At 42.4% G+C, this 144,179-nt stretch overlaps 1 protein-coding gene across 2 annotated transcripts; it reads right to left on the minus strand.

Moving 5' to 3' along the window:
• Positions 1 to 31,202: 31,202 nt before the first annotated feature.
• Positions 31,203 to 109,476, minus strand: FAM81A (family with sequence similarity 81 member A). 2 transcript variants are annotated; one of them, XM_055320042.1, is made up of 9 exons: positions 109,376 to 109,476; positions 90,810 to 90,877; positions 88,818 to 89,091; positions 65,500 to 65,618; positions 50,053 to 50,182; positions 48,032 to 48,138; positions 41,442 to 41,577; positions 39,610 to 39,805; positions 31,203 to 36,587 (listed from the first exon to the last, which is right to left on the minus strand). In XM_055320042.1, the coding sequence occupies exons 2-9, from the start codon at positions 90,854 to 90,856 to the stop codon at positions 36,463 to 36,465; spliced, it is 1,134 nt and encodes a 377-aa protein (XP_055176017.1). In that variant the 5' UTR covers positions 90,857 to 90,877; positions 109,376 to 109,476; the 3' UTR covers positions 31,203 to 36,462. The 2 variants fall into 2 exon arrangements, with proteins under 2 accessions (XP_055176017.1, XP_055176018.1); XM_055320043.1 differs by having other exon boundaries at positions 90,781 to 90,877; positions 109,376 to 109,425.
• Between the last annotated feature and the right edge of the window lie 34,703 nt (positions 109,477 to 144,179).

Below are 144,179 nucleotides of genomic sequence, written 5' to 3' on the forward strand. Positions count from 1 at the left end.
TGGAATTCCTCTGTGCTCCCAGGGCTTCCCTCCTGCCAGCACTCCTTTAACCAGCTCACTGTAACTTCTTTTGCATCATGGAATTTCTTCAAGCTTTCCTCAAGTTAGGGAATCTGAGTTAGCCAGCTCCCTGCCCAAAGAACCCCCTGGCACTCACTTTCGATTGGAAAGAATTCTTAAATTACAGCTCCCCACTGTGCTGGGCAAGAATTCTTCAGTTAACCAGGAACAAGGAACTGTTGGTGAGGAAGAAGCCTATCCAGGAAAGAATCTAAGACCCAACTGTTCTCAACACTTCAGTCCTCTTTTCTCCCTCCCCCTGCCTCTCTGCGTGGCCATAGGCAAAGGCTGGAGTCTATCCCAGTTAAGCTGCTAGCAGGCTAGAAGGAGGCCATGCTAAGTAGCATTTATCAGCACCAGTTTGGGTCTCAGATGCAATTGTGTTCCAGTTCTATCTCTGCCTCCCCCAACTCTTGAGCAAATTTTGTCATTTCTATCAGCTTAGAGGTACAGTACCTGCACCTCTAAGATACTGGTCATAAAATCCTATATGAAATAAATAGTATTAAGTACAGTTCCAGAATCTCTGGCATATGGTAGATGTTAGCATTACTAATACTAGTCATGTTAATGTCAACACCGTTAATAGTATATTTATCATACATGTCCCTATATATATATCACACAGGTCCTCGGAGAATGTCTGTTGAACAAGTGAATGCTCATTCTCTTCTCCAGGGTTGCATAAATCTATTCATGGACATTAAAGATACAGAGAAATTTTTCATATGTAAGAAGAAGAAAACCAAAAATAGTTTCTCTATAGATATATTTCTCCATTGGATGGAAGAGTCAGAAAGGTCACCCCTGTTTGTCCTTACAACTAAGATCTATAAGGTCTACCATAGTTACCTGCATTTCCTCATCTTTGGATCAACCACCGCTTAGCAGTTAGTTCACTGTCCATGCTGCTTAGGCACCAGAGCTCCTTTCTGAAAGGGCACTAGCCCCAATAGCACTCTCTAGTACAACATCAAGTAAAACCAGTAAGAGCACATACTCTTGACTTATTCCTAACCTTGGGAGGAAAGCATTCGATCTTCCACCATGAATACAATGTTAGCTATAGGTTTGGTTGGTTTTTTGTTTGTTTTTCTAAGATGTCATTTGTCAGAGGGCACCAGGGTGGCTCAGTCAGTTAGTTTATCATTCAACTCTTGATTTCAGCTCAGGTCATGATTTCAGGGTCCTGGGATAGAGCCCTACATCAGGCTCTGTGCTGGGCATGGAGCCTGCTTGAGATTCTCTCTCCTTTTCTTTCTGCCCCTCCCTACCCCCCACTGGTGCTTGCTTATACTCTATCACTCTCTTAAAAAAAAATCATTTGTCAGATTGAGGATTCCTAGTATGGGGAGAGTTGTTTTTTAAAGATTTATCTATTGGGGTGTCTGGGTGGCTCAGTTGGTTAAGTGTCTACCTTCAGTTCAGATCATGATCCCAGGGTCCTGGGATCAAGCCCCACATCAGGCTCCCTGATTAGCCTGCTTCTTTCTCTCCCTCTGCTACTCTTCCGGCTTGAGCTCTTTGGCCTTCTTTCTCCATTAAATAAAATCTTTTGAACATTTTAAATAAAGATTTATCTATCAGAGAGAGAAAGAGAGAGTGCACACACACAGGAGCACAAGGAGGAGAGGGAGAGAGAATCCCGAGCAGATTCCATTTTGAGCACCAAACCCAATACAAGGCCCTGACAACCATGAGATCATGACCTGAGGCGAAACCGAGTGTCAGCTGTTTTACAGACTGCACCACCCAGGCACCCTGCAGAGTTTTTTTTTTAAAGTAGGAATGGACCTTGGACCTTATCAAATGCATTATCTGTATCTAACTGAGATAATCATGTGTTTTCCCTGATCTTTTAATAGGGTGAAATGCATTGATATTTTAACATTAACCTTGAATTCCTAGACAAGTCTCATGTAGTTTTGATGTAGTAGCCTTGTTATATACTCTTGGATTTGATTTGCTAACCTTTTAAGAATTTTTGCCTCTATGTTCATGTGAGAGATTTGTGGTATAGTTTTTCTTGCAAGGTCCTTGCCTTGCTTTGGCTGCTCAGAAACTCTAGCCTTATAGAAATGGCAAGTATTGCCTCCTTTTCAATTTCTGAAAGTTTGTGTAGGGTTGATATTCCTTAAACGTCTAGTAGAATTCACCAGTGAAATCACCTGGGCTTTGAGACTGCTTTTGTGTGTGTTTTAAACTACTAATTTGTCTTAATAGATTTAGGGATATACAGGTTATCAGTCTTCTCATGTGAGCTTTAATTTGTTTCTCTTGAGACGTCGTATTCATTTAGTCTAAGTTGTCAAACTCCCTGACCTCAGGTTGTTCATGATAGTCCTTTAGTGTATTTTTACTAGCTGTAGAATCTGTACTGATGCTGCCTTTTCCATTTCCAGTACTGGTAATTTAGGTCTTTTTCTCTGGATCAGTCTATAGGCTTGTCAATTTTACCTTCTCAAAGAACCAGGTTTTGGCTTTTGATTTTGTTTCTTTTTTTAAATAATAATTTTTATTGGTGTTCAATTTGCCAACATACAGAATAACACCCAGTGCTCATCCCATCAAGTGCCCCCCTCAGTGCCCGCCACCCAGTCACCCCCATCCCCCGCCCTCCTCCCCTTCCACCACCCCTAGTTTGTTTCCCAGAGTTAGGAGTCTTTCATGCTCTGTCTCCCTTTCTGATATTTCCCACTTATTTTTTCTCCTTTCCCCTTTATTCCCTTTCACTATTTTTTATACTCCCCAAATGAACGTTTCTCTTTTCTATAATTGACTTTTGTTCTGATATTACTTCCATCTTTAGGCATACTTCGAGTTTCATTCCCTGCTCCTCATCTAGCCTAATGTGGAAGCTGAATTGACTTGAGACCTTTCTTTTTGCTAATAGAGGTTTGGTGCTACAAATTTTCTCCAAGTATGGCTTAAATTATGTTCCAGATACGTCAATTTACTGTGATTTCATTTATTTCAAAAGTTGCTCATTTTACTTTTGACTTCCTCTTTGGTATAAGGGTTATTTAGAAGTGTTAAAGTATTTGCAGATGTTTGTTAACTTTCCATTATTTTTTAATGTTTATTTAAGTAAGCTCTACACCCTTCGTGGGGCTAGAACACACAACCCCAAGATCAAGAGCTACATGCTCCACCACATGAGCCAGCCAGGCACCGCACTGTTATGGATTTCTAATTTCAGTGTGATAAGATGTGCCTTAACATTTGAATTCCTTTAAATTAAGAATCCTTTTATGGTCCAGAATTTGGCCTACCTTGGTATTTTAAGTACACTTTGTGTTTATTGGGGCACCTGGGTGGCTCAGTGGGTTGAGCATCCAACTCTTGGTTTCGGCTCAGGTAGTGATCTAATGGGTCAGGGGATGGAGCCCTCGCATTGGACTCTGTGCTCTGCAGGGAGTCTGCTTGGAGAGTCTCTCCCTAGGCCTTCTGTGCTACTCATGTGCACACTCATCACATGCTGCCAAATAGATCTTAAAAAGAAAAAAGATGTATATTTTCCTGTTACTAAGGGTATTCTATGATCAGATAAATTTGGTTGATATTTCTGTGGCAGAGAAGGGAGAGCTGTAGGATCCCTCAACAGTTCTTAAGTACTTAAGTCACTAAGATTTCATTGGCCAGAATGGGTCACACAGCCTATCTAGCCTTGTAGGTTTCTTAGAATAGAGGCAGAAGTGACTTCTCTGAACACTCCCCTAGTAGAGGAGATCTGAAATCTTAAAAAAAAAAAAAAGTTTCAAGAGCTCACTTAAGATTTTATTTATCTGGTCATGAGAGACACACAGAGAGAGGAGAGGCAGAGACATAGACAGAGGGTGAAACAGGCTCCTCCCAGGGAGTCCGATGTGGGACTCAATCCCCAGACTGGGATCATGCCCTAAGCCAAAGGCAGATGCTCAACTGCTGAGCCACCCAGGTGTCCCTAAACTTTTTTTTTTTTTTTTAAGAATTGAGGGAGAGACTATTTGCAGGGGTGGGGGTGGGGGAGAGGACTCCCCACTGAGCAGAGAGCCTAACATGGAACTCAATCCCAGAACCCTGGAATCAGGACCTGAGCTGAAGGAGACCCTTAAGGGACTTAGGAGCTCGGGGCATCTGGGTAGCTCAAATATTTTACAACTTTTTATCTGCGACTGAATAGAAAGTTCTTTCGGATTTAGTTCTCACTCTAGTCATTTCTAGTGAGGGGGTATTTAGTCTAGATTAAGTAAAAAAAATATAATATTTTAGTAGGTTGTTTTTTGGAGTGTGTGCATGCTTTATAGTCCATCTGTCCCTGGGAATTAGAGGTATTATCAAATAGATTGACTTGGAATTTTTTTTTTTTTATAAATTAATTTTTATTGGTGTTCAATTTACCAACATACAGAATAACACCCAGTGCTCATCCCGTCAAGTGTCCCCCTCCGTGCCCGTCACCCATTCACCCCCACCCCCCGCCCTCCTCCCCTTCCACCACCCCTAGTTCATTTCCCAGAGTTAGAAGTCTTTATGTTCTGATTGACTTGGAATTAATTGGAAGCAGCAAGAATACAACAAGAGTAAAGGTCATGGTCATTTATTAGCTTTACTTTTGAGATGAATAGAAATTATTATATAGAGTCCTTTATAATCTCTTCTGGTAAGTCAACATTGCATATGTGCAGGCTGGGACAATATTCAGTGACTTTCATGCCTAATATGGATTTAGCTCCTGCCCTCTATCACAAGGTCAGTTTTCAAAAATCCACATCTGCAATAACTGCCAGAAACCTGCTGAGCAGCCTCGCTCCTGTGACCCTTTCCCTTCAGGCCTCCCACAGCACATCCTAGGCTTTAGTAGAGAGCCAAGGATGAGGTCACCCACAGAACCTCAGGTCTAGTACTGAATCCCTGGAAACCCACCTGATATGGAAAAAAAATAGATACTTACTGGCATTTCCCACTCTTTGTTTCATAACACACACACATACAGCTACCCCCAGTATTCTGTGACCGCGTGATAAACACATGTCTTCAAGTCCAGCCTCTCTCCTCTGGAGTTTAGATCTGTACATTCCTTGCTCCTTAGATGTCTCGTGCACTCGGACTTACAATGTCACAGTTGAGGCACCTGGGTGGCTCAGTGGTTGAGCATCTGCCTTCGGCTCAGGTTGTGATCCGAGGGTCCTGTAGTTGAGTCCCACATCAGACTCCCTGCAGGGAGCCTGCTTCTCTCTCTGTCTGTGTCTCTGCCTCTCTGGGTCTCTCATGAATAAACAAAATCTTGTCTAAAAAATGTCTATATTTAGGCTTTTGATATACCCTCCATTCACCAGCACCTCCTCCTTCAACCAAATCCATTTCTCTTCCAGTGTCTCTCCAGTAAATGGCACTGATGGCTTTTATGAGAAACCTAGGAGTGCTTTTTGACACAAACTTTTTCCTCCTGTCATTGTATCATCAGGTTCTATCACTATCAATGCCCTATTTCCTTAATTCTAAAACACTTAGATATTCCACAAAGCAGAATTTTTTTTAAGCAGAAGTGTTTTGAACAGAGAAATGGTTAATGTAAAGTGGGTGTTCAACCTTTAGGATTATCTTTTTACAAGCCACATTAAGCGGCCGTTAGGCAGAAAGGTGGATTGTGGCACAGATGGCTGGGCTGTCACTGTTGTGCATGTGCAAACTTAGCTGGACAGCACAGGTATTCCTATATCTGCCACCCAATTGTAGGACACCTCAGAGGCATTTTTGTTCAATTTGCGTTTGTCATGCTTTCCTAAAAATAGCTTCAAAGAGATTGCAAGATAATGCAGTTTTCCTTTTAACTTTTACCTAATTCAACTTACAGAAAAGTTGCAAAAAAAATTTTTTACAAGTATTTCTGCTATACCTTTCAGAGATTCCCCAAATATTGCTTGCTTTGGAGGCACCTGGGTGGCTCAGTGGTTGAGCATCTGCCTTCCGCTCAGGTTGTGATCCCGGGGTCCTGGAATCAAGTCCCACATCAGGCTCCCCAAAGGGAACCTGCCTCTCCTTCCGCCTGTGTCTGTACCGCTCTCTGTCTTTCACGAATAAATATTTTTAAAATATATTGTTTGCTTTCTGAACCATTAAATGTCAGTTACAGACATGGTAACTTATATACCTAAAAAACTTTGGTTTATATATTTTTTATTTATTAAAGATTTTATTTATTGATTCATGAGACACCCAGAGAGAGAAAGAGGCAAAGACACAGGCAGAGGGAGAAGCAGGCCCCATGCAGGGAGCCCGATACAGGACTCGATCCCAGGTCTCCAGGATCCGGCCCTGGGCTGAAGGTGGTGCCATACCACTGAGCCACCCAGGCTGCCCTGGTTTATATTTTCTAAAAATAAGAACATTCTCTTAAGTTACCATAGTATAATTACACAATTACTAAAATCTAAAGACTAAATTATACAATGCTAATTTTTAATTTTTATTTATTTATGATAGTCACACACACACACACACACACAGAGAGAGAGAGAGAGAGAGAGAGAGAGGCAGAGACATAGGCAGAGGGAGAAGCAGGCTCCATGCACCGGGAGCCCGACGTGGGATTCGATCCCGGGTCTCCAGGATCGCGCCCTGGGCCAAAGGCAGGCGCCAAACTCCTGTGCCACCCAGGGATCCCGCTAATTTTTTTTTTTAATGCAAAACTTTGCACCGCCCCCTACCCCCCCACTCCACCCTGGGGAAGAGAGGCAGAGGTTTATGGCTGGCCTCCCTTCCTGTAGTTCCTTCATCATGTTTTGACAGTAGTTACAATGCTGTTAGTTTGAGGCTAAGCAGAATGTTATGCTATTGACAGCCACTGTGGAGAGGAGACTACTTGACATGGGTGTGAGGACACAAAGTTTGGGATTAGACATATTATCACATGTCTAACGCTGGCTGTGGCCTGGTCCAGCTCCTCCCAGCACAGGGTCTGAAGTGGCTGAGGCCTGACATGAAGACAGGGTCAGTGAGGAGGGAGGGGCTGGGTCTGACTATGCCTAGGGAAAAAGTCTCCCCCACTGCTCCCAGCCAATCTGAAAATAGCATTGCCAATTCTCAGCTGAAAAAGTATGGCAATGCTTAGATTTTTTTTTTATTATCTTAGATTTTTATATTATTATTATTATTATTATTATTATTATTCAGACCTTTATTTATTTGCTAATTGTATTAAGTCCTTAGCAAAAAAAAATTCCGGATCATGCATGGCATTTAGTTGTCACAGCTCTTGCCTTTCATCTTAAATGCAAAACCTGGGGAAATGTTTAATGACCTATGTTGGAATAGGGCAGGCCAGTTACTTTGTAGAAGGTCCCTCACCTTGAATTTGTCTGAGGCTTCCTCCTGATTGCATTCACTGTAGGCACTCTTGGTAATGATCGTTTTAAAATGCAAGTTTATTGGATACATATAAGCTCATCTAGTAATGCAAATAGAAGTTACCTGTTCTTTTCAGACTGGAGAGGTTAGAAAGATCTTGAAGGACTGTCACTCAAGGCTGAATGTCTAAAGGATCCAGGTAACTTTCAAGAGAAGCCATTTAATTTGTAACACAGAGGGATACCTGGGTGGCTCAGCAGCTGAGCATCTGCCTTTGGCTCAGGTTGTGATCCCAGGATCTTGGGATCGAGTTCAGCAATGGGATCCCCGCAGGGAGCCTGCTTCTCCCTCTGCCTTTGTCTCTGCCTCTCTGTGTCTCTCATGAATAAGTAAATAGAATCTTTAAAAATAATAATAATAATTTTTAACACAGAATTCAATTAAGGATAAAAACCAGATCTAGGAGTTATGTCAAATAGGAAATGGGGATCCACTTTCTCTTCCTTAAAATTATACTTTTCATAAAAGTGGTAAAGACATCGAGATTGCAAGCACAGGTATTTAGGAGTAGAGGGTTTTTGGGGGGGACACCTTGAGCTGTTAATGGCTGAAAGGGATTCATAGGTAGCTTTAGGCTCAAAGCTTAAAGATCACAAACTCAGACTCTGTAATATTTAATAGTTATAATTATATGAATAGATGTATGCTACTGCCAGTTAATGTAGAACTGGTACATTTAGGAGAAAAAAATTGATACATTTAATGTCAAGCCCCTGTGCAAGTAAGTATCTGTATTTTAAGATTTTATTTATTTATTCATGAGAGACACAGAGAGGCAGAGACATAGGCAGAGGGATCCCAGGACCCTGGGATCACTACCTGAGCTGAAGGCAGATGCTCAGCCACTGAGCCACTCAGGTATCCCAAGTGTCTGTATTCTTATGCACAATGCACATTCATGCATATACCTAATCAGGAGAAACAAAATATTACTGTAGAATGGCAGGTACATGAGTAATCTTTAACAAATAGTAATATTAGATGAAGTTGGCGCTCTTGCCAATTAAGTGTCATACAAGTAGAGTCCTTAGAAAACAAAGAAAAAAGAGGCAGAGAAAACATCCATGGCTGTCTTCATGGAACCAGGAAGGTTAACTCCCTAAGATACTCATTTAAAACGTTTCCAATGTAGGGGGAAAATCTAAAAAAAAAAACGTGGTTTATTTTTCAACTTCCAGGAAATCGCCAAACTCAAGTTCTTTTGGCGTCAGTGATATCAGTAGCATGGTAATACTTAAGATTTCTATTATCAGCTCAGAATATTGACTTTTAAGCTGGCATGTTATTTATCTACAACAAAAGGAAACATTTCTCTCTTCTCACCACTGCCATTGCCAGACCATGTTCTCTAGTCTTTTAAGATACAAATGAGAAGGTGAAATAGGAAAACTTCTATGAATTAAAAATAAAAATCAGGCCTGTTATTAGATCAGAACTTATTCAACCCAGTCTCCTACACCATTTTAGCTACAGCTTGTACAATTATAGGTGATATTAGTCATCAAGATTGTGATGTATAATCAAGCTCAAGTAAGGAAGTTATATGCTATGTAATTTTAATGTAATGCCATTCGGTAGTCATGGATTCATTCTTTAAATTAAATTGCCCATATGTAGTAAACATAGAAGATCTCCACTGGTTAGAATTTTCAGTAAACCAGGCCATATCTGGTTTCCTAACCTTTTTGGGTAAACAGGCCAATGTATTGAAAGTGCTATGCTAGTAAATAGAAATTAACAGAATCCTTACATTTATAGTGTTTGCCAGTTTCTATGGTATAAAAACTTGAGATGAGACATGATAAGTGTCACTACTAGTCTACCAACCAGCTCACAAAATTTCCTAAATACGAAATTTAACAATAAGCTCTGGAAAGCTGATACAAGCAGACTCCAGACCACCACCAGTTCTGAAGAAAACCTTCAAATAGAAGCACAGAGTCAAAAGATGAAAAACAGACAAGAGTTAAGAGAAAAGATACAGTGAAATGGTCTTATGTTTGGTTTTAGACCCAGAAGAAAAGGAAAGAAAAAGGGATAGGAGCCACCTTTGACAAGATATTACCAGAGAATTTCCCAGAACTGGTAAGAGACATCTATGTATACTGGAAGCCTTACAAACCCCAAGCAAAATTAAGCATAACCCTTTTCTAAACACAGGATAGGAAAACTGCAGGGAAACCTGGGTGGCTCAGTGGTTGAGCATCTTGCTTTCAGCTCAGGGTGTGATCCTGGGGTCCTAGGATCCAGTCTTGCATCAGGTTCCCTGGATGGAGCCTGCTTCTCCCTCTGCCTATGTCTCTGCCTCTCTGTCTCTCACAGATAAATAAACAATATCTTTAAAAAATAAATAAACCCAGGATAGGAAAACTGTAGACAACCAGATCCAAAGAGAAAAATCCTAAAATCTGGAAGCAACCAGATAGCAAAAAGGCTTACTGCTTCCAAACAATTAGACTAAGAACTAACATTGGACTCTACATGACAGAATACAAAAGATATCAAACTTCAGACAGAATAACTGCCAAAGTAAAATTCTATAACTAATGAAGTTACCCTTGAAGAATAAAAATTAAAGGGGGGAGGAATTAAGATGGCAGAGAAGTAGGGGAACTCTGGGCTTTCCTTGATCCTCAAATACAAGGTTAGATCTCTTGAAACACTCAAGAAATTGATCTGAAGACTGGGAGAAGGATCTCCATAGATGGAGAGCCACAGTGGCAGGTGTGAGGTACATGGAAGTGAATTGGAGAGAGAAAACTGTGGTGCCATGAAGGAGAGGAAGAGAGGAGTAGAGAGAGTGTGGGGATTGGGTTCAACAAGGGACTTGCTCAAAAATCGATATAAGCAATGTATCTGAACAAGAATTTAGAAAAAGAGAGGGGATCCCTGGGTGGCGCAGTGGTTTGGCACCTGCTTTTGGCCCAGGGCGCGATCCTGGAGACCCAGGATCGAATCCCACGTCGGGCTCCCGGTGCATGGAGCCTGCTTCTCCCTCTGCCTGTGTCTCTGCCTCTCTCTCTCTGTGTGTGACTATCATAAATAAAATAAAAAATAAATAAAAGAATTTAGAAAAAGAGTCATAAGAATACTAGCTGGACTTGAAAAAAAGCTTCCTAGAAGACACCAGAGAAACCCTTCCTTGCTGCAGAGATAAAGACCTAAAATTAGTCAGGCTGAAATAAAAAATGCTAAATTGAGATGCAAAATCAACTGGATATAATCACTATGAGGATTGAAGAAGCAAAAGAGAATAGGTGATATAAAAGATAAAATTATGGAAAATAATGAAGCTGAAAAAGAGAACTATCACGAAGGTAGTCTTAGGGGCCTCGGTGATACATAATGAAATAGTATCTTATCATAAGATCATAGGAAGCCCAAAAGACAACAGTGGGGGTGGGAGGGTGGAATATTTGAACAAATTATAGCTGAGAACTTCCCTAATCTGGGAAGGGAAACAGGCATTCAAGTCCAAGAAGCACATATAATGCTCTTCAAAAAAAAAAAAAATCAACAAAAACAGGTCAATACCATGACATATCATAGTGAAACTTGCAAAATACAAAGATGAAGAAAGAATTCTGAAAGCAGCTAGAGACAAAAAGGTCCCCAACCTGCAAGGGTAGACACATAAATAGTAAATCTGTCCACTAAAACTTGGCAGGCCAGAAGAAAGTGGCAGGAAATATTTAAACTGCTACATGGGAAAATTATGCAGCAATGAATACTTTACCCAGTGAAGCAGTCATTCATAATAGGAGAGAGAAAGAGTTTCCAAGATTAAAAAAACAAAAACAAAAACAAAAACAAAATTAAACTAAAGGGGTTTGTGACCACTAAATCAGCTCTGCAAGAATAACAGTAAAGAAAATTTTTAGACAAACAGGAAGAATGCTACAAGCCAGCTACACTAAAGGAGCCATTGAAGAAAAATTTCAGGCTAGAAAATTTTTATTTTTTATTTTTATTTTTTTTAATTTTTTATTTATTTAAGATAGTCAGAGAGAGAGAGAGAGAGAGAGAGAGAGAGAGGCAGAGACACAGGCAGAGGGAGAAGCAGGCTCCATGCACCGGGAGCCCGACGTGGGACTCGATCCCGGGTCTCCAGGATCGCACCCTGGGCCAAAGGCAGGCGCCAAACCACTGCGCCACCCAGGGATCCCCTCAGGCTAGAAAATTTGATCAGATGGAAGCATAAAAGTGAAGGAACAAAGCATAATAAAAACAAATGAATCTAAATATAAAAATAGCAATGACTTAGGCAGTTCAAAATAATACATATAGAACAAAAATATTTGCCAATAAGCATGTAAGTCAGGTGAGGTATAAATGGACTCAAAGTATGTTAAGGTCCTAATATTGTCAGCAAAAAGGTAAAGCATCAATTAACATTAGCTTTCCAAATAATAATTGGATTCAATGCAGTCCATCCCAATCTAAGTCTCAGCTGCCTTTTTTTGTGGAAATCAATCAAGCTGAGTCTAAAATTCATGCAAAAGACCCAGATTAGGGACTCCTGGGTGGGTCAATGGTTGAGCATCTGCCTTTGGCAAGGCATGATCCTGGGATCAAATCCTACATCAAGCTCCCAGCAGTGAGCCTGCTTCTCCCTCTGCCTAGGTCTCTGCCTCTCTGTGTCCCTTAAGAATAAATATATGAAATCTTTTAAAAAATGACTCAGATTAGCCAAAACTTTGAGAAAAGAACAAATTTAAGGGCTAATCTATCTGATTGAGACTATCATGAAGGGACAGCGATCAACACAAAACATTGACATAGAGATAGAAAATAGCAATGGAAAAAAAAGATCAATGGAATAGAGTCCAGAAAAGCTCACATACATATGAACAGAATTTTTAAAACACACTGTACCAAATTAATGCATTGGAGAAAATATGATCTTTTCAATAAATAGTCCTGAAACCGCTGGATATCCATATGAACAAAATACTTACATACATACTTAAAAAAATCATAAAACCAAATGTTAAATCTAAAACTATCACGTCTAGGGGAAATCCTAAAAAGAAAATATAAGGTTAGGTTAGGCAAAAAGGTCTTAAATAGGACATGAAAAGAACATAAGAAAAAAAATCAATATATTTAATTTCAAAATTAACTACTCCTGCTCTTAAGAAATGAAGACAGGCAGCCTGGGTGGCTCAGCAGTTTAGCGCCACCTTCAGCCCAGGGCCTGATCTTGGAGACCTGAGATCGAGTCCCACATCAGTCTCCCTGCATGGAGTCGGCTTCTCCCTCTGCCTGTGTCTCTGTCTCTGTCTCTCTCTCTCATGAATAAAATATAAAATCTTTAAAAAAGAAAAATGAAAAAGAAAAATGAAAATACAAGCCACAGACTGAAGGGAGAGCTTTACAAAGACTGTATCTGAAAAGAACCTGTAGTCAGAAAATGTGAAGAACCCTCAGAACAAAGCAATAAGAAAACCTAATTTTTAAGATGTACTAAGGGTTCAGATAGATAATTCAGGAATGAAGATCTACAAGTGGCAAAAAAAAAAAATGGATGAAAGACCTAAATGTGAGACAGGAATCCATCAAAATCCTAGAGGAGAACCAGGCAGCAACCTTTGTGACCTCAGCTGCAGCAACTTCTTGCTAGACGGGTCTCCAAAGGCAAGGGAAAGAAAAGTAAAAATGAACTATTGAGACTTCAACAAGACAAAACCTTTTGCACAGCAAAGGAAACCATCAACAAAACCAAAAGGCAACCTACAGAATGGGATGAGATATTTGCAAATGTCTTATCAGATAAAGGGCTAGTATCCAAGATCCAAGAACTTATCAAACACCCAAAAAAAGAAAAAGTCAAGAAGTGGCCAAAAGACATGAACAGATATTTTTCCAAAAAAGACATACAAATGGCCAACAGACACAAAAAATGCTCAACGTCATTCAGCATCAGGGAAATATAAATCAAAATCACAATGAGATACCACCTCCTAACAATCAGAATAGCTTAAATTACCACTCAGGAAACAACAGATGTTGATGAGGATGCAGAGAAAGGGGAACCCTCTCCCTGTTGGTGGGACTGCAAACTGATACAGCCATTCTGGAAAACAGTATGGAGTTTCCTCAAGAAGTTAAAAATAGAGCTACCCTATGACGCAGCAATTGCACTCCTGGGTGTCTATCCAGAGGATACAAGCACAGTGATTCAAAGGGGCACCTGCACTCCAGCATTTATAGCAGCAATGTCCACAATAACCAAACTACAGAAAGACCCTAAATATCCATGGACAGATGAATGGATAGCAAAAATGTGATATACAAGCACAGACACACACACACACACACACACACACACACACACACACACAGGAATATTACTCAGCCATCAAAAAGAATGAAATCTTGCCATTTGCAACAATGAGAAAAGCCCTGATAGCAACAGAAAGCCTAGAAGACCACACCCCCCACACTGCCTTCCCTGCCCAGGATCATGGGCTGGATACACACCAGTCCCCACCCATGCTCCCTGACTGCTCTCTTGCAGGTACCCCCCTCAACCCCTCTATAAAATTCTAGGTGTCCATCCTGTGGGCACACTGGTCGGTTGTTAAGACTTGAAGCCTGCCACCTCCCCCTGGCTGCTGCCACCTGAAATTTCTCCCTTTCACTTTTCCCAACCCATTGAGTTATTGGCTTCTCTTATGAAGCATTTATCTGAGTTTGCCGGGCAACACTGTTGGCAAACCCAGCCAGGAGCCATGCTCTCAATTTGTCCAGTCACCTCAGGACTTCTCCATGGGAACTGGTGGCCATGGCAGCACCGAACTCACCTGTTCGTTTCCTGCATGAGCAGATCATTCAGCAACACCAACACTATCTTCCCAGAGTCAGTGTCCGATTCCACAGGTCAAAGGCCCAGTCTGACAAGATTGCCCCCTGCTTCAGATGCCAACTGCAAGCCCAGGCTACAGATGGGAGGTTCCCACAACCTCATCTTTGGGTGTGATTAATTGGCTAGAGTGGCTCACAGAATTCTGGAAACTCACCTACTCACTGGATTACTGGTTCATTACACAGGGTACTAAAAGGATGCAAATCAACAGGCACCTGAACAGGCACATGCAGTGAGGCCCCAAACAAAGTAGCTTCTGTCCTTATAGAGTTTGGGGCCCAATGTGGTGGCATATGAAGTATTCCATTTCCCCAACCCAGGAATTTGCTGAACCCACACTTTCTTTTTTTAAAAGATTTTATTTATTTATTCATGAGAGACAAAGAGAGAAGCAGAGACAAAGGCAGAGGGAGAAGCAGGCTCCCTGCAGGGAACCCAATGCAGGACTAGATCCTGGAACCCCAGGATCATGCCCTGAGCCAAAGGCAGATGCTCAACCCCTGAGCCACCAGGTATGTCTCCTTCTGCCCCCATCCTTTTTTTTATTTAAACAAAGTCTTCATTACATAAGCCTGACTGGCAAATCATTGTTCATCAAGGATTAATTCAACTTTACTTCCCTCCCTGGCAATTAAGGGAGTAGGAATGAAAGTTCCAACCCTCGATTCACGACTGGTTCTCCTGTCAACAGCTCCCATCCTTCAGTGCATTGCGAAAGCCACCTTGTTAACAAACCCTACTGTGATAGAAAGGGGCTCATTTCACCCAAATGAGGGAGTCTAAAGGGATTTCAAGAATGGAGCACAACAAAAAACAAATATAGTAACAAAAGATACTATCACTCAGAAAATACCAAGTATTTTAGGAGTTATGTGCCAGAATGTGAGACAAAGACCAAATATTTAGATGAATTAGATGTTTTGGCATCTGAACAACCAAATACTAGTTCTCATAAATCACATTATCACAGGCCCAAATGGAAAACTGCTCAAGTGTTCACCAACAGTAGAATGGATATGTAAATTATGGCATCTTTACAAAAGGGAATCACACACTCAACAATAAAAGTTAATCACAGGGCAGCCCCGGTGGCTCAGCGGTTTAGCACCGCCTTCAGCCCAGGGCCTGATCCTGGAGACCCAGGATTGAGTCCCTTGTCAGCCTCCCTGCACAGAACCTGCTTCTCCCTCTGCTTCTGTCTCTGCCTCTCTCTCTCTCTCTCTCTCTCTCTCTCTCTCTCTCATGAATAAATAAAATCTTGGGAAAAAAAAGTTAATCACAGCTCTACACAAATGTATGAATCTAAGCAAAGAACTGCAATACAAGAGTGTTTGTAAACTGTGAATCCAGGAATGCAACAAACACCAGCATCTAGAGATGCACATCTAGGTGATCAAACTCTACAGCAAGACGGGGATCATCCTAATAATCAGGCTAGTGGGCACCTTTCCAGGAGAAGTTGTGATGAACAGAGAGCTTATGGGTGGTGGAGCATTCTAGGTCTTGACCTGGAGGATGGGTTCCGTGTACACTTTAGGATTTACTTACGCAGAGCGTTATGTGGTCTGTTCTTTTCTATATGTGCCATGTTTCAACATAGAAATATTTAGGATATACAGTGAGAAATCCTGCTACCACCCATCCTTTTCCTCTGCCACCCCTTTCCCACAACCTCAGATGCAAAACCACTTTTATTAGTTTTCTATGTATCCTTCCATAAGTTTTTTAATTCATATAGGAGGACAGAGATATATACATCCTGCCTATCTCTCTTTTACACAAGATGTAAGTATATAGCTGTTTTCCACCTTGATATTTGTGGAATTTTGTTTGCTTGGTCTTTTAGTTACAAATTCATCTTTCCACATTAATCTATGACTGCATAGCTTTCCACTGTATCTATGCACATGGCTAATCCTCTACTGAGGGACATTTGGGTCGTTTCTAATTCTATGAAAAGAATACTACAACTAATAAATTCTCATATACATAATTTCATACAAGTACACATACAATGTAGGATTAAGCCCCAGAAACTGAATTGCTGTAACAAAGAATGTGTGCATTTGTAACTTTGACATTTTCAATAGGGAACCAATTTGCACTTACACCAGCCATGTATGAAAATGCCTATTTCCCCACCGTCCTGCCAGCAAGTGCTCAACCTGGCATTTTTTGCCAATCTGACAACTCTGCAAAGGGGAGTCTGCTTCTTCCTCTGCCCCTCTCCCCCTGCTCATGCTTGTTCTCTTAAAATCTTTATTTCTAAAAAAGATTTTATTTACTTATTTGACAGAGCACAAGCACAGGGAGCAGTAGGAAGAGAGGAATGGAGAAGTAGGCTTCCTGCTGGGCAGGGAGCCCAATGTGGGACTTGTTCCCAGGACCCTGGGATCATGACCCAAGCCAAGGCAGACACTTAACCAGCTGAGCCACCCAGGAGTCCCTCAAATAAAATCTTAAAAAAAAAAAAAGGCAACCTGAAGAAAAGAGCTATAAGATCTATCACAGAATAAGGGTAAAAGGCTAATGTCCCAATATGTAAAGAACTAGAAACTGAGAAGTAAAACAAACTCAAAAGAAAGATGTGAAGAACATGAAGAGTTCATAGAAAGGAAACAAAAATGGCTCTTAAACATATGGGAAGTTGGGACTCAACTTTACACATAATAAAAGTAAATTTGGGGCATGTGGGTGGCTCAGTGGTTGAAGGTCCGCCTTTGGCTCAGGTCGTGATCCCGGGGTCCTGGGATCAAGAACCACATCAGGCTCCCCACAGGGAGCCTGATTCTCCCTCTATATCTCTGCCTCTCTCTGTAGGTCTCGCATGAATAAAATCTCTTAAAAAAAATACAGGCATTAACCAAGATTGTGATGACATGAATACATATGCCCATTGAATTTAGTGGACAAAATCAGAGCAACAAAGACCTGTGGATAGGATCAGATGTACAGTTTGGAAAGGAATGAAAGAACAACGTGAATTGTAGAGGTGCCAGAGAACCAGGTGTTTTATTTTCTCCTAAAAAGGTATTTTCTACTCGATTTATCTTTCTCTCATTTGATCCACAATGTTGAGTACCTCCTGGGGGCAAACCCATGTGAACCCCTACTGAGCTGTGGGTGAATATCATTTGGAGGAAATCTGAACAAACATAACTAAAGAGAAATTATTTCTTTCAGTGGTGTGGTTTAGTGGAAAGGACACAGAAGAATATGAAACTTGGGTTTTGCACTTTATTCATTGAATAACCTAGGACAAATGCCTTAATCCTTGTCCAAACCCTAATTTCTTCATCTGTAATATCAAGGAACAGTTGTTCTTCCAACTACACCCATGATTGGGTTAAGAATTCAATGAGCTAGGGATCCCTGGGTGGCGCAGCGGTTTGGTGCCTGCCTTTGGCCCGGGGCGCGATCCTGGAGACCCGGGATCGAATCCCACGTCGGGCTCTCTGCATGGAGCCCGCTTCTCCCTCTGTCTGTGTCTCTGCCTCTCTGTCTCTCTCTCTCTGTGACTATCATGAATAAATAAATAAATAATCTTTAAAAAAAAAAAGAATTCAATGAGCCAGTTGATGCAAAAAGGCTTTTTTAAGACAGAGAAGTAGGATTCAGACTCTTGGGGTCGGGGGAGGAGCCACAGGCTCTAATCCAGCATCTTCGTTTTACTATATGGAAACTGCCAACATGGGAGGGTCTGAAAGCCTTAGCAAAGGGCAGAGTTGGAATTGGAACACTAACTTCCTGATGCCAAACTTAGTGCTTTTTCCAAGCTGCATCGGCAAACTTGGCATGACATTATAAGTCATCAGCAAGTTGACAGGACAGTGAGGCTAGAGCATCACTCCATCACATGGTCCGGTGTGTGTCACCAACTGTGTACTTTGGATCAAGGCCCTTCTTCCCTCCAGGTTTATCAAACCAAAGTAGTTGGGCTGAACTGATTCTATGTGGCCTTCCAGCAATTATATTCCAGAGTGTTCAGTCAATGCAAATATTCTCATTATCCCCACACACCCCTTTTACTTATTGCATAAACCACAAGCCACAGAATGGGCACATTGGTTATAGGAATTCCCAACCCCACCCTCATCTTCCAGGGCTTCTCCTTGCCTTTGGATCAAGTCTAAATTCCTTTTCTGGACACATTCAAGATCCTACCAAACTGCCTTTCTGATTTCATCACTAACTCACTGGAACTTCTTAGCCCACTGTGTTTCTCACCATCCCCAAATACTCCCGCCACCTTCCCACTTCCATGCATTAATGCTATTCCTGAATTGCCATCCTTAATGAAGAAATAAGAATGGAGTCAAAGGACCTGGACCTAGTATTTACCGCTGTACTCTCTCTGAACTGGAGTTCTCATTTATAAATCTCCCTATCTTCTAAGATTCAGATCTTATTTAAAATAGGATACAACCAGGGGCACCTGGCTGGCTCTTGATCTAGGGGGTGTGAGTTCAAGCCCCATGTTGGGTGTAGAGATTAAAGATAATTTTTTTTTAAATAAGTAGGACAATCCATACCTTGGAATTCATGTTGACAATAAAAAGACTGGGGATAGATCCCATGTAGGAGTATGGAAAGGGCACCAAGAATCCGTCAGTTAGTGAAAGAAAATAGTCACAGAACAAAATATGCTGTGTTGATCCTGCTTGGGTAGAGGATAGGAATTCTATGCTCTTATGTGCTAGGGGCCTTACACATGGACTCAGAGACAAGGCAGAGAAGAGCAAGAGTCTTGTCTTGCCTTTTCATATCATGTGGTTCAGCCTGATTTGTAGCTTGTGTGTTACTTTACTTAAAATGTAACTTAAAATGGATAATGGTATCTAACTCATGAGTTAGTTGAAAATTAAGCAGTAAAAAAAAAAAAAGTCCGTATAAGACACTTCTGCAGAATAGAACAGTTCACTGACAGTCCTTTTATCATTATAAACAGCACCATTTATTGAACTTTTTATTGAACTCTATTCTAAAATTAAATGAGAACAGCCCAATTTAGAACTTTCATCTTTCATATTTTTGATTGAAACAGCAGACTAGCCGCAGTCCAAGAATGCCATGCAGGCCACAGAGAGCTTGGCTGACTCCTCTGTAGGACCACCCTAAGACCACACCACCATCTAATGGGGCTCCTTCTTCTGATCGTGACCCTGGCTGTTCTCTCTACAGCAGTTACAGGGAACAGGCAAAAATGTAAACCAGATACGTCCCTCATGACTTTCTAACAGCTGCCAACTCAGCCAAAGCCAAATTCCTTACAAGGCCCAATAAGGCCTTACGTAACCTGCCTCTGCCAACAGCCCTCAGCACACTTCTTTGCCCTCCTTGGGAGCCACACGTGGGACACTAACACCTGGCTTCCCCAGGGCCTCTGTACATGCTCATTCCATGACCTGAACCTCATCCTCACTTACCTGAGTGGCTCACTGCTTCAGGGCATTATTGAAAAGTCACCTTCTCAAGGGAAACTTTGCTGGTCACCCACTTTCTTTTTTTTTTTTTTAAAGATTTTATTTATTTATTCATGAGAGACATGGGGGGGTGGGTTGGGCAGAGATACAGGCAGAGGGAGAAGCAGGCTCCATGCAGGGAGCCCAATGTGGGACTTGATCCCGGGACTCCAGGATCACACCGTGGGTGGAAGGCAGGCACTAAACCACTGAGCCACCTAGGGATTCCCCCCCCCTTTCATATTACACACACACACACACACACACACACACACACACACACAGACACTCTATTCCCCTTTCTTGGTTTATTTACCTCCATAGTCCTCTTCACTATAGATCTTGTTTATTCCTCCATGGGGACAGAGAAACTTCATTTTGTTCACTGCTGTATCCTCAGGCCCTACAACAGTATGTGGCACCTAGAAGGTGCTAAATATTTATAGAATTCTGGCCCCCGGGAGATGGGATACTGAGTTAAACTAGTTCACTTAGATACCTGCCCAAAGAAAAGGTAGGGAGGTGTGATGGTAGAAAAAGAAACAAAGACTAGACTTTGTTGTGGGTTGTAGTCTTCAAGGATTCCTGTAGGATTCTTGAGGTATCCAGATTCTAACACTTACAGCTCCCACAGGACGCCCTTTCATGTTCACCACCATGCTTTGCTCTGGTTAGTTACTTCCCTCTGACAACTGTAAACACCCTCACCCAAGATATAAGTGAGCCATCATCTTTCAAACATATGTTGATTATCTTTACAGCAGCTAGCCCCTCAAGGTCCTGGAAGCCTTGCTTCCAAATTCCTTAAAGATTTACACTATCCCTAACTCCCACTCATAAAAAGTATATACAGTTGTAGTCACTGCTCACAATCCTAGTGCAGCTCTTTCTGCTCACAGGTCCTATCCCCATGTTATATAAGAGAAGCACCTTTCTGCACTGAAAAGGTCTCAAGATTTCATTCTTGACCATTTGTTCTCAGCCCCACAGCAGGTGGGCCACCCACTTTTGGAAGATACTTTTTAATATTGGAGGAGTGTGCATGTAATGAAAGCAGGAAGAGAACCAGCCATAAGAGACAATCACTTAAACAAGAGTTTAGGCATGAGTCATGCCTTCACTAATTGTCATAAAGAGCTTCCAACAGTCATACAAGGTCTTACAAGGTTTAGCATTATAGCCCTCCCAGAGGGAGACTAGGGAACATTCTTGCAACAAGTGAACACAGAATGGATACAAGTGGTAAGATAGATAGTAGGATAAAGCAAGTGAAGTTCAACATTACTCTGGGTATGGTCATTTTTCCCGGGTGGGAAACAGGATGCATTCCCTGAGTAGATGGAATCAGATTAGACATAGATTTCACCTCTCCTCTGAGGATGCCACTGGGGTTCCAGCTCTAGTGCCAGGGTTGCTGGGAGCTTCACAGATCGCTCACCCAGCTCGTGGCTCAGAACTCTGCTTATATGTCCAGACGACAAAGAGGAAGCCCCTGAGAAGGGGACAGTGGGAGGACCAATAAGTCAATAAGTGACTGTCTTGCTGGTGTAGTAGAGTTGGTCACTGCGGGGCAGGACCCCCACCCTTGTGTGAGTCATGAGCACACAGTGAGCAGGAGAAAGGACCCTTAGACACCTCTGACACCCAAGTAGGAGAAGCTGCACTTCCTTTAACATACCTGTACACAGTGCTTGTGTTTGGCCAGGTCAGTCCGGGATGCTCTTTGTATTGCTTGAGGCCTGATCTTCTAGAGCTGGATGAAATCACTCCTGAAGAATTAAATTCCAAATCTTACTATTCTAGAATATCAGACCTCCTCTGTAACCTCTAATTTCCCCTCCCCTGTTAGATCTCAAATGTAGTCCTCTCCCAGTCTCCAGATGGAAGGTGTTCGTTGGGGTGGGGGTGCAGGGGGAAACTCTTCTATTTCTTCTGGAGGTGTTAAATTTCAGGAAGCCTAAGTTAGTGTTCATTTATTTACCTCCACCCATGCTTTTCCTAAAAAGAATTAGTATATAAAATATACTAAAGTAACAAAAACTAGGGATGAGTAAGAAAGCATCAGCAAAGGAACAGGAAGGACAAGACAAACGATGGAATCCAGAATGCATACCAGGAAGTCTTAGGCCTTTAATAAAAAGGTTACAAATCCAATTCTAAATCTTCTAACTGGGGATCCCTGGGTGGCTCAGCGGTTTAGCGCCTGCCTTTGGCCCAGGGCGTGGTCCTGGAGTCCCGGGATCGAGTCCCACATCGGGCTCCCTGCATGGAGCCTGCTTCTGCCTCTGCCTGTGTCTCTGCCTCGTGTGTGTGTGTGTGTGTGTGTGTGTGTGTCATGAATAAACAAAATCTTAAAAAAAAAATCTTCTAACTGGAAGAAAAAAAAAAAAAAAGAAACCCCCACAGAGTAACATGAATCCCAGGGTCTGATTCAAAAAATAAAATGCCTTGGGAAACATACCCGACAGGAGAAAATTTTCTACAGGTATGTAATGAATGAATGAAGTCTCAACAAGCTTTTGTTTTGTTCTTAAGATTTTACCTATTGGAGGTAGGGGGACCCGAGGGGTCTTGGGGGGGCGGTTTGGGGGGGGAAGCTGAGGGGGAGAGGGAGGGTCGAGCAGGCTCCTCACTGAGCATGGAGCCTGACGTGGGGCTCCATCTCAAGACCCTGAGCCCATGACCTGAGCTCAAACCTAGAGTCACTAACTCAACCAGCTAAGCCCCCGAGGCACCCCTCAGCAAGGTCTTTAGAATGGACAAAATGACAGTTTCACAGAAATACCCAGAAGATACCTCAAGGAAAACCATGGCCAGCTCTCCAGAGTCCCCTGTTAACCACAATTCTAGCAAGTCTGGGCTCCAGAGCACCTGCTAGTCTGGCCACCAAGCCTTAAGCCCAGAAAGGGGTTCGGTTGGGGTGGGGGTGGGGGTGCAGGGAGGACTATTTTGATTGTCATCACTGTGGTTTTAAAGTTAAAGCCTTTAGGAGGGGCCTGGGGCTTCAATTCCCCACCCTCTATTGACTTTTCCTCCAGTGGCTTCATATATTTATTTTGCCTAACTGGCCCCAAAGGCATGGCCTTAGAGACTCGGTCATTCATCTACTCATCCAGTAGATATTTTCGAGCACTTTTAGTTTGGCACTCTTCTCTACAAGTAAGCAAATAACCTGCCTCAGGAAGCTTAAATCCTCGTGGAAATCAATAGGCAACAGATAACAAGTGATCCATCAGAAGGGTCAGGGATATGGAAAATAAAAAAGGGAGGAAGGGCCAGAGAGAGGAAAAATGTATGGAATTGCCAGGAAAGTGCCTAAGGAAGATCACATTTGAATAAGCACCAGAAAAAGAGAAAGCTGTGGCTCTCTAGGGGAAAGCAAATACAAAGGCCCTGAGGTAGGGAGGGGCTTGCCTCAGAGGACCGGCACACAACCAAACGTGAGCAGAGGAAAAGGCACAGGTGAGCTCTAAAGCGAGAAGAAACAGTAAAAGGGCAGGGCACAAAACACAGGATCTGCTAGATCATTGCAGGTATTTCAGAGGAAGCCACTGGAGGGATTTGAGGGGTAACAGGACATCACGTAAGGATGTTGCCTGCTCGGACCCACTGGAGATCAGCTAACAGACCTTTACAATCACCCCCTGATTTAGAAAAACAGTAGTTGTAGCTTCTTCAAGAAGTTTCCTATAAATATGGTGGCTTCCAGACTTTGTGGTGGTATCACTGGCCTATTAGTAGTAGGTGCGCTCAGGGCGAGCCAGTGGGATTTAGTGGTCAGCAGAGCTGAGAGCGTGAACCGAAGAACCAGGCCAAAAAATGATCCCGGTGGAGACAGGGACTCCTCCCCTTCAGAGGTGAAGGGGGAAAGCCCTCACCCCTACAACCACAAACTGTTGGCTGGAAAATGTTCAAGTGGCAGGCACAAGGGAACTTTCATCTCTTAAAAAAAAAAAAAAAATGGAGGGGTGCATCTTTGGAATACTTGGAGCAAAATTACTTCCTGGTGAGCCCTCCAAGACAAAGGAGCCACAAAACAAACTGGAAGGTAACTTAAAGCAAAGACCAGCTTCCTAGGATTAAAAGAACCAGTTAAAAAAAAAAAATTGGAGTAAAAGCCAGAGAGCCTGAGTCGGTCATGGGCCTGAGAGAACAATAGCCCCTTTGTCTTACCTGAAAGGGAACAGTTCCCTGTGTAACTGCCACCTGAGCCACCTGAACACGAGTAACCCACCCCCCCTCCTCGCCGCAGAGGGCCCGAGGAGCTGTGAGGGCACCCAGGTGAGGTGGAAGAGGGCTCCCAGGACCCCACCTCCCCCTCTCCCTGGGTGCCTAACCTAGGGCCACTCACATCTCTGGGAGTCAGTTTCTCTCCTCTAAAAATTTCACATTTTAGGAGGATTAAGTGAAATTATAACTGTGAGGGACATAGCACGTTTCACAACAGGGAGTCCATTTATGTTGGTTGCCTTGGCACCCCCCACCCCAGCTCCTCCCAAGCAGGAAACCACGGCCAGTCCCCAGGCACACGCCCCTCCATTGCTCCTGCACGTATGACTGCTTCTCCGCCTGACTTGCCTTGGGTGCTGGCTAAGGGGGTCTGAAGCAGCCCTGTCCCAGGTAAGGCCCAAGAAACCTGCCCCCCACAGCGCTCCATGCACTGCCCTTCCCCCGAAGCACAGGAGGCAAGAAGGCCCCTGAGGCCCGGCCCAGCTCACTGCTCGCGAATTTCGGCTCCTGGAAACCCCACACAACGGTCTCTCTGAATGTCTCACTCTACCAAATAAGAAAGAATACTACTAAATAATAAAGAAATAAAATAAAATAAAAATAATAAAGAACTCTACTAAATAATAAAGAAAATACAAGGTTGCCTGAGAGGACTGTGTGCTTCGAGAAAGATCAAGGAAAAAAAAAAAAGTTTTCCCAGGTGTTTGATATGGCAGCCAAGTCCGTTCGGGTTGAAAGGACATGACCTGCCCAAGGTCTCCATCTGGTCTAGGGGAGCTAGGAATGAGGCCACGGTCCCTGGACTCTGAGGGTCGGGACATGCCGCAGCATGGTGGAAGCCAGAGAGTCTGGGGAGCCAACTGGCACAAAAGACAGACATACAGACACAGAGGGGAACAGAGCTGTGCAAAAGGAAGCCCAAGCAGGAAGCTCTAACAAGTCATGCTCCACCTGCAGAGCATCCGGGCCCAGACCTCCTCAGGCCAGCACGCGCCCTGGGTGGGGTCCCTCAGCTCCTCCGAAATCCATAGGCATGCGTCCTCACAGTGAGCCCACGTGCTTGAAAGAATTGGACCCTAGTCTTCCACACAAGATAGTCAAGAGGCTATTGTTGCCCCTGCCCTTTCCAGAATTGCTTCTGTCTAAAGGGCCAGCACCAGGCAACCCGGAGCTGAGCCCCTCTTCTCTGGCTGGCACAGGCTAAACCCCCTCCTGCAACCCTCCCCCCGGTTCTCAGCCTCAGCACTGGTTTTTCGGCTCCTCATTGCCCACCTGTCTCCTGCCCACACCTGACTACCTCATATCCAATCACGGCAGGACATATGAGGGAGCTTTGGGGCCTGAGAACTTCGGGGTTGCCGCTGCTGGATTTGGGGGCTTCCAAAAATCTCCCATGCACACTTGCACAAGATGCAAGTCTCCCTTTTGTGGGCATCTCCCCACATTAGGTTAGTTTTTGTCAGCTTTGATCCAAGACCATATACTTGTACCTCAAAACATGTCTCAGCTCCACAGGTGCTGACTAGGCCCCCCCGATGACCCGATGGTCCTGCCACTTCAACTGGAGAACTCCGAATTTCAGGGTCACAAGGGAACTTATGAGTCATCGACTCTACAACACTTGAATCCTTCTGCATAATTCAGGGAAGCGCATCCTCCTTGACAAGACTAGAAGCATCGCCCAGAGGGACCAGCCATCACGATGGACAGACAGGAGTCCTCCTGAGCCACTAGCCTATCTCTGGGACACAGAAAGCTAGTCCCCACCCCCACCCCTTCCTTGGGGTTGCCCTCCCAAGGTCTAAGGCACTTACCTGCCTCTTTCTTTTTCTTATCCCAGCTAAACACCTCCAATCCCTCCATGCTGCTCAGATGCTTCAGCTTTGAATCCCCTTACCGGCCTACCTGCACTCCTTTAACTCTGCACTGGGCTCACAGTGCTTTTCGCACCATAATGTGCATAAACATCACCTGGGCTCTCATCCTTCCCGCTCAGGTCTGGGCAGGGCTCAGGAGTCCAAGTTTCTAACAAGCTCCAGATGATGCTGGCCACCACGTTGACTAGTAAGACTTCCACTTGGGAAGGACTCTTTACTCGGAATCACCTCCAGCTTATTAGAAACATGACTCCTGGGCCCCATCCAGATAGCCCGGATCAGAATCTTCATTTTAACAGGATCCACGGGTTTAGAATATGCCTCTTTATTTTATTTTTTTTTAAGATTGTATTTATTTCAGAGAGAGAGTGTGCATGAGCAGAGTGGAGGGGCAGAGGGAGCTGCAGACTCCCCGCTGCGCAGGGAGTTTGCAGAGCTCAATCCCAGCACTCCATGGTCGTGAGCCAAAGGCAGATGCTTAACTGACTGAACCACCGAGGCACCCCAGTATCCCCCCACTAAAGTTAGAAAAACAAGCTGGCAACCATGGCTGCGTATTAGAAACACCTGGGAGATTAGAAAACCCATGACCCAGCAGCACCCCAGACCAAAATTATATCAGAGGATGGGATCCAGACATCAACAGTGTTTGGTTTTATTTTTGTTTTTCCTAAAGATATATTTATTTATGAGAGAGAGAGAGGAGCAGGAATAGGGAGAGGGGCAGAGGGAAAGAATCTGAAGCAGACTCCCCGCTGAGCACAGAGCCCTGGGCAGGGCTCAGTCTCCTGAACCTGAGATTTTGACCTGAGCTGAAACCAAGAGCTGGAGGCTTAAAGGACTGAGCCACCCAGGTGCCCCCAGGCATCAGTAGTTTTAAAGCTCCTCAGGTGATGGCATTATGCAGGCAGGGTCAAGAGCTCTGCCACAGAGCATTTAAAGTGTAGGCTTAGGGACGCCTGGGTGGCTCAGTGGTTGAGCATGTGATCCTGGTGACCCAGGATCCAGTCCCATACTGGGCTCCCTGCACGGAGCCTGCTTCTCCCTCTGCCTATGTCTCTCATGAATAAACAAATATAATCTTAAATAAATAAATAAATAAATAAATAAATAAATAAATAAATAAATAAATAAAGTGTAAGCTTACCCTTGAGATCGCTGCCAGAGAAAGGCAAGGATGTGTCATCATCTTCACCTCCTCGGGTCATGGCTGGAGCTCCCCTTTGCTCTGGGCAACCACCCACAATGCTGGCTCCTTTGGAGGCACTACAGAGCAGTGGTTAGCAGCTCTATTTTGGAGTCAGGTGAACCCGGATTCAAATCCTGATTCTCATGCTTATTAGCTGGGGGCCTCAGAAAATTTACCTAATTTCTCTTCCTTATTCCCTCTTCTGTAGAATGGAGCCGAGATAGTATCTACCTCCTAAAGTCATGGTGAGGGTTGAGTTAAATGAGAGAAAGCAGATCTAGTTCTCAGCACGGCACCAGCCCCACGGAAGCGCTCAGCACCAGTTAGTTGCTGTTACTAACATTGATGCTAAAAGTTCTGGATATTTGGAAGGAGCCACTGCTAAGCCACATTGACCCTTTGTGAGTGACTCCTGTTTAACCCATTCTGGCTTAACCCAGGCAGAAGAGAAGCCTGTAGAAGGCTGTGCCCAAAACTAAGCCGGGAATGGGGCCAGTTCCAGGGATGTCGGCTGGAAATTCTCAAGTGACACAGTCCTTAGAGCTTCGTGCACTGTTAGATTTGGGGTTAGGATTTCCAGGCCACAATCTGAGCTGGGGTTGTTTGCCCCTTCGTGGGAGGAGGGGCCTTGTAACTACCACTCCCAACATGACCACTGGGAAGAGGCTAGTTCTCCAGAGAAACCGGAGGTTGTCACCTAAAAGAAAGAGGAGGTTGGTCGGATGTCTACCCCAGCCCACTTGTATTTTGAACCCAATGGCCAGACTACACATGCATTATTACATTTTTAAATGGGAGCTTTTTATTTCTTTGAGTGTCTTTTTTCTATTTATTTATTCATGAGAGACAGGGAGAGAGAGAGGTAGAGACACAGGCAGAGGGAGAAGCAGGCTCCATGAAGGGAACCTGATTTGGGACTCGATCCCAGGACCCCAGGATTACAACCTGAACCAAAGATGTTCAACCACTGAGCCACCCAGATGTCCCTCTTTGAGTGTTTTTTTTTTTTTAATAACAACTTTATTGAGATGGGAGTTCCTGGTCAGATTCTAGAAGGCCCGACTGAGGGCCTGGGAGGTGCTGATGGACCAGCGGGGGCCTGAGGCAAGGACAAAGGGGCTGCCCCATCTGAGACTTCTTGGTGACTGTGGGGATCGGTGCCTAGCACAATGTGGGGCATATTCAAAAAACATCAGTAGGGGTGGTGTTGGTTTACGGGAGAGCCCAAGCCAGGAAGTTCCAAAGAGCCCCACAGCACCAGAGGAAGAGCATGAGGTGTGGATGAAGCATGACAATCACAGGCGCAGTCCAATCTCCTGAAGCATTACGCTAGTCAGGGTCCTTTCAGGGAAGCAGAAACCTCACTGGGTGTTTCAAACAGGGAATTGAATCCAGGGAATTGGTCACCCAGGGTGTGGGAATGAGGAGCCAAGTGACGTTCATTTGAGACGTTCAGAGTTTCTCATGGCAGGAGGCAGGAGGCCCTTACTAACTGTGCAGCTGGAAGGACAAAGCATTGGCAGCTAGATGGACCCCGAACACCTAAATTAGCTTTATTTTCTAGAAATGACAAGATGTAGGTAAATTCTTCTGCAAGTATCTGCCTGGCCCTCCCTTATCTCTACCAGGTCTCTGCTTCTCAGCAAGCAAGGCCTTTTCTGGCCATCCTGTTTGGGTCTGCACCTCCCCTCTTGGCGCTCCCCACCCTTGCCTTTGCTGTGTCTTCCTCCAAAGCCGTCATCGGACACAGTTGGTATCTGACCTTCTTACCGTCATCTGACATACTTGGTATTTTCTTCCTTGCCCACCTTCTCTCCCCATCCCCACCTCAAGCTTGATTTAAAATCCCATAAAGGCAGAAATCTTGGCCTGTTTTCCTCCCGCCAAAGGCCAGCCAGTGCAGAGTTGGTATTAAATCACTGTTACGGTTACAGCCTGTCATACTACCATACTCACTCCCCTGCCCACCCCACTTCTAACTTCTCTGGCACTCTGTTTTCTGTTCCAGAAAATAAGATAATTGAGGTCCGTGACCTGCAAGGGCCTTTCCACTGAGGCGCTCCTTGGCGGTGGGTTCTTCCTACACAAACGGATTCCCCGGGAGTTTCTATTCCGTCCACGCGGGGGCGGCAGAGGCCAGCACATCCCTGAGAGCTGCACTCCCTGGAGGCCCTTCCTGGGTCTCAGAGAGGAGTCAGGTCTTGGCTTTATTTGGGTCCCAACCTAGTTCCAGGGAGAATGAAGTCATGAGTCGGAAAATTAAACGAAGCGTGGCAATTAGGGATAAAAAGTGAGGAGAGACCATCCGAGGCAATCAGAGATGCTGGAGATAAGCTAACTACAGTAACTGAGCCCTGACTTTAGCTCCAACTTTCTAGACATCTGGGCAGAACAACAATCAGGATGAGATGAGTGGGGCACGCTCTTCAAATGCTAAATGTAAGGAGGGAAGCAGCCAAAATCCGGTCATCGAGACATATGTTAATGAAATATTGCTAAAAATCTATATTAAAGACAACAAAAATCCACAATGAACAAAATGTCAAACATTTAAAATTACATGCAACATGTACTTAGAAGCAGTTTTCTTTCTGTGTGGCCTCGGTTCCAAAAATGGCCCTGCACAATAAAGTTGAATCTGGTCCTTAAGGTTTGAAATTTTTTTGCATTGATTTTGATCTTAAAAATATTGTGTTAAAAAATATATTGTTAACACTTCTTAATTACAGCGTTCTTGGTGTCCCTTTTAATTTTCCAACATGAATGTCACTTTGCCTCCCCCTAATTCCAGCCTGAAGAGTCTCACTGGAGAGGCTGAGGATCACCCAAGAGTTCCCCTGGCCGACAACTCTTTGCTCCCGGTGTGAACCTGACAGACATGCAACACACAGCCTTGCCTCTTGGCTGGCACACTGTGGCCCTTCCCCTGCAGTCTGGCACCAGCCTCCCCATCCTTCTCAATACAGTGCTCCCAGGAGCAGTATCTACTCATCAGAACCAGCAGGTATGACAAAACCTTATAAATGAAGACCTGCGAAATTCTAATAGGGACAACTGACACAAGATGGTAGAGATAAGACAGAAGGAAAGTTCCAGGTCCAAATCTCATTCTAGGCTGACAGATAAAGGTACAGAGTTTGATCAGAGCTGTCAGTTGAAAGAGCAAGGGCTGTCAGATAGAACTTTCTGCAAAGGAAATGTTCTACATTTGAATGGCACGATATCATAACCGCTAATCGCATGTGGCTCTTAAGCCACGTGATATGTGGCTAATGCAACCAAGGAATCTATTTAATTGTGATTATATTTAAATTTAAATGGGTGAAGGGCTACTGTATTACAGTCACTTCTATATCAGCAAGTCTCAAATTTAACTTGCACTAGAATCAACAGCAGGAGTTGTCAAAGTCCTGAGGCTGAGCCCATCTGAGTTGGGGATTCAGGAAGTCTGGCATGGGGCTGATAGCTGACATTTCTAACAAGTCCCCAGGTAACGGTGAGGCTTCTGCTCTGGGGACACTTTGAGAACCACTAAGCTAAACAGTATTCTGACTCCGAACAATTGTTAGATATTGAAATCACCTTATGTGTAGGTGTTGGCTTTCTTGAAGCAAAATGGCAGCCTAGACTTTGAAGACAGATAGATATGGACTCAAATCCCTGCTCCTCCCTTAATTAGCTGTATGATCTTTGTTTCACGTTCAACTTCTATATACAGCTGGCCCTTGAACAATGCAGGGGATTAGGGGCACCAACAAATATCCCCCACACCCCTACAGAGTCGGAAGTCTGGGTATAACTTTTGACCTCCCCAAAACTTAACTACTAGTAGCCTACTGTTGACCAGAAGCCTTCCTGATAACATAGTCAATTAACACGTATTTTGTAAATTATATGCATTATATATTTTTACAACAAAGCGGGATCCCTGGTGGCTCAGCGGTTTGGTGCCTGCCTTTGGCCAGGGGCATGGTCCTGGAATCCCGGGATTGAGTTCCGCATTCCAGCTCCCTGCATGGAACCTGCTTCTCCCTCTGCCTGTGTCTCTGCCTCTCTCTCTCTGTGTGTGTGTGTGTGTGTGTCTCTCATGAATAAATAAATAAAACCTTTAAAAAAAAAAAACAAAGTAAGCTAGAAAAAAATTTTATTAAGAAAACCATAAGAGAAAATACATTTACAGTACTGTATTTATAAAAAAAAAATCCACATGTAAGTGGGCCTTAGCAGTTCAAATCTGTGTTGGTCAAGAGTCAACTGTAATATTAGTCAACATTCAACTGTTCCCTCTCTGCTCCATCCACAAAATGGAAATAATAGTACACACCAAATAGGGTAATTACAAAGATTAAATGAGATAAGGTATATATGCCATTCAGTATAAGTTGTTAAGATCATGTCCTGCTCAGAAAATGTATTAACTGAGATTATATATGTGAACATGTCATTTGTAGCACAAGAAATATGTATTTCCACAAAACAGTTGTGTCAAAATTACCCAGTGCCAGTGCATCAGTTTTCTATTGCTACATATAACAGATTACCCCAAAATGTAGCAATTTCAAACAACAAATACTTATCATCTCACAGTTTCTTTGGGTCAGACGTGTGGGCATGGCTTAGCTGGGCACCTCTAGTTCAACATCTCTCAGGAGGGTGCAGTAAAGCTGCCAGGGCTGCAGTCTCATCTGAAGGGTCAACTGGAAGGCTAAGAAATCCATTTCTTTTGTTTTGTTGTTTGTAAGACATATGTACATTTTGGGGTGCCTGGGTGGCTCAGTCCATTGAGCATCTGACTCTTGATTTTGGCTCAGGTCGTGATCTCAGGGCCGTGGGATCGAGCCCTGTGTCAGGCTCTGCGCTCAGCAGGGAGTCTGCCTCTCTCTCTCTCTCCCCCTCTCCTTTTGCCCCTCCCCCCACTCACACATGTGCTCTCTCTCTCTAAAATGGTCTTTAAAAATTTTTTAAATAAAAATGGTTAACTAGCAAAATGTACATATATCTTTTTTTTAAAGATTTATTTGGAGGGGAGGGGCAGAGGGAGAGGGAAGGGAGAGAGAGTCTTAAGCAGACTCCCTGCTGAGTACAGAGCCTGTCTCAAGGGGCTCAATCCCTGGACCCTGAGATCACGACCTGAGCCGAAACCAAGAGTCAGATGTTTAACCGACTGAGCTACCCAGGCACCCCTAGTTTAACCATTTTTTTAAAGATTTATTTATTTTAGAGAGAGAGAGAGCACACAGAGGGGAAGGGCAGAGGGAGAGGGAGAGAGAGTCTTAATCAGACTCCCTACTGAGCACAGAGCCCAATATGGGGCTAGGTCTCACAACCCTGAGATTACAACCTGGGCTGAACCCAAGAGTTGGACACTTAACCAACTGCACTGCCCAGGCATCCTTAATCCTTTTTAAACGTATGGTTCTGTGTCATTAAGTACATTAAGGTACATTGTGTCATTAAGCACATTAAGTGCATTAAGTTCATTCACATTGTTTGCAACCATCACCACCATCCATCTTCAGAAATTTTTCCTTTTCTCCAGCTGAAACTCTGTACCCATTTGATACTAGCTCCCCATTCCCCACCTCACCCCCAAGCTTCTGGCAACTATCATACTACTCTGTTTCTATGAATTTGACTCTTCTATGTTCTTCATATAAGTGGTATCATACAACATTTGTCCTTCGGTGACTTGCTTATTTCACTAAACAAAATGCCCTCGAGAGTCCTCCATGCTATAACATGTGTCAGGATTTCCTTGCTATAGTATTCCATTGTATGTATATACCACGTTTGCTTATTCATTGCTTCTACCTTCTGGGTCTGATCCCACCCACTGCAGCCCTGTCAACACTGGCCCCTCAGTGGACGCACCTCATCCTAGGCTCAGTCCTGGGGAAGCCACGCCTGCTCGAGATAAGCCTGACTAGCCTGAGGATCTGGCCAGAGCTCCCCCACTTTCAAGGACTATCCTGATTCTGGTCCTGGCTACTTATCTCTTCATCCAGGCTCTACTGCTCTTCTGTGTTTCAGGCTGGGATACGTTCTTGGAGGTTAGAGTCACTTCCCATAAATGATCCCAGCAGGTAATAGGATGCTTTGAACCAAAACATGGACCCCTCCCATTTACTTGCTATGTTATACCACCAGGATCTTCCCTTCCATACCCTATATTTGACCATTTAATACCCAATATTACATTAACTACTTCAGCATTTCAAAAATTATAACCTAGCTGCCTCTTTTAAACAATTATAATTTCCATTCTGCAGATGAGAAAACGGATTCAGAAAGGTTAAGGGAACTGCCCAAGATCACACAGCTAGAAGAGGGCAGTGACAGAAGAACTCCGTATAGTTACCACTGAGTTTCCAGGATGTCATAGGTGGTTTCTGGGTTTTTTTCAGACTGAGAGCCAAGTGGGATAACCAGAGTTTAGAAGGAATCATTCGTCTGTTCTGCTCTGTAGTCACCCAACATGACTCACCTCCCAATACACAGAACCACAGTCCACTGCCTAGGACAGCCTAAGCACAGGGCATGAAATGCCTGGGACCCTACAGTCCTGTGTCACCAACTGGCCCCACCTCTCTTGCCTCCGGATAAACCAGAGGAAGACATCTGACCCAAGTGAAGCTACTAAGGTGCCTCTTTTAGGTGTTTGGAACTGGGACATTAAAAAGCAAAAGGACTCAGATGGTAGAGCTGTAAGATCATGTAGAGAGGGGGCTGCAGTTGGTGGCCTGATGAGTCCGTTACATGGGAAGCAAGGATGCCTCTTTAGAGGTAGGATAGTGGCATACTGGTTGCCCAAACTGGGGAAGTAGGCTGCCTGGTGTGAATCATGGATCCCACTTATTAGCTGCAGGATTTGAGGGTAAGTTGCCCAACCTTTAGGCGACCCATTTTTCTCATCTGTAAAATGGAGAAGCGAATAGTACTTGTTGCTACAATGAAACAAGGGAACACACACCAGGTTAGCAGCAGCACAGGTGCACAGTGCACACACTGGCAACTGCCCACTGGCATTATTCCAGAAGTGAGAAGGCACCGCAGCCTGGGAAACCCACAGAAGGAGCAGCTCCTCATGACTTTCCAGTTCCCAGGCGGTTGCCTCACACTAAAATACTTTTAAGTTTAAAAATTATGTGCCACATTTATTTGGAAATTCTATTCTTTTTATTGCAAATTTCTGGTAAAGGAAAGAACGTGGAAGCTGATCCTCTTTTAAACTTTGGTCATAAGAGTACTCTGTAGCTCAGTGGCTTACAACCTCAGCAGCCTCTGACATCCCCCTGGGGCCTCTGGTACCTACTGATGCCTGTCCTGTGTCCCACCTCCCAGAGTTTCTGGCTTCGTTGGTCAAGGGGACAGCCTGGGCACTGGTAGCTTTCTGAACTCCCCAGGTGACTCCAACATGTTGCCAGAGTGGAGAACCCCTGCTGGAGCTCATGACAGCAGGTTGGCAGCATCAGAAGCACCTGAGCAATTTCAGTGGACAGCCAACCGCCACCTGTTCCTGTCACCCCCTGACCCGAGTCCAGCTGTCCTGCTCTCCCCAGGAGTCCCATATGCTGGTTCTTCCTCCTCACTAGACCACAGAGAAGGACATTGGAGGGGGCATAACTCTCTGTGCTGTGGCTTGTGCTTCAACAGGGAAAACTGGGTTAAATGCGGTTTACTCCACCATAAAAAAAAATTCACTTTCTGATTGGAAAAGAGCATGAACCTTTGTTTTTTCATTGTTAAGTGGAAATAGTTTTCCTATATAGAGATGCAAAGATTTATGACAAAATAAGGAAATATATGTTGGATGACACATTCCTTATATGATTTCTCAGGTCCAAATTAAAAAAAAATGTGTCCAGCCATTGAAGGTAAAATATTATATACTTTAGCAGCATATTTTAAATGGGTAAACAGTAATAGCCAGTTATATATCTCATTTATGATTTATCCTAAAAATAGAAAATGCTTTAATTTTCCTGAGTCCTTGGCAAACAAAAAACAATTTTTTTTAAATTTTTAAAGAATTGTTTTCCTTTTCTTGGGCACCCTCACAGTTTAGAACAGTGTGTCTCACCATTGGTTTGTACATACACAGGTGAACAATTTCACTGGTGCCAATTTTCAATGATTAATCAAATATGGCGATTGAAAAGAAAACACCCATCATCTACAAAGCTGCTCAAAATGAAAGTTTCTTGACAATGTTATAAATGCAATATCAATTTGATTCTCTGTCCATACAAAAGTATGAATTTCTATTTCATTAATAATACTGAATGATCAATGTCTTAACAGTGATAAAATTTTTAGAACATTTAAAAATTACATAGGATCCCATTTTTACATCATAATTCTGATGTATTATCATGCCTTCTATTTTGTCTGTAAAACTTTTATAGGATACAGTGCATTGACGTGGTAAAACCAAGGCACAAGAATACAGTTACAATAAGTGTATATAAACCTTAGTTAGCACTTTGTGCCAATTTTGGAAACATTTAGAGAAGAGATCATAAAGCCTGAAAAATTCTCACATCCTATTATGATTAACAAACAATTAATTGTGCAATAAACAAACTATTAACCACCATTCCATTATTAAATATATGGCTATCACTATACAGGCTGTGGATAATTGAAAAAAGTTTTCAATATTAAAACCTGGTATAACTAGGTGGTTGATGTAGACATTGTGCCTTGCATTATCTAGATAATTGTCTTAAGTTTCCATTTTAATTTGCAATGTCTATGGCAGTTTTATCAATTTTGAAGCTATTTTCATTACATAAATGGTATGTGTGTGTGTGGGGGGGTGGTTTTCCAAAAGTTAAATCCCTTCTCCCTACAAAAGACAGAAGATTTACAAGAAGATAACCATATAAGAAATGCACAGATTAACAGTAATAAAATCCAAATATGGACTAAAAGGTTGAATTCTAATCTACCAGGACATTCTCTTAATTTAGGGTGAGGAGCAACACATTCCTGTGACAATTCATTTGTTTCTTAATTAAAAAAAAATCACCATGACATTTTTCAAAATAGTAAAGTCTTGGCTAGAGCGTCAAGCATTGAAGGAAAGTTGTTAAGTCTTTTCATTCATAAAATGAAGGGAATAGAAGCCTTTCCCAATCTAGGGGCAGGGAGGATATTCCATTGAATTTGGAGAAATGGAATAGAGTGGTAAAAATTGTACTTCATACTTTTAAAGAAAGTGTTTTCGAGACTCAAGGTAAACATTTAGACCCATGAAAAAACATTGCTTGGCACATGCACGCCATGAGTAGAACAATCCTGAATGCGGTGACAGCCTGGCTACAGAGGTATCCAGCTCTAGCCCCACTGGCAAAACCCCTTCTGAGGTCCTGGTCCTGGCTCCCTTCACAGGGGAGCTTCTGGCTTCTGCATCTGCTGGATTTGCTTCAGTAGCTGGTCCTTGTCCAACTTCATCTTGGCTTCAAGAACTTGCCTGAGGGATCCTATGCTTTCATAGATGGCTGTAAACCCTTTAGGAAGAGGTAAATTTCACCAGAGTTAATATGAAAAAACAAATCAAAACAAAACAAAACAAAAAAAAACAATGCTGTGTCAAATTCTACTGCACAGAATAATAGTTGACTTGGGCGAAGGTTACCACTAGATGCTGAAACTTCACTGGAGTAAAAGTTTGAGAGGGAACAGGATAGTTAACACAGTTTTGGATTATCTCCCTGCAGATTACTATTTGATTACAAAGGGGGAAGGGAACTCTTACAGTGGGGAAATCTGGCAGCTACCACTTTAACCAAGGGGTCAAAGCCAATGGCACCAATACCTGGAAACCAACATCACATACCCCTGAGAAAGGATCCCCGATAAGTGAGGGACATGCCGCTTCTGTGGCATTTCTGTCCAAAATGCACAACCTGAATCTAGTAAGAGGAAGCAGACAGACACAAACTGACACAACATCCCACAGAACTCTGGCCTATGTTCTTTAATGATGGAACAGCACCAAGGAACTGATCCATATTAAAAGACACTAAATAGGGACGCCTGGGTGACTTAGCAGTTGAGCATGTACCTTCTGCTCAGGGCGTGATCCCCCGGGGCTCTGGAATCAAGTCCTACATCAGGCTCTCCACAGGGAGACACACACAGAGAGGCAGAGACACAGGAAGAGGGAGAAGCAGGCTCCCTGTGGAGAGCCCGATACAGGACTCGATCCCGGACCTGGGATCACACCCTGAGCTGAAGGCAGACCTCAACCACTGAGCCACCCAGGCATCCCTAATAAAAATCTTAAAAAAAAAAAAAAGATACTAAATAAAGAAACATGATAACTAACTATGCTGTATGGTTTGGGGATAGAACCTAGACCAGGAAAGGTCTGCATTAAGGAAACAGTAGTGAAAGTTGAAAATTGAGTACTAAAAAAATATTCCTCAATATTGCACTGGACTATAGTTATTTAAGAGAATCTCACTGTCCCTAGGGTATATAGATTGAAATAATAAGGGAGTAAAAAAGCATCATGACTTCAACTTTCTGTCAAATGATTTAGGAAAATAAATTATATTTACACACACATACACTCCTATCACACAATGAGATTAAGCAAATTTCCAAAATGTTAACAATTGGTTAATCTCTATGAAAGATGTATAGAGTTTCTGGACTGTTATACTTTTTCTAAATTTAAAATATTTTCAAGATAAAAAGCAAAACAAAAGGAAAAAATTCCTGGGACGCCTGGGTGGCTCAGTGGTTGAGCGTCTGCCTTTGGCCCAGGACATGATCCTGAGTCATGGGATCGAGTCCCACATCAGGTTCCCTGCATGGAGCCTGCTTCTCCCTCTGCCTCTGTCTCTGCCTCTCTCTCTCTCTCTCTCTCTCTCTCTCCCTCTCTCTGTCTCTCACTAATAAATAAATAAAATCTTTAAAAAAAAAAAAGGAAAAAATTCTCCATCAAAAGAGCATTTCATATTATTCTGTATTTCTATGGGTTTTATTTTTTTTAAGATTTTATTTATTTATTCATGAGAGACACACACATAGAGAGAGGCAGAGACACAGACAGAGGGAGAAGCAGGCTCCACGCAAGGAGTCTGATGTGGGACTCGATCCTGGGATTCCGAGATCACGCCCTGAGCCAAAGGCAAACGCTCAACCGCTGAGCCACCCGGGCAACCCCTCTATGGGTTTTTAAGTTTAAACGGTCTTGTCTGCACTAGCAAGTTTAGAATTCTCTCTCAGGGGTGCCTGGGTAGCTCAGTTGGTTCAATGTCCAACTCTGCATTTCGGCTCAGGACATGATCTCAAGGTCATGGGATCAAGCTGAGTCGGGCTCCGTGCTCAGGACAGAGTCTGCTCCAGATTTCCTCCCTCTGCCCCTCCCACTCACTCTCTTTCTCTCTCTAAAAGTAAACAAATCTTTAGAGGAAAAAAAGAATTTTCTCTCAGAAAAGTTTCCTGACAATTCATGTCATCTAAGTAATAAATATTATTTATGAAAAATAATGTTCTTATTGAATAGAAAGATACAACATATAAAAGAATAGATGACAAGTCATCACATATGGCATGAGCTTTCACTTGAAAAAGCACATATAAATCATATATGTATAAAATGATATATATAAAGATGACCTCTGGGTGAGAGGAGTTATGAGTATTTTAAAAAATATTTTGTGCTTTCTTATTTTCCATTAATAAATATATTGGTTTTAGAAAGAGAAAAAGTAAATATTTTTATTTTTAAGAGGCTCATACGCCCTTCTTTTGAGGGACTTAATATTAACCACCTCAATGGCACGTTGAATAGGATGGGAACAAACCCACCCAGGGAATTAAATGATACAGAGTTAAACACTGATGAAATATTCACATACCATATTCTAACAGCCCCAAGAAAAAAAGAAAGAAAATTCATTTTTATCTTCCGAAGTTCTTCAATGCGTAAATTTAATCGTGACTTCATAGTGTCTATGTAAATAAAATAAAAAACTTTTTGGTGGTAACAACAGAACTTTTCTTGGGATAACTGACTACTCTTATTTCCACGTGGCCAAAGTAGAATGATTTTGCAGAAGAAAATGATGGAATTCTAGAACTGGAGGGAGCTAGGAGATAAGGTGGTCCCCCTCATCACACTTGAAGACTGTCTTGTCTTTCCCGACCATAACCAACCAGCCTCCACTTGAAATAAGCCTTCAGGAGCCCCTCAAAGATAGAGGTTCATTTCTGAGACCTGCCAATCATGGCTATGAACAGAAACGAACCCACAGGTGGCACCAGAGAAAGTGCACATCCCGTGCAAGCTGAGCAGTTTTCATCTGTGTGCCTGTCCCTTGGGTGGCTTTCTGTGTACTTGGAATTGAAATGACACTTCAGTTCACTACAGCACAGCTACTTAGAAAATCACCTAAGGACATTTCTCCGTGATTCTCATCAGCCAGGCTCACAGGGAGTGGCAGGGGGTGGGCTCATCAACTGGTTTTCGGATCACACTGAAAATGACCCACGAGGGTGGTTCGCTTTGTGGCCTACCAGCATCAACTTCTGCCTTCATCTCCTTCATATCCTCATTCATCTGTAACTCCAGCTTGCTGATGCGCCCATGCACCCTCTCCTCTTCTTGTTTTGTTCTCTGCACTTCCATGTTCTTCTTCTGACTCTCTTCTATTTTGTCCAGCCTGGCTGACATCTGGCTGAGCTTCTTCTCCATGTCCCTTTCACTGGCTCCCTGAGATTGGTGAGAAGAATTGTACCTGGTTACTCCAAAAGGAAAGTCTGTCCTGCACCCGCATCAGTCATCTTATCATTTAACAACCATCTGCAGGGGACAGAACCGCGAAGGTGGCTTGTTGCTCGCTCTTAACATCCACTCTCCCGTTTCTTTAACAGACCTCCGATTTCCAGGAGGGGGTAAGCTCACCCAGAGTTAAGACTACATTTTCGGCTGTCTCCTAAGTTTAGTGTGGCCATAAAGATGAAGTTCTGGCCAATGAGATGTAAGTAGAAGGGTATGTGGCTTCTCTGCTAGGAGAAGCTAAAAAGGTATCTGAGGCATATCCTCACCCCTTGTGTCTTCCTTCTGTTCCTGGAATTCAGACGTAATGACTGGAGCGCTAGTGGTCATCCTGAACTATGAGAACAAGGATCACTCTAGAATTGGCAGGGAATTAAGCCAGAAGAATCTTGGGTTGCTGAGGACTGAGAAGTTACCACATCAGCCCTGCATTCCCTACCCCCCCCCCGAAAGCTTTTATGTGAAAGAGAAATAAGATGCTATCTAATGAAAGCTACTATTATCTTGGGGTTTCCTATCACTTATTCACCAATCCACAGAGAAAATAAACAGTGATCCAAAGACACAGAAGCCTACAAATGGAGTAGTATGAATCTAAGTAAATCAATCAGATCTGATAATATATGAAAGAACACTTAAATATTTGAAACATTAAATATTGTCTTTCCTTTCCTTTTCTTTCCAACATGCCTGGTTTTTATGGGAATCTGCATCTACAGGTGAGCTTTGGAGGACAAGACTATGAACACTGAGCTGTAAGTGGGCTATTGCATGATCTAGCTCTCTCAATGTTGTACAGTGCAGTCTGCATTGAGAGCTGCTCCGCACTGCGACACAGCAGAATCAGAGATGCAAACTGCACCAGATACTTCTGCTCCATCAAAGCCCAATAGGAGGAAGCAGTGAAAAGAGAAGAGAGAGGAAGATGGTCAGGCTAAATTACCAAACCAAAAAAAAAAATATGTATACATATTTGCTTGCCAAATACCAATTTGAGAATCTACTGGTTCAGAATACTCTACATGCAAGGCTTTCTTGATGGCTTTTGAACAGTGCTGCAAACCGTAGTCCCCTGGGAGAGGGGGGTAAAAAGAGAAGGAAAACAGAGAAAAAAAAAACGGTAGATGTTGACGTGCTGCCCCGTGACTCCACATCCTGTGGTTCTAGCGTAGCAGAGGGGCCCAGCGGGAAGAACCTAGTCCACACTGTGTATTCCAGATGATGAAATTCAACCAAACTGGGATGACATTTGTAGTTAGTTTTATTTAGAAATGCAAGCGGACAATTTGGTTCATGAAGGCCTTGCTTTAAATGCTTCTTAGCTGAAAGTGCTGAAATTTTCTGCTTAGCCTTTTGTTAACTAAAAGAAGTCCAAGTGCTCTCCTTATAAACGAATACAGAGAAAGGAGGGATTCTAAGGCAAGAAACAGCTGAACAGCTTAAGGTGGTGCTAAATGAATCAATGCTGAGTTACTAGGATTATTCATAAACATCGCAGCCGCACTCCCTACCCCCCACCCCCGCCTCCCCCGAACACCTTCACTGGAACACACTATACATCGATACCTACACTGTTTTCCTTCACAACCAAGGAAAGCTGATCAATTTTCTGTAAGAGTTCTTTCTCTATCCGTTCTTGTTCCTGTTGCAACCAATTCCGTGCAGATAAAATCTCATTACTGAGTTCCTCAATCGTCCCTTTAAATCTAAAATCAGAAAATTAGCAAGTTAGATGTAAAACAACTATAAAGTTATATCACACAACGTCAGTCTCCAGCTATCAAATTTCTCATAAACGTGTCATCATGAACCTTGGCTTCCTTAGAATTACAAGCTTATCTTCCCTTAGAATTGCCCTTAGCACTAAACTGGGGGTGGGGCTAGGGGGCAGGGAAGGAGTATACAATGGACAGGCACCTGATGACACTTCCTACCAGTGAAGAGCCGATGGGGTGGGTGTTGAGGTGTTAACGGTGACACATGGCCACCCAGGTGCTCATCTTTGCCTTCACAGGGTCCCCAGTGCTCCTACCTCAGAGAACACCCTTCTAGCCTCCTCCCTTTCCCCAGGCTCTTCCTCATTTTCCCTGTTATCTCCCAGGCCCGGAGCCTGGCTACCTTTCTCTTGAATGTTATCAAAATTGCTCTTGCCCCATGCAGATATTTCCTAAATTAAACCAAAAAGAAAATTGAAAGAAAACCACCCTCCATTCCGCCGGTCCTCACCCTTTCCAAATACCTTGAAATAACACTCCACACTGCTACTTCCCCTTCATTACTTTCATATTAATTTTATTATGAAATGGAATAAAAGTAGGAAAGAACATATGACTTAAACAATAATAGTAATAATAAAATGGACACTGTGGTATAAGATCCTAATTATCTGCTATATCTGTTTTTCTCTTCTTTCCTATTAAGAAATCCTCAGATGTGAGCTGTGTCCATGGCTGGCTGACCAGAGACTACATCCCCAGCCTCTCTTGCAGGTAGGTGTGGCCATATGACTAACTCAGGCAATGGGACACATGCAAGAGTAGCAGGTACAACTTCCTGGGTCATGCTACTATAAAAGAAGCTTCTGGGCCTTACCTGGGCTGGAAGCCACGCAAGCCTGCAGCTCCACCCAACTGTGGAGCTCAGCCTGCAGCTCCTGCCTGACCAGGAAGACTGTCCACAGAGCACCACAACTCTAATGCATTCACTTATTCTGACAGTATTTTGATATAGTCTTTAGAGTTTCTCTCTATAAGATCATAACATCTGTAAACGGATAATTTTCCTTCTCTTTTTCAGATTTGGATGCCTTTTATTCCTTTTTTTTTTTTTTTTTGCCTAAGTGCCCTGGCTAGGACCTCCAGTACTATGTTCAATAGAAGTGGGGAGAATGAGCACCCTCCACCTTGTTCCTGATTTTAGAGAAGCTTTCAGCTTTTCACTGATGAGTAGATATTATCTGTGGGCTTGTCATATATGGCCTGTATTATGTCAAAATACATTCTTCCTATACCCAACTTGTTGGGAGTCTTAATCCCAAAAAGGATATCAATTTTGTCAAATGCTTTTTCCACATTGTTGAGATAATCATATGATTTTTTAAATCATTCATTTTGTTAATGTGGTGTCTCACATTTATTGATTTGCATATATTGAACCATCCTTGCATCCCAAGGATAAATCCCATTTGATCATGGTGTATGATCCTTTTAATTTGCTGTTGAATTTGGTTTGCTAGCATTTTGTGGAGAATGTTTACATCTATGTTCATCTTTGGCCTGTCTTTGGTATCAGGGTAATGCTGGATTTGTAAAATGAATTTGGAAGTGTTTCCTCCTCTTTAATTTTTTAGAAGAGTTTGAGAATGATTGGCATTAATTCTCCTTTAAATTTTGGTGGTATTCATCCATGAAGCCATTTAGTCCTGGGCTTTTCTTTGTTGGGAGGTTTTTGATTAGTGATTCAATCTCCTCACTTGTTATTGGTCTATTCACATTTTCTGTTTCTTCCTGATTCTGTCTTGATAGATTCTATATTTCCAGGAATTTATCCATTCCTTCTAGTTATTCAATTTGTTGGCATATGACTCTTCATAGTAGTCTCTTACGCTCCTTTGAATTTCTCTGGTATCAGTTATAATGCCGCTTCTTTCATTTATAATTTTATTTATTTGAGTCTTCTTTTTTTTCTGGATTAGTCTGCCTAAAATTTTGTCAATGTGGTTTATCTTTCAAAAAGAGAAAAAAAACAAACCCCAACAATTAGTTTAATTAATTTTTCCCACTGTTTTTATATTGTTTACTATGTTCTATTTCATTTAGTTTTAGCCTAATCTTAATTATTTCCTTCCTTCTTCTACCTTTGTGCTTAGTTTATCCTTTGTTTTCTAATTCCTTGAGGTATAAATTTGGTTGCTTATTCAAGGTCTTTCCTTTTTCTTAATGTAGACATTTATTACTGCAAACTTTCCTCATAAAAGTGCTTTGGCTGCATCCCCTAAGTTTTGGTATATCTGTTTCTATTTGCATTTATTTCAAGATTTTCTAAATTTATCCCTTTTGATTTTCTTCGACCCATCTGTTATTCGTGTCTTAATTTCCACATATTTGTGTATTTTCCAATTTTCCTCCTTTATTGATTGCCAGTTTCATGCCACTGTGATCAGAAAAGGTACTTGATATGATTTTGATCTTCTTTAATTTTTAAGCCTTGTTTTGTGACCTAACATGTGAGCTATCCTAGAGAATATCCTCTGTGTACTTAAGAGTATTGGATTCTGTTACAGTTGGATGGGAAGTTCTATACATGCTTGTTAGGTTTCTGGTTGGACAGGGCTTCTTCTTATGCTCTGAAATCAAGGAGTGGGAGGAAACTCTAGTTGGTCTCCCAGTCAGATGGGCCTACTTGCTGGGCTCTGCATTCAAGCAGGGCTGCTGGCTGGGGTCCCTGGCCAGGTGGGGGTGCTGGGCTAGGCTACATGATCAAACAGAGCCACTAACTGCACTGGGCAATTACCTCTAGTTGGCTGAGGTCTCAAACTGTGTTCCCTGGCTTAGGCAGTGCTGCTATTTGGCCTCCATGATTAAGGGCTGCCAGCTGACCTCCACAATTGCACCCAATTGAGTGGGATCCCAAGCTGTGCTTCCCAGACAGATGTTGCTACTGGCCAACTTCCAAGCTCAGCTGGTTTCACAATCAGGCCTCAGGCTATGCTCTATGGTTGGGCGGGCTCGGAGTAGTGCTGCACTACTGAGGGAGGTACTGGCTAGGCTCCCTGGTCAGGTGGGGCCAGCAGCTGGACTTCACAGCTGGGTGGGGCTGGGAGCTGTGTTCTGTGATTAGGGAGCATCATGGCATGGACTTCACGGTTAGATAGGGCCTTAGGCTATGTTCTGTTTTTGGGAGGGATTATTGGCTGAGTTCCCTGCTTGAGTGAGGTTGCAGGCAGTGCTCAACAAATAGGTGGGAGCAGTCTGGGCTCCGCTTGCCAGACGGAGCTGTCAGCTGGGCTCTGCAGCTGTGAAGTACTGTGGGGTGTGCCCCAAGGCTGCCTGGGGTCACTATTCCGGCTCCCTAGTCACCTAGTCAGGTGTGGCCAGAGGCTACAGTTTTTATCTTCAATTATTATATTTTCTAGAAGTTCTCTTTGGTTGTTTTCAACTCCAGCTAATCATTTTTTATAATCTCTCATTCCTTAGTCATACTTTCAAAATGTGTGTGTGTATGTGTGTGTGTGTGTGTGTGTACCCACAATACATATACATCCCATACAAACATATGTACACACACATATACTTATTTTATACAATAATTCCCATATATGCAGTAGTTAGACGTCTGATTCCACTTTTTCCTGTTTCTTTTGACTCTATCGCTTATGTAGCTTTTTTTCCTTGTTTTGTTTTACAATTTCTGATTCTATGCTGGTGTTCCTTGGAACTTCATCTGCCTGTGGGAAGCCTTGAAGACTATTTGCATTTGTTTATATCATGCATCTCAGGCCACCACCAAACAGGATCATTCTAAGATTTAATTATCCACTGTGGTTTTCAAGTTGCTTGAGTAATGTGAATTCTACCTCTGAAGCGATATAAAGGCTATTTTGTGGGGGCAGCTGCCTGGCTCAGTAGGTAGAGCATATGACTCTTGATCTCGGGGTTATGAATTCAAGCCCTGTTGGGTGTAGAGCTTATTTTTTTTTAAATGAATGAATGAATGAATGAATGAATGATGAATAAATAAATAAATAAATAAATAAATAAATAAATTGCTGGATTGTTGTCCTGGATTTTCAAGGAATATCTTTTACGTCTTTACTTAGAGCCAAGATTTAGACAGGTGAGTTTTCCTAGGCTCTCTTTGTGGAATGGGCTTTTTCCCTAGCTCACCAACCAGGGTTTTACCTACTGGGTCTCCAATCGACCTTCTGCTCCAGGCTTTGCTGCCTCTTCCCTGTGAACTGCCTTTGTGTCTAGACTTCTAGACTTTAAATTTTGTAGGAAGAAAAATAAAGATGTTCATGTCTGCTGACTAGTAATATCTCCTAAGGAAGTAATTTACAGAGGAAAAAATACCAAGATGTTTATTTTTTTTCCTCTGTGATAGAAAGAAGAGTATTGAAGAGATTTTTCAGTACTTGGCAAGCTTGTAGGATCTATGAGAAGTGGTGACATAACGATTACATAAATACAGATAATTAGAGGAAAAGAAACATGCTTTCCATAAGAGAATTCCTGTTAACTCAGCAACCACCCTAAAACAGCATTAAATTATGGTACGATGAGATGTAAGAACCATGAGAATGATTAATTTAAAATTTCCACAAATCCCTAACACAGATCTGCACTGAAATCATCTTTAAAAAATATATTAAGTCAAATATATACATATATACACAAATGTATATGCATATGTATATATACACACTCATCCATACACATGTACACACACATACACATATATAGTGACTACTGGCTCTGCTTTGGCAGGAAAATGCAAAGCTCATAAAGATTCATGATAGGAAAAGATGCATGGTTTTGTGACTGAGCAGAAGGGCAGATGATGTGTTTTACTGTGGGCAAGTACAGTTTAAAGCATCACTATAACAAAATGGGAAAATATAACAATCATAGGGTGCCCACTGGATAGCTCACACTAGTGCATACCTCTCCCACCTACACTGCTGCAGCAATGCCCCCAACTGATGTTCCCACCTCTGCTTCAGCCCCTTGTGATCCATTTTCCAATTGTATCAAGTCCATTTAAAAATAATATACAAATCTTATTCTATCACCCCATATGCCTCAAACCCTCCAGTGGCTCCTCACTGAGCTAAGGCCAGAGACAGAAGCCCCGCACATGGTCTACAAGGCCCTGCTGCAAGTCCGCCTCCTCTCCGGCCCTCGTTTCCCCTCCATTTCTGTTCTAGCCACCTTGGCCATCTTGCAGCTTCTGGGATGCCACACTCCTCCATCCCAGATGTTCTTACCCAACTCTTTACCTAGGAAATTCCATTCATTCTTCAGCTCTTATGTCAAGCATTGCCTCCTGAGGAAGGAGGCCCTACATCCAGGCCTCACTCTCAGATTGCCACTATATTAGCTTCCTGTGGCTGTGGGGACAATTTACCCCCAAATTTGATGGCTTAAAACAACACATTTATTCTTGTTCTGGAGGTCAGACTTCTAAAATCAGTTTGATTGGACTAAAATAGAAGTGCGAGAAGAGGTGGTTCCTTCTGGAAGCTCTCTGGGACGAATCATTGCCTTGCTGTTTTCCATAGCTCATGGCCACCTGTGTTTCATGGCTTGTGTCCTCTTCCCTGCCTCATCTTCAAAGACATCACTCTTTTTTCTTCCTCCATCATCATATGCTCTTCTCTCATGACTCTGCCTGTCCTGCCTCCCTCTTGGAGACAATCCAGGGATTACATCGGATCTCCCTGGTAACCCAGAGTAATCTACCTATCTTAAAATTCCTAATCATGGGGCACCTGGGTGGCTCAGTGGATGAGCGTCTGCCTTCAGCTCAAGTCGTGATCCTGGGATCCAGTCCCACATTGGGCTCTCTGCATGGAGCCTGCTTCTCCCTCTGCCTATGTCTCTGCCTCTCTCTCTCTCTCTCTCCTCTCTCTCTCTGTCTCTCATGAATAAATAAATAAAATCTTTTAAAAAATCCTTAATCACATCTGCAAAGTGCCTTTTTGCCATCTAAGGTAATATATTCACAGAGACTAGGATGTGGTGATATTTGGGGGACTATTATTCAGCCTACCACAACCATGTACCTTTCCTTCAAAGCAATAATCACCATTAGCAGTAATATAGCTGACACTCGAGTCCGTATTTGATTAATGCTCATCAACTCCCTAGACTATAAACTTCACAAGGATAGGAAAAGAGCCTGTTTTTCTTAATTTCCGGATCCTCAGCACTCAACATATATTTACTGAATGAATAGATAATTATCTAACAACTAAAAACAATAATAAGGAGAATGTAAAGTGGCAATAGGCAACAAGGAAATTTTTTCCTCTTAACTTCCATTATTGTTTTCACTTTGTTTTGTTCAATAAATAAAAATGAAGAGGCAGAAAGCTGTACTACTGAATAGGCTTCTCCAGAACTTTAACCAAAAAAAGAAGTTTGTAAGTTGACTACTTACTTCGTATCCAAAAGCTGAAGCTGGTGGTTACTGTCTCTGTGGGACATCTTCAGTTTGGTGCTTTGCTCTGATATTGACAAGTCCACTCTGTTCAAAAGCTGAGAAATCTGTGAAAGAAGCTTTGCTTGTAATATCACATCTCATTTTCTCAGAGGTAATCTCAGATAACATTTAGTAAGCTATATTCTAGTTCATGACATTAAGGTTCGATATAATTTAATCAATTCATTTAGGAGCTTACTTTGTCTTTCCACTTCCATTTCCTATCATACACTCTCATCAAAAATCAGGACCAGGAGCACTGCTAAAATATTCATTACACTCTGAGTACTTAACTTTATAGTTCTCTGCTGAGCAAGCCTACTTCCTGCCCGGGACCACTATGTCCACCTACTGGCACAAGATACAGTTTGTTTGGTATTTTTTACCTTGGAATTTCTACCACAAATGTGCCGGCTAGTCACAGAGAATGGAACCCTCATCATTTACAAATACCATTAAGGTCCCAGATATACCTCCCTATCAAGTTGAGTCACCAGAAAATAGAATTTGTAAATTATATCCCTCCTACTCCTTTTTTTCACTATCTACCCCCTTGCCTTATCTTTCTACTAAAATTTAATATATAACTAGTCCTATATGAAATGTGTTTACTTGTGGCAAAAGTTATGATGTTCAATGTTCCTTATATAGAAACTCATGGGGACGCCTGGGTAGCTCAGTGGTTGGGTGCCTGCCTGGATCGTGATCCCAGGATCCGGGATTGAGTCCCACATGAGGCTCCCTGCGAGGAGTTTACTTCTCCCTCTGCCTATGTCCCTGCCTCTCTCTCTCAGTCTGTGTCTCTCATGAATAAATAAATAAATCTTAAAAAAATACAAAACAAAGAAATTCATGGAACAAGTATCTATTAGATCCAGAACAAAGAAAAAGTATGTCTTTTTTTATAGATTTCTATATGTATTTTACTTGGTGTGGCTACTGGGAAGCTTAATATTTCCTAAGCATTTATTTTCTGATGTGATCATTCTATCCTCATTCTTTGAAAAAAAATTACTAGACTTGTTGTTTTGTTGTTTTCTTTTTCATGGCTTTATAGTATCTGTGTTTTTCACGTAAGTAGATTTAGATTTTTATTGAATCTATTTTGGACACAAGTACTTTTAATCCAATAGATTGACCAGATGCCCCATTTTACTGGAATGGTCTCTCTTTACATGAATAATGGCAAGTAGGGCAGATACTGTGGGGCAAATCTTAGAAGTCAGGCCCCTTTATGGCAAAGGGAAACTTTAAAGTGACCAAAAGCAAACTGTGAAATGCCAAAAGTTTTGCTTTATGAAATTGATCTGTGAATTTCAAGGTGGAATACTCTGAAATTCACCAGCCAGCCTACCTTCTAGCTTTGTCTGAGTTCTTTCCCACAACAGACTGTGATGAAGTAGCACGAGGTCCAGTACAGTGACTATTTTCTGAACCAAAAATTGGGACAAGGAGCATATAAAAGAAAAGTCTGATCATTTACCCTATGCCAGGAGTAGTTTTGGAGCTATAATTTAGAATTTCTGAAATATATTAATTGTTTTAGGAATGAGGGAAAAGAATCTTTAAAATTAGGACTGTGGGCAGCCCAGATAGCTCAGTGGTTTAGCTGCCTTTAGCCCAGGGCGTGATCCTGGAGACCCGGGATCAAGTCCCACATCGGGCTCCCTGCATGGAGCCCGCTTCTCCCTCTGCCTGTATCTCTGCCTCTCTCTTTCTCTCTCTCTCTCTCTCTCTCTCTGTCTCTCATTAATAAGCAAGTAAAAAAAATCTAAAAAAAATAAAATTAGGATTGTACCAAAAATCTTGGTGCTTTGCTTGCCATACTCTTGTAGGGCCACTGCAGGGAAACAGAGGAAAGGAAGAAGCAAGGAAAAGAATGGCACATACTGGGTGCCCACGCTGGTTTCTCCAAACCACGTTATTCTTAGCTAACACAAATTACCTACTTTAAAAAGGCTACCTGAAATAGGCCATACCTGTCCCTCTGCGTCTTTGATTTTCGTCTCCAAGATAAGTTTGGCCGCCTGCTGTTCTTTGTTCAAGTGCTGGAGCCCTTCGTAAGTTGTTTTGTGCTCTGCAGAGAGTCTGGCTATGCTGGCATCACATCTGAAAATAACAAAGCTAACTCTTATTAAAGTTTAAAAACAAGCACTGAGGCCTCTTGACATACTGTAAAATGCATGACCCCACTCAACAAAACTGTACTATGACGACTGATTATTTTACACGAAGTTCAAATGAATACAGAGAGCTACCCTCATTATGGTTTTTAAGTTAAACCACAGGGGTGTTGCTTAATAAGAGTAGGAATGTGACCATCAAAGTAGGAAAGGCTCTGCGAAGCCTTTCATAAGTACAAAACTGAACGTGCAGTGAGAGCCCAATGACGAGAGGCTTACATGATGTGCTGGATGTGGCCTGTCACTCTTTGGTACCACCTCCATCCTTTCAAGTGCTTTGGGTCTTCTTTGGATCTCAGAGGCAACTTCTACCACATTTCAAAGAACTGCTCCAAACCTTTTACTGCATTGCCTATGAGGTTGTATGCTTTGAGTGGGGTCCAGAACAGGAGAAGGCTGTGCAGGTTGTCTAAGCTGCAGTGAGGCTGCTCTGCTCCTTGGGCCTTAAAACTTGGCAGTTCCAATGGTGCTCTAAGTATCTGTGGCTGTGTGGGAGATTTCTGTCAAACCCTAATAGGTGAGTCACAGAATAGTCCCCTAGGAATATGGAGCAACGTCATGTCCCATTTCAACCCAAACATTCTGCTCTGAGAAGTAGCTATTGGCTTGCTACTGGGTTCTGGTAGAAACTACAGCCTAAGCATGGGACATTCGGTAACCATACAATCTGGCGAATATATCATGAGCACCAAGCTATTAAGGCGGCATATGAGCAGCATGCCATCTTCAAGAGGGAGGGATACATAGATGGCAGGCTTAAATAGGTCCCAAAGGCATAAGTAAATTGCATGAGCCCAGACTCCCATGGTACATACTCTTGCTACTGTCAACCTTCCTTCAACTCATACATATGGGCTCCTGAGGAGTTCCTGATGACCAGGTGGACTGAAGGAGGAAGAATCAGGCCTGGTTTACAGAAGGTACTGATATCCTGACCCCTTCCAGAAGAAGACTTAAAAGCCCACTCAAGAGTGGCCCTCAAGGGTATCAAGGAAGGGAAACCCTCAGTTGGCAGAAGTTCAAACAATGCATCTGAGGATTTGTTTTGCCTAGAATAAAAAATGGCTGGGTACTCGTGGCCGTTGGCTAATGCAAGAGACATAGAAGAAAGATATTGGAGGATTGACGAAAAGGGGAAAGGTTTATAAAATGGCTCGCTCATAATTGTCAGCAGAGCATTTTTGTTTCTTGCGAATGCTCTCGGTATCAAAGGGGTAGAAGCCTGAAAACTACTTCCCAGACAACCTTGTCAGCTGGGTTCGGATTTATATCCCACCAATGAGAGGCACTTATCTAGAGAGGTGGAGAATCCCTTATGTTCCCCTGGCAGGGACGAGCAGACAAGTGGTAAACTTGCACAAGTGAGGTTTATAGCCACCTCCAGATACGCTCCTGGAAATCACTTACTTCCATGTTACACGCAGCTAATATCGTCAATGGCTCCTTTCTGTGACTCTTCTACGTCCAACTGTCCTGGGAGCCACTAAAAGTTTCCTTCCCTTTGCTTCCTTAAATCTGCCAATGGTTTTGTAAACTCTAATTTCCTAGACTAAACCCCTTCCTGTTAAAATACTTAGAGTGGTTTCTGTTTTCTCGACTGAATCTTGATGCATATATAGTTATTAAAATTTTACAAGGAAGCGAATAAAATATTAACCAACTATCTCTAGATAATGTGTGATTTTTTAAATTCTTCATTCTTTTATAAATTGTACAACTTTTCTGCAATATGTATATATAATGTTCTGATCAGAAAAACAATCATACGAAGAAAATATTTCAATCAACAGCCGTGTATAAAGAATGCATGACAACTTCATTGAATATGCACCATCATACCATCTTTCCCTGGGCTCCTCATGAAGCAGAAATGAGGCTGGAGCAGAAGAAACCCAGAGCTGGAGAAATGTGGGTAGAGTCACTGTCATGAAAGTGAGGCCAGGGTCAAGGTAATATACAGCAGAAGTAGAGAGGCTGGAGTTGGAACCCCACATCATAATTCAGGCATTCAGTCAATCAGTATTTGTAGAATGACTACTATGTGTCACACACTAGTTACACAAAATGAGGGCATAGTGGGAACATTTTTTTTTTCTTCAAGACACATACCACATAATCTAGAAATTAAAAAAAAAAATTCTCATGCCACTACTGTAATACTGTTATTCAGATTACATGTGTATTTTTTCTATTGTTGATGGAGATGTAACATTTTGTTTTTGTTCATTATCCCCCCCCCAACTCAGACAAAGAAGCTCAGAAGACTGGGAACTTGCTGAACAAGTCATTATAAATGCACTTGAAGAACAAGATTGAAGAAATACAGGTTGAAGAACAAGCCTGTGACCGCTCATGGTTTCAGTAAGTCAGCAATCTATGATCTTTCTAAAAGCACTGGGAATGTGTTCTTTAAGATGTATATCTGCACTGGGGCCTCAAAAAGGTTCTCTAAATGACTAAGCATACTGAAAAGGATCTTACTCACTAAAACATATCAAGTATTTGCAACCAACTATCAAAAACAGCATATTAATTGATAAAGGTTAAAGTATAAATCCTCTAGAAGTTTGAAAAAATGAAATATTGATCGATAGTTTATAAGCCATGAATAAAAATGAGAGGGCATGCCAGTGCTTGGTAGGTTTTCTAATAAGGTAGAAGACTTAACCAATTTACTAATTATTTTGTACTAAAATGCTGTGAATTAAAACTACTACCTGCTTGGGGATTCCTGGGTGGCTCAGCAGTTTGGTGCCTGCCTTTGGCCCAGGGCATGATCCTGGAGTCCCAGGATCGAGTCCCACATCAGGCTTCCCGCAGGGAGCCTGCTTCTCCCTCTGCCTGTGTCTCTGCCTCTCTCTGTGTGTCTCTCACGAATAAATAAAATCTTAAAAAAAAAAAAAACCTACTACCTGCTCATGTCAGTTGAACATGGTGGACTCAACACATGCCCTCATTTTGGCTCCCTTCTGAAAACCTTCAAGATGACTCCAGATGAATAAAAAAGGTATAAATCCAAAAGGACAAAAAAGAATGAGGGGAAAAAAAAGTTTGGGAGAAAGTAGAAAACAGACAGATGGTGCAGAAGATGGAGCAAAGCATATGTTTTGCTACAGCTGGTGCTATAAGCTTGAAGGACTCTATATCTGAAAACCAACAGAAGTAAGAAGAAGTTTTAGTTTCCACGGGGCAAGATGGGTGAAAACCTGCTCCACTTGTGACAGAACACAGGAACCAGGGTAACAAAACCAGAGACCTGAATGGGGCTACACCATCTATAGAGAGCTCAAAGAAAACCAAAACCAAAACCAAAACCAAAACCAAAACCAAAACCAAATGAAAAACCTGGATCTACAGAGTTTAAAAGAAATATGTTTAAGATGCCAAAAAAATCAAAGACAGATTAATATATATCAAGAGTTATTAAACAAAAATAGGCAGAGAGGAAAGAACAGGTGGACAAAAGAAAAATGAGAAATCCTAGAAGTAAACCACAGCATCTTCACAAACTTGGCTAACTCTAGACCGGACATGACTGAAGACAGAGTCAGTGAGTTAGAAGACAGCAGCAAAGAGCTCACTTGAAAGGCAGCAAAGACAGAGATTCAAAACATGGAAAAATAGCTAGGAGACAAGAGGATGCTAACATAAGTGAAAGAGGAGTTGAGAAGACCCCAAAGACGGAAACGGAGAGAATGGCCTCTCTTAGGCATGAGTGCTGCCAGTTTTCTAAAATTGAAGAAAAACATGAGTTTTTGAGTGTTCGGCAACTACAAAGTGGAATAAGTAAAAAGTAAAGAGAAAATAGGGTATGGTGATAACAAATGATATAGATAACATTTTAAAAAGTACCAGAGACCAAAGACAGGTAACCTACCTACTGTAAGACTGACAGCCCACAGTAGGTGTCAGAAGATATCATAATGGTGGAAGTGGAAAAACACCTTCTTAGGATGGAGGAAAAATAACATCTCATCTAAGAATAAATGCAAAATAAAGACAGAGATAGTTTTAGACATGCAAACATTAAGAAATGTATCACCTACAAACCCCATACTAAAAGAGTCACTAGATCATGTACTTCAGTAAAAAGAAAACAGTACCCAGGGACACCCTGCTGGCTCAACTGGTAGAGCATGCAACTCTGGATCTTCAGCCTGTAAATTCGAGCCCCACATTGGCTGTAGAGATTACTCAAAAATAAAATCTTAAAAAAAAAAAAAGAGCCCCCAGCGAAAGGAGTAGGATGCAAGAAACAATGGTGAACAAACTGAGATCATTGGTAAGTTTAATGTTTTGGAGACTGAATATAGTAAGTTACCAGCTCAATTATTCCAACCTTAAAAATCTTTTTAGTCCTGACATTTACCTTAAACTGAACAACCTAACTCAGTCATTTTGTTAAAATGCTATAATCCTTATTGGAAGTAACAGGAAAAAAAATTAATGGGACAGATATTTTGGTAAATATTGACTTAAATGCCTAAAATTTTTAAAAAAGATTTTAAACAACCTGACAAAACTGCATATATGCATTTAAATTTTTTTCAGTATTCATAGACTCAATGTATACAATTAAGCAATAGTTATGCTATTCTTCTGTATTGGAATTCTTTTTTTTTTTAAGATTTGTTAATATATCTGAGAAAAAGAGAGAGAAAATCTCAAGCAGACCACCTACTGAGCACAGAGCCTGATGTGGGGCTCAGTCCCACACCCCTGGATCACAACCTGAGCCAAAATCAAGAGTTGAACAGTTAACTGACTGAGCCACCCAGGCACCCCAGAAATCTTTTTTTAATATGAATGCCCAGTGTTGGAGAAAGTTTGTAGATTCAAGCTACATCGCACACTACTGTTGGAAAAATAAATTTTACAATCTTTCTAGAGGGTAACTTGGCAGGATATACCCCAAATCTTGAAACATAAATATATTTCTATGTGCCTTTCAATCTAGGTATTAACCCAAAGAAACAAAGCTGTGAGAAAAAAAAGGCAAACTAAATACAATTTGGTACATGTATAAATTTCTGCTATTTAATTTGCTGTTATCTATCTATCTATCTACTTATTTATTTTTAACAGAGAGAGAGAGAGAGAGATAACACAGGCAGAGGGAGTGCAGGCAGAGGGAGAGGGAGAAGCAGATTCCCTGCTGAGTAGACAGCCTAATGTGAGGCTCCATCCCAGGACCCTGAGATCGTGACCTGAACTGAAGGTAGATGCCTAACCAACTGAGCCACCCAGGTGCTCCAACTTGTTGCTGTTTTAGAATATAGACCAAAATCTATTAAAATCCCCAAAAAGGGTTGCTCCTTACCCTCTAACTTCCAGCATCATCTCACACATTTCTGTCCCCTTCCCTCTTCAACCACACTGGTTATATGCCAGAGCTGTGAACTTACCTCACTCTTTCCCATTTTGTTCTTTGTCTGGAATGTTCTTCTCTGACCCACTCCTTGGTTAGTTACTATTCATCCCTCAGAGCTAAGCAAACAAGTCTATTCCTTAAGGAAGCCTTTCCAGAGCCCCTAGAGATTAGGCACACCAAGTATACACTCTAAGAATGTCCCTCATATCTCTTTTGCTGAATTTCTTATAATTAAAACTTTTTGTTATTGTTATTATATTGGATCTCTTACTCATTTTTTCATAATATACTCTCTTCATTGGCTTGTGCATGGCTCACTTTATTTAGTTAATTATTTTTAATAACTGCTCCCATGAAAGTAAGCATTTTGAATCTTGTGTCATCATTCCCTTGTTTTCCCATTAAGAAAACTAACTGTAAGCCAAGAAACAGACTCTTAACCACAGAGAACCATCTGAGGGTTACCAGAAGGGAGGTGTTAGGGTGGAAGAGTGAAAGAAGTGATGGGGATTAAGGAATGCACTTGTGGTGATACAATACTCCCACTAGCAATATATAGGATCTCCTAAGAAGCTACATCCTCTTTAACGCTTGCCATCTTCAGATATTTCAGATGCCAATAAACTGGGTGAAAAAAACCACAGTATTTTGCTGTGTTTTTGAATTTTCATTTCCACATCAACTACAGATGTTAAATCTCTTCACACATTTATTGACCATATGTTTCTATCTTTGGTAAAAGGTCATTGACTTCTCTTACCCATTGTAATATTGGATTGTTTGCATTATTCTTATTAATTTGCAGGAAGTCTTTATATGTTCTTAAACTAACCCTTTACCAGCCAAGATCTTCCTCAGTTTGTAACATCTCATTTTCATTTTCAAAGGGTCTTTTGAAGACTCATGTTTTAAATTTTAAGGTAAGCAAACCCATCAATGCTTTTCATCCCAAGAAGAAATCCTCCCCTACCTAAAGGTCTAAAAGATATTCATCTATATTTTCCTGTTAAAAGTCTTTAAGTCTTATTTTTAGCATTTGGGCCCTTTACCTATCCAGGGTTGATTTTGTATCTGGTATGAGGTACGAAAATTTTTTCTCTTTTTTGACAAGGATAATATATTTTTCAGCTCCATTTATTAAGCAACCCCTCCTTTCTCCACTGATCTGCTATGCCATCTATAACATATATCAGAATCCTACACACCTGTGGTTCAATTTGTGCACTCTCTATTCTATTCCATCGTTCACTTTCTCTATCTGTAAGCCAAGAGCATATAGTTTTGTAACAAGTCTTGCTATCAAGTAGGGGCAATTCTCCTTTCCTCAGTCATCTTCGGAAGTGTCCTGGATATTTTTGACTCTTAACCCCTACGTATAAACATTAGGGTCATCTTATCAAGCTCAGTGTAACACTCTGTTGGGATATTAACTAGAATTTCACTGATTCTGAAAATCAATTTGAAAGAATTGATATCTTTAAAAATTTTAAGACTTCCTACCCTAGCATATAATATCTATCTCCATTTACTTATGTTTTCTTATTATTTCTTAATCGAATTTAAAAATATTTTCCCCAGGGATCCCTGGGTGGCGCAATGGTTTAGCGCCTGCCTTTGGCCCAGGGTGCGATCCTGGAGACCCGGGATTGAATCCCACGTCGGGTTCCCAGTACATGGAGCCTGCTACTCCCTCTCCCTGTGTCTCTGCCTCTCTCTCTCTCTCTCTGTGTGTGTGTGTGACTATCATAAATAAAAATTTAAAAAAATTAAAAAAAATATTTTCCCCACAGAGGTCTTGAAGAATTTTTGTTAGATTTCTGCCTAGTTATTATATATTCTCTGATTTTAAACATGCTTTCTAGTTATTTGCTATTGTTTTATAGTAAGAAAACTGACTTTTGTATATTAATATATCTACCCACCTTAATAAGTACACATTAACAAATCAAAAGAGAAGAATACCTGACCTGAATGGATACAAAACACACTTGGGAAACACCAATACAAATTTATGAATTCTTATTGAATTAGGAATGTAAGAAAGCTTATTTAATCTGATAAACCTATGTTTAAAAAAAAAATTAGACCAGGAGTGCCCTCATGGCTCAGTAAGTTGAGTGAGCAACTCTTGGTTTCAGGTTGAATCATGAAACTCAGGGTCCGGATCGAGCTTCATGTCAGGCTTCATGCTCAGTGTGGAGTCTGCTTTGGGATTCTCTCTCTCCCTCTGCCCCTAACCTTGCTTGTGCACTTTCTCTCTTTAAAATAAATAAACCTTAAAAAAAGAAACACTGGAGCAATTCAAAATGGAAAACCACTGGAAGAATTTCATTAAAGTAAAAAGAAAGATAAAGATGCCCACAATCACATCTATCTTGGAGGGTTTAGCCATTGCAAAATGACAAGAAAAAGAGACTAAGGATTCAAGGATCAGAAAAGAAGAAATAAAATTGTCATTATTTATAGATGATATATTTTCTATAGAAAACTCCAAATATCTACAAATAAATTATTCAAATCATAAATGAAATAAAATAATTGTTTTGCCGTAAGTTGTTTGATGTCTGTCTTCCCTACTAGAAACAATACAAATTGCAAGCAAGAGGGATGATATCTGCCCTTTTCATCACAAAAACCCTAATGCCCAGTTCATGGCTATGCATGTAGCAGAGGCTCAATAAATATTTGTGAATGAATAAATATAAAGAATATTTACTATGTATCACACACTGTGCAAGATCCTTGATACATATTACTTCATCTTCACAAATCATCCCCATTTCACAAACGATGGTTAAAAACACCACCAAATACAGACCCTTCTTTTTTGAGTTCATAATTTTTTACAAAATATTATTTAAATCATATGTGGGGGATCCTTGGGTGGCGCAGCGGTTTGGCGCCTGCCTTTGGCCCGGGGCGCGATCCTGGAGACCCGGGATCGAATCCCACGTCGGGCTCCCGGTGCATGGAGCCTGCTTCTCCCTCTGCCTATGTCTCTGCCTCTCTCTCTCTCTGTAACTATCATAAACAAATAAACAATTAAAAAAAATAAATCATATGTGGGGACATCTAGGTTTGAACATATTATGAAATAAAAAAAAATTATAGGAAGGCTTTATTTTCCAATCCAAACACAGCTTACTGGGTAGAAACTGCCAGGTATCACTACATCAGACCAGTTCTGTTATCTCTGCAAAGCTGTTTGAGGGACAGACTAAGTTTGAAAAAGTTATTCGGAAAGGTCTCCAAATTATCATGTCGTTAATGGCTTACTGATTTTCACTAGCTATAGTCTGGCTTCAATATTATTTCTCAGTTGGAAACAAAAATACTACAACGTAAATTTCCATTAATACCAAGGAGTAGTTACATACATTAAATTATGGCACCCACATGTAGCAGAACACTCCATATCCAAGCAAGTAGTATGCTAGATCTATGTGTATACCTGAAAAAAACCCACAATATATTGTTATGTGGGAGCACTTAAGTTGCAGAATAACATATATAATACTTTGCAAAATTAAAATCACATTGTTAAGTAATTGTTTTGATGCAAATCATATTATTATCATAATAAATTATTACCTTATGACTATGTATGAGAAAATTCTAAAAGGATAGCCAGCAAGCTGCTAACATTAATTATCTGTAAGGGATAAAATAAAGCAAGGGCTTGGTGAGTTTTCTTTTCTTTTTTTTTTCTTTTTTTACATTATATATTTCATAGTGTTTCTGAACTGTTTATTAGCACATTTCACTTCTGTACCTTTATAAATAAAAGAACAACCAGCAGGGGCAGGGGGAGTGCAGGGTAGGATACCAAAGCCTGCCATCAGAAAACATAAACAAGTGAATCAATTCTGGTTTTCTTATGTTAAAAACAAAGTTATCCTTACTCCCAAATATTTCAGAAAAAAACTTACATACGAAAGGGAAATAGAGTAAATGGAACAAAATGTTAACACTTGTGAATCTTGCAAATTTTCTGTAGGTTTCAAATTCTTTCAGAATCAATAAATAAGAAAAAAGAGGGAAGGCTACCTAGCTATCTCAGCTAATATTGAATTAAAGACATCATTCCTGTCTTTTCAAAAACACACTCATAAAAGACAGCCTCAGGCTTCTAAATATAGCTGTGTGCATGGCTCAAGAGCTTTAATTAGACAAGAATTCACAATGAATCTGACCAGTTGCTCTGTTTTATCTCAATGTTATATTATAGATGAACTGATAATGTAGTCATTCTAAAATTTCCCTTTTCAGATCTTTGGATAGTTATCTCCTAGGTGTAGTTCTTGGTTGTGGTCATTGTGTGTCAGAGTAACTTTTCACCTGGTTCAGATCAATGGTGGGGAGGTGGTCAGAAGTTCATCAACAGAGTTCCAAAGGTCTAGCCACAGACCTGAGCAAGCAACATGCTTAAGCAGAATATCTCTTACAGCTTGTGACATGGTAGCTTAGCACACCAAAGGCAGTGACATTTAAAACATTAAGTTGTTCATATTCCATAATATAATTACCTACATATATAATAATTCATATATAATACTTTGCAAAATTAAATCACATTGTTAGTAATTGTTTTGATGCAAATCATATTACTATCATAATAAATTATTACCTTATGACTATGTATGAGAAAATTCTAAAAGGATAGCAAGCAAGCTGCTAACATTAATTATCTGTAAGGGGTGAAATATATATATATATATACACATACACACACACACACACACACACACACACACACAATTAAGCCCTTAGAGGCTGGCAATAATTTAACTGAATCATAGAATCAGATTGTGGTGCAATTTATGTTACAAGGCATTGTCCAAAACAGTAGAGGGGCACCTGGGTCGTGTAGTCAGTTAAGCATTCAACTCTTGGCTCAGCTTAGGTCATGATCTCATTGCTGTGACTTCATAGTCATGAAGTCGAGCCCTGTGTCAGGCTCTGTGCTTAGCAGAGATTCTCTCTCCCTCTCCCTCTGCCCCTCCTGCTCATTCTCTCTTTCTCTCTCAAATCAATCAATCAATCAACCAACCAATCTTTAAAAATAAAAAAAACAGTAGAGCAATCTACCAGCAACTAATGAGATTCTCTCTCCCTCTCCCTCTGCCCCTCCTGCTCATTCTCTCTTCTCTCTCAAATCAATCAATCAATCAATCAATCAATCAACCAATCTTTAAAAATAAAAAACAGTAGAGCAATCTACCAGCAACTAATAGAGCCTAAGAGCTGGGTGTGTGATACCTACAGAGGCAGACAGCTTAATAAAAGTTCAGGGAAAAGGGCACCTGGGTGGCTCAGTTGGTTAAGCATCTGATTTTGGCTCAGGTCATGATCTTGGGGCCCTGGGACAGAGCCCCACTGGGGGGGGATGTCCATGCTCAGCAGGGAGTCTACTTGTCCCTCTCCTTCTCCCTCTGCCCCTCCCCCTGCTCATGCATGCTCTCCCTGTCTCAAATAAATAAATAAAATATTTTTCAAAAAAGACCAGGGAAAGAGACAGTCAAAAAGAGTCTTGTTACAGCCACTGTCTTCACAGGGTGAATGTGCACCAGATACTTTCTATTGCAGGGGAAACAGACATCACTAAAATAATCCAGCCAAGTCACTAAACAAACAAATAACAATAAAAGCAAGCAGCAAGTAGGGACTGTCAATATCCAGTATCTAGAGATGCCTGGGTGGCTCAGTGGTTGAGTATCTGCCTTTGGCTCAGGTCGTGATCCTGGAGTCCTGGGATCGAGTCCCACATTGGGCTCCCCATATGGAGTCTGTTTTTCCCTCTACCTATGCTCTGCCTCTCTCTGTGTATCTCTCATGAATAAATAAATAAAACCTTTTTAAAAAGATATCCAGTACCCAGGATTGCTATATTATCTAAAATGTCCAGTTTTTAATAAAAATTATGAGAGATGCAAAGACACCAGAAAATGTGAACTGAACACTGAAAAAAAGCAGGCAAAAGAAACTGCCAGTGAGAGGGAACAGGTGTCTGATTTAAAAGACACAGACTTCAACGCAGCCATTATGAATGCAGGATGATAAAAGAAATAGAGAAAACATGCTTTAAGAAGTAAAGGAAGGGGGATCCCTGGGTGGCACAGTGGTTTGGCGCCTGCCTTTGGCCCAGGGCGGGATCCTGGAGACCCAGGATCGAGTCCCACGTCGGGCTCCCGGTGCATGGAGCCTGCTTCTCCCTCTGCCTGTGTCTCTGCCTCTCTCTCTCTCCTCTCTGTGTATTCTCATGAATAAATAAATAAAATCTTAAAAAAAAAAAAAGAAGTAAAGGAAGGTATAATGATAACATCTCATCAAATAGAGAATATCAAAAAAGAGAAAGAAATAATTTTTGAGAAGGATCAAATGCACCCAATCAAGAAAATGAAAAGAAAACCCTTAGAATGGGGGAAATTCTTTCAGCTCAGATATCTGATAAGAGAACTGAAGTTAGAATATATAAAGAACTCCTATAGCTCAATAATAGAAAGGCAATTAATCCACTTTAAAAATGGGCAAAAGATCTGACTAAATAGTTCTCCAAGGAAGATGTACGAATGACCAATAAACATGCTGAATGATGTTCAGCACTATTAGTCACTAGAGAAATGCAAATCAAAACCACTAGATGCTACTTCACACCCACTAGATTGGCTCTCATCAAAGAGACAGACAAGTGTTGGTGAGGAAGGGGAGTGATCAGAGCCCTCGCACAGGGCTGCTGGCACCATATAATGGTGCAGCCACTTTGGAAAACAGCCTGGCTGTTCTGTTCCTCAAAAGGTTAAATATAGAGTCACCACATTACTCAACAATTACACTCCTAGGTATATATATCCAAGAGAAATGAAAGCATATGGCCACACAGAAACTTGTCTGTGAATGTTCGTACAGCTCATAAGAGCCAGAGATCTTTAATCTGCTAATGTCCAATTTCTCTATTTTCTCCTGTACACCTGGACTTGCTTACCTTGAGGGAACTTGTGCACCTGCCTCAGTATATGCAGCTATTTCTCCTCTAAGGCTCTGACACCATGAACACAGACCTTGTAGAGGAAATTGGAAGTGGCCTCTGAGCACTGGAAAATGAAGAAGGCAGGCCAAGTAATGGACCAACTGTTCCAGTAGAATAGGAAACCTGAACTCCCTTAGCTCTGCTTCAGGGGAAAGGGGAAACCCTATGAAGAAATCCTGTTCAGAGTGTGCCACTCTTAATGGGGTAAGGATGTCTCTCACCTCGATGGAGAATTATAGGGGAAGCAGCAGGGCCTGTTTCCCATCAATGGCATCACCAATGAAACCATAAACACTAGAAAATAAAACCTGAAATAAAAGAGCAGCCTTGTAATTTTTTTTAAAGATTGTATTTATTTATTTGACAGACAGAGAGAGCACGAGCAGGGGGAGCAGCAGACAGAGGGAGAGGGAGAAGTAGGCTCTTCATTAAGCAGGGAGGCCTCCATGTGGGGCTCAATCACAGGACCCTGGGATTATGACCTGAGCTGAAGGCAGACACCCAACCGACTGAGCCACCCAGGTGCCCCAGCAACCTAGTAATGTAATACTATCATTTAAAAAGTTCATAGTCTTGGGGCACCTGGGTGGCTCAGTCACTTAAGCATCCAACTCTTGATTTCGGCTCAGGTCATGATCTCAGGGTTGTGAGATCAAGCCCTGTTTTGGACTCCACACTCAGTGGGGAGTCTGCTTAAGATTCTCTTTCCCTCTCCCTCTTCCCCTACCCCCACTCTCATGTTCTCTCTCTCTCTTAAAGTAAATAAGTAAATCTTTAAAAAAAAAAAAGTCTATACTCCTCCAATTCAATGCAAGAAAGCCAAAACTTTGCTAAATATTTTTTTCACCTAAGTTGATTTCAACAATCAGTCTCATTAGCATTCCCAGGGGAAAGACACAAAACGAAGCAAAAATGGGGGGGGGGGTTGCTCACAACCAATGTTTGTGATTGTTTCAGAGTAAAGTACTTGTTACTGAGAAGGAACCTGGCTGGGTAGGGAAGTTAATAAGAAAATGCACAGGAGGGATGCCTGGGTGGCTCAGCGGTTTAGCACCTGCCTTCAGCACAGAGCGTGATCCTGGAGTCCTGGGATCGAGTCCCATATCAGGCTCCCTGCGTGGAGCCTGCTTCTCCCTCTGCCTGTGTCTCTGCCTCTCTCTCTGTGTCTCTCATGAATAAATAAATAAAATCTTAAAAAAAAAAAAGAAAGAAAGAAAATGCACAGGAAAAATGTGCAATACCTGGAAATATTTCAAGGTCATCTCTCCAGCTTCCTGAGAATAATTTCACTGCTGCTGCCCTTGTGTAATAAGTGCTCTCTCATGCTATGAGCTCTTTACATGCCATGCCCTGTGCTAGGCCTCATACATACTCTCCCCCACCAAATCTTCATGTGCAACTAAAGTATACAGGCAGATCTTCAAAGGTTTCCAGAAGTCTCTCCTCTGTCCTCTAGTCTGAAGCCCTTCTAACTCCTCACTCTTCTGAGAGGTATTACACAATGGGGTTGCTTTTAAGCCAACCACCACAAAAAGGATTTGAGTTTTTCAGTCCTGTTACAGTGATTTCCTAGATCATTAATTCACCCAAACATTTATCGAGTATCTACTGTTTTCCAGATATTTTTCTATGCACACACATTACAAAGATAAAAAATAACATACTCAGCCCCAAGACGGTGAAGACAACAGAGAGGTTCAATAGAACAGAATAACAGGGGAGCTTAGGAGAGTGGGGTACCAGGAAAGACTTCCTGGAGGAGGTGACATTTGAACTGAACTTGAAAAGCTGACTAGAAGTCAGAAAAAAGGGAAGACGAAAGGCATGCTGAGTGTAAGAACAGCATGTGCAAAGATACAAATAGGAGAGCACGGCCCATTCAGGGAATAACAAGTCGCTGATCACTGTTGGAAGTTATAGCACCAGAGTTGAGAGAGATAAGGAGGTCAGTGGGGGAGAGGGGAGTGGTTCGTCACCTAGGGTCCTACTAAAAAGACTGGAGTTGACCCAAATGAGAATAGAAAACCACACAAGAGTGGCAACTAGGCCTACATTTAATCCATGGAGCCCTCTGCTATGAGACTGATGTTTATCCACCAGATCCAAACACACATGCCTCGTATCCAAGGTCCTTCATGTGTTATCTGCACAAATATACCCCCAACACTACCTTCCTCTGCTCCATTGAGGCCTTGGACCATGTGGGTCCTGTTCTTTTTTCCATCCAACCTCATTTTCACCTCAGTCTGATTCTAATTGCTTATTGGCTCCGCTGCTCCTGTGTAGACTTGTGCTTGACTCTTAACAGCAGCAGAGGGCAGAAGAGGCTCATAAATATTTTAGAGATAGTGCATTTCCAACAAGTTCTTGGGTGATTCCAAAGCTGCTGGTCCACAGAGCACACTTTCAGTAGTAAAGGGCTGGAACAGCGCCTTTCATACTATATGAGATCAAAGATCTCTTTTCTAAATTTCTAATCTATCATAGACCAGTATTTTCAGAAAACAAAATAAAAATAAATTACAAGGAAATGAAAATTTTAAGAGACACACTTTGTATCATTGGAGTCAATGAACATATTACTTCCCTGCCAATTTACACAGGTCAGTTCCACTCTCCCAACACTTCCCTCCAAGAACACAACTCCAACAGTGGCAACATAAGAAATCATGGCATGCTCATAATCCGGTGTAACTTCTACCTTAGAGTTTACAGGCAAAGGAGGAGAATGTACTAGAAGGATGCCAAGAATCTGCTTCGGGGCTTTGTGAATATATACTTTGTGAAATGGAGTTGATGAAAAACAGCCTTTGATGGGTACAGTCCCATACATCCCACCACGTACCTTGCCACTCTTCCCCGAAGGTCTCCCAAACCAGAGAGCTGACGCATCTCCAAAGTCTTTAAGGCAGAATTAGTTCCATAGCTGATGTTGTCCCGGGCCCGGATCTGCTCCTGGAGTACCTGGGAAAAACAAAAAAAACCACCAAGGGGGTCATCTGAGAATTTACATGCTGCCATAAAAGCATTTTATACTTTTGGCAAAAATAAGAACATTTAACTCCATTCATAAGAGATTCCTTTTTAGGGGCACTTGGGTATCTCAGTCAGTTAAGCATCTGCCTTAGGCTCAGGTCATGATCCTAGGGTTCTGGGATTGAGCCACACATTGGGCTCCCTGCTCAGTGGAGACCCTGCTTCTCCCCCTGCTTGTGCTCTCTTTCTGTCAGATAAACTAATTAAATTAAATTAAATTAAGAAAAAAATTCTAAAAAAAAAAATTCCTTTCTAAGAGTCACCTGATATACATGTGTACAGAGTACCAGGGGCTTAGAGACCTCAGAGACCTCACACAGACCCAGTCCCTTAACCTACCAGTAAAAACCCTGAGACTTGGATGTCACTTGGAGACCCCACTCCCACCGTCACCCTCCAACTACTGCTGCAGGACAGGGCAAAGCTCAGACTTGGACTAGCGCCCTGGACATTTGCTATTACAGGTTAGAGCTCTTTCTACCACTCCAGGCTGTTTTTTGATAGCCACTGCTTTAGGTGAACTTTCCTAAATCTATCAGGAAGCAATGAATCAAGAGCAAGCAGGGACGAGGATGGCCAGGAGTTGTCAAACAGGTCCAAATTCAGTTCTTCCTGCTGTGTGATCCTGGGCAAGTGTGTACAAAGTTCGCTTAGCTTCCTTATCCTCATCTGTTAATAGTAATGGTCATTGTACTTTTTTTTTTTAAGATTTATTTATTCACGAGAGACACACAGAGAGAGGCAGAGTAATAGATGGAGAAGTAGGCTCCCCATGGGGAGCCCGATGTGGGACTCGATCCCAGACTCAGGGATCACGACCTGAGCCAAAAGCAGATGCTCAACCGCTGAGCCACCCAGGCATCCTGGTCACTGTACTTTTAAGGGAATTGTGAATGTTACACAAGGCAATGCATAGAAAGCACTTAACAATGTCTAGCATGCAGCAAAGACAGCAAATACCAATCTCCTTCTAGTACTGATCTGATAAGAGCATTCATGCTGGAATGGCAGCCAGAATGGTGTCCCTTAGAAAGGCATTCAATGACAGCAGAACTGCTTGAAGATCAGGTGGCCCAACAGCAGCATGGCCTCATAGACCATCCATCCTGGGAAATCTTCTATGGAATGATGGAGATGGAGATGGCGAGGACACCCCTGGTGTTTACCGAGCGCGTGCCAGACAGCGAGCCTGGGGCTGCACTGCACACTGCCGTTCACCAAATCAAATCCACACTCTCGGGGCCCCTGTGTTATGGGCCAGGATTGGGATTGAGAGTCAAGCAGCTGATAGGATACACCCAAAGTTGCATGGATGGCAAGTGACTAGCCAGGACTGACCCAGCAGCCTGGCTCCAGAATGTATGCTGTAACCGCTCTGCCATGCTGCCTGCCAAAAACAGGAAAGAGGTTGAACAGAAGCATGACAGACAGATGGACAGACAGACTGGAGAACCTGAGGCCTAGGTCACAGGAGGCCACTCAAAAGCAAAAGGTTACATCGATGTTTCTTCTAGTACCTCATTCTTTTGTACATGCCTTCTTTCTGTGCTCCTCTTCTCCACCTTTATTGTCTTCACACTGCCCTCACCACCACCACCTTCCCTCCCCTTTGCAAAGACAAAGCTCTTGATTTCTTACATCCTTTCCCTTTCAACCATTTAAACATTTTCATCTTTTTGATTAATGTCAGCTTCGTATTTTTACATTTTTCTTGCTTCCTTTTTGGTTTTATTCACTTTTTGTAACTGTAAAAGATGAGCATTGAGCTCCTTTATTTATATTATGTCTTCTTTAATAATGAAGACTTTAGGTTTTGGTTTTTTTTTTTTTTAAAGATTTTATTTACTTATTCATGAGAGACACAGAAAGAGGCAGAGACACAGGCACAGGGAAAGCAAGTTCCCTGGGAGGAGCCTGATGTGGAAATTGATCCCCAGGATTACTGAAGCTGAAGGCAGATGCTCAACCACTGAACCACCCAGGTGTCCCTCCAGACTTTATTTAGAACAGTATTTGCTGTGTCCACAGGTTGGGGGTGAAGTGCTTTCATTTTTACAGTTTTCACTTTGAATTCCTCAATGATCTAAGGATATTTAGTAACTAAGGATTAGAGTTGTGCTTTTTCATTTTCAAGCAATTAAGTTTTTTGGTCATTTTTCTTATTTCTACTTTACTAGCTTAGGATCAAAAATATGGTCTGTGGAATAAGAAATTTTTTTAATGTATTAGAGTTTGATTTGTGGCACATATTTATTAAATGTTCCATGCAAAAAACTATTCAAGGAACAAAAGGTTCAATATTGTCTGTTAGATTGAGTTTGCTGATTCCATGATTTACTTCTAGATCTTATTTATTTTTGTCTAGTAGATCTCTCCACCGCTGAAAGACATTTTATGAATTCTCCTCTTTTTTTTTTTTTTTTAAGAACAAGACTTTTTTCTAGGGTCCTTTTTTTTTTAAGATTTTATTTATTTATTCATGATAGTCACAGAGAGAGAGAGAGGCAGAGACATAGGCAGAGGGAGAAGCAGGCTCCATGCAGGGAGCCCGACGTGGGATTCGATCCCGGGTCTCCAGGATCGTGCCCTGGGCCAAAGGCAGGCACTAAACCGCTGTGCCACCCAGGGATCCCTATGAATTCTCCTCTTATAAAATATTTTCATCAAGTTCTTCTTACATTTTTAACCCTTTTCATTTTACGTATTTAGCTGCCATTTTTTTCTGGCACATACGGATTTGTGATAAAAGTGGCCATCACCATTTCACAATAACCTTCTCTTTTGATTTAGCGGGGTTTTTTAAAAGATTTATTTATTCATGAAAGACACAGAGAGAGGCAGAGACATAGGCAGAGGGAGAAGCAGGATCCTCGGGGGGAGTCTGATAGGGGACTCGATGCCAGGACCCCAGGATCATGCCCTGAGCCAAAGGCAGACACTCAACCACTGAGCCTTCGAGGCATCCCTGATTTAGTGCTTTTAATGTTGTTTCTTCTTACCTAATATTAACATTGTGACTACACCTTGTAAATAATAAAGGAAACACTTGCTTGGTCTAACTGTCTACCAGGCACTATTCTGCGTGCTATTGGTATGTTCACCCATTTAATCTTCACATTGTACCCTCTGAAGTAGGTACTATTATGATCTCCATTTCACAGGAGGTGAAATCTCTAAGATATTTAGTATCTTGCCCAAAGCCACAAGTAATAAGTAACTGGGCTGGGATTTGAACTAGGGACTCTAGTTCCACAGACTGTGCTGTCAATCATGGCACACCCTGTTTGTGTTTTCATTTGACCGTTCATCTCACCTTACATATACAATTTATGTTGCTTATTTTCTCACTCCCTTTCCTTATTTAGAGTGGTTTAATCAGGTTGCCATCCATTGTCCTCCCTCTTGCTATGAATGTTTCTGGACACTGCTATTCCATGAATGGCTTCCTTCCCTTCCCCATGTCCATAACCACCGTCTACTCCAGGCTCTGTTCCTGCATGGCTCCCCCCTCTCCTCTGCACAAGACGCTCAGCACACCTCGCGTCCACCCTCCTTTACCCTCCAACCTAGATGGTTTATAGGGAAGGATTTTACTTTTCTTCCCTCCTCCCAAGTAGGCTTTGCTAACTCCATACTTCTAGTTGGGCTATAATTAGAATTTTGCTTGTAAAATGTCTCTTCTAGTTCAATAATTTTTTCTCCTTTTTTCAGTGCTCCTGTTGCCCAATCCCAGGCACCCTTCAATATCCATTTACATGAAATAATATAGATCTTGTTTTATGGATCATTGACTACCTTTGTGCTTCTCCTTTTCATTCTCCCCTATCTTAGGGTCTTTCCCCAGATCAAGTGCTTAGATGAAGACTCTGAATCCCTGCCACGTTGATAATCCTCCTTTCCTCAATCCAAAGGGTAGGGACAAATCAAAAGGGTATGGAATTCTTGACTTGAAGGTCTTTCCTCCCAGTGAACTTTGAGGCTGACAAGTCTAGTGCTTCTTGCTCTGTACGTTTCTTGGATCCTTATAACCTAGAAGCTTTTAAGATTTTTGTCCTATTTTGGAGTTCAGTTTTATAAGAATGTTCCTAACTGGATTTTTTTTAATTTTTTATTTATTTATTTATTTTTTTAAAGATTTTTATTTATTCATTCATGAGAGAGAAAGAGAGAGAGGCAGAGACACTGGCAGAGAGAGAAGCAGGCTCCATGCAGGGAGCCCAACGTGGGACTCCATCCCGGGTCTCCAGGGTCACACCCTGGGCGGAAGGTGGCGCTAAACCGCTGAGCCACCCGGGCTGCCCTGGATTTTTTTTAAATTTTCAATTCTACCTGGAACTCAGTGAAATTTTCAATCTTAGACTCAGATTATTCTTCTACGTAGCTATTGTTTCTTCTCCCATCTGTTTCCTTGTCTCCTTCTGGAACTCCAAGTATTCACACGCCCTAGATCTATCCCCCAAGTCTTCATCTTTCCCCACATGGTTTCTCTTGCTTTGTATTTGGCTCTGATGTTCCAGCATCTCTTCTACTTTGCCTTGTGGGCAACTAATTCATGAAAGAAATCATCCTGGCCTCACGCTCTTCTACTGACTTTTGGGTTTTGTTTTTGTTTTGTTTTGTTTTGTTTTTGAAGATTTTATGTATTTATTCATAGGAGACCCAGAGAGAGGCAGAGACAGAGGCAGAGGGAGAAGCAGGATCCCTGCAGGGAGCCTGATGTGGGACTCAATCCCAGGACCTCAGTATCACAACCTGAATCAAAGGCAGACATACGACCATGGAGCCACCCAGATGCCCCTCATCTACTGACTTAAAAATTTAAGCTCAAGGGAGAAATTTTATGTTGTACCCAGATCACCTAGGTGTCCTGTCTTATTCAGTTGGGGCTGTGAGAACAAAAGGCCACAGATTGGCTTCTGAACAAGAAACATCTATTTCTCGAAGTTCTTAGGCTGGGAAGTCAGAGATCAGGTGCCAGCATGGCCTGTCCCAGGGGGGTCCTTTCCCTGGTTTGTAGATGGCTCTCTCCCTTCCTTCTCACTGTGTCCTCACATTGGAAAAACAAAGCAAATGAGCAAATGAACAAATAAAAAAGCAGAAATAGACCCATAAATAAAGAACAAACTGGTGGTTGCCACAGGGGAGGTGTGGGGGATGGGCAAAAAGGGATGAAGGGGAGTGGGAGATCCAGGCTTTCTGTTATGGAATGAGTAGGTCATGAGAATAAAAGACACAGCATTGGGAACACAGTCAATGATACTATAATAGCACTGCAGGTGACAGAGGGTAGCCACGCTTGCAGTGCACATAGCACAACGTACAGACTTGTGCACAGATGTACATAAATTGTTTTTGTGCTGCCTTTTCTCAACTATTCTTTTTTAAGTATGCAGACAACTGCACTTACATACATTTTTTTAGGATTTTCAAACTTCCTGACAAAAAAAGCAGAAATTAGCAATGTGAAGCTTTTGTGTTTTCCTTATTGGAAACCTGGTTGGAGCCAGTATAGATGAGAGTAACAGTGACAGTAAAACAAATATTTCATTGAAAGGAATCTGCAACTGCTAGACCTATCTGTTATTTGCTATAGTTTCTAGCTTTTTCTGAATGAATCCACTCTATTAAGAAGAATGCAAACCAGCTACAATACCTGTGAATGACAAAACGTTAGTCATCTGAACACATTCTTGTAAGAAAACTTCAGATCTGACTAATCTGGTTCTGACACTCTCCCACTGATGAAAAAGTGCTGGTGTTCTCTTTTCATAGGAAGTAACATTTATTTGTTATAGTTTATAGAAAGTAGTACATATTTTTTATATGTAATGCTTCAAACCTTTGTTTATTATAAGGCCTAAGACCAGGGATTCTTAAGCATCTTTAGGGAGCATAAGAATCCCCAGGTGGTTTGTTAAATACACAAATCCCTGAGCCCCACCCCCACAGAGCCAAAGCTAGGGTATAGGCACAGAAGGGCAGAAGTTCAAGGCCCACAGACTCCTGGAGGAACACTGCATCAGATGCTGCAGAAATGGCAAAGACTATAACCAATCTTATTTCATCTGGGTTGTGTCTCAGTCAAGAAATCACGAAGCAAATAAAATGAACAGCAACACACAAAAGAGGTGCTAAAAATAATTAAACAACATAGTTTTTAAAAGGTTTGATCTTGGGTGCCTGGGTGGCTCAGTCAGTTGAGCATCTGCCCTGGACTTGTGTCTCGGTCCCCTGGGTCCTGGGATGGAGCCTCCCATAGGGCTCCCTGCTCTGTGGGGGGCCAGCTTCTCCCTCTCCCTCTGCCTGTCACCCCCCTTGCTTGTGCTCTCTCTCTCTCACTCTTTCTCTGTCAAATGAATAAAATCTTTAAATAAATAAATGGTTAAATCTTTCTAGCAAGCAAAGAAACAAAATAAAAGTCATGCCATAATAATGTACCACTGTGGTGTGTTGACAATGGGTAATGCTGTGCAAGTGTGGGGACAGGAAGTATATGGGAGTGCTCTGCTTTCTGCTCAATTTTGCTGTGATCTTAAACTTGCTCTACTAAAGTTTACTGAAAATTAAAAATTAAAAAATCATACCATTTTCATTTACTAAAAAAGCAAATATTTTTAATGTATAATACTAAAATGTATGTCGAAATTAAAAATGCACAGTTGGCCCTTCCTGATACATCTTTCTGGGACATGATCCATCAAAATACATTCATAATGTTCATAACCTTTGATCCAGTAACTCTAACTGTTGAAATTAATCCTAAGGGAAATAATAACAAAAATGACAAAAATGTATACCCAAAAATATCTTCCTAGTAAGATATACCAAGTATTTTCCAAGGTATCTGTACATTATTACGCAACCAATGAGAAGTTCATGGAGAGCTTTTAAAAATAAGAGAAAATATGGGACGCCTGGTGGTTCAGTGGTTGAGCGTCTGCCTTTGGCTCAGGGCATGATCCCACATCTGGGGATCGAGTCCCACATCAGGGTCCCTGCAAAGAGCCTGCTTCTCCCTCTGTCTATGCCTCTTCCTCTCTCTCTGTGTCCTCGTGAATAAATAAATAAAATCTTTTAAAAAAAAAGAGAGAGAAAATGTGTACAATTTAATATCATGCAAAAAGAAAGGGTAAAAATAAATATTCAGCATGATTCCAGCTATGTATAAGATACACATAAATACTAGAATATTAACATTTTGTTACTCTCTAGAGTGGGATTATGTTTGCTTTCTCTTTTTGTATATTTTCCACAAAGGCCTTATTTTTATAACCAGGAAATAGTGTGTGTGTTTTAATGCTTACAAATAAGAAAAGTCTATTGAACTTTCAAAATTCTTAAGCAGATGAATAAGATATTGTATTAGAAGTGCTTTCTTTGAATAATACAGAAAAGAATTACATCAACACTTAATGCAATATTCATGTTACTGAAAAGTTATGTGAAAACAAAAGGTATTAGAGAATTCTATGGTGAAGCCTTGGAAAAACAAACCCTCTATACAGTCAGTGATGTTCCCTAGTTTGTCATTTGAAACAATGTATCAAAGTGATGTGCTTACTGTAAAAAGGTTACATCCCTACTCTATCACTGACACTCCATTATTGTCAATTCCACAAACTATTTTCTGCATGCCCACCATGTGCTATGTCCCAGGCCTGCCTTCTTTTTCTTTTCTTTTCTTTTTTTTTTTTTTTTTAGATTTTATTTATTTATTCATGAAAGACACAGAAAGAGAGAGAGGCAGAGACATAGGCAGAGGGAGAAGCAGGCACCCTGTGGGGAGCCTGATGCAGGACTCCATCCCAGGACCCTGGGATAATGACCTGAGCCAAAGGCAGACACTCAACCACTGAGCCACCCAGGTGTCCCCCAGGCCTGCCTTCAAAGAGGAAACTCGGCTGCGGCAGCAAAGACTACAGAGTGGTAAGTAAGTCCATGGCCTAAAACCATACAATAATGTTTCACAGAGCACAGACACTTGGGAAAAGTGATATCCCTAGTCTTCATTTATTTTTTTCTAAGATAGGCCTATCTTTACAAAATCTCCCTTCCCAAGGACAGTAGGAAACGGCGCTCCCATAGGAGCCCCATAGCACTACATCATGCTGTGTACAGAAAGGTGATGTGGACCCATGCCTCCCCACCCACAACCTCGCCTACCCAGACAAGCTAGTATCACCTAGGAATGACCAGAAAAGAAACAGCTCTGCTTGTTTCTCCTTCTCTAACTCTTCCCAGATTTGTGAGGACTTGGAAAAGAAAGTGTAACTCCGGTATCACCTGAAGAAAGGCCCAACTACAATGGAGCAGGGCCTCATAATGTAGTAGTTCCCTATATGACTTTTTCATCTTCACAGTAGGTCTTAAAACTTCCCAGAGTTCCAGCCTTATATCAAACTGCCTTCTTGGCATTTCCATATGGACATTCAAGGGGTCCCTAAAATTTGTCAAGTCCTCGACAAAGTGTCTGCCTCCAACGTGCCAGATGTCCTGCCCAGCCTACTTCCAAAACAGACCCAGAACCCATCCACTTCCCCCCATGTCCACCGTGACTTCCCTTATCCTAATCACCTCGCCCCTGTATTGCCATGGCAGCCCCAACCCATCTCCCTGCTTCCATTCTTGCTCCCCTACAACCCCTTCCCCATGTAGTAGCCAGGGTGATCTTTTTGAAACACAAATCAGTCTGTAAGCAACAGGAGGGCAAGGGTTTTTATCTGTTTCATTCACTAATGTGTTCCCAGCACCAAGGTTTGAATTAAGTTCCTCTGCTTAAAATTAAATAATGCTTCCCATTTCCAAACTCCAAACTTCCCATCATAACTTTCAAGGCTTAAAGATCAGGTCCTATTCCCACACATCCCACCCACTTGCCCCACTCATTCCATGACTCTCTAATCCCATTGGTTCTTTTTCTGCTCCTCAAATATGCCAAGCTTCTTTCTGTTTATGGCCTTGGAACCTTCAGCTTCCTCTCTCTGGAATGTTCTCTGCCCTGTGTGTCTCCCCCAGTACACACAACACCACCGTGGCTTGGCTGGCCCCTTCTGTCACTCAAGTCTCAGTTCACATGTTACCTAACCCACTCTCTTCCTGAAATAACCCCACAATCACGTTCCTTCATCCTATCTTACCAGAGCACAGGACTGAGGCTGAAATTATTTTGGTTACTTAGTGTTTACTGGCTATAAACCCTACTAGACCGTGCAGCAGGCCTAAGAGCAGGGGCCTTGCATGTCTGGGTCCCTACGGTAGCCCGGGTGCTGCTAACAATGCCTGGGTCCCAAAGGAGATCAATGAATTTAGCTCCATGTTCTAGGACTTGGTCTTCCATATTCAAGTCTCAGAGATTATATTTAGCCAGGCCCCAGACAGAGGTGATCAGGTCCTCAAAGGTGGACTTGGACAAGCTAAAATATATTAGAGACAAGAGCAGACAACAGAACACCAATTTATTAATTCACACTGAAAAACCTCTATCAACAGAACTGAACAAATACTCAAATTGCATTCAACTCACTGTCTTCTCTCCCTAGGGTCAAGGCATGACAAGCCACATCTAGTGGGTAGACTTAACACAAAATGAATTTTGATAATGTGATGGTTAATTATATGTCAACTTGACCAGGCCATGGGATGCCCAGATAACTGGTTAAACATTATTTCTGGGTGCGTTTGTGAGGGTATTTCCAGAAGTAATTAGCACTTGAACTAGTACATGTCCTTCCCAAAGCGGGTAGTTATCATTCAATCCTTTGAGAGCCATGGTGGAAAGAAAGGGGGAAGGTGGCATTCCCATTCTTCCTGAGCTGGGACATCCATATTTTCCTGCCTTCAGCACTTGTGGTGCTCAGGTCTTCAGATATGGACTAAAGTCTACACTATCAGCTTTCTGGATCCTAGGCCTGAGGGCTATACCACTGGCTTTCCTGGGTTTCCAGCCTGCAGATGGCATATGATAGGACGCCTCAGTCTCCATAATCATGTGAGCCAATACCTTATAAGTAATAAATAAATAACCTATTGGTTCTGTTCTCTGGAGTATCCTGACTAATACAGATGATAATCACCAAAGTCCCTCTGCTGATAAACCTGTTCCAATGGGACAAGATCACAGCTGCAGGCTGAAATTCCTGTTTAGGTAAAATATATGAAGTCTGGCCACCTAGACTCTCTTTGCTTACAGTGCTAGATGCACACTGAACCAAGTTCCCATATGTTTATCGAACTGTATATTAACTTGATTGTCCACACCTCTGCTGTGACATGATAATAAGGCCCAACTCCTCATTACCACTTGAGTTCAGAAAACTCTCCAGTAGTGGCCCATTTGCAAATTATTAAACTAGCAATATGTACAATCAAGTTAATAGGTGAAGGATTGAGACAGTTCCCATAACCTAACTAGGTCGAAGCCACCCCAAGCCTGAGAGACATTATGAAGCCTGAGCACGTGAAAACCAGGAGCAGATCTGCCAATTCCAACCAGCAAGGTAGCAAACTCCACTGCCTGGCTCCCCAAAGTCTAAAGACACAGGAAAACCCTCAGGGGACATGGGGGTCTCAACCCCTTGCCAAGTCATCAAAGTGTCATGGAAGGGGAAGCTTACCACCAACAAAAGAACCATGGACTGATTATCAGGAGTTGGCATCCAGGGATTGATAAAAGCTTAAAGACAGTACAGATAATCTAGACATGTATAATTCATAGTTGACCACATTACCTCTTCTAAATTTATAATGATGACGATTATTTGTGGAATGTTTCCAAGGAATAAATAATTGATAATATACTCTACATCATTAGGCAAACTGCCAAAGGAGACAATGGGTGGAGATGCATTAAAAACAATAGATTCTTTCATTCAACATTTATCAAGCACCTACTGTGTACTAACACACAGGAGTCATCTGTTTTGACATTGGAATCTGCTGGGCAGATAATCAGAGTTTTGGAAGGGCCATGGTCCTCAGGGCATTTGATTATAAAACATTTTTTGAGTTCCTACTATGTGCTAGACAGTGTGGTAGGTGCTAAAAATAGAAAAATTAAGATTCAGTTCTGGCTCTTAAGGATCACATAGGCTAGTGGTCAGACGATATATTTTACTTTTCTTCCTGTGTACTATGGTCAGAGCCACATGACAGAGAATCATAAAGACTTATCAAGGGATGCCCAGGTGGCTCAGTGGTTGAGTATCTGCCTTCGGCACAGGGCGTTGATCCCAGGGCCCCAGGATCAAGTCTCATATTGAGTCCCACATCAGGCTCCCTGCAGGGACCCTGTTTCTCCCTCTGCCTATGTCTCTCTGTATATCTCTATATATATATATATTTCATGAATAAATAAATAAAACTCTTTTAAAAAAAGACTTATCAAGGTAAATTTGCCAAATTATAGTATTAACATACCTTAATTCAAATAGCTCTATTAGGAGCCAAGAGTGAACTTTACATCTTGATATGGCTACAGCTTTAGTTTGATGATACAAAATCATCTACAGGGACAGATTTTAACAAAACAAATACCCAATAAAATGTTATTTATTGAACTGAAAAACAAATGTAAACCAGCAATAAGAATAATTTTAAACAGGCAGTTCACTAAAGAAATTCATTAAGAATTTGGGATCCCTGGGTGGCGCAGCGGTTTGGCGCCTGCCTTTGGCCCAGTGTGCGATCCTGGAGACCCAGGATCGAATCCCACATCAGGCTCCCGGTGCATGGAGCCTGCTTCTCCCTCTGCCTGTGTCTCTGCCTCTCTCTCTCTCTCTCTCTGTGACTATCATAAATAAATAAAAAAAAAATTTTTTAAAACTTAAAAAAAAAAAAGAATCTAAAGACGAGGGGCACCAGGGTGGCTCAGTGGGTGAGCATCTGCCTTTGGCTCAGGGTGTGATCCCAGGGTCTTGGGATGGAGTCTCACATCAGGCTCCCTTCAGGGAGCCTGCTTCTCCCTCTGCCTGTGTCTCTGCCTCTCTCTGTGTCTATCATGAATAAATAAATAAAACATTTTTTTAAAACAAAGAATCTAAAGACAAGAGGGCACCTGGGTGGCCCAGTCAGTTAAACGTCTGAATCTTGATTTCAGCTCAGGTTATGATCTCACAGTCCTGGGATCGAGCCCTGCATTGGGCATCACACTCAGTAGGGAGTCTGCCTGAGATTCTCTCTCTCCCTCTCCCTCTGCTCCTCCTCCTCATGCTCTCTCTCTCTCTCTCTCTCAAACAAATAAATCTTAAAAAAAAAGAGTTTAAAGACAAAGGGCACATGGCTGGCATAGTTGGGAAAGCATGAGACTCTTGATCTTGGGGTCGTGAGTTCAAGCCCATTAGGCATAGAGCCTACTTTAAAAAAAAAAAGAATCTACAGACAAAAATACATCTCTCACATCATTTAAATACAGTTTGAATATCTTCACACCTCTTTTCTTTAAATATGCAAATATTGCCTTTGCATAATACCCACATCCCAATTTTATACTACTTATAAATAAAGACTTCCTTTTAGTACTTTTAAAATTTTAATCTACACCATGATTTTACTTTAACAAATTCTGGCTACAATGTGGCAATTCTGATATGTCATCAAGCATCCTAATTTTAGTTATGTGTGGGTAAACATACTTAGGCTCATAATATATGTAAAGCCATATAATTAGTGTTTCATACTGGAATCTATTAAATTTCCAAATTTCCTTCTGTTACTTTATAATGATATATAGTTATTACCAGTTATAAAAAGTAAATGCTCATACATGCAAAGTATGTTTTTATCAGAATCAGATTTTACTGTTTTTCCTCTCTATAACGGAAATCATTTCATTTGCAAAACCACAAATCCAAAAATATATGTAAATGGAAAAGAGTGCTGTCTGATTCAGGCAAGAATAATCATTCCATACAACGTGTTTCAGATGGAAAAACAGCAGAATTGAAATTACTTTAAAACTCACTACATAATAAATTGCCCAAAAATCACATTTTAAAAACACACCTTAAGAAAAAGAATTAGCGGGCAGCCCCGGTGGCGCAGCGGTTTAGCACTGCCTGCAGCCCGGGGTGTGATCCTGGAGACCTGGGATCGAGTCCCACATCAGGCTCGCTGCATGGAGCCTGCTTTCCCTCTGCCTGTGTCTCTGCCTCTCTCTCTGTGTCTCTATGAATAAATAAATAAAATCTTTAAAAAAAAGAAAAGAAAAGAAAAAGAATTAGCAAAACCAACATGACTGATGACTGGATTCGCAGGAATGTTTGCTAATAACTGTAATGAAGCAGTTTAATGACCTTGCATCAAAGGAATGAAGAGGCAGGAGAGAACTCAGTGAGAACTAAAGCCAGAATTCCCTATTTTCATGAAGAAATTCTTCCTGAAGGGGTAGAAATACTGAGAAAGCAAAGAATAGTTGAAAACCACTCCTGATCATGATTGAGAGTTGGCTATGTAAGATGAGATTTCTAGAAGAGCTTCCAAGAAGAAAAGTAGAAAAGAAAAGGAAAACATTTTTGGATTTTAACAATCTGGGTTTAGTCTTAGCACTGCCACTTACTGGTCTTGAGATCTCAGACAAGTACCTTCACTTCCCTGGACTTTGGATGCCTCATCTGAGAAGGTTGCAGTCTGTACAGATGACCTTAGGGTTTCTTCTTCTCTTTCTGCTACCAGCAAATCGGCAACTGGCTTCACTATGAATTGGGCATTTATTCACTTAATAAGCATTCATGGCATTTTGCTCCAAACGCTGTGCTGGACAATGCATAGATGAGTTGGACAAGGTTTCTTTCTTTTTGAGGAGTTCACAATCTATTGGGGAAACTGACTTGTAGAGAAACAATGCCAGTCCTATTCATTAAATGCTGAGGTAACAGTGGCAAGTGCTGGGTGCACAGGATACCTTCAGGGAAAGGGAATTGGAAGCAAAGGAGGAGCTGGCAGGGAGGTCTTCCTAAATTAAAAAAACTATTAAATAGCATTGTGGGCTCCACTGAGCTTGGAAATGATATGTTTTAAAATGGTTCTGATCATTGGATTAGTACATAGCAGCTACCGAAGAGGAAATTATTCCCTGGACCTCACAGTTGCAGCCAAGACACTATTACTTTTTATGATGACAGCAAAAATTAAGTCCAGGGTTTTCTTGTTTTCCCTTTTTAAAGATTTTTTTTAAAATTTTACTTATTATTTTAAGTAAGCTTTATGCCCAACATGGGGCTTAAACTCATGACCATGAGATCAAAAGTCACATGCTCCACCAACTGACCCAGCCAGATGCCCCAAGTCCAGAATTTTCTAAGGACACGGTTACATTCTATGCTTTTACCTGAGAACAGTACTGCCAGAATAGGTTGGCTCCAGTCTACAGTCTGTCCTCCACCCACATGAGCAGAGGGAGCCTAGCTGAGTACCTCCAGGGAAATGCTGGGCGTGGAAAGAAAGAAAAGGTCACACTATTTTCTAGCATGAAACAGAAGGATGTTTGTTATTTTTTTATGAAACACTTCTTTGCCATTGGTTAAAGGGATGGGAATGTGAGAATCATGATTTATCCCCAACAGCTTTGATTTTATCCATCTCCTTCTCTAGATTTGGGTACAGCAAGGATATCAGTCCCCTAATATATCTCTGCCCCTTTCCAAAATTGAAATCTCTAAATTGGGGTTCCTCAGTTTGGCAAAGGTGCCAACTTGGGGTTGGCAAGTTATTCACCCTCTGGGATACTTCAGCACACAAAAAGAAAATTGGAAAGATCATTCTAAATACCAATATCACCTTTCAAAAACATGTATAGTATCTATAGCAATCTTTTAAACTTCCTATGCTCTTCTGATATCATTTGAGTTCTCTGGTTACAGGCAATGGAAAACTGACTTTGGGGGAAAAATGGGATTTAGTGAAAGGATTAGGGAAGAGAGGCACACAACCAATAGGGAAGCTGGGGATCCAGACTGAAAAGGACATAAAGGATGTTTCCTAGAGGCTAGGCAGCAGGAACACTGGCCAGTATCCGCAGGCACAGCTGCTGCAGGGAAGATGCTCCAAGCATTTCCACTCTTTGGATCAGTCTGCTCAGGTTTCAAGTTCCAGGGAGTGAGAGTCTCAATTCTCTGGCCTAATTTATGGGTTCCAATTCTCCCTAGCTAAAAAGGTGATACAGCACCTGATAAACAGCCATCCAATCTGTAACCAATGGAAGAAAGGTAAACACCAAAAGGAAATCAACTTTCTTTTTTTTTTTTTAAAGATTTTATTTACTTATTCGTGAGAGACAGAGAGAAGGCAAAGACATAGGCAGAGGGAGAAGCAGGCTCCCCATTGGGAGCCTGATGTGGGACTCGATCCTGGAACTCCAGGATCGTACCCTGGGCCACCCAGGCATCCCAGAAATCAAGTTTCTAACCAAAAGAAATTGGAGGGGGGCCTAGGTGGCTCAGTCAGTTAAATGCCTGACTCTTAGCTTCAGCTCAGGTCATGATCTCATGGTCATGAGATGGAGCACCATGACGGGCTCCATGCCAGGTGTGGAACCTGTTTAAGATTTTCTCTTTCCCTCTCTTTCTGTCTCTCCCCCCTTCTCTCCCCTTCTAAAAAAAAAGAAAGAAAGAAAGAAAGAAAGAAAGAAAGAAAGAAAGAAAGAAAGAAAGAAAGAAAGAAAGAAATTGGAGTGGATGTCCTCAGACACCAAAACAACAAAGATACGCTACATCTCCTGAATAACAATCATATAATCCTTTTCTTTAAACAACGTAAGAAGTACAGACATTTTAGAACCCTGAAGACAAATGTATTTTAACTAGGGTGCAATTACAAGTGAAGCCCTGTTCTTGGTAAAGGTACATGAGAATCTCAATGAACAGTGAAAGCTGGTAACCTCATGTGGTTCATCAGGACCTCATTTAGGTATAAACTAAGTGAGAATTATCACAAAAGGAAATTAATTATGCACACAGTAGCCATGAAAGTGTTGGGATAGCTATATTAATATCAGATAAAATCAGGGGGATCCCAGGTGGCTCAGCGGTTTAGCGCCGCCTTCTGCCCAGGGCCTGACCTGGAGACCCGGGATCGAGTCCCACGTTGGGCTCCCTGTGTGGAACCTGCTTCTCCCTCTGCCTGTGTCTCTGCCTCTCTCTCTGTCTCTTGGAATAAATAAATAAAATCTTTTAAAAAAATCGGATAAAATCAAATTTAAGATAAGAAATATTAGAAAGAGACAACTTATTTTTTAAGATTTTATATATTTATTTGAAAGAGAGAGAGAGAACACTAGCAGGGGGAGCAGCAGAGGAGAGGGAGAAGCAGATTCCCCACTGAGCAGGGAGCCTGACACAGGGCTCAATCCCAGGGCTCTAGGATCATGACCTGAGCCAAAGGCAGACACTTAACTGACTGAGCCACCCAGGTGCCCGGAAAGAGACACATTTTATAATGATTAAGAGGTCAGTATGTCATTATGAATGTATATGCACCAAATAAAAGAACCCCAAAACACTTGAAACAAAAACAGAATTGAAAGAAAAAAAAGATAATTCAACAGTAAGAGTTGGAGACTTAAATAATTGATAGAACAAAAGTTTCAATAAATTTAAAGAGATCAAAAATATAAAAAGTATGTTCTCAGCCCTCATGGAATTAAACTAGAGCTCCACAAAAGAAATAAATTTTGATAAATCCCAAACTTCTGGAAATTAAACAACACACTTATAAATAACACACAAGCCAGACAAGAGGAAATTTAAAATATTTTCAACTAAATAAAAACTCAAACACAACATACCAAAATTCATGGGAAGCAGCTAAAGCAGTGCTTAGAGAACACTATATGACTTTAAACACCATTATCAGAAAAGACTAAAAATCTCAAACCAATTACCTAAGTTTCAACCTTAAGAAACTAGAAAAAGAAAAGCAAACTAAATAAAAACAAGTAGGAAAAAAAAAAAAAGAAATCATATGGAGTTGAAACCAGTGAACTAGAAAACAGGAAAGCAATAGAAAAGAGATGAATAAAACCAGGAGTTGGTTCTCTGCAATGATTAACAACTCAGTGTGGTGAAGATAGCAATTCTCCCCAAATTCATCTATACATTCAAAGCAATTTTTGTCAAAATTTCAGTAGGCCTGCAACTAAGAGATTTACTTTCATCAGTTTGTATCACATAATTCTTCCATGCTTAAATTTTTTCATAATTAATATAATTATATAATTACCAAAAAGTTTCAGTTGGCTTTTCTACAGAAAATGATAAGCTGATCCTAAAATTTGTATGAAAATGCAAATGACCTAGAAAAGGCAAAACAATTTTGAAAAGGAAAACAAAATTGGAGGACTTAAGAGTACCTGATTTAAAAATGTACTGTTAAGCTAGAAATTAAGGCAATGGTATAGGAAAACCATGCAGATCAATAGAATCCAGAAAGAAACCGTTATATTTTATGGTCAGCTGATTTTTGACAAAGGGACAACTGAGAAGATTTTCCTTGAGCACTCAGGCGAAAAAAGAACTTAGACCTTTATTTCACTTTTTACAGGAAGATAAAATAGATCTATAGACCTAAATGTAAGAAATAAAACTAAAACTTTAATGTTTTAGGAACACATAGGAGAAAATCTTTGGTACATGGGTTAATCAAACAACTCTTAAGACACAATACTAAAAGTACAAACCATAAAAGAAAAAACTGGTAAGCTAAAGTTCATTAAAATCAAAAAAATGTTGTACTTCAAAAGATACCAGTAGGAAAATGAAAATATAAGCCACAGAAAGGGAGAAAATATTTGCAAATCACATAGATGACATGGGATTTGTATCTAGCCTATCTTAAGAACTTTTACAAATCAGTAATAAGACAAACAACCCAACTGAAAATAAGTTCTGGTATAGGCTACATTAAGCTAAGTGAATAATCCAGACACTAAAGGACAAATATTATATAGCATACCTAGGATAGGTGAATTCAGAGACAGAAAGTAAAGTAGAGGTTATCAGGAGCTGAGAGAGGTGTGGAATGGGGAATTATTGTTTAATGCAAACATTGTTTCTGTTTGTGATGATTAAAAAGTTTTGGAAGTGGCAAATGGTGTTGGTTGCATACAACAAAGTGAACATACTCAATGTCACTGAATTGTATACTTAGTGGCTAAAATGGTAAATATCTTGCCATAATTTAAAAACTAATTTTTAAAAAATGGGCAGAAGACGTAAGTAGACGTTTTTCACCAAAGCAGACGTACAAATGACCAATGAGCACATGAAAAGGTGCTCAGCATCATTAGTCATCAGGGAAATGCAAATTAAACTACAGTGAAATACGACTACACATCCACTGTAACGACTATAATCAAAGAGAGAGATAATACCAAGTGTTGACAAGGATGTGGAGAAACAAGAAATCTCACACATTGCTGATGAAATTGTAGAATCTCTATAGCCACTTTGGAAAATTATTTGGCTATGTCTTAAAAAGTTAAACATAAGCTACTTTAAGACCCAGCAATTCCACTCCTAGTAATTTACCCAAGAGAAATGAAAACATGTCCACACAGGCTTGTACACAAGTTTCATAGCAGCTTTACTCATAATAGCTAAAGCCGGGAGATAATCCAAATGCCCATCAATAAATGAACAGATAAGCAAGATGAGGTATATCCAAACAACAGGATACTACTCAAAAACAAAAGGAAATGAACTACAGGTATACCTTGCTTTATTGTTTTTTGCTTTATGGAGCTTCCCAGATACTGCATTTTCTACAAATTGAAGGTCTGTGGCAACCCTGCACTAAGCAGGTCTGCCACTGCCATTTTGCTAACAGCATTTGTTCACTTCATGTTTCTATGTCGCATTTGGGTAATCCTCACAATATTTCAAACTTTATTATTATTATTATTATTATTATTATATTTGTTCTGGAGATCTGTGATCAGTGACCTTTGATGTTACTGCCATGCTTGTTTTGGCACACCACAAACTGCACCCATATAAGACAGTGAACTTAATAAACATGCATATATTCTGACTGCTTCACCTACTAGCCATTCCTCCATCTTTCTCCCTTTCCTTGGGACACAATATTGAAATCAGGCCAATGAATAACCCTGCAATGGCCTCTAAATGTTCAAGGGAAAGGAAGAGTTGCACATCTTTCACTTTTTAAAATTTTTTTAAATTTATTTATTTGAGAGAGAGAGAGAGAGAGAGAGAGAGAGCGCATGAGTGGGAGGGGCAGAGGGAGAGGGAGAGAGGATCTCAAGCAGATTCCATGCTGAGTTCAGAGCCTGACATGGGGCTTGATCCCACAACCCTGAGATCATGACCTGAGGCAAAACCCAGAGTTGGACTCTTAACTGAATGTGCCACCCAGGCAGCCCAAATATCTCTCACTTTATTTTTTTAAGATTTTATTTATTTATTCATGACAGACACACAGAGAGAAAGAGAGAGAGAGAGGCAGAGACACAGGCAGAGGGAGAAGCAGGCTCCATACAGGGAGCCTGATGTGAGACTCGATCCCGGGTCTCCAGGATTAGGCCCTGGGCTGAAGGTGGCACTAAACCGCTGAGCCACCCGGGCTGCCCCTATCTCTCACTTTATTTTTTTTTTAAACATTTTATTTATTCATAGAGACACAGAGAGAGGCAGAGACACAGGCAGAGGGAGAAGCAGGCTCCATGCAGGGAGCCCAACACAGGACTCGATCCCGGGTCTCCAGGATCACACCCTGGGCTGAAGGCGGTGCTAAACCGCTGAGCCACCCGGGCTGCCCTCTATCTCTCACTTTAAATCAAAAGCTAGAAATGATAAAGCTTAATGAGAAAGGCATGTTCAGAGCCAAGATGAACTAAAGGCTAGGTCTCTTGTGTCAAAGAGTTAACCAAGTTGTGAACATAAAGGAAAAGTTTTTGAAGGAAATTGTAAGTGCTGCTCCAGTGAACACACAAATGATAAGAAAGCCAAACAGACTTGTTGCTGATCCAGAGAAAGCTTTAGTAATCTGGACAGAAGATCAAAACAGCTACAGCATTCCCATAAGCCAAAGAAAGCAGAATTCAGAGCAAGGCCCTGACTCTCTTTAATTCTATGAAAGCTGAGAGGTGAGGAAGCTGCAGAAGAAAAATCTGAAGCTAGCAGAGATTGGTTCATGACGTTTAAGGAAGAAAGCCATCTTCATAATATAAAAGTGCAACATGAAGCAGCAAGTGCTGATGTAGAAGCTGCAGCAAGTTATCTAGAAGATCTATGTAAGATAACAAATGAAGGTGGCTACACTAAACAACAGATTTCCAATGTAGATGGAACAGCCTTATATTGGAAGAAGACGCCATCTAGCACTTTAATAGCTGGACAGGAGAAGTCAATGCCTGGCTTCAAATCTTCAGTGGACAGGCTGACTGTCTTGTTAGGGGCTAATGCAGCTGGTGACCTGAAGTTGAAGCCAATGCTCACTTACCATGATGAAAATCCTGGGGCCCTTAAGAATTATAAGCCTACTCTTCCTGTGCTGTCCGTTAGTGGAACAAAGCCTGGATGACAGCACATCTGTTTACAACATGGTTTACTGAATATTTTGAACCCACTGTTAAGATCTGCTGCCCAGAAAAAAAAGATTCCTTTCAAAATATCACTGCTCACTGACAGCATACCTGGTCACTCAAGAACTCTGACGGGGAGGTACAATGAGATAAATGTTGTTTTCATGCCTGCTCACCACCACATCCATTCTGCAGCCATGGATCAAGGAGTACTTTCAAGTCTTTCAAGTTTCAAGTCTTACTATCTAAGGAGTACATTTCACAAAGCTACAGCTACCAGGGATCAGGATTCCTTCTGGAAATCCCCCTGGAAAGGATTCACCATTCTACATGCTGTAAAGAACATTCATGATTCATGGGAAGAAGTCAAAATATCAACATTAGCAGGAACTTGAAAGAAGTTGATTATAACCCTAATGGATGACTTTGAGGGGTTCAAGACCTCAGGGAAGGAAGTAACCGCAGATGTGGTGAGAATAGCAAGAGAACTGGAATTAGAAGTGGAGCATGCAGATGGGACTGAATTGCTGTAATCTCCTGATAAAACACGAAGAGCTGCTTCTTATGGACGAGCAAAGAAAGTGGTTTCTTGAAATGCGGTCTACTCCTAGTAAAGATGCTGTGAAGACTATTGAAATGACAACAAAAAATTCAGAATAGGTAGTTGATAAGACTTTTGAAAGAAGTTCTACTATGGGTAAAATAGTATCAACACCATCGTATGCTATGGAGAAATTGTTCACAAAACAAGAACCAATTAATGGAGCAAACTTTTATTGATTGATTGATTGATCTTATTGTCTTATTTTTAAGAAATTGCCCCAGTCGCCCCAACTTCACCAACCACCACCCTGACCAGTCAGCAGCCATCAACATAGAGGCAAGACCCTCCATAAGCAAAATGATTACGATTCACTGGAGACTCAGATGATGGTTAGCACTTTGAAGCAATAAGGTATTTTTATTTATTTATTTTAATTTTTCATTTTTTCTAAGTAAGCTCCATGCCCAGCATGGAGCCCAATAGTGGTTTTTGTTGTTGCCATTGTTTTTAAATTTTTATGTATTTGAGAGAGAGAGAGAGAGAGAGAGAGAGAGAGAGAGAGAGAACGAGCATGAGTGCAGGGGAAGAGAGGGGAGAGGGACAAGCAGACTCCACGTTGAACAGGGAGCCTGATGTGAGGTTCATCCCCAAGACCCTGGGATCATGGCCTGAGCCAAAGGCAGATGCTTAACTGACTGAGCCACCCAGGCACCTCCAATAAAGTGTTTTTAAATTAAGGTAAGTACATTCTCTTGATATAATGCTACTGTATGCTTAATAGATTACAGCATAGTATAAACATAACTTTTACATGCACTGGGAAGCCAAAACATTCATTTGACTTGCTGTATTGCAATATTTGCTTTATTGTGGTGATCTGGAACCAAACCTGTAATATCTCTGAGGTATGCCTGCACTGACATGTGCTAGAACATAGCTAAACCTCAAAAAGACTATCCGAGGTGAAAAAAGTCAGTTGCAAAAGACTTCATATTATAAAACTGGAATGCCCAGAAAAGACACATTTAGAGACAGAAAGCAGATCAGTGGTTGGGCCTTGCTTGGGTAGAAGTTCTGACTGCAGACAGAACTATACAAATTTCGGGGGTGATGGAAATGTTCTACAATTAAATTATGTTGATGGTTGCACAATTCTATACATTTTCTAAAAATATTGAATTATATACTTACACTGGGTAGATTTTTGTGCCTTATAAATCATACCTCAATAAAGCTGTTAAGAAAATGAATAAACACACTTTGACACTGAAAAAAATGAGGCTTAATTTCAGGAAGCATAATTCAGATACAATCTCTATGAGTGGGAACAAAGGTTTTCCTTAATCTATCCAGATACCTTTTATTTATATATATTTAAAAATTACATGTGAAGGATATTACCACTGTTCAGTAATGAAAGCCCAAGCCCTAAATGATCTTATTACGCTTCTGAACTAAACTGTGTGGTCTCTGTGATTATTCAATAAATAGCAGATTTACAAACTTTAAAAATTAGACAATATTGGCTTTTTATTGGGCTCATTTCAGAGAAAAAAAATAAAGCAATAAAAGGAAAGTCTGAGAAGCAATTCAAATTCCTAAATTGTTTGAGTAATAAACTGTATTATATATATAATCATTATGGCCTAGAAACATTTCATCTGAAGCAGCAAAGGCTGACCTAGTAATTGACTTAATAGCTATCTTCGACGATACGAAGGGTTTTACAGAGAAACTATTTGACTAGTTCTTCTCTTTCTCCATTGAGAGCCAAACAAAACAAAGTGATTTAATAGTCAGCAAGGTAAATTTAGATTAAACATAAATAACACTGACAGTAACTGATATCAAATACTGAAATAAATTTAATTAGGATATTTGCTCAAGCTTGTTTCCTTGGTGATCACTAGAATACACAAGACTGGAAAGCTCTGATGTGAATGCATTACTGCCTAGGAGGCAGGAACTTGACTTGCTGACCCCATGTGGGGAAGAGGAGCAGGTCTGCGAGGAGGAACGCGGCCCCCTGACTCTCACACACCTAACTCACCTCAATATCCCGATTGAGTTGTTTCACTATGGCAGTTATGTTTCTGATGTGCTCCTCCAAGAAAAGCCTGGCCAAGCGGTCACCTCCGCCTTTGTTTTGCATTTTCTGCAAACTGCTGACGATGTCGTCTTTAATCCGGAAGGCGTGCTCCACAAGGGCTGCAGTTGTTTTCTCGTGGCAGAGGATCCTATCTTCCAGTTGTTCCACTAGGCTTACAGATGAGTATGGTGCCATGGTCAGGGACTGGCTATGTCGGGGCATGGTTCTAACTCGCCTGTGGAAGGGAGCCACATTATTAGGGTTGTCAATTGGGAAAAGGTAATTTTCAAAGTCAGATTCAAAACTTCCCAAAGAAGGAAATGCAAATTATCTATCCCTACAAGCTAAATGGGGTTTGAGGCCGGGTTTCTGCCACAAAGAGTTTTCTCGGGGAGCCAGTTATCTTTAAACAGTGATACCCAGAGACTTAACTGTGCTGATAACAAGGCTCCATGGCCTCCAAAAGCAAGAGGCTGGTGGAACTGGACATACAGAGATATGCCCAATTCCAATATAAGCTTCTTAAGACCAAGCTTATTGGGGCACCTGCATAGCTCAGTTGGTTAAGTGTCCCAACTCTTGGGCAGCCCCAGTGGCTCAGCGGTTTAGTGCCACCTTCAGCCCAGGGCGTGATCCTGGAGACCCGGGATCGAGTCCACATCGAGTCCTGCATCGGGCTCCCTGCATGGAGCTTGCTTCTCCCTCTGCCTGTGTCTTTGCTTCTCTCTGTGTCTCTCTCATGAATAAATACATAAAATCTTAAAAAAAAAAAAGTGTCCCAACTCTTGATTTCAGCTCAGGTCATGATCTCAGGGCTGTGAAACAAAACGGAGCCCTAGTTTGGGTTCCACACTCAGTGGGGAGTCTGCTTCTTTCTCTCTCCCTCTCTGTCCCTCCTCCTGCCCCTCCCCCTATTCACAGATGCACAGGCTCTCTCTCTAAAATAAATAAATCTTTTTTTAAAAAAAAACACCTATTCACAAAGTCTCCTGACACGCCCTCCCCTCCATTCCCCTACAGCTGTTTTTTTTTAAACGATTGTTTTGTTTTTTTTAAATTTTTATTTATTTATGATAGTCACACAGAGAGAGAGAGAGGCAGAGACACAGGCAGAGGGAAAAGCAGGCTCCATGCACTGGGAGTCCGACGTGGGATTCGATCCCAGGTCTCCAGGATCACGCCCTGGGCCAAAGGCAGGCGCCAAACCGCTGCGCCACCCAGGGATCCCCCTACAGCTGTTTTTTAACATAACAACAAATTCAAATGCCTACAAGGGTCAAGCAGATGACATAAACAAATGATGCATATCATATTTGACAGGACAGGGAGGGGACCTTGGGGACCTGGAAAGGGCATTCCTCCACTAAAGCAGCCACAGTTTTGCTCCATCCATGAATGACCAATGGGGAATACAGGTCTATTCTTGCAGATTATCTCTTATTTCAAGAATAGTGGGAAATTCAGACTTGTATGTGAAATCATCTGATTTTTAAATGTTAACAAGTCATTTAAAAAGTATTTATGAGTCAGCAAATTGAACTCCAAAAAATATATATACAAAAAAAGAAGTATTTATGATAATGCAGGCCAAACAACATGCTTCCATGAGCCAGTTCTGGTCTATGGATCCCCAGTCTGCAACTTCTGATTTAAGAGGGTTAGTGGGACATTAGCCCCCAAGCATCCAGAGTTGCATTTTCCTAGTGACCAGAGGTACAGCTGTACTGTAGGGCTATTACAAAGTCTCCACTTATCATCACTGAGCAGATCCTACAAATTGGATGCTGGAGAGGGGCGCAACTGTACTTCTCTTGCCCTTGAACAAAATCATCCTTGGGTAATGTAACAGCCACAAGGCTTCATTTATAATAACCATCACACCCACTAGCAGCCCTCATGGGATTGGTGGAAAGGAAAAGTATACCTTAGATGCATATTTTCCATATATTATACCTTTCCTCGGTGACGAGAGAAGGAAATACAGTGCTCCGTTGGGCCATTTTCTTTTTAATAATTCACATCTGTGGGAAAAAAAAGCATTAAATTATTTAACAGTTTATATCTGGAATTTAAATGACATCTAAAGTTTATTATTAAATTACTAAGTGGATCGTATATTAATTCTGACATACTGATCAGTTATATTATTAAAGGTCTTATATCCTATACATGAAATAAACAGCAAATAAGGAGAAAAGGATCAAGAAAAATCAAAATTAATACTGCTAAGCCTTGGGGCACCTGGGTGGCTCAGCGGTTTAGAGCCTGCCTTCGGCCCACGGCGTGATCCTGGAGTCCTGGTCAAGTCCCACATCGGGCTCCCTGCATGGAGCCTGCTTCTCCCTCTGCCTGTGTGTCTGCCTCTCTCTCTCTCTCTCTCTCTCTCTCTGTCTCTCATGAATAAATAAATAAATAAATAAATAAATAAATAAATAAATAATCTTAAAAAAAATACTGCTAAGCCTTGTTAGATCAACGAGGACTCTTAAACAGATTTTTTTGAAGTTTCCTCCTCCCATAACTGCATTTCAAGCTTGAGAAACCACTTTTACAGAAACAAGATAGTTTAACAGGCTTATTCAATCATGTAAGGTAGAAAACTACCTTAGTAAATATGATCTCAGCAAATTTAGTAAATTCCTAGCAAATTAAGAGCACTTATTTCTAAATTCATCTTAAATCAATACGTAATCAACCGGATCTGATTCAGGAGAACCTATCTATCCACAAATAGAATAAGATTGATATTCATTAAAACTTTATTAAAAGATATCATCATTGCCATTTTATCTCGCCTATAAAGAGCATTTGGTCATCCTAACACATTAGAAATTGGAGCAAAACTGGAGAGTTTTTAAAATATTTCATCACTTAGGTTTCTCAATAGTGATGTTAATTGCCTTAAAATAATGAATGCCTAGTAACCGTGATCTGATTCAGTAATTAGGTCTCACTTAGATGCTAGATTCACAGAGCATTTCTGATTGAAACCATTGTTTTGGCACCAACTCTTCCAGTATGTTATTTTTAGAGTTTCAAAATGTGAACATTTCATTTTCCTAGACAAAAAACTTTGAATTTAAACAAATTACATTTAAGAAAAAAAAGTGATTCATGCCAAACAAGTGATGATGCCAAAGGAGTTCTTCAATTCTTAAGATAATAATCTCTGTCATTTAGACTACATGAAATTAGGCCAGTGTGGAAGACATTAAGATTTAGAATCATAGAATCTTTACCATTTTAAAGTTGGAATATACCTTAGTTGAGATATTAATCTATGGAATAACCCAGTCTAAGAAACATTTATCTGACATCTATTATGCAGCTGAGTAACCTAAATATATAAGACAAAATCCCAACCCCTCAGGGGCTTCACAGCCTACAGAGAAAGATAGATATATATCTCAGCCAAGCATGAAGCAATGGGATAAGCAGCTATGAACAAAAACACATGGGGAGGAAAGAAGGAGAGGCCTTTCTTTTTCCCAGGTAGCAGCTAGGTCAGGGAGGAGCTAATGAAAATGAGTAAGATTTCCACAAGTAGAAAACAGAAAGATTGTTCCACACCTTCTTTCCTCAACACTCCAACATCACCTCTACTTTCTAGGCTCTCAGCACACTCTGGCCTAGTTCATTCCTCCAGTTACATATGGTACCACTCCAGCCAATGCTAATCCTCCCCACTGCCACTCCACCTGCCACCGTCCTTGAATATGTCATGCACTCTTTTGCCTTCACGCCTCTGTTGGTGAGCTCTATGAGAAACACGCTTCTCATCCCTCCTGCCTAGAAAACTCCTATTCATCCTTTAAGGCCCCACCTGCCCTTCAATTCAATAAAATAGCTCCTTCATTTGTATTTCTTCAGCACTTTATATGTTTTTATACTACCTATTATACTGTTATTTTTAGCTGTTTAATAGTCTGTCTTCTCTATTAAACTACATGTTCCATAAGAGCACATTTCAAATCTTAATAGACATAGAGCTGACCCAGAACAGTCCATACATGTCTGCTAATGGGAGCATGACCTGCATTCCAATGTCAGAAATTGCGGCAATGAAGGCATTAGAGAATGTTTTGGTTAAAAAGCATAGTTCTTTACTAAGACTGCATCCCAAACAGCCACTTAATATAAGATTTATAAATGAATGGACACTTTTGGAATCCCTTTTTTTTAAAAAGGATTTTATTTACTTATTCATGAGAGACATAGGCAAAGGAAGAAGCAGGCTCCCTGTGAGAAGCCTGATGTGGGACTCAATCCCAGACCCCGGGATCAACACCTGAGTTGAAGGCAGATACTCAACTACTGAGCCACCCAAGTGCCCAGAATCCCCTTTTCTGAAGGTCATTTCACCCTTCTAGAATTTTCCTGCTGGAGGTACAGAAGACCAGCCACATCAACCTCCTGAAAAAGGATTCTATCTACTATGCATTGTCTGAGATTGCCTTTCAATAACAAACCTATTACCAAGCACTATGCACTCTCTATGACAGGAAATGTCACATGGCATGAGCTCACAACACACACTGAGGTCTGTTCAGAACTGGTGCCCTCTTCATGAAATGTGGTGGGAACTTGTTTATTAGCTTGCTTGGCTGGCTAGTATCCTGAGTCTGCTAGAACAATGGGGCTTATGTCACAAAAGAATAAGGCTTAAAAATATTAAAAATAAATAAGTCGCTGGGTTAAATAACTTCTCAAAGACCACTTCCAAATCTTCCCATTGTCAATTCTGGCTTACCTTGCCTGTGGTCATCAGTTCCTACACATTTATAAATCTGAGCTCTAGCACTGCAAGTTGGTCTGCAACATTATTAGGCAGATCTGGGTTGTTGCTGGTCTGCTTGTGCTGTATTTTGCTGTTATAACATTCATCTCCAGTTTATGAGTTTAAAAAACTTGGGGAAATTAGGGGAAGGGACAGGTAGGTAAAGCAAGGAGAGAAGAGTTGAAAGAAATAAGAAAAAGTAAGTATCACAATGCCTACAGTGTGCAATATATCAATACAGTTTGGGAGTTCACCAAAGAGTAAAGGGATATGCTATTCTCTAAGCCAAAATAACTTTTTGTGATTGTGAGGATTCTTATCACATTTTTATAAGTAAGATGACACTGGGGACGCCTGGATGGCTCAGTCTGTTAGGTCTCCAACTCTTGACTGCAGCTTAGGCATGATTTTTAGGAGGTGAGATCAGAGCCCCACTTTGGGATCCCAGCCCGTGGGAAGTCAGCTTGAATTCTCACTCCCTCTCTTCCTCCACCCCTCCCCTGCCTCTAAAATAAATAAATAAATCTTTAAAGAAAATCACTAAGATGACACTGGGTAGAAATAACTACAGTATCATTTCATGGAAAATGATACATCATTTTGATAATGATAGTTTTTACTGAAAAATTAAATACCAATTATATAAAAATTAAGTTAATTTTTCAGTTTACTATCAAAATACAGCACTGATGTGTTCTGCTGAGTGTCAGAACTTTTTTTAAAAATAGGCAAAGCATTCATGAATAAAGTGGTTGTAATCTGGCAGTAGGGGAATAAAGTCTATTTTCTTATAGTTAAAAATAGAGGGAAAGGATAGAGAGCAGAGAACAGCTGAAGGTGTGTCTAGAAAGATTAGGTAGGAGGGAGTCGTGCTTTAACTTACAGCTCTAACCCACGCTCAGGGATTGGGACTTTGTCCTTGGGGCAGTGCTGGGGCAGTGAGGGTGGGGCCAGAGCTGGAACTGGGAAAAGCAAACTGCCTTAGGCAAAGAAGAGGGAAGAAGTCCCAGGACCAAGAACTAACCAGAAACTCGCCAGGAACTCGGGGGGAGGGAGGGGGAGGCTTCTGCTTTCCTCTCTCCTTCCTCTCGCTCTCCCCACTCTTCCACTCCCTGGCCTCTCTGCTTCCCTTTCCTAACCCTCATGGCTCTCCCTGCATTTTCCTTTGCCTCTTCCTTTTTCTTAACTTCCCATTCTCACTGTCCATTTATCTTCCCCCTAATATCTGTGCTCTCCCTCCTCTCCCACTCGTGCTTTGTACAATCGCAGGCACACTTCTCCAGCATGGAAACCATGGGCGGTGAAGTCAGAAAGACCCTTCTTTGAATCCTAGCTTCCCCGTTAACAATGTGATTTTAGCAGGCTGGCCCTAGCTTGTTGGGCTGGGGACCACATAAATAATAGCTGTTCACTCTCACCAAGTGTTTACCAGTGTCAGATGCTCCCGGAGCACACTCATGTGCACCAGTTGAATTCATCCTCACTATCGGTGAAAGAATGCTCTTATCATCACCATTTACCCAGAGGAAAGAGATTTTAAAATGTTCAGCAACTGGCCCAACCACACGTGGCCAGGAAAGGAGGGAGGACAGATTTGAACCTTGGGTCTCTTCTTCACCAGGCATAACCCACAGGAGGACCATGGGGAATCCAGAACACTGTCTGGCCTTAGGGCACTCCATATGCTCCCAGGAAGGGCTGGCTCCTTTCCTTTCTCTGGCTAATGCACATCTGATAAAAAATACACCAATTTTAAAAAATAAAATTTTATATAAATAGTTCAGCAAGTAGCATTTATTGGTTTAAGGAGATATATTGTTTCCTGGGTGGGACTAGTGGGGAAATTATTGGGTACCTGCTTTAACCCTTTCATTTGGCCAATGCTATTCCTCTTGGCATCAGCATGTGCTGTTGATGTTACTGCTCGCTACACTGAAGCAATGCTGTCACTTGTGTTTTTGAATCAGGGCACATCATGTGAAAAGAGCAATTTGTAACGTACATATTTTGTATGAAGATATTTGAAACATGTTAAGAAACACCTTTTCTTAAACTGAAAAGTGCTTTCAATGATTAATATAATATTAAAATTTAAGTTCTACATAAAGGTGTAAAGAATACAGTGAAAACCACTGGAAATTGATGATGTTAATATATCAATTTACATTTTTTAAAGATCTCTCTCCAGGGATACATTTTCCTTTTTGAAAAACCATGAGATCATACGCTATACCATGTGTATCCTGCATTCCCTAATTGGCACTGTATCACGAACATCTTTCCATCTAAATATATAAAGACACATCATGATTTTTAATGCCTGCATAATATTACATGACTGAATGGATACTCTAAATTTTTAGGCAGCCTCTTACTGATGAACATTTACACTGAAATGTTATTTTTTTAAAATATTTTATTTATTTACTAATGAGAGACACAGAGAGAGGCAGAGACACAGGCAGAGAGAGGAGCAGGCTCCACGCAGGGAGCCTGATGTGGGACTCGATCCCAGGACCCCGGGATCACGCCCTGAGCCAAAGGCAGATGCTCAACCGCTGAGCCGCTCAGGCATCCCTGAGATGTTATTTTAAATCATGAGTCAGTTCAACTTTTTGGTCTCTTATTTTCCTTTCCTTTCCTTTGTTTTATGAAATGATGCAGGTAGGGGGCGCCTGGGTGGCTCAGTTGGTTCAGCATCCGTCTTCAGCTCACATCAAGATCACAGGGTCCTAGGATGGAGCCCTACATCGGGCTCCCCACTGATTGGGGAGCCTGCTTCTCCTTCTGCCTGCTGCTCCCCTGCTCTCTCTCACTCTCTCTCTCTCTCTCTCGCTCTGTCTCTTTCAAATAAATGAATGGAATCTTTAAAAAAATGATGTAGATAGTATAAAAGTTTGTGGGACAGAATGCAAGCTACTTTCAAAATTAAGGTTAAAGTGAGACTCTGACAATGAAATCTAAAGAATCAAGATGGGATTAAAATCAGTGGATCATTAAGAACAATCCAAGATACTGCTGACACAACTAAAATAGGGCAAACAGTCGTCACACTTGTGATTACTGGTTCAATGTCAGTCTTTGGCTCCATACTGTGGGCTCCATGAGGAGCTGCATTGTCCACAGCTTTATTCCAAGCATCTGGCACAGTGATGATCAATGAGTGTTTGCTGGGTAAATGAATCTCAAGGACAGATGACAGAAATGAAGACATTTCATAATGTTGACTTCAATCAAATGAATTATATTCTGACTAGAGAATGAATGTGCAACCAGAAAGGGGGATGGTATACATACACAGCATGTCTAGTAAAAGCAGAGTTTGCAGAGGCAAAATGTTTCAGTGTTTCCAACAATCTAAGAATCTGGAGCAGCAGAAAGAGTTCTCTGATGGAGAGGAACGCATTAAGTTCTCATGGTCCAGGGCACCTTGGTGGCTCAGTGGTTGAGCACCTGCCTTTGGCTCAGGTCATGATCCCAGGATCATGGGATCGAGTCCCACATCAGGCTCCCCACGGGGAGCCTGCTTCTCCCTCTGCCTGTGTCTCTGTCTCTCTCTGTCTCATGAATAAACAAATAAAATCTTAAAAAAAAGTTATGCATTAAAAAAAAAAGTTCTCATGGTCCAATGACATTAGCCACTAAGATATTCCTGCTCATTCCTTTTGCCCTGAGCCCACACTCACCAAGCACTTCATTTAGCTTCCCATTTGGATGTGTATAAAAGGAGATCATGCAGGAATTAGCACAAGTCCTAGTCTGCCAGCTACTTTTCTCACTGTGATGGAAACCAGACTTGCACGAGTCTGTTTCCTGAAATCTGACTGTCTCTGACTGCAGTAGCAGTGCTAAACATCCAAACCTATGACATTGAAATATGATGATCACAACATGGTAACTATTGTGGGGGACAGCCTAGTATGTAAGGTGGCCCCCATGATCCCTGCCTCCTGGAGTCTATATTTGTATGATCCTCGCCCCTTGAGTATGGTGGGATCTGTGACGTGCTCCTAACCAACAGAATAAACCAGAGACCAGTCCTATGACAGTCACCTGTACACAGTTGGCAGCTGTAATCCCCTAAGATTCTGATACCAAATCACACAAGGTGTAGTTCTGCTCACTGGGAAGAGATTATTTATTTTATAGTCCAACTTTCAAGTCATTTAATAAATTTCCAAATGGTTGTTATTTTTTTAAAAAAAATCTCAAAAAAATACTGAAGAAAGATAAGAACTTTATTTTTTTTAAAGATTTTATTTATTTATTCATGAGAGACACCCAGAGAGAGAGAGAGAGAGAGAGAGAGAAAGAGAGAGAGAGGCAAAGATACAGGCAGAGGGAGAAGTAGGCTCTACGTAGGGAGCCTGACGTGGGACTTGATCCCGGGTCTCCAGGATCAGGCTCTGGGCTGAAGGCAGCGCTAAACTGCTTGCGCCCAGAATAAGGCTGCCCAGAATAAGAACTTTAACAAGGCTGCCCAGAATAAGAACTCTAACAAGTTTTTTCATAACACTGGCTCTGTGCTGGCCAGTGAAAACAAATTATAACATAAATCTAATTTGCCACAAGAGATAAAGTCGCAGGGATACCGTTTCACCCCATCAGACTGGCAAAAATCAAGTGCAGCAAGATCAAGTATTGGGAATATATATGGAACAACAGGAACACCAGATGGGAATGTGAATCAGTACCACTACTTTGGAAAGCGATCTTCAATATCTAGTAAAGCTGAAGATGCACAAGAGAGGGGATTAGACATGGATACAGAGGGTTTCAACTAAATGAATGATGTTTTACTTCTTAATTTTTCATTGTACCATTAAAAAAGAAAGAAAATTACTTAGTCCCGCGCCTACACAAACAATCATGTAAAGACCATGAGGAGGAAGGAAGTCAAAGTGTTAGTCTCTCCGCACACACACCCAGAACTCAGTGTTGCCCTAGACGTTCCAAGGACCATGAAATTAGAACAGTAACTAATCTTCATCAAATCTCTAGCCATAAAGCATTTTATCCATACTTAATATGTGATCTTATCTAAATGTTAATATTCCTATAAATGGCTATTGGTTAAATGTCCAACAAAAGAGTACTTAATTAAAATATGGCACATCCACTTAAGAGAATATCAATAGCTATTTAAAATCATAGTTACAAAGACTATGAAGTAACATAGAAAATATTTATATGCCAGCTATAATGTTAAGGTTTTTTTTAAAGAACACGATTTGAAAAAGGATTTATAGTGCTATATAAAACCATAATCAAAAAAAAAATAAAACCATAATCAGGACCTGGAAACCAGGGCTTTGCTCTATGGCACCACAATTTAGATGGTACAAAACATTTTAACTTGAGTTTAAAGAACTTGTCAATTTTTAAGGTCTACCTCTGCCATCCTCTCCTTTTTCTTCCTCCTCCCCAAAGCGAGGAGCTCAGCTGACCCTACGCCCATGGAGATGGATGGAGTGGTCAAGGACAAGACAACCACCACCCCTTTGTGTGCACAGGCCACTCTTACCTGCCTCCCTCCCCTCTCCTATCTGACCCACCACAGGGCTCTGCCTCCACAAATGGACACTTCCTTGACTTGTGGCTACCTTTGATGCCACTCCCCCAACCTACTTTGTGCCACATGGCTAGCATTGCTTTGTGATGTGAATAGCTGGCATCAGGGTAAATCATTTGTTTTCAGCACAAGTAGGATGAAGAGGGCTGTGCAACTGAGGCCAGGGATGACTTATTCCAAACCCAAAGTATTAGATTGATAAAGACAGCCAAAGAAAGACCATGGATAACAGCAGGTTAAGACTGAGGGTTAAGATTTGTGCCTCCACACTATGTGCAAAGTAAATAACACCGTTCAAAGAAGCACATCCTGTCTCCTTAATAGACAGCTCCCTCTCCCTAAAGCTGGACAGAATTTTGGTGATTAAATGAGCCATACTTGCAAGAAATGTACAGGACTAGCACATTTGGGGATGGAAATGGCATTAGGGTTATGAGGTGGATCTGGGAGAAATTTGGGTAAGTCACCAAAAGAAGGAATAGGGCCTTACAGAGTCTCTAAGTCATTGGGCATCCTCACACCAAAATATCCTTCTCTGGACACCTTAAATCAATGGCAGGTGAATCTCACCTGACACACCTTGACATTTCTTTCTAATTCTACATTACCCCAGCAACGCACAAATCTTTCAACTGTCCTGAGGGGAGTGGGAGAGGGGTTCCAGAACTAAAAGTACTATTATAATTTGTTTTAAGATTTTATTTACTTATTCATGAGAGACACAGAGAGAGGCAGAGACATAGGCAGAGCGAGCAGTAGGGGCCCAATGTAGGACTTGGTCCCAGGACCCCAGGATCGTGACTTGAGCTGAAGGCCGAAGCTCAACCACTGAGTCACCCAGGTGCCCCATGATAATATTTTTTATAACAATATAAAGAAATATATCAAAATATAAATAGTGGCATTGGGTACATTTATACTCCACTTTTCCTTATTTTCAAAATACCTGAATGTTATTTTCACAATGACAAAAATCTAAATAAAAATTCCTTGAATAAAAGAATAAACCAATGAGCAAAAACAAAGCAAAAAAAAAAAAAAGAAAGAAAGAAAGAAATTGCCCACTTACAGTTATCAAAACCAAGAGACAAGCCTGATTCTGGGTTTAAAAGATATGCTATGTTAAAGATATGCTCAGTCAAAATAAGTTTGCTGGGCTCTTTTTTTTTTTTTTTTTTTTTTTACTGTGGTTAAAAACAGGTAACACAAGATTTATCATCCTTGGGATGCCTGGGTGGCTCAGCAGTTGAGCATCTGCCTTAGGCTCAAGGTGTGATCCTGGGGTCCGGGATCCAGTCCCACATCGGGCTCCTTGCGTGGATGGAGCCTGCTTCTCCCTCTGCCTATGTCTCTGCCTTTCTCTGTGTGTCTCTTATGAATAAATAAATAAAATCTTAAAAAAAAAAAAAAGATTGGGCAGCCTGGGTGTCTTAGTGGTTTAGCGCCGCCTTCAGCCCAGGGCGTGATCCTGGAGACCCAGGATTCAGACCCACATCAGGCTCCCTGCATGAAGCCTGCTTCTCCCTCTGCTGTGTCTCTGCCTCTGTGTGTGTGTGTGTGTGTGTGTGTGTGTGAGATAAATAAATAAAATCCATAAATAAATAAATAATTTTAAAAAGATTTATCATCCTTAAAAAATGTAAATGTGCAGTACAGTAGTGTTAACTGTATACACACTGGTGTGTAAAGATCTCCAGAATTTTTCATCTTCCAAAACTGAAACTCTATACTCACCAAACAACTCCCATTTTCCTATGAATTGTTCCCCAAACCCCATTCCCTTGTGGGCACATAATGAGGCTTGAGCCCAGTCCCCCTGCTGAAACCCTCATCAGAGCCCTGGATTGCCCTTATGTAGGGAATCAGGCACTGTATACAGGTCCAGTGGCTGCCATCAGTGGGAACGGCCAGGACAGCATTCCAAAAGTCTTAGATTCCAGAGATGGTGTGTGAGTCTCTCCACAGGGTCCCAAGGCAACAATTTAATTTCTTCTGCCTTTTGTGAAAATGGCCTTGATTCCACTTTGCAAGCCTTGTTTTCTTTCCCCTCTGCAAATGTGAAGAGGGGCTGTATTTCTGACCCATTTAAAACAAACAAATAAACAACAACAAAAAAAACCTTCAAAATGCTCAAAACATTTATGGTGGCTGCCAGCAAGTGCAAGGATTACCAGTAAATCTGTAACATACACGTGGCCTTTGTCAGGTCCAGATGAATTCACAAATGGTCTGGAATTATCTGAACCCCTAAAACCCACGGAACAGCCACTGATGTGGCTTTAATCCACTCTCCATATCTTAGAACAATGTTAATGTTTTCAGGAGAACTTTTGCAAAAACACATCCATTTTTATTCCCATCTATTAATAATAGCTATTTTGAAATACTATTTAAATCTTCTATTGTTATTTGAATTTTCATGGATTATGTCTCCCCAGCTAAGCTACTTTGGGGCAGCAGGGACATGCTACCATATGCATCTGTAACACCCATGAAGCCCAGCACAGCACCTCTTCACAGACACTCATAAACATTTGTTTATTTGCTTATTTTTCTAATTTGGTAAGACCCATCATTTTAATTACTGAGTTGCTCTGCCCAGATGACATACTGATTGCTGACTCAAGATCCCTTCCAGCCGTGAGCTTGGCAGATTCCTTCAGGTTGCCCTGCAGTGTGCACGGGCACTCACACATCCGTGCACCCACACCAAAAAGAAGTGTCTTAATATTACTTTCAGGGTGTTTTATTATGCTCAACAGCTATATTTGGCAACTTTCTTTCTAGCATTAGAGAAGACACATTACCAAATGTCAAAAAGGGAATCTGCCAAATGCAACGGAACAGAAAAAATATTTCTAGAAGCTGGTGTAAACTTTCTACCTACTAAATTACCTACACCCCCAGATGCTCCAAGGACCATCGAAAGGAAGGCATGACTTTGTACATTCGTGTAGAGATAACTCTAGTTGCAACTCCCGGGTTCTACCCTATATGCATCTGTGATTGAAAAGCTAAGGATTTGGCCCTGGAAGAAATATCCAGCCTCCAGCTTCTGCCCTTTTTCTCATACGCAGCAGGAGGGGGCTGGACTTCTCCGCTGAACACAAGAGTCTATGAGAGACTCTTTTATTTGGAGTAACAACTTGACATCAGTGCATTAATTTTATAACTATTTTAGAGAGAGCAGGGGAGGACTCCTGAGCTCTTCCAGAGATAATTAAAAATGGGGAAAAAAAAGAAATCTGAAATCAACAAAAAACAAGCTGAAGGCACCAGGGGTTTCTGAATAACATCTTCCCGGTTAAACAATTTTAAGAATTCCATAATGTGAAAGCAACCCCCACACATTCTCTCCCACATAAACACGCTTTGTATGTAAGCCCCACTCAGCCAAGCAGCAGAATCTCTTGCCTTCACTTCGGTAGCTACTTTATCCAGAGAAGATGTCATCTGCACAAAAGCATTCTCTTAAGAATGAGAAAAAAAGCTGACCACCAGCCAGCAAGCGCAGGCACGCCTTAAGCAAAAATACTGTCATTCCAACAAGCTCAACAAGTCACCACCCTAAAATCTGATTACTGACTTCAAATGCCAATTTTGCTTTCACAGAGACTGAAAAACTCAGGCCTTTTGAGGTCTGTCAACCAACACATTCCCAGTCATTTCCTGGTGGACCAGAAAGGTACCCCAATAAACCATTTTATTATCACTGCTAACCATGTTCTTAAAATACCAAGAACCACTTAACCAATGGGGGTGGAGGGGAAGAACAACAGAAGATCACCGAGTAGTAACACAAAAATCAAAAGTGTCTTATCTTTTTTCACCTGCTTTTATATTAAAAATGCATGGAACATAAAATCACATCCAACAAGTCAAAAAGTAAAATCATGCATGCAGAGAGGGATGAAAGCAGAAGAGTTATTAAGAGAAAGGAACAGGCAGGAGAATCAAAGGAGCAGAGGGAAAGAGTGAAGGCAGAAAGGCAGTGCTGATGGGTGACAGGAGGGAGAGGCGGCTAGACAATGAAGAGAGAAACAGGTGGTCCGAGGGCTCCCAGGGAGGATGCAAGCCTGAGAAAACTGCTCCTCACACATGCAGCTGCTCATTTGGGGTGTGAAGAAATAGATGGGCCATTTTTAATATGCTATGTTAGGTTTCTTCACTCTTTTTTTAAAATTGAATATGCCATTTCTTTGTCTTGACACATATACCCAAGGCTTAGGTGTCATAGGGGGAAAATCACTTACTGCACTTATAACAGGTTAGTACCTTTTCGAATTATCCACCGTTTTGCTCTATTTTGAACCCACATCTACCTGACTCCTGGAGTATGGCATGGGTTTCACACCCACTATCACATACCGGATGCTTGCTGACAATTCTAAGATCATCCTGCACATTTTACTACATGATTAATCAAGTAAATGAGTCCAGTCAGCAAATACTCATTGAGCCTCTACAGTGCTGAACAAGACACAGCCCCCACACTTCAGAGCTTCAATTCAACAGGGAAATAAAACAGGCAGGCCACCATGCAAGAGCAGAGAGGCTGGTAACCTGCCCCGTGAGTGGTCCAAATCAGGCATTGCCTCTGGGCAGAAGGCAGGACCAGTGTGAACTGGGCCATCCAGAAAAGCAGTTGAGTTGGACACTCAAAAGGATGGGTTAAGGAAACACAGGGCAGCATGAGAAATGGTGAAGGGAGGGCAAAGCAGAGGAAGCACTGACTGGTGATATTTCCCAGCACAGGGGTTCCTATTGGAAAGCAGTGAAAGTAAAGCCGGGGAGGGTCGCTGGGATTGTTTGCAGAGGCATGGACTCCTGAGACAGGAGAGAAGCAGTAGGAACAGAAAGGAAGAGAGTAATTGAGAGACACCGTGCAGGGAGCACCTCCATGCTCAATGACCAACTGCCTGTGGGAGTGCAGAGAAGTTAGAATAACCCTGGCGACCAAGAGCAGGTTACAGAGGATGGCAACAGGCACAGAAATCATTAGGGAACACAGCGAGAGGGGCATACTGTCCCCCCATGGGGTGCCTTCCTAAATCCACCGTGAGAAACACAGGCAAAACCAAGTTAAAGGATATGGAACAAAATCTCAGCCTATACTCTTCCAAAGCATCAAGGCTGTGAAAGACAAAGAACGAAGGAACCATCCAGACAAAAGGAGATTAAAGAAGGGTGAGAACTAACAGAGCAAAAGATTTAAAGATTTTTTTCCTTCTCTTATACTATAAAGGACATTATTAGGGGTGCCTGGGTAGCTCAGTTAAGCACCTGCCTTTGGCTCAGATCATGATCTCAAGGTCCTGGGATGGAGGCCCCCTGGGTAGAGAGCCTGCTTCTCCCTCTCCCTCTGCCCCTCCCCCCACTCCTGTGTGTGTGTGTGTGTGTGTGTGTGTGTGTGTGTGTGTGTCTCAAAAAAAAAAGCAGACATTATTAGGGCCACTGGTGTCATGTGAGTAAGGTCTGTAGATTAGACAACAGTACAGATTCAATGGCAATGTCTCAATTTTGGATGCTTGTTATACAAAAAAATGTCCTGTTTTTTTTTTGGAAATAACACTGAAGTACTGGAGGAGGTAAGTAAAGGGGCATCATGTCTACAACTTACCTCTGAAATGGTTCTGAAAAACCACAACAACATATGTGTGTGTGTGTATGTATAGAGAGAGCATATAGAGAAAGAAGGATAAAGCAAGCAGGGCAAATAGTTAATATTTATAGAATTTGGATTAAAGAGGAGAATTATTTAAATTATTTTTGCAACTTTTCTGTAAATCTGAATTATTTCAAAATAAGTTAAAAAGGGGAAAGTGATTAAGGAAGCCAGGATGAAGAGCTGTTTAGAGACCAAATAGTTGGGGTTCTGGGTAACAGATTCCAAATGGAATCTGGGAGAAGGCAGGCTCCAAATGCAGATTTGAAGGCATCTGGAGGCTTCAGGAAAGCCTCATTAGGCTAAACTAAAGCAGGCCGTAAGGTCAGATTGCTCCAATTCCTTTCACAGGTCTGCTCCTTCACAACCACTTACCTAGGTTATTTTCATTTCTCTCTGCCTCAAGTTCTTCACCTACATAATAGGACTGATGGGAGTATCTGCCTCACAGAGGCAGCGCAAGGACGGAAGGACAGGATACAAGTGAATCTTGGTGAGGCCCCAGGCAACCACGCATTGACAGCTAATGTTAGCTCCAAGGTGAGCTGACAACTGGGAGGGAGAGGAGACAGGAGGCTGGCAGAGGAAGAGAGGCCAAGGACGGGACCCCACTGAATCCCACGTTCAGAAGTCAGGAGGAAAAACGAGATGAATGAGGTTCAAGTTGCACGTGGACAACCAGTGACACAGTGACAAGGAAAGAGATCTGGGCAATAGGCGGCGGGGCAGATCAAGGAGGGAGGGAGAGTAAAGGCCTCAGCTCTGCAACCAGGACACCTCTGCGGGAGCCCTACAAGAAAGCAGTTTCAGCACAAAGGTAAGGGTGGGGCCAGACAAGTGAGTGGGCGGTCAGAGGAGGGAACCCCGAGGACAGTGTAAAACAGCAGCGGGTGCCCGGTGGCACCGCCAGACACCGCAGCCATCGCCCCGTGTGCTCTTGAAATTAATTTAAAATGAACAAAAATTAGGGACGCCTGGGTGGCTCAGTGGTTGAGCATCTACCTTCGGCTCAGGTAGTGATCCCTGGGTCCTGGGATGGAGTCCCACATCAGGTTCCCTGCAGGGCACCTGCTTCTCCTTCTGTCTGTGTCTCTGCCTCTCTGTGTGTCTCTCATGAATAAATAAACAAAATCTTTAAAATTAACAAAAACTAGAAATTGAGTTCCTCGGTCACACTAGCCACATTTCACGTGCTCAGTAATCACAAGTGGCTAGTGACGATCATACTGGACAGCACAGGTACAAAATATTCCCATCATCGCAGAAAGTTCTGGTGGACAGAGCTGGGACTCTAACACAGTGTTTTTTATTATGAGAAAGATGCCTGGCGTATATGGTGGGGAGAGAGCTGGGCAGAGTAAGGAGGGACCAAAGAAACCAAAGAAAGGGACTAACAGAGCAAATTCCCATGTGAGGCAAGAAGGATAGGAAAAAGTCCAGAGAACAGAGAGTGTGCAGTGTATGTGGGTTAATTATGGGGAGGGGACTTGTAGACATTCTTTTTTCCCTTGGAGAAAGAGGAAATAAAGAAGAACGAAGATGGGTAAAGAAAAATGTTTGGGGTGGCGAGGTGGGTAGGGTGACAGCTCATCTTGAGGCAGAGGGCAGTAAACCAGGACGTGGACATCCTTCGTCTCTTCAACGCAAAAAAGGCTATCTGCTGATAGGAAATTGACTGGAAGTGGAAGGAATGGGAAAATCTGGCACAATCTCTAAAGGAATGCAGTAGAGAGTTAATAAAAGATGGATTTTTTTTTTCACAGAAAAGCAAGACCTCGGTGAAATTAGAGCCAGCATAAATTTGCAATGGAACCAGTCCACAGGTCTTTGTGACTTTCTCCTGGATAACTTGGCAAGCTGGGAGAAGAAAAAGTAGATAATGAGGGTGATTTTGGATTGAGGACTGGAATATGAGAAGCCCGATATGTTAAGAATAAAGATTCCAGACAGAACCGAAATGGCTGGCAACATATAGACTCCAAGTGAAGAAATGGAGCCATAAAGGGATTGGAACAGCAAGCAATTAAGGGACCAGAGTCCTCAATAATGGTTAAAATCAAATGCCGTAAATGGAGACAACCAGCTGAGCAGGCCAAAGTCCTGATCAGATCTTGAAGGTGAAAAAAATTCCCAAGCCTTAACAAACCCAAAATGTGAGGGGTTGAAAAGTAAAGTGGACGTTGAGGCCACAGGAGTTGATGTTGAAGACCTTGAGGAACTTCAAGGTCAATGAGTTAATAGAGCCTCAACATAAACCCCAAAGACATGGGCAAAGGACAAGGTAGAGAAGAGAACCAAGCTAGTTGCCCATGGTTATCTGTCTGTTACTTTTTTGTAGCATCCAGTGAAGTGCTTGCCAAACCTGGGTGTACATCAGAATCACCCACAGAACTCTGTTTTCTCTCCCCATTCTCCTTCCTCCTCCTTCTTCTTGTCGGGTTTGTTTTTAAAATAAGGATTTGTAGGTCTTGCCCATCTTGACGATTCTCATTTTGTGTATCTGAGAGAGTCTAAAGAGCCACATTTTTCATAATACTCCGGGCGATTCTCAAGAGCCCCCCAGGCTTGGTAAGCACTGATCCAGAACAGAAGGAGGAGGGGACGGGGCACGAGCAGACCGCATGACCTTGTAAACTGGAGATCTTGTTATTGGCAGGGTTAATGCTTTGGAAGCAGCATCGAGAAGCAGGAAATCCAATCCCTGCACCCGGTGAGGGAAATTGTTCACTCAGGCTCTGGTGCTAGGGGAGGGACAGAAGATGGGCTGAGCTTCAGAAAAGGAAAATTCAGGAGTATGGCTGCAGGATGTGAGAAACGAGAGACTGGAGAGACAGAAGGTGGAATAGTTTGTCAGCGAGGTTTCCGAGTGTAATGAAGTGTGATTCATTAAAGATTTGTCGGGCTTCAGTGGGCTGAATTCCTGCAGGAAATATTCTTCGGTCTGAATGCTATCAGATTTCTAACATGTAAACCATTAAAGATTATTAAAGCGCCAGGTAAACAAGCTTACAGAAGCTTATTCATTAACACCGAAAATGTTTTCTTCCCAACCCACATTTTTGTACAGAGGAAAGCAGACTGGAATGAACATTTAAGGGTGGCTTTGGAGCAGGAAGCCTGAAGAGGCAAGCCCAGGGCCCATGAGAGGGACAGGGCATTTCCTCCCTTCCCTCTCCTTGGAAGAGGGAAGTTTAAGTATTGAGAATACAGAAAGGGGCCTGAGTGTCTTTTTAGTACCAGCTGGTGCTAAAAATAGAAGAGGTGTCACAACAGCCTACCGGGTCTGGGGGTGCCTTCCTCCCATACACACACTCCACCACAAGGCCCCCACGATGGGCAAACCCGAGGGATGGTTCTGGGGGGGCGGGGGCGGGGGGAAGAACACATATTTACTTTCACAAACCCAACTCCTATTTAAAGAGCAAGCTGCAAATGTTTGCCCCTGCTTCCCGGGGAGAGCTGCACTTCTGTGGATCCAAATCCCTTTAGCATTATTTCTGGTTACTCCTATGAGATTCTAACACGGACATACACGGACTTTAAGATGAGAGCGTGAGCGCAGCCGGGCACGCGCACACACGCGCACGCACTCACACACACACACACACACACACAACCTCGTGCATGTTGAAGACATGACTCACTTAATTTGCTGCTGCCTGCCACTACTGGGTCTCGATCTTACCTGTTCAGATACAAAGTTTCCTATGAGATTAACTACAGGAGGGAACAACTCGGGACTATGAACCCTGATTCTGCTCATGACTTTTGAGAGCACCCAAGAGGTTTTAACTGGGGCATCGATCGTGGGAAGCCGCTCTCTGGACCACCCACTGCTTTCTGTCCATAATCTCCCCTAAAACGGTACCATTTCTTGCCACTCTGCGAGCCAATTAGTGGGAATCGCTTGCAGAACGAACACGGTTAGGTCCTGTGCACCCTGTCCCTGCGGAATCATACTTTAGGGCCCTTTCCCAGCTCACAGCACAAAGGCACACAGCCCTGGGCAACTGCGAAGAGCCCGGGCTCCGCGTTTTAATGAGGAAGGGGTGGGGGTGGGGGGGAGGCAGAGAGGTTATCCAGTCCAAGGTCACTCAGCTCCGAGTCCTGGGACGGCTGGCTTCACCCCCCCCACACCCACCCCGCACCCCGGCAATCTGTGCACCACCCCAGCTCCCGCAAACAGTCCCTCCCGGCTTCTGGTGTGCCAGCACGCAACTCCCCCCTCCCCGGCCCCCGCAGAAATGCGATGCCAGTTGCGTTCTGTGCCCAACTTCATCCCCTCGCGTCAGCATGCAGTTAGCCCCCTCGCCCGCAGCACGTCACGGGGGCCACGCGCGGCTCCGGCGCTGCACCCCCCACCCCCGCCCCCCACCCCCCGCCTCGCCGCCCGGGCGGCTGCCCCAAGGTCACCGGCCGTCCCGGGGAGCCGAGCGCGCCCGCCGGGCGGGGCGGGGGCGGGGTGCGGGGGCGCTGCAGGGGGGCGCCCGGGGCGCGGCACTCACCGGCGCGGGGGGCGGGCGCGGCGCGGCGGCCCATGTCCTCGCCGGCGCGGCTGGGTGCGGCGGCCCTGGCGCGGGCTGTGCGGGGCGCCCGGCTGCGGGCCCGCGCCGCGGGGAGCGCCGTCCAATCAGCGCGTGCCTGCCGCCTGGCCCCGCGCGCGGCCCGGCCGGGTTCGCGGCTCCCGGGGGGCGCGAGCCGCCGCGCGCCGCCCGAGCGGCTTCCGGGCGCGTTGCCTGGACGCGGTTGCCGTGGCAGCCCGAGCTGGAGGCTTTCCCCGCGCGCCCGCGCCCAGCCCCGCGGCGCCGCCCCTCCTCCCGCCGCGTTCCCACACCCAAAATAGCCTCTCCGCGTCGCTGCCCGCCCGCCCCGCCGCGAGCTGCCAGCCCAGCCGCGCGGAGTTGGCGGGCGGGGATTTCGCTTCTCGGGAAATAAATCCCGCGGTGGGGCTGGACGACTCGGAGGGAGGGGCGGCGACGCGGCGCCTGCGGAGGATGCCCGCCTCGGTGCTTGCCCCGCGACTCTCTCCAGGGCCCCCGCGCCCCGCGCTCCCCGCTACCCCCTTGCAGACCGGGAGCGGCTCTCTGATGGGGCCACCGTCTGGGGACGCCCCACCTGCGCAGGTGAACCTGGCCTCGCGGCTGCCCCGGCCCGGGCGACCGTCGCCGCGACAGCCCCGCTGGGCCCCCGGGTCGCCTGCGCCGCAGCAGACACGACGCAGGGAGGAACGGCTGCCGCCCCTCTTCCAGACACCCCCCTCCCCCTCCCTCCTTTCCCAGGGCGTCCTAACTCTTTCCACCTTCCTCTCAATTTGGATTCTGAGCTGGAGGCACAAGCCGATCCGCTCAATTTTGCTTCCTCTGAGTGGGCGGGATTTAAACAGAGCGGGGGACCCCCACCTCCCCCGCCTCAACGCCTCCGGTCCCCACCCCTCTCGCGTCGCGAGTACGTCCTGTCTGTCTGCGCAGCAGTCTAGAGCCCCCCAACCCGGGACGGGATGCGGTGTAAAGACACCCCCCCCCCCCGGGGTCGTGGAGTCAGCCTGAACTGTTCTGGAATCCTCCATCAGTTACTTCTGTGTGGTCTGGGGTATTTTATGGCGGTTTCCCCACTTATAAAAAAGGATGATAACACCCCCCCACACACGCACACAAAGGGTTAATACATGGTAACACTCATTCAATCAATATTTACTGGATGCCTGTCAAATTCTAGAATCTACGCTTAGCTCCAAGACACAACGGTAAAGAAGAGAAAGACACGGCTCTCTGCACTCCTAGAGCTTACAGCTTGACACGCAGTAAGGAAACAACCACAGACATGTGTGAAACTGCCATTGTGATAAGGAGACCGCATGGCCTTGAGAGCTCGGATATGGAGATTTGACTAACAGCATCCTTTTATGGCTGCAAAGGCTCAATGCTCATTGTTCGGTTTCCTTCCTTAGATTCCCGCTGCCTGGCACATGGTATGCATTCAGCAGATGTATACTGAATTGGATCCTATGTCATGGTGGTCACAGTATCACTCAGTTTCCCAGTGGACTTTCACATATAACTTGCCACTGGGTCTGGAAGGGTGTGCAGGTATAACTGGAGAGTGCCCGTTCGAACCCAGAGCCCACCATCCAGAGTCCCGAGAAAGGTTCAAAATGTTTCTTGCCCGTCCCCATTGGGTTGCCTTCCAGTGTGTAAGGCGTGCATCTCAGATGGGCACATGAAAGTTCTCATTTCCCGTGTCTCGTTTCCCTGCTCTGCTTATTATTCCACTCTGTTCCTTGGTTCCAGCTCCATCCTGCCACTCCTCCTTGAAGCAGAGCCTCAGGGCACCCATCCCTGGCTTCCTAGGAGGGGGCAGTGGACCCTTATATTCCTCAGAGTAGAGCACCTATACAGTAGAGGGGGAAACTCCCCACAGCTACTTCTGCTGGCCTACCAAAGCATAATTTTGAAACTCTTTTGCTGCAAGACTCCCTCATTCTCAAGGGTAAAGAAGGGGAGGGGCTGGAACCAGAAGGGCCCTGGTTATATATATATATATATATATATATATATATATATATACCCTTTTATTTAGCCTGACTTTAACTTCCTTCTTAAAAACCACACCAGGAGGGACACCTGGGTGGCTCCGTAGTTGAGCGTCTGCCTTTGGCTCAGGTCATGATTCCGGGGTCCTGGGATTGAGTTCCACAGCCAGCTCCCTGCAGGGAGCTTGCTTCTCCCTCTGCCTGTGTCTCTGCTTCTCTCTCTGTGTGTGTGTCTCATAGATAAATAAATAAAATCTTAAAAAAAAAATCACACCAAGGGGCCCCTGGGTGATGCAATCGGTTAGGTGTCCGACTCTTGGTTTTGGCTTGGGTCTGATCTTGGGGTCGTGGGATCGAGCCCCTATAGGCTCCATGCTCAATTTCTCTCTCCCTCTGCCCCTCCCCCTTAAAATAAATAAAATCTTTTTTAAAAATCATATCAATTAATATAAGTAAAATCCAAAATTTTAGGATTAATTATGGAGAGAAAACAAATAATTGTAGCTCTTTCAAACTCTGAGTCTCTCAGTAGGAATCCCGAAGTTTCACAGTAACCTTGAATCAGACCCAGAACTTCCCACTTAATGACTTTTATTTTTTCCTTTTCAGATTATTTGTTTTGAATCATGAGAAGACAAAATTTAGTTCACAATGATTTGAGTCTATCCTCGTTTTTTCCACTATTTCTGTAGGCTAAATTTCAAAATCTAGCCAGAATCATTGATCGTGACTTATTACAGGAAATGGATTTTTTTTGTATTACTTTAACTAAAAAGCTATGATCTATCACAAATTACTTTATACTGGCAAAGATTACTAAAAATAGTTTCATCAAAGAGAACAATTTTATAAAGTAGGTGGCTGTCATATTATTCACCAACCAGTCATTAAATACAAAAATCTTGTGCTGTATATTGTGATAGACACTATGGAGATTTTTTTTATTTTTAGTGATTTATTGCACAGCTGAATCTGGTCTTACCTGTGTCTCAGCACCACTACAAATCACAAAGATATGATGTACAAGGGCATCTGTGAGGCCAGCAGGCATGCATATCTACCTAAAGGTCCAGGGCTTGTATTTGTAAAAAGGTCAAAGTGGTCTTTGTAAATAGTCTAGAATGCAGTGAGTCCAACAATGTGGTGAGCCCTGCAGGATAGAGTTAGCATTTATCTTGGAGTCAGCAATTTCTCAACTGAAGCTTGAAATTCAGTGAGGTGTCAAGATCCATTGTGAGGTGTGTCACATCGCATCACACAGAGTTCTAATGAGGAAAAACCAGAGGAAGGATGGGGACAATGTCAGAGAAGCTGCATGTGGAAAAGTTTAAGGCGACAAGTCCTACAGAAAGCAAAGGAAATTTAGTGAATGGAAGGTCACTAGTGATCTCCGTAATTTTCTTTTAGTTATGAGCTTGCTGTGGGTTAAGAAAAGACGAATTCCTGGAGAAATGCAAGAGCAAGCATCGGTCACTTTTTAGAGAAGTTGGCAGTATAGGGAAGATGAGAAATACAATCGATAGGTTTCTAGTGCCAAGTGAGCATTTTCAAAATAGGAGAAGAAAAGTCTCTGCACTTATATACACTGTTGCAATCGTGAAGAAATGGAGAACATGATATATCATTTTGTATTAACTCGATCAATTCTACCATTAGGTTCATCACCACCATATCTATTTCCTTCTTTTTCTTTAAGATTTTATTTTTTTTTAAATTTATTTATTTATTTGAGAGAGAGAGAGAGAGAGCACACACAGAGCAAGGGGCAGAGGGAAAAAGAATCCTCAAGCAGACTCCCCCATGGGAGCCTGAGAGGGGCCTCAATCCCAGCACCCTGAAATCATGACCAGGGTGGAAACCAAGAATCGGAGGCTTAACTGACAGGCCACCCAGGTGCCCCCTAAGATTTTTTTTTTTATGATAGTCACAGAGAGAGAGAGAGAGAGGCAGAGACACGGGCAGAGGGAGAAGCAGGCTCCATGCATCGGGAGCCCGACGTGGGATTCGATCCCGGGTCGCCAGGATCGCGCCCTGGGCCAAAGGCAGGCGCTAAACCGCTGCGCCACCCAGGGATCCCCCCCCCACTAAGATTTTATTTCTAAGTAATCTCTACACTCAACATGGAGCTCGAACTCAGAACCAAGGTCGAGAGTCTCACGCTCTATCAGCTGAGCCAGCTAGGCATCCCATTCCCCTTTTTTCTTTCTAATGTTTCATCAAATAAGAGAAATCTGACATAGAGTAAAGGTGGGGTTCAGACCTTGGGTCACTATTTTCTTAATAACCAACTAGAGGAAAAACAAATAAATGACCAACTAGAGGGAAGCGAAGGCTCAGTGGTTGAGGGTCTGCCTTTGGCTCAGGTCGTGATACCAGGTCCTGGGATCAAGTACCACCTAGGGCTCCCTGCATGGAGCCTGCTTCTCCCTCTGCCTGTGTCTCTGCCTCTCTGTCTCTCTGTCTCTCATGAATAAATAAATAAAAATTTTAAAAAATAACCAACTAAAAATTTAGGTTAACCATCAGTTAACACAGTGTATATTATTCTTTATGGCTTTTCTTTGTTGATAATAGTAACACCTTAGAATTAAAGAAATCCCTTGGGGCACCTGGGTGGCTCAGTTGGTTGGGTGTCTGTCTTCCGCTCAGGTCATGATGCCAGGGTCCTGGGATCAAGCCTCAGGTAGGGCTCCTGCCTCAGCAGGGAGTCTGCTTCTCCTTCTCCCTCTGCCCTCCTACCCAACTCCCCACCCCGACCGGCACTTGCATACTCTCTCATTCTTTCTCTCTCAAACAAAAATCTTAAAAAAAAAAAAATAACAGCCTCTAAGTTAACACTTCTAGGAAGAATCGTCCAAAATTTTATGCCTTCTCTGCTGGTTGTATCTTAATTATAGTTACTTCTAAAAATCCTTGTGAGATGGGGATTCCTGGGTGGCTCAGCGGTTTAGCGCCTGCCTTTGGCCCAGGGTGTGGCCCCGAGTCCCAGGATCCCAGGATCCCAGGATCGAGTACCGCTTCGGGCTCCCTGCATGGAGCCTGCTTCTCCCTCTGCCTGTCTCTGCCTTTCTCTCTGTGTGTCTCATGAGTTAATAAATAAAATCTTTTTAAATCCTTGTGAGATTAATTCACCAACAAATTGATAAGGAAAACAAAAAATTTTTTTAAAAGATTTATTTATTATTTATTTATGATAGACATAGAGAGGGAGAGAGAAAGGCAGAGACACAGGAGGAAGGAGAAGCAGGCTCCATGCGGGGAGCCCGACGTGGGCCAAAGGCAGGCGCTAAACCGCTGAGCCACTAGGGATCCCCTGAACCACCCAGGGTTCCCCAGAAAACAAAATTTTTGAGAGAATTAGCCAACACAGAAAGGGAAACTATTAGCAAAAACAAGTAAGTCAATTCCAGTTTACTTAAGACATATGAAAAGTCCATTGTTTTTACATATAAAAGAATAAAAATGGGATTTCCTTCTTTTTTAAGATTTTATTTATTTATTTGAGAGAGAGAGCATGAGCAGGGGGAGAGAGAGAAGCAGGCTCCCTGCTGAGCCAGGAGCCCAGTAGGACATTATTGTATGGGACAGTGATTCTCATAGGTAGAAGAATTAATTACAAGACAACCTTCACTTCTGTTCAATGGCAAGAAAGAAACAATACAAACTACATGACAATATGTACAACATACATGTTATAATATCCAACGTCACACCAAAGCACAGTGAAGCTAAGTGAAGGAAAAATCAAGATTATCAATCCTGTCCTTTTTTTTTTCCTTAAAAAGATTTATTTATTTATTTTGGAGAGAGAGACACACAGAGAATAAGCGAGTGTGGCAGGGAGGGGCAGAGAGGGAGAGAGAGTCTCCAGCCCACTCAGCAGACTGCAGGCTTAGCTGAGGTCCATCTCATGATCCTGAAATCACAACCTGAGCCGAAACTAAGAGGTGGACACTTAACCTATTGCACCACCCAGGCGCTGCAGGATGATCAATCCTGTCCTTACTGGCGCTGGCCCCGGTGATACAAATAGCCAATGTTTGTATGTCAGGCCCCATGCTAAAGGCTTTACCTACAGCATTTCATTTCTTCCTTGCAACAATCTATGAGTAAAACCGAGGTTTGGAGGCATTCTATGGCTTGTCCAATATCCCAAAGCTATTAAGTACTGAAACTGGAATTTGAATATGGGCACTCAGATGCCACCCTGTGCTTTAACCAGGTGCTAGGTGGCCTCTTCATGACTACATGAGGCTAGAGAGGGAAAATGGCACACAAACTTCAGTATGTAAAATGTATGGCACAGTGAGGCCTGTGTCACACATTCAAAAAAAAATTCCTATAGCTGAAAATAAGCATTTTTCCTTTTCTCTTTTCCTTCCCCCAAGGATAGCACATATCAAAGAATATGAATAGTAACATATTAAAAAATGATTTTTGAGAGAGTAATTTAATTTTAACATTCTATCTGATTTCTTACACCTTCATCCCAGGTCTGTACTAGTAAAAGAGTCAAGATTTAGTGTAATTTTCCAAATGAATCTGATAAAAGAATCTTTATTTTGAAACACAGAGCCAAAAATGATTTGAGATTTGAGCATCTTCTTAAATAATGAAACTGAAGTAAATTCTTTATGAGCACATGTTTGCCAGTAAAAGGTATATAGAGCCATATCCTTTCCAAAAGTCTAATTAGTAGACATACATATTCTGCACTTAAAATAAAATTAATATTATGCAATTGCTCTTAAAAAAGAAATATCAAGTATAATCTTGTTTCCCCTCCAATATCTGGATACATTTCAATTATTTTCATGCACATGTGACAGATTTCCCAAGGCAATATAAATGGATTGTAGGATTTTCTAACAGGAGCTGGAGGTCCACATAGTCAGGTAATTAAGTTATCATCACTATGGACTCAGGAAATAGCTTTCTCTTCCCCTTTAGAATCATAAATCATAAATCTGTCACATTCTTATTTTCATTAAGAGGTTCCATGCTGGGAGGTTGCTGGAAACTGTTGGTGTGTGCTTCGGCAAGTTACTTAACCTCTCCTTGACACAGTTTCATCATCTTTAAAATGAAGGTAATGTAGTGCCTACCTGGGTTCTAATTAAGATCAAAGGCATTGATTCATGTAAAAACTTCAAATAATATTTTTAGTATTTGTTGTTTTTAATATTTGTTACATGTAATGTCACCTAAGTTTTTTTTTTTTTTTAGTATTTTCTCCCAAGACTCGATTGGAAGAGTGGAGGTCTAATTAATATTGGATTAACTATTTTATCTTATATATGGAGACAGAATTTGGTAATTAATCTGATTGATTCGTTCCTTACACTATTACTCATGTTGCTTCTCTCAGAACAATTCTAATTATCCTTCTGGTGTCAGCCACACCCCAAAACCATCCCTTTCTTTTGCATGCAGTTATCAATATCGTAGTCAAATGTACATACAACTCCTAGTGTCCTGGATCATTTTTGGCTGCACCTAACACAAATTCCAATGCCTCTCCTCACTAAGAACAATTAGTGAGATTGTCACAGTATGTCTTCTGTCTTATTTATCTGACTCCTTCCTGCCCCACCTATATGATTCAACCAAATTATGTATCCACCCAGGCCCTTAAAAAGGGAAAGAGGCTTATATATTTGGTTCCATGGGAGAGGTGGAAATAGCATCACTGGTCCATCCTCCTTCCTCCCCCTGCCAGTTGAAGTCACTCTCTTCACAATGGACATCTCTGAAGATTAACATAGGCAGCAATGTCTACAGTCAATGGCCACCACCGCTGCCACCAACACCAGACAATTATCTGGTCCCTGCCTTCAATTGTTTGATTTATTCCCATGAACTATATAAAGTAAGATTTCAAAGGAGCATCATCAGAACAAGAAAGACTTTCACCTCCCTGGTCCAACCATCTGACCCAGGCTTTGCCTTCTATGATCCTTTTCCTCCACCTGCTACCCTGTTCTTGGTGTCAGGAGTGGATGTAGTCCTGCTCCTGACCAGTATCTCTGCCCACATCTCTTATATCAGAGGTTAGGGCTTAGCCTTTCCAGGCTTATTTTCTCCCAAATCCAAATACTAGAATGACTAATTAATATTGGTTCGATTATTTTATGTTATCCATGGAGAGAGAATTTGGTAATTCCAGTGCTTAACCATCAGCAGATCTTTTTTGGACAGGTTTCAATGACAAACACAAAATTATTGCTAATTCATTGAATTTAAAACTCAAGCAGGGATGCCTGGGTGGTTCAGGGGTTAAGAGTCTGCCTTCCGGCTCAGGGCGTGATGAGGGAGTCCTGGGGATCGAGTCCCACATCGGACTCCCCGCATGGAGCCTGCTTCTCACTCTGCCTATGTCTCTGCCTCTCTCTGTGTGTCTGTCATGAATAAATAAAAAAAAAATCTTTAAAAAAATAAAAGAATAAAACTCAAGCACACCCAGTATCTGACCTTACCATAATCAGTTTGACATTGCTTTTTCCAAGGAAGAATCTACTTTTTCGTGGGGGAGAAAATAATAATATTTGCAGGAAAACCTCCACAAGAGATACCAGCTTTTCTTTTATTCGGTTTAAAAAGAGAAAATTATCAAGTCTTTAAAAATCCTTAACACAGGCATTTTTTATGAGAAATTATAAGACTGCCAATAGTAAGCCCCCTAAAGTTGTAGAAATTATTCAGAAAAAATTCTTATGGCTTAAAGACATGAGTATCTAGATTGAATAAAATCACCAAGTATCTGGCCAAGGGAATAAAAAAAGATCATACTAAGGCAGCTCACTTTGAAATTTCATAACACCTGGGGCACCTGAGTGGCTCAGAAGATTAAGCATCTGACTCTTGGTTTCAGCTCAGGTCATGATCTCAGGGTTGTGGGATTGAGCCCTACATTGGGCTCCATGTGGGCATGAAGCCTGCTTAAAATTCTGTCTCCTACTGGCCCTTCTCTGTCTTTCTCTTTCTCCCTCTAAAAAGGAAAGAAAGAAAGAAATTTCAAAGCCCTAAAGATAAAGAGAGGATCCTAAAATCTTCCAAACTCTAAGAATATCACATTTGAAGAATCAGGAGTCAGAATGACATCACACTTCTCAACAGTAACAGTGAAATAAGCATTAGTACCTCTCAAATTCTGAGAAACTTATTTTCACTGTAGAATTCTACACTCCGCTAAACTATTCATCAAGTCTGAGGGCAAAATATGGACATTTTTATACATGCTAATTCCCAAAAGTGTACCTACCCCATATATACCCTTTCTCAGTACTCTGCTGAGAAATGTAAACCATTTGAGAAAGTAAACCAAAAAGAAAGAAACATCTACCTCAAAATAATACCAAAAAGAATTTTTAAGAACATGATAAAAGGAATCACAGAACTGATGTCCAGCAGGTCCTGTAAGGAGCAACCATGGGCGCCTGGGTGGCTGTCAGTTGGGTCATGATCCCAAGGTCCTGGCAGGTCCTGTGGTCCAGGAGCCCCACATCAGCCTACCAACTCAGCAGGGATTCTGCTTCTCCCTCTCCCTTTGCCCCTCCCCCCACTCATATGTACACGATCTCCCCCTTCCCCTCTCTCTCTCAAATAAATAAAATCTTAAAAAAAAAAAAGTGCAGACTGAAGCAAAAAGTAGAGTACCACAGGGAGGATACACCCAAGAAAATGAAGGAAAGAGTGAGAAGGGAGACAGATTACTTAATATGTTTGACCACAGTGAGAAGGATTCTAGTTCTGTCATAGACAAACTAGTGGGTGGTACAAAAAGAACAAAACTAATGGCCAAAGAGGCAATTATTAATGCTAAGGATAAAAACCAGCGTTGTATAATCATACTTGGCTCAGCTTGCAAACACTACACATAATGTAAACATTGACTATTAGTTTAATCCAAAATTGTTATACCAACATATTGAGAAGTTTGGGGGAGAAGAAGTGTATGTGACAGAAGATAGTTTGAGGCATCTAGGAAAACTAAATCTTCCAAACAAAACAGAATACCTGGGTCACTTAGCGGTTAAGCTTCTGCCTTTGGCTCAGGTCGTGATCCCAGGGTCCTGGGATCGAGTCCCACATTGAGCTCCCTGCATGGAGCCTGCTTCTCCCTCTGCCTGTGTCTCTGCCTCTCTCTCTGTGTCTCTCATGAATAAATAAATAAAATCTTAAAAAAAAAATAAACTAAGTACTGTATTCCTTAGATGGTAAATAAAAAATAAAAGAAAATCCAGATATATGAGAAAAGATCTTGAGAGTGTTTTAAAAATACACGTACCTTTTATTTTAAAAGTCCTTAGGTTATTTATTTAAGAGTCTTATTGCTGCCTTTCTTCCTAGGACATAATTTTCTGTATTTTTATTTAGGGCACATTCAAATGTGTGGTTAGCAAACCATAATTCTTCCATTTGAGAAGATATTATGAAACCTTTTTAAGGGGACTTAAGATACTAATTTAAAGACAAATTTTATTCAAAAAAACCCCACATAAACCCATTGACTGCATAGTAAAATGTTCCAAATATATTTTAATACCTCCTTGACCAAAAAAAAATCAGTATATAGCTTTTTCCTGTTAGGCTTAACTCGTTAAAAATAAAATAGTCAAGGGGAAGCCTATTTTATTCATGTGAAAATATTTTTCAGATACATAGAATATTCATTTAAGGTATGGTGTGTATGTATGTATGTGTGTGTGTGTGTGTGCATGCACGTTTGAACTATAATAATGTTTCAGAGCAAGGGAAAAGAAAAGAAAAAGATTCATTTTACTTAGCTTTTTATAAGCGTTACAAACAAACAAACAAAAAGACCAGGCGATCTTTTTCCATAACTCAGATAATAGAAATAATTTGCCTGCTGAACATAAATGATATGAACTATCAGGTAACAGAAGGGTTTAAGTTTTGACTTCATCTCTTCTCTTACTAACTGGATGATTTGGGGAAATCTGTTTAATATTTTTGTGCCTTAATTTGCTCATCTGTTGAACTGTAGACTGTGTTAGGCAACATTTTAGGCAAAGGGAATGCAGTAGTCACCATGTAGTCTATGCCCTCACGGAGCTTATATTTTAAGTGGGTAAGACAACAAATACTCAAGCAAAGTAGTTTTATTTTTAAATATTTTTAAATATTTATTCATTATTTAAGAGAGAGCATGTATGCTCAAGTGGAGGGGCAGAAGGAGAGAATCTCCAGCAGATTCTCTACTAAACACAGAGCCCCACCAGGTGCTGAACTCAAGACCTTGAGATCATGACCTGAGCTGGAATCAAGACTCAGACACTTAACAGACTGAGCCACCCAGGTGCCCCATGAGCAAAGCAATTTTAGATAGAGATGAGGATCGTGGAGAAAAGAAAAAAAGCCATAAGACAGTGAACGTCATGGGGCATGGCTAGATTAGAAAGGATGGTTAGCATGGACTTCTCTCAGAAGGTGGTGTTTGACAGGCAGGTGATCTAAAGTCAGTTATGTGAAGATTTAGGAGGAGAGAATTGCAGGCAGAAGGAATACCCAGGAAAGAAGGGTCTTGGCAAAATGGGGAGTAGGAGGAGGGCTGGTGTGGTCAGAGCTTAGAGAAGAAAGGAGCAAAGGAGTAGATGAATTCAGAAGGCAGTGTGTGTGGGAGCTTGAAAGCCACTGTAAAGAGCTTTGGTTTTATTTGAGATGAGAACCAAAGGACAGTGTTAAGCAGAGTAGTAACCTGACCTAATTTGCTCTGGTGGCTGTTTTAAGAATGAATTCTATGAGGGCACAAGAGAAAGCAGAGAAACTGGTCTCAAGGCTACTGTAGCAGCAAGGTAGGATGATGGCTTGGATTACAGTGATTGTAGGGGAGATAGAGACCATTGGAGGTGGACCGATGTTGGATATAATGTAAAGGTAGAGGTAAGCCAACTTGTCATGAAAGAGAAGTCAAGGTTGTTGCTGTTTTTAATCTGAGCCACTGGGTAAATTATGATGCTGTTGATGAAATGAAGAACTCTGTGGGAGGAGCAGGGTAGGGGCAGAAATCAAGAGCTCAGTTTCCGACATATTAAGTATGGGGTGCCTATTAGATTTCTAAGAAGAAATATCAAGGTAGTAGCTGCAAGTATGGGTCTGAAGTTTGGGGGAGAGTTTGATATCATTTGATAGCATTAAGCACATAGAAGGTACTTAAAGTCACGGGAATGGATGAGATCATCTAGGGAAGACATACAGATGGGGAATTATGTGGCTCCTGGAACCAAGCCCTGGAGCAGAGCAGAAGGAACCAGATGCCCAGACTCAAGAACCAAGAACCAGGAAAGAAGATTGAGAAGAAGGAGCCCATGTAGTTAGAAGAGGACCAAGAAAATCTGGTGACACCAATGGCAAAGGAAGAGTTTCCAGGAGGGTATTGACCCAGTGGACAGCTGAGTCAAAGACTGCTGAAAAGTTTCAGAAGTTAAGGCCCAAGAGGTAAGTGATGGATTTGGCAACATGCAAGCCACTGGTGACCTTCACGGGGGCAGTGTTGGAAGTGGTGCAGACAGAGTATCCGAGCAGGTTGAGGAAAAAATGGGAGATGAATACAAGAAGCAGTGACCGTAAACAGTGTTTTCTGGGAGTTGTGCAGCAAAGGGAAGCAGAAAAATGGTAGCAAAGAAAAAAAAAGGTAGCCAGAAGGCATGAGGTGGGGTTAAGGGGAGGTTTTTGGTTTTGTTTTTTGTTTTTAAAATAAAAGTTATTAAGGCAGGTTTCCTTTCTGATACTAGTGATTCAGTAAAGGGAGAGTAACCAATACAAGAGAAAAGGATAAAAGTTATAAATCATGACTTTAAAATCCTAATAGGTGAATAATTAAATACAAGTCCCTTAAATTGTATGAAAAATTTCCAGCAAAAACTCGTTATTTTTTAACACTTTTGTGAAGATTTCTGCTGTTTGGTTAGCTGCTTCTCTTTCCTGGTTTCAAAGTATTTAACCTGGAGTCTGAATGTATCCAATTTTATGCTTGCTAAGAGTTTAACTTTCTCCATAACTCACACTTGTCACAAATAAGAAGTTTGTATACACACGAGGAATTATTTTCTTGTAACTAAGAGATCCAGTCTTGGAGTCAGACTGGCTTGGATTATGCCTCGCCTTGGATTATGGCTCTGCCACTTGATACCTTTGTGGCCTTGGGCAAGTTAATTAAAATCTCTGAGCTTCACAATTCTTTTCTTCAAAAGTTAATATCTTTTTCATTAGGTTCTGAGTCTTAAAGAAGAAAATATATGTGAAGCATCTGGTACGTAGCAGGCATTCCATAAATAATAGCTGATAGTATCATTACCAAATAATGGCAAATGAAAAAAACAAAGTGAAAAGATATTCATGTAGTTATAACATTTATGGGGATCCCTGGGTGGCTCAGCAGTTTAGTGCCTGCCTTCGGCCCAGGGCATGGTCCTGGAGTCCTGGGATCGAGTCCCACATCAGGCTCCCTGCGTGGAGCCTGCTTCTCCCTCTGCCTGTGTCTCTCCCTCTCTCTCTCTGTGTGTGTCTCTCATGAATAAATAAATAAAATCTTAAAAAAAAATTCACAACTGTAAAAACCAGTAAATTGCCTCATGAATTCAATAAGCAACAGAAATGTCTTGAATTACCCACATAATCTTTGCTTTCATATAGCTTCCAAAGGCATGCATTAAATATTTTATGAAATTAGATAGAGATGATGGCTGCACAACAGTGTGAATGTACTAAATGCTACTACATTGTATACTTTTAAATGATTAATTTTATTTTATTTGAATTTTACCTTTAAAAAACAGGTATACATTGAATACATACTATGTGCCTCTACCTTAATTTGTTTATGAAGATACGGCCACAATAAGCTTTCTTCTCCTTTTCTGGTCCAAACATGAAGTTAAAGCAGAGACATGTAGGTAGATAGATAATTAGAAAAATAGACAGATAGAAAAGGTTTGCTGGGTTAGACAATCTTTCCCTAAAGACAAAGTTTAAAGACTTCAATCCTTTTTCCCAGGCAGAGCCAAAAGCTCCAGGTATAGGCCAGCAATCAATATAAGACACAGTCCAGCATCAAAGACCAAGGAGGGTACATTTACAAATGAGGATTTAGACTGATGTTTTAGACAAAAGAGCAACAATTCAGGACAGGATCCTTTTAAAAAGGCAAATGGGAAAAGTTGGATATGGGACGAGGTAAAGCTCCCAGCCAGTAGTGGTTCCCCACTATGCCCCCAAGAAGCAGCTACCCATTTTCCTTCAGAAATCCAGGTGTTCCCCAGCTTGTCTTGTTTTAAGCTGGGCCATCTAGAACTTAAGGATCTTTCTGATCTCCAGTGATAGGGACTGCATTCGCTCCCCCCAAAGAAATATTTGGCCAAGCTCTCAGGGGCCTGCCATACACTGATTCCCGGTTCTCCCTAGAACATTGCTACCCACAGTGTGGTCTGTGGACCAGGACCCTGGACACCACTTCTGTGTTAAAATGCAGATTTACAAGTCCTGCACCAGATCTACGAAACAGAATCTATATATATTTTTTAATATTTTTTTTAATGTTTATTTATTTATGATAGTCACAGAGAGAGAGAGAGAGAGAGGCAGAGACACAGGCAGAGGGAGAAGCAGGCTCCATGCACTGGAAGCCCGATGTGGGATTCGATCCCGGGTCTCCAGGATCGCGCCCTGGGCCAAAGGCAGGCGCCAAACCGCTGCGCCACCCAGGGATCCCCAGAATCTATATTTTAACAAGATCCTTGGGATGCCTGGGTGGCTCAGCAGTTGGGCGTCTGCCTTTGGCTTGGGGCCTGATCCTGGGACCCCGGGATCGAGTCCCACGTTGGGCTCTCTGCTTGGAGCCTGCTTCTCCCTCTGCCTGTGTCTCTACCGTTCTCTGTGTCTCTCATGAACAAATAAATAAAAAATCTTAAAAAACAAAACAAGATCCTGTGTTGATTTGTATGCATATTAAAGAAAAAGAAGCATTCACCTGGAGTACATGACCACACCAGAACTTGGCAAAGAGCCGTGTATTCTTCACCGGATAAGAAAGTGGCTCGGGAGATAGAAACCTTCATCATTGGAATCACTGGAAAAATTCTGGAACTTTGTGTTCTAAAAGAACCCCGGTAATGCCATGCCACTTGGAATTTGTTAGGAATATCTATTTGATTATATAACAAATCATATAAACAACCAGGAAGAAATGTAATTAAAAGGAAGAAACAAAAGGGAAAATTCTCTGTAAGCTGGTACTCAGGATGCAACAATATTACAACAAATATTCAGTATGAAACATGTTTATTTTTCCATTAAAGTCAGCTGTCCTAATTCAAGAGAGCCTTCAAAAATATCAGCTGCTATTTAGCTTTCCTCAGTTTAGAGTTATTTAATTTTTTGGAGACAATATGAAGTTAATTTTCATCATTGCAGGAAGGAGAATAGCATGCCATAAAGCCACAGAAGGATGTCCCCACCTACACACGGTCACAGTGATATGACCAGTGGACACTGTGACAAGGCATGTCCTGGGCACAGAAACTTACAGGGGTATGATGGAGATTGCCAGAATCAGCACTAGAAGCTGCAGATAAGCGATGTGCTTATATTTGCTTTTTGCAATTCAATTTCTCAGCAGGAACATTTTTGTCCTGCTTCTTAGATGGCAGTCCCTAAGGAGTGAGTCTCCAATTTTATCCTGCCATGGATTTTCTAGGCCATCGCTTTAGGTAAACTTCTGTGAATCAATCAAGGATACACCAGGTACTTGCTCCGAGTCCAGCTCTGCCCTGGGAAGTGTGAAGGGGAAAAGGGCCTGGGTAGTGAGACCCAAAATATATTTAAGTTGCATGATCCCTGGCCTTGAGAGGTTTCTTGGCTTACTGGGTAGAGTTTAACAAACAAACGGGAAGTCATTGGGAAGAAATGAAAAACAGTAAAAAACTGGTAAATTATACAGTTCAAACTCCTAGTACTTGAGAAGATCAGAAAAGAGTGAGTTCTTTTCCTCTGAAAAGAGGAGAGGAAAGCTTACAATGGGCCCTGGTGAATGTGTGGTATCTCAACACAGGGTAAAAGGATTAGGGGCAGTTCCTAGAAAGAAAAAAAGGGAGAGTAAAGGCACAAAGGTGAGAGTTATTATCTCTCTCTCTTTTTTTAAGGTTTTATTTATTTATTCATGAGAGACACAGAGAGAGAAAGAGGCAGAGGGAGAAGCAGGCTCCATGCAGTGAGCCCCACGTGGGACTCGATCCCGTGTCTCCAGGATCACACCCTGGGCCGAAGGCAGTGCTAAACCGCTGAGCCACCGGGGCTGCCCCAGTTATTTAAACTCTTAATCTCACTGTCCACTTCCCTAAATGGGAAGAGGAATAATAGTATTTGTTCTGGTTGACTGATAGGTTTTTAAGAGAATGAAATAAGATGGTGTTTGCAAATGTTTTCCCATCTGAAGAGTTAAACTGATGAAAGGCTTTTAGGAAGGAAACCTACTAGCACTGATTTAAAATCAGAGTATCAGCTTCCGATTTTGCATCTGAAGATAAAACCATGAGGCATCCCCTGTGCCTCAGTTAGTTAAGAAGCTGGCTCTTGGGGCAGCCTGGGTGGCTCAGCGGTTTAGCGCCGCCTTTAGCCCAGGCCCTGATCCTGGAGACCTGGGATCGAGTCCTGCATCAGGCTCCCTGCATGGAGCCTGCTTCTCCCTCTGCCTGTGTCTCTGCCTCCCTCTCTCTGTGTCTCTCATGAATAAATAAATAAAATATTTTTTAAAAAAGAAGCTGGCTCTCGGTTTTGGCTCAGGTCATGATCTCAGGTTCCTGGGATCTCAGGGTCTCTGTGTGTAGAGAGGAGTCTGCTTGGTATTCTCTCTCCATCTCCCCTCTACTGGCATGCACACATACACATGCTCTCTTTCTCTCTCTCAAATAAATAAATCTAAAAAAAAAAACACAACAACAACAACAGCCAGAAGATTTATATCCACCTTCTGCAGCATAAGATTTTCCCTGAATCTATTCTAAAACCAAATTTCAGGTCAAAAGGGTAATGATGATCATAATAATAACACTCACCACCATCTATTGTACGCCAGTGTTCTGGTACACAGGCCTTGTTCTGTTTTTTGCACACATGGCCTCATTGGTTCTTCACAGCAGTCCTGTGAGAAGGAAACATCACCCCCACTGTGCACGAGCCAGAATTCACACCTAATAAGTGATAGAGCCTGTATTTAAACTCATGCATGCCATGCAAGAGGTTTCAAAGACCAACCTCTTGCCCTTATGTTACCAGGTTTCAAAAAGGTATCAGAGCAAGAAAAGGTATTCACTATGGGTTTTCCTGCCATGCCTAGTGTTCACATGAACAACACTTGGAGGGAAAAAATAGCTGAATAGGTGAACAGAAGTGAACATTGTACCAGCCTTGATAAGCACTTTTGCAACTTTGGTTGAAATAATTCTAACCTCCTCTAATCCCTTCTAAGCTTTCTTAACTCACCATCGAGAGAAGAGATCCAAGAAACACCACAAAACCAACCCATTCATCCCTGAAAGTTTTTGAGTATTGTTTTCAGATAATCAATTTGATTGGCTGTAAAAGTCAGTTCAGATAAATTACATCCAAGGCATCTTTCTTCTACATAAGGTAGGTTTCCTGTTGCCACTGATCACTGCCTCACCTCTGCAGCTCATCTGTCAGCACAATCTTAGAAGTACCTCATAACTTGAGGTGCTTGTGCCATGAAGCTTATGCTATGATGTTCATTTGGTCCCCTAGAAGAGAAAAAATGGGTCCCCTTGCTTGATGCATTCCTGGTAAAATAGAATGAGACTTTTGCCTTTTTTTTTTTTACATTGCTATATTAACCACAGAGTAAGTTTACCACGTAGAGCGTGAGAAGGCAACATTAAGACAATCAAGCTAATATAAAAGGGGAGATGACAGGTTGGGATGGTATTCAAGCCACTGACTCAGCATCCACAGACTCTGGGAAGGAGCAAATCGGGATGCTGGAGAGCACAGCCTGGTTATTCAGCGCTCATCCATCTGGACCTTCAGCAAGCTGAACTCATTTTCTATCTATAGAGTCTTTTGTTTTGATTTTCCTTTATTTCCCAGGATTCTTTCTGGGTAACGGATGGAAGCTCCCCTGCTTCATCACACACTCCCCCCTCCCCCACCAATCTCTTTAGTGATTCTGAGCACACATCACCTGGGGAAGACACATCTGCAGAAGTCTGGGATGGTGCTTTCCAAACTCTTCAGCTGCTTACCTGCAGAAAGAATTTGGGAAAACTATACACCCCCATGTACATTTTGAAGTTGTTATCTAAAATGTTTCACCAGATGTGCAAATAATTGCACAAGATATGATTTCTGGCATATCAGTATTATAGAATTGAACTGTTCCAACACACTCTGAAATGATTCCAGTATCTTCTAAGCAGTACTGCTATTTGAAATGTACCCGATAAGGTCATCGTGAAGACTCAAGGACTTAACAGATGCAGTGTCCTGCCCGTGATACGTACATGTATTTGTTGTGTGTATGGGTGTACGGAGTGAGAGGATGGCAAGGGTGGCAAGGTGCTGCTGGGAATCGTAGAGGGATTGTAGCAGATGACATGCCACATCCCCTCAGCTCAGGTTTGAGTCTGCTCACAGCTGTGGGTCACAGAGTTGGCCACACTGAAGACTTTACACCTCACAGGACATGTCTCTCTGCTTCCAGCCAGAGGGTCTTCTCTGGCACAAAGGGATTTGCTAAGCCCTGTTGCTCAGGAACAACCCGGAACTGAGGCAGTTGACCCCCTCAGGGACAACCCTCAACCCAAGGGGGATAAGAAGCAGTGGGAAAAAGAGCACCAGGCCCCCATCCTCTGGTGAGCCAACTGTGGAGCTCCTATTACTTGCCAGACCATCTCCACTAGAACCTACCCCCGTGGGCTGCTCATTAATGCACACATTATGGCTTTGTTTCCTTTTCTTGTCTTTTTCAAAGTAAATAAATACTTTTTAAAAAAATTATTTATTTATTCATGAGAAACAAATTGAGAGAGAGAGAGGTAGAGACACAGGCAAAGGGAGAAGCAGGCTCCATGTAGGAGCCCGATGTGGGACCCGATCCTGGGACTCCAGGATCACACCCTGGGCTGAAGGCAGCACTAAACCGCTGAGCCACCCAGGCTGCCCCCAACCTTTTTTTGAATGTCTCAGAAAAGCAGTCCCAGGGTACGCCTGGGCATTGTTCCTGGCTGTGTGTTCCAGAGCCTGGTCTCTGGTCCTCCCAGGAATCCAATAAGCTACTGAAGGTCCCTTAGTAAATCCATTTCTGCTTAAAAACAAATCTTTGGGGGGGCACCTGGGTGGTTTGGACAGTTAAGCATCTGACTCTTGATTTCAGCTCAGGCTGTGATCTGAGGATTGTGAGATGGAGCCCCAGGTCAGGCTCAGCAGGATTCTCTCTTGCTCTCCCTCTTCCTCCACTCCTCCCGGTACTTGTGCTCACACATTCTCTCTCTCTAAAATAAATAAATAAGTCTTTGAAAAAATAAATCTTTGATATTGAATGTGTTTAGTGTAAGAGATACAGGAGAGAGGTTCTGAATGGGGACAAACTGCCACTCAAGGACGCCTAAGTACTTCTCAGTCTCTCTACTTTTCCTGGTGCTGCCATAAAACAAATTACCATGTATTTGGTGGCTTATAATGGCACAGATTTAGTATCTTACAGTTCTGCGGTTCAGAGGTCCAATATTGGTCTCCTGGGGCTAAATTGATGGTGTTGGCAGGACTGCATTTCCTTTTGGGGGGCCTCCAGAAAAGACTCCTTTTCCTTTTCATCTCCAGCTTTTTAGAGTCTGCCTGCAGTCTGTGGCTTGGGGTCCCTCCCTCCTTCTTCAAAGCCAGCAACAAGGGATGCCTGGGTGGCTCAGCGGTTGAGCATCTGCCTTCGGCTCAGGACATAATCCCAGAGTTCCCAGATCAAGTCCCATGTCAGGCTCCTGCATGGAGCCTGCTTCCCCCTCTGCCTTTATCTCTGCCACACACACCCCTCTATCTCTCATGAGTAAATAAATAATCTTAAAAACAAACAAACAAACAAACAAACAAAAAACAAAGCCAGCAACAGTGGGTCCAGTCCTATTGAGATGGCATCTCTCTGATCCTCTCTGCCTTCCTCTGCCACCCCTAAGGACTCCTGTGATTAGATGGGCCCCCTCTCAAGATCACCTGTTTGGCAAACCTAATTGCTTCTGCACCTGTAGCCCCCCCCCCTTTTTTGTAGCCCCCTTTTGCCATGTGAGTTCACATAGTCACAAGGTCATCAGGTCAGGATATGGACAGCTTTGGGAAAGCCATTATTCTCCCTGTCAGAGCCTTATAAGTGTTGTCCCCCATCTCTCCCTTTTCTCCATAATAGAAACACCTGGAAAGTTGTTTGCTGGCCATTTCCTAACGAATAGAGATAAATGTCTACCAATGGCTTAAATAGGAACGCTTGCATGCAAATAAAGGACAGCTAGCAATGGCTTAGAACTCTGCCAATTTAGGCTTCAGTGGAGAGATTTCATCTGTTCCCACATTTATGTCCCCTAAAATAAGGAAATGAGGTACTCATTCCCAGGTTCAGAAGGTGTAATATAGGTCTTTATTTTTTTATTTTTTATTTTTTTATTTTTTGTAATATAGGTCTTTAAAATGCCATCTTGGGATGCCTGAGTAGCTCAGCGGTTGAGCATCTGCCTTTGGCCCAGGGCATGATCCTGGAGTCCCGGGATCGAGTCCCACGTCGGGCTCCCTGCATGGAGCCTGCTTCTCCCTCTGCCTGTGTCTCTGCCTCTCTCTCTCTCTCTCTCTTTTTCTCTGTGTGTTTGTGTGTGTGTCTCTCGTGAATAAACAAATAAAATCTTTAAATAAAATGAAATAAAATGCCATCTTGACTCAGTTTTGAGTGCCTGGCTAGAAGCCAGTTGGTTCCCCTTCTTGAGCAATGATGTCCACACCCCAACTACGTCCCTTACCCGACTCTCATCCTCCAGGCAGCTGTCTAGCCTCCCTAATGGCCCCAGGGCCAGGTGCCAGATGAGGAGGGACACCCCCGATACCTCAGAGCCACCAGAAATGATCCAATCAACCAGTCCTAACCTCCTCACCTGTCCCTTCCTGCGGAAACCGCAACAAGGTGCCTGCCTACCCTTCCCCTCTCTCCCTCTGCCTCGTGACCTACCCGGTGCTTCCCCTGAGTGGCCCAGGGAGGCGGGCTGTTTCTCTCTTGGGAGCTGTGGGTGTAACACTCTTTCCAGTTGCTCTCTCTTGGTCTGAGTCTGACCTTACCCAAGGTAATATGGTTCAAACCCAGGATAAGGGGGTTTAATTGGGTTTTCTTACTTTTACATTTTTGATTGATTTTTCTCTCTGCAAAGGACCTTCTCAACAGGTTCAAGGCTAATTTTAATGCCAACAGAAGAAAGACTAGAAAGGTCTGAGTCAGTCCTGCTGAGGGCATCCCGTGGATGCCCAGATACCACCTCCCCCTCCCTGGCCATTGTGGGACAGATGGCAACAGAGAAAGTTCAGGGAAGGGTAACCATAACACTGTCTTTGAAACTGTCTCTTGATTGGTTGGGAAACCAGCCTCAGGGATGGGAACCTGAATTCAAACTGGAATTCTGAATTACTTAACTGCTTCTCAGATCCACGATGTTCCAGCAAATCTTTTCTGTTTCCGACAAAACTTCTGACTCTCCTTGACTATCATAAATGCTACACCATCTGCTCTGAACTTCCAACCTTATCTCTTCATCCTACAGGTTGCAGTCCTCTTTCCACTGGAGTCCTGACTCTCTCCAGCACAGTCCCCCATACTCAGGGGGGAGCAGAGAAGCTGGATCTGGGTGCAATCCTAGGCAGTCAGCCCACAGATTGGAAGTCCTTCCCTTTGGCTCCCCTCTAGCCCTCCTGTCTCACTCTGCGCCACCACCCCCTTTCTTATCACCAGGATGGTCTCTCTTCCTCCATTTGCCTCCTACTTACTCCCTCGAGGGCTGTAGTAGATGCCACCCAGAGGCTAGACAGGCAGACAAAGCACTGAATTCCTCTGGTGGAGGGAGGTGATCTCCCTTCTGTGAAGGACAGACTTGACCTGCACCTGTGTCTGTCCCCTGCACCAAAGGAGAACTGTAGCTGGGGCACAGAGATGCAAGAGCACCTGGCTCTGGGGGGGCCCACACAGACCGGGTTTGGCCACTGGCTGCTGACAAAATCCAGACACAGAGACATAAGCAGTGGCAAAACCAGAAAGGAATTTCTTTCAGTGAGGCCAGCGTGGGGAAGACAGTGGACTAGATCTCAAAGACAGTCTCCGAAGTTCTGAAAACACTTCCAGGAGGCAGCTCTGGTGGCTCAGCAGTTTAGCCCGTCCTTCAGCCCAGGGCATGATCCTGGAGACCTGGGATCGAGTCCCACACTGGGCTCCCTGCATGGAGTCTGCTTCTTCCTCTGCCTGTGTCTCTGCCTCTCGCTCTGTGTCTCTCATGAATAAATAAATAAAATCTTAAAAAAAAAAAAACCACTTCCAGTGTCATGTAAGGAGAACATGGGACAGAAGTCGGTGGGCACATGCAGGTGGGCAGTCCAGGTCAGGTCCATCCTGGTCTTGGCGTCAATTTTTTGGGCTCTTGCTGGCTCAGGGGAGTCCTTATCACGTGAGGGGGGAGTTTTGATTCCCCTCAGGGGATGCTTTGCCTGCCACAGGGTCTTTTGCCTGAATTAAGAGATAAGCTGGAAAGGCTGCCTGGCTGGCTGAGTCAGTAGAGCACGAGACTCTTGTTCTTGGGAGCTTGAGTTCAAGCCTCACTTTGGGCCTAGAGCTTACCTTAAAAAAAAAAAAAAAAAAAAAAAAAAAAGCAGGAAATAACTCTTGTCAATTAGAAATTACCAGCTGAGGTCAAATGGAGCAGTTGAAGTGCTCTCCCAAAGTGGTGCAGTTGTGCTGAGTCTGTTGAGTTTGAGGACTGCTAGAGAAACTCTCATCAATACTTTCTGCATTTGTGCTCCCAGGTGAATTGTTTGCACACTTTTCTTAGAGCTCCCTCCCCTCGGTCTCTGCTGGAAGATGCATACATGCCACTTTGTTTCTGCTGGGGATTGAGATCCATCCTGCTTCTCCTTGCAGTCCTTCGAATCCGGTTCTAGGCTCCCACAGCCTCACTTGGAAAGGACCTCCCTCCTATAATATGTCTGCAATCCCAGCAACTGTGCCCAAAGCAAATCTCAGCCTGTGCCCTGTCCACACTCCTCCCTGACCTCTGGGACTGAGCTCATTCATTGAACAAAACCCAAGAATAAAGTAACTATAAAGCGAATATAATTCACATAGCTGTCAAAAGCAAAATGAATATGTATGAATTGGACATGAATATTTGTGGCTTTTCTCTTTTTTTAAAGATTTTACTTATTTATTTGAGAAAGAGAGAGAGCATGAGCAGTGGGGAGGGGCAAAGGGAGAAGGAGAAACAGACTCCCCATAGAGCAGAGAGCTGGATGGGGGGCTTGATCCCAGGGTCCTGAGATCCTGTAAGCCTAAGGCAGACACTTAACCAACTGAACTACCCAGGCATCCCTGGATTACATTTTTTTAAATTAGATTTGTAGGACTTCGTTTTGTTCTCTGTATTTTACTTAGAATGAAACCATTCCAATAAGTCACAGCGATGAAAATTAATTAATTAATTAATTAATTTAAAAAGAAAAATCTTTCTGAGGTGGCTGGATGGTTCAGTCGATTAAGCAGCCGACTTTTGATTCTGGGTCAGGTCATAATCTCAGGGTCCTGGGATCAAGCCCCATGTCAAGCTCTGTGCTCAGAGGGGAGTCTGCTTGAGGACTCTCTCTTCCTCTCCCTCTGCTCCTTCCCCTGCTCTCTCTTGCTATCTCTCTCAAATAAATCTAAAAAGGGGGGAAGGGGATCCCTGGGTGGCTCAGGGCATGATCCTGGGGTCCCTGGATCAAGTCCTGCATCGGGCTTCCTGTGTGGGGTCTGCTTCTCCCTCTGCCTGTGTCTCTGCCTCTCTTTCTCTCTCTGTGTCTCTCATGAATAAATAAATAAAATCTTAAAAAAATGGTGCCCTTCCTGCAACTATTTAGACTAGAAGCCCATGAATCAAGTTGAACTATTTCATATGTTTTAAGAAGTAAAGGAACAGACAAATCAACATGTATGACTCCTTGACCTTGATTCTTCATTTCCAAAGCGGCAGTCTTCAGAAGCCTGGAATAGTGAACTCATAGACAAACAATTTTCCCTCCAGGCCTCTTGCAGAAGTGGAGGTATAATGCCTTCAGTCTTGTCTTATGTTCTTCTAGATACCTGCTACCTGGATGTTGAGCATTGAGCCAGTCTTCACCAAACAAAAGCATTTTTTCATAAAATAAAAGATAATGCAGGATGATTTCATTTATAGAGGCAGAAAATAGATTAGTGCTTGTCTAGGACTAAGGGTAGGAGTGGGGATTAATTGCATGAGGAAACATTTTGGGATAGTGGAAATGTTCTAAAACTGGATTGTGGTCATGGCTGCACTACTTACTCTACAAGTTCACTAAAATCACTGCATACACACTTAGAATGGATGAATTTTATGGTATGTAAATTATGCCTCGATAAGGCTATTTTAAAAAGAAATGTAGTGTAGGTGACTGGTTCAAACTAGTGTGCCAAACAACACCGCAGTTAGTACCTACATCATAGTCCTGGCCACTTGCAAACCATTTGAATTGGAGAAATTCACTTCACTTTCCTCATCCTCAATCACCCCCTTTATCAAGTGAGAGATAATAATGCATATCTCTAAAGCAGAATGCCAGTTAAATGAGACAACTGGCACAAAGCCATTGCTTCCTCAGGTATTATACTTCATCCTAAAGCTAGGAATGGGGGGATGCCCTGCAGGGAAGTGTGAGTGTTGATCATTCTTAACTTGGGGAGGAAAGTTCATTCTGGGTTTTTCAATGAAGATAAATATGCTGAATCTCTCAGGCTCACCAATGTCCCTGCGTCCAATGGTCCCACAGTTCTACCCTCCGTTGCCAGGGGTCTCTGGACCTGACTTTCACCTCCTCATGGGTCAAGTTTGTGAGAATACAAGGAGTGAAATTTGTTACCAAGCACATGAAAAGAGCAGATGGCTGCAGGGACTCCAGGCCCCTTGGTGACTATCCCAGGCTGGCTGCCCTAGGGGATGCTTTAAGGCAGATATGATCTGGGCAACTAGATGTGCACACAGGTTCCTATGTCCTGAGAGATGCCCAGAGGAGCCCAGAAAAGTCAAATCTGACTATGAGAGCAAAATGAGACAACTGGAGTTTCCTCTGGAAAGAGATCCTATAGGATGAAGGGATTGGTTCCAAAACCCATTCAGAGGGCTTATCCTCTCCTTGTGTGTGTGAAGTTTTTAGAAACCAGGGATAGACAGAATAAAATAGCAATCATCCTGGGAGGAAAGAGACATACAGCTGCATACTTCATACTCTCATGAACCCCATTTCCACCCTGTCCTTGGCAGGCTGGCCTGCTCATTCATTCACCCAACATACATCTATGGAACTCCTGCTATATGCCAGGGCTATTCTAGACAAGGTGTCTGGTCTCAGAGAGCTTATATTCTAGTGGGAGACACAGACAATGAGCAAGGAATGAAATGAATCTATATTTAGATGCTAATGAGGGTAGAGTATGCAGGCGGTGGGGTGGCACCTTTAGATCAGGTGGTCAGGGAAGACCTCTCTGAGGAAGTGACAATTTAGCAGTCTTAAGGGATCAAAAGAAACAAAGGTCTATTCCTGGCAGAGGGAAGAGAATGTGTGAAGGTCCTATGCTGGGTGTGAGATCTGTGTGTTCAAGGAGCAGAAAGAAATCAGTGTGGCTGGAGCACTGACTAACATTTCTTTGTTACATTTGACATCACAGACCTTAATGACAAAACTGGGGGCCAGAGACCTGCCAGAGAATAAGGGGCCCTGATATCTGGACCCACCCCCAGGAATAGTGTTCCATTGGCTCACAAGACCTAGGGCAGAAGCCTTCATCATCTGGCTAAGGTTGGGGTGGAGATGTGTCTTTCTTTAAAAAAGCAGACTTCTTTAGGTTTTTGAGGTCCATCTCTTTCAAATATTCAATTCCCACAAGTATTTCCATTTTTCATTACGAGTGCAAATCATGATATAAGAGTATATATATATACATATATTTAAGATTTTGTTTATTCACGAGAGACACACACAGAGAGAGGCAGAGACGTAGAGAGAGGGAGAAGCAGACTCCATGCAGTGAGCCCAATGTGGGACTCGATCCTGGGTCTCCAGGATCAGGCCCTGGGCTGAAGGCGGTGCTAAATCACTGAGCCACCAGGCTGCCCGATATAAGATACTTTTTTTTAAAAGATTTTATTTATTTATTCATGAGAGACACACACAGAGAGAAACAGAGACAGGCAGAGGGGGATGCAGGCTCCCTGCAAGGAGTCCAACGTGGGACTCGATCCCAGGTCTCCAGGATCAGGCCCTGAGTTGAAACTGGCGCTAAACCGCTGAGCCACCTGGGCTGCCCCTCTAATCCCAATTTATCCAATGTCCTTCCCACCTATTAATTCCTATGAGAACACACCTTGCATTATCATTGTAGTCACTTAACTGAGTGAAACAAAATCTGCTCTGCCAGAGTTTATACTTTTCTTATGCAGAAGGCTCTAAAGTTACCCCCACCTAACATAACCAATCATTCACACAACTGCCAGTGTAACTGGAAAGCCAGCCTGTTACCCAAAGGCAATGCTGTGGAATCACTCCAAATACTGCCTTACAGTCTCAGGATTTATTTATTTTTATAAAGATTTTATTTATTTATTCATGAGACACACACACACACACACACACACACACACAAATGCAGAGACAGAAGCAGGCTCCATGCAGGGAGCCTGACAGGGGACTCGATTCAGGTCTCCAGGATCAGGCCCTGGGCTGAAGGCGGCACTAAACTGCTGAGCCACCCGGGCTTCCCTTATTTTTATTTTTTAAAGATTTTATGTATTTATTCATGAGAGACACAAAGAGAGGCAGAGACACAGGCAGAGGGAGAAGCAGGCTCCCTCCGGGGAGCCTGATGTGGGACTTGATCTCAGGACCCCAGGATCAAGACCTAAGCCAAAGGCAGAAGCTCAACCACCGAGCCACCCAGGCGCCCCAGTCTCAGGGTTTATAGCCTCTGGGTGATGCTGCTGTTAAGACGGTGTCCCTTTCTCTTCCAGTGCAATATTACCACCAACAAACCCACAGAAAACAACAGGGCAAAAAAAGCACACACCCAGAATGTCTTATGACTGGCATTCTCCTAGTCTACATGTCCTGATGTTGTGGTATTTGGCGAATCAAAAGTAATTTTTAAAACTCTGACAGTTTGGCATTTGGAATATTGAAAGCAATCTGGAAAATCCCGATAGCCAGCATCTGTGTCACCATCTCTAACTGCAGAAACAGATTGTCAGGGTGGATGTTAGTCGGATCCAAGGAGGGAGTGTATCTGGGCAGATCAGTTTCTTTGTAGCAGCATTCATGGGTTTTGGTGATACACTCTTTAACAGACTTAGCACTGAGTCTGTGCTGATTAATTCACCTTCTTTTCCCTCAGAGCCTTTCTGATGTCAAATACTTGTGTGATGGTGTTTTATACCTTTATACCAACGGTTTCTGCTTTAGTTGGCTCACCTGTAAGTAATGAAGGCTTCAAAGTATAAGCAAAAGGAATAGTGGCCAAGAGAGATAGAGGCACAAAACCTAGGCAATATCTTAGAAATCTGAAAGAATAAAAAAAAAAAAAGAAAGAAAGGAAAGGAAAGAAAAAGAAAAAGAAATCTGAAAGAAAAATACACATTTTCCATAGAATGATGTTCAAATGTCTGGATAGATCTGAAAATCTTACAGGGTTAAGCTCCCAAGTATGCTGGATTTTTGGACTTTCACAGTCTTAAACCAACAGAAGCTTCTGCTGCAATAACTCTTACTGGAGGAACAATGTTTAATAATTAAGATGCCTGGTTAAGTCACCATGTAATATTTCATCTGATTATCTGTTTCCAGCTCTAAGCAAGCCCACAGTCACATGCCACAGCTTGAAACAAGAAAGAATCCCTTGTCCAGAGCTCCTGCCAAAGGATTCTGCAAAGTAGCCTCACTCCCCAGAGTATGTCCACGAGGGTTTGCGCCAATTAGCCTCTACCACAGAGGTCAGAGAATCCAACTTGGCAATGTCTACTCATGTCTGGTCATCAGAGAATTAGTGTAAATAAATGAAAGCCAAAATAACAATGCTGCGGGAGCCCGAATAAAATGACTACTTTCCCTTTATGTTACACAAGGGCTTCTCTTCCTCTTACCACTGATGGTGCACCTGTTACTCAGCTTGACAGCCTTCTACCCACCTGGTTCCTGGAATCACACTGTGACCAATGGGGCAGGGCTCTCCCTTACACATAGACTCCAGCCAGGGAAGAGCGATACTTAAAGGACGATCCCAGCAAGGACTCATGTCACTCAAGGTCCTCACACAGTCACTTAATGTTGATCAAATATTTCGGGATGGGGGCGGGGGAGGTACTTACTACATGCCAGGCATTATAATACCTCCTAGGGATACAGTGTGATAAGAAAATGGGGTCCCTGCTCTCAGAGAATGGAAGCCCACTACATGATGATGGCTAGTGCCTACTGAGCAGTGCTGTGTGCTTGCTATGCATTACCTCACTTAATCTTCAACACTATAAGGCAGAAGGCTATTCTCATCTCCATTTTATGGATGAGGAAGTCGAGGCAGAGAGGGGGTTGAGTGCCAAAGTTTATATGCAAGCATGGGCCAGAGCTGGGTTTGATCCCAGGCAGCCTGAGCCTGCACCTCTATCATCCTCAGCCTCACCTCCACTGTCTCTTGATGTGTTGACTCTGGAAGCAGAGGGAGAGGGCGCCCAGGCAGTGAATCCACTAGACAGTTCCAGCAAAGCAGAACTAACTTTTGAAGACAGAGACAAGAATGAGGTGAGAGAAATGTTGCTCAAAGAGAAGTTAACAGAAGCCAATGGGCTTTTGAGAGGTTGGGAATGTTATTTCCTTCCTTTGAAGGAAATTATATTGCATAGGCTGATAAGGAAAAAATGGGAGGGTGGAAATTTTGTGCTCCTTCCTTCACTTGTCTCTCCAACCTTGAACTTGCATCTGAGGCAATGGGGCAGGCACATACTTAAAAAAAGGATCTGTAGCATCAGCACCATTGGACAGAGACCAGATTTGTCATATTGGTGTGAGACCAGACTTGCTTATTTGACTGGCTGGAAGTTTCTCTAAGCTTGTGGTCAGCAAAATCCAAGTGCTTCCTGGTGGTTAAGATTGGGAAAGTTTTTGCTGAGGCTGTTTTTCTGGCTATGCGTCAGCTCTTGAGAGTAATTTGCATGAAACTTGTAAGAAGTGTATTTTCAAGTCCTGAAAAGGCAAAATTTGCCAGATTTAAGGTAAGGGCTCTCATCAACCAGACACCTGCTAAGGCTTTGCCATCTTCCAAGAATCCATCTTTCCATCTTTTTCATCTTCCAAGAATCAATAAGCCAGCTCCAAGGTGAACATTTTAGAAGCAGCTGGATCTGCAAATGCATTCAGCAACATGCAATAGGAGGAGTGGGAGTGGAATGTCAGCACCTAGTGGGCAGAGAGGCAAGACCAAAAGGAGCAACAGCTACTAGTAGAGTCAGTGTTTTGGAATCAGCAGACCAAGAACAAATGAGTTTCCTCATCTTTGAAATGGAGTTAGTGAGAATACCAGTCAGAAGAGGCAATTGAGGGATGGATTGAGTGACTGACTTTTGATTTCAGCTTAGGTCATGATCTCAGGGTCTCGGGATTTACCCTTGCATCAGGCTCCCTGATCAGCAGGGTGTCTGCTTAAGGATTCTCTCCCTCTCCTTCTGCCCCTCCCCTCTCCCTGCTCATGCTCTCTCTCAAGTAAACAAATAAAAAAAAGGGATGCCTGGCTGGCTCAGTGTTTGAGCACTTGCCTTTGGCTCAGGGCCTGATCCCGGATTCCTGGGTTTGAGTCCCACATCGGGCTCCGTGCATGGAGCCTGCTTTTCCCTCTGCTGGTGTCTCTGCCTCTCTCTGTATCTCTCATGAATAAATAAATAAAGTCTTTAAAAAACAAACAAACAAATTAAAAACAAGAAAAAGAAGAGGTAATTGTGATAATTGAATGACCTAACAAATATAGCACACTCTGTGCATTGGCTAGCACATAATATATTCTTAACAAATGTTAGCTGTTTTCATCATCACCACCGTTATTATGGTCATCACCAGAATCTTGGCTTTTCCACTTACCATGTATGTGACCTGAAAAACATTTTTTTTAACATCTCTAGGTTTCAGATTCCTCAGTTTTATACTGAAGATAAAAAACAATTACCTTCAAGGGTATGGTAAGGATGAAACAAGATAATGCACATGAAAGGGAAGCCTGGGTGGCTCAGCAGTTGCCTGCCTGCCTGCCTTCGGATCAGGTTGTGATCCCGGGATCTGGGATCGAGTCCCACATCGGGCTCCCTGCGAGGAGCCTGCTTCTCCCTCTGCCTGTCTCTGCCTCTTTCTCTCAGTCGGTGTCTCTCATGAATAAATAAATAAATCTTTTTTTTTTTTCAAAAAAAAGATGATGCACATAAAGCACCTAACACAATGCTTAGCAAATACAAGTGCTCACTGAATGGGTGTTATCACCAGTTGGTTTTAAGAGCTTCCCTTTTTTGACTGGTAGTCAAAATAGGTATTCTGACATAGATGTGTATGACTATGAAGGCAGACACCAAAGTCTACTCAACAGGAAGTCTACTGGAAGAGATACTCTGGTTTTCAACGGGAGATTTTCTTTTCATTTTCTGTATGGCCCCATATGATATCTAAGACCTCAGATGCCCATGTAGTTTCAGTCCCACACATTAAAGAACATTTGCTAACGACAAAATCAGAGAAGATTGAAGATTTAGAGACTCATGGATGGAGGGTAGCCAAATTTAGCAAATAAAAACGAAGGTGTCCTCTTATCTAGCAATTCTACATGGATGTCAATGTATCTTCTTGTACAACCCAAGCTAGGGGTTGACTTGTGTTTTGTGGCTTTCTGTGAGATCACAAAATCCATGCTCCAGATTTTCTCAGAGAGAGAGAGATGCTACAGAACTTGCATATGACTTCTCAGAATTGATTACTATCAGGGAGATCTTTTACCATGAATCATGTTGGGCATATGTAGAAGCAAAATGGATCTTGGAGGTTAGGACTCCAGTACAAAAATCCCTGAGATAACTTTCTCAAGGTTTCTGTTTGCTATTATTTTCTTTTTAAAAATTTATTTATTTAACAGAGATCAAGAGAGAGAGAGAGAGAAAGAGGGAGAAAGAGGGAGTGCACAACAGGCAGAGGGAGAGGGAGAAGCAGGGTCCCTGCTAAGAGAGCCCGATGGGGCCTCAATGCCAGGACCCTGGGATCATGACCTGAGCTGAAGGCAGATGCCCACCCAACTGAGCCATCCAAGTGCCCCTCACTATTATTTCCTATCACTATCAGTAGCCCCTCCCCCTTACCCTTTCCTACCCTACAATGTTCTCTCTCTCACTAATGGAAACACTGAGGCTCTCCACAGTGTAAAGGTTAGAGTGAACTGGCTTCCTAACGATGATATTGTGACAACCCAATGCAAACCTGGCCTCTTGGGCTCCAATCTGTTCAACCCATAGTATTCAAAGAGTTATATCATTTCTCTTTGCAAACCCCAATGGTGTTTCCCAATGACTTTACTTTTGAAATGAAAATGCAAGTGGCAGAGCCAGTATCAAGTTATTGACATTTAGCTCAAAACCAGTGCATTGTACTTATTTCTAAGTGTTTTGTTTTTTGTTTTTGTTTTTTGTTTTTTTTTTGGTGTGGGTAAGAGGAGTAGACTTCAGAGAAAGGTCAGGTGTATGGACTCTCCATGACATCTTGCCAACTACCCTGCCCTAAAACATTTTCTTCTGCAAGGTAGGGCTTGATCTAAGGATCAAGGTATGTGTGCATGAACCCCTCTGTGGAATTTTCATGTCCAGTCAGTACTCCATTCCTGGCTGAGATCACATGGAGTACACATCTGAGTTGGGGGATAGAATTGACTGTAGCAGCACATGTAGCTCCAGGGTATCACATTCAGCTTCTAGACCCCTCCTACATCCTTTCCCATTCTGATGTCCTGAACTCTTGGTCTTCAGGGCTGCCTGAAGGCAATTCGACATAGGGTCAGAAAGCTTTGGGGGTAATACTGTTTTTCTCCCTGCCTCCCAGCAGACCTGACTGTACCTGAACCACAGGTGCAGAGATGGAATGCCCAGTGGTCCTTCACTCCTTCACCATCTTTAACTATCTCTTCGTATTCCTCCTCTGCCTTCCAGCCTCTGTATCTGGAAAGACTATGTATGACCGATTCAGGGAAACTAACAATTCCTGCTGATATGCTCTGTCTTTAGAGATCTTCCTCCTTGATCCTCATCCTCAACAGAGCAGAGAGCTTTGAGAGAACAGAGGGGCACTTTGCTTCCCAGAAGCTGGTCAAAGGACACTGAGGGTTCAGAGGGTAGACCAAGATTTCCTGAGCTCCCCCAATACTCTGTTCAGTAGAGGAGTCTAAGGTGGCAAAATAACCTTCAGAAGCCATGAAATTGACCCTCCTGCCTCCTAGCAGCACTGGCAGTTAATAAAAAATTACCTCAACTTTGAGCTTCCCCAAGTTATCTAGAAGAGGACCTACATAGGTTAGGAGTTAGGAATGGACTGTTTGGCATCACTTCTTTTTTTTTTTTTTTTTTTTAAATAATGCATGGGACCCCAGAACCTTCTGTCCAAACATGGCCAAGCTTGCCTCTAAGCCCGGAGAAGACATTTTCCAAGTCAGTCCTTCTAAGGGTGACCCCGATTTTGGCATGTGCACAGGCTTAAGGAATCACCTAAGAGTGAGTGTTGAGGGGTGTGAAAGGAATTTGGATACTTGCCTGGGGAGTTCATATGCATATGCAAGGGATCTCTGCTGATGTAGGAAAGGCTGGAGTCAAGAGTGGGAAGAGAAAGGGGATGCAGGATGAGGGCCAATGCATGGACTAGCTCTCCTCAAGGAGTGCCAGAATTCTAAATTAAAGCCTGAACTTCCAGGTTGTCCTGAAGGTATTTCTGTCAAAGTAAGAGGCCAAAACATATTTTCTTTCATGATTAGCTAGCTTGATTATACCTTTATGATACTCAGACATATCGGTTGCAGGCTTCCATTCACACTCTTGTCTTGGGGCCTATGACACCCTATGCCCCACTCTGGTCCCTTCTGGGAGAGAAGCCTTCACAGCCCACATGGCTCAGTGGTCCAGCTAAACCCACATGCTGAATATAGTGTTGTATTTGTGCCATTCTCCAAATTTGGAGACATGACTCCTAAGAGTGGTGAGATCTTACGGGCATGAAGTTAAGGATTCATATTTTGGCCATATGTTTTGTACAAACCCTATACTAGTTCCCACGTCTATTTGCTTCAGGCATTAAATAGAATATAAGCTTTATCTAGTTTTCAGGGACCATTACACTTAATTCAATGGAACTATGGGCCTTGGAGACATGCCTAAAAGAGATTACATGTTTCAAAGTTAGCTGACAACCCAACTACCTTTTTACTGAGTGGCATGTGCCAGCCAAGGAAGAAGGGAACAGTGTCAGGCACAAGAAGCCCCACGAGGCAATTTGGGTAGAAGAGGGGATAAAGTAGTTAGGAGAAGGGGAACTCTGAAGAAAGAGCAGAAGTGTACACAAGTATTTTAAGGAAAATTTTGCTACTCATTACAAGGAACTGGCCTACTCTTCCAAAAGAAAGGTCTATGAACTCCATTGATTACTGGAGACTGCTTATGGATTTGTTTGTTGTGGAGGAGGGTGATGGAGGGATGGGACCAAGTGCTGAGTCTGGCCTGAGGAGGATCATGGAGAGATAGCAGGAGGGACCAAGGGCCATGGCACTTTGGGTGAACTAAGTAGAAGGAATAGTGGGCATCTATTTCTCTTTCTCTAGAGCTGCCTGTGTGAAGGCTTCAGGGAAGATGACCAAAGAGCTGAGAATGAAGCAAGGAGTAGCCACAGCAGACTCGCTCACGGCTTTCTGCAGGATGAACGAAGAGATAAACTGCATGCTTGGCCTAGGTCCACTAAACTCTCTGCTTTTAAATATGTGCTTTGGTTGTTTTTCTTTTCTGTTTTTACTATAAAAGTAATTTATGCTCATTAAATCAAATTTGGGAAATACAGAATAAGTTAAATGAAAAGAGAAACCATCCATGGTTGTACCATCTGAATCCCATCCATGTTAACATTTGTTGTATTTTCTTCAAGGCTTTTTTTGTTTGCTGCATAAATGATGTGTGTGTGTCTGTGTGTGAGAGAGAGGGATTGATTTTAACATAATTAGATCCACTTCCCCAAAGTGTTGTTTTCAAGGCAACAGGATTAATGTGATTTTAAAGTACTAAAATGAGTCATTTTAGGATTATTGAGCAACTTCATGAGGTTTGGTCAAAACAAAGTTGACTTTCCATTATCCTGTCATCAGGAATCACCTACTCTGATATTCAACTGCTTTTCTCACAGCCCATGTTCAATGGAAAGGCTAACAAGATACAAATGGA

This window comes from Nyctereutes procyonoides, unplaced genomic scaffold (genome assembly GCF_905146905.1).
Source record: "Nyctereutes procyonoides isolate TBG_1078 unplaced genomic scaffold, NYPRO_anot_genome, whole genome shotgun sequence".
NCBI lineage: Eukaryota > Metazoa > Chordata > Mammalia > Carnivora > Canidae > Nyctereutes > Nyctereutes procyonoides.

Excerpts from the sequence above, each read along its gene's own strand:
- FAM81A (XM_055320042.1), bottom strand. The coding sequence starts at position 90,856 with ATGGCCCAACGGAGCACTGTATTTCCTTCTCTCGTCACCGAGGAAAG. Across the intron at positions 39,806-41,441 it reads TGGTTGTGAAGGAAAACAGT|GGAGCCAGTGAAAGGGACAT; the intron begins GTAGGTATCGAT and ends CACCAATCTCAG. Across the intron at positions 36,588-39,609 it reads GAAGGCAGAAGTTGATGCTG|GGTTTACAGCCATCTATGAA; the intron begins GTAGGCCACAAA and ends CTCTTCCTAAAG.